Raw genomic sequence first — 121896 nt, forward strand, 5'->3', positions numbered from 1 at the left:
TAAACTACAAGGTCACTACTAAACACAAAATTTAAAAATCCATTTACTGTGTAACCTTGGTTATACCTCTGTTTACAAAGGAAACTTAGCTTCACTGTTGGCTTCCAGTAACTGATTACTGTTTGTATAAGTGTATAGAGTTTAAACACCTATTCATTTTGACTTCTCCGAGTGCGTGTTTACTCAACATCTAATCTCATTTGTAACCAATAATGCAATAACAGACCCCATGCCCTGGTGTCATCCTCTTCCATCATGTGTTTCTTTATGCTGGAAATATAACAACAGTCTGCGTTATCAGGGACCTAGCAGTGATTAAGAGGCAGTTTCTGGTTTACATTCTTCTTGTTTGGATAGTTTGTAATCCTTGTCCTGTTATTAAACAAACTAAATAGCCTTATGTTATTTATTTTATTCACATGATGGCATGTCTCTACATTGCAATGGTCGCACGTTTACAGTCCTCCATTGCTCTCTCCCACCAGCGAATAGAGAGTGCACGTCGGAAAACATGTTGCATCAACCACCTGAAAAGCAGACAAAAATATCTGCATTTTTTAAAATGCTCCCAGAGTGGTAAGGATGGCAAGACTCACCCTCCTGCCCAGGGTCCAAGTACAGAGGAGAGCCAAAGTGCTGCACGCGCAGGGCAGCCCTGACAAGCACCACAAGTCCAGTCACCACTGGATGACTGTCAGAGGGGAAAAACTCCCCCTGGCTATACAAGACCAGTCTTGGTAAGTGAATAAGTAACACTCCATAACGATACTTTCACCTTGGTGGCATTCACAATTACTATCGCCACTAGAGACTAACTACAAACATAAATATGGGTCTGTACAAACCATAGACTGTATAAATAATGGACATAGTCATTGTGACGTCACCAGTTGGTTTGTGGACTGCCCATTTGAGGCATCAAGTTCAGCGTTTCACTCGTCGACATCTTGTGTCGCCATTTTGTTTCCGAAAAGTGTGAGCAGACCATATTTGGACTGTTGCAGAGCGAAAGGGATTTGATGACACTGACTACATGTCTCTCTACACCAGCAACCTGGCGTAGAGCAGTCGATGCTAATCCATGTTAGCATTAACTGTAGAATTAACTGGGATGCTCATTTTGCTAGCAAAACACAAAAACAAAATGTACGTTACCTAAGAAATAATGAACAGCGACTCCTTTTTGACATGTTGCCGTGGATACTCTTCTCTTCTGATGACGGTTTGCCTTGTTAGTGACCTGTCAATCAAAAGGTAGCCACGCCCAAAATCATACAATTGTTTATCTTCAATTTTTTTTTCTAAATGGGCCTATTATTTACACTATTAACCTCAAATTGTCTTGAAGATTTTTACTAATGATTGAGACCATAGTGTTGTCCTAAAAAAAAATCTGAGGTAATAAAATCAAGTGAGAAGTTTTTTTCATTTTGCATTGAAATGCATGGACCGAAATGCTTTTGCAATATTTGTCAGCATCCCCTGTTGGAACTTTTGGTAGAATGCAGCTTAAGGCACTTAAGGCACTGGTTTGCCTCCCTGCTCAGACCCGGAGGATGCCGCCTGGTACAAACAATGGAAGGAAAGTCTCTTTATGTAACATTGAATTCAAAATGGTAGTGACTAATATCTTTTTATTGTCTACATAAATACATGAGAAACACATAAAGGAAGACCAAATGGTGATTCTGTGTAAATGACTGTCCCTTTAAAGGTATTATTTTGAATTTCATCAGAGCTCAATGATGACAAACATTTCACAATTTGTTCGCCCATAACATTTAAAACAGCGTATGAAAACGTGTGATTTCACACAGTATCTAACTTGTCACATCTCAGTGAATGGGAACGTGAACAGAAGCAACTTCTGCTACACAACACATTGCAATGAGCTACATTTTATAATTTATTCCTACACCAGTAACTACAGCTCTACACAAGAAAAGTTTCAACACAGAAGTGCTTTAGGACATATTTGTACTCTCTCCAGCCCTGAATAACACACACACACACACACACACACACACACACACACACACACACACACACAGAAACAGATTACAAACTATCCAAACAAGAAGAATGCAAAACAGAAACTGCCTCTTAATCCCAGCAACACATTGAGATGAAAAACAGTGATAACGGCAGGGACAAATAAAAGATTAATCTAATAAGTCTGACTCGCCACCACACACAGAAGACCACTGCTGAACAAACAGGCTGAGGTAATTGTGTCTGTTTGTGTGTGTGTGTGTGTCATGGCCTGACAGGCAGAGAGAGAGAGAGAGAGAGCCGTGCAGCACCAAAGCTGCCCTCACCATCTGGCCTTGGCAAAATGAACAGTGTTCCTCTCTCTCTCTCTCTCTCTCTCTCTCTCTCTGTCTGTCTGTCTCTCTTGCTCGATCATTCACTGAGGGATTTGATACTCATCCACCCAGAGAGATTAAGCTCTTCCATATTCCAGTCATATTCCCCGGGTTGTTTTGCTTTCTAAAAACGGTATTTGTATGCCAACATGTTCGCGGGATGGGTGGGTGGGTTAGTAGCCGGGCAGAAAGAGAGAGTGAGGATTGGAGGATAAAAAGAAAGAGAGAGAGAGAGAGGACGGGAAATGACATGAAAAAAACATTTTAAATCTGGGTGTAGCGCCAAAACCGCATGATCAAGGTGAAAAAGTAGGTAGACTGCAGGTCATGCTGGTATAATGAGTATAAAGGTGAATAAATATAGTAAGTGTACACATTCACGACTCCACGGGATACCTGCAGGGAGCCTAAGAGGTGTTCAAAGTGTGTGTTTTCATGTGTGTGTTTTATGCCTCAGGGTCTGAGGTTAGACTGAGAGTTCACAAGTTCAGGGACTGAAATAAATGAAACACACGTTTGTATTGCTACCTGTGAGGACTTTCCAATGACTTACAGTCATTTCTAAACCTGTAACCTTGACTTACAATAAGCTGAATCCTTAAAGGGATGGTTTGGATTTTTCAAAAGTGATGCTGTATGAGCAACCTGATCTCACAGAAATCCGTGGAATAGCCACGGAATTGCTCAAATTTCCGTGAAACTGACACGGATTTCGCTACAATGCAAGTTAATGACAGTCATATCCCGTGGCTATTGGTTTGTTCCAAGTCACGTGACTTTCAAGGTCCCGGCGGTCAGAACAAAAAACATGGCGGACAGTTCTCTCATTTTTAGTGAAAAATAAATATTTTGACTTAGTTTCTGCATAAAAATGGATCTTGATCACATTTCTAGCGAGAAATATATGTTTTACTCACTCAGTGAATGTACATAATCACTTTGTATGTTGGAATAGCTACGAATATGACTGTCATTAACTTGCATTGTAGCGAAATCCGTGTCAGTTTCACGGAAATTTGAGCGATTCCGTGGCTATTCCACGGATTTTGAGTTAAGCGAAATCCGTGGCTATTTCACGGATTTCTGTGAGACCATGTTGTGTATGAGATACTTACCCACAGTCAGTGTATTAGCAGCAGTCAATGTTTCTGCCTGTCACACACTGAGAGACAGCGAGTGACACACAGCTGTTGTTTGTTTTTGTTTTTTTGTTTGTTTTTTCTTCTTCTTTGCTTGGACAGTTAGATTGCATGAATGATAGATTGTTTGTAATTCAATGATTGTAAATATTGCTTTCTTTTATTGTTATTAGTTTTTCTTTTCTTTTAAAATGAATAATAGAATTATCATAATTTATTGTAAATATTGCTTTCCTAACTGTTATCTTTTTTTTTCTGACGCTTGCTTTGGCAATATGTACAGTGTAACGTCATGCCAATAAAGCCAATTGAATTTAAATTGAATTGAATTGTATTACCTACAATGAGTATGCATGAGTATTGACATGGGAGCTAAGCAATGTACTGCTGTGGTCGGGGAGCAGCAGCTAAATGTATTGTTGCCACCTAAAATAATAAATATCAGTTAAAATATACTTTTCACTGCTTTACATTGCCATCAGTCAGCTATGTTTATGCTTACTAAGCACCCTTCAAAGCCACCAGACTCCATTGACAAAAACAGTAGTTTTACTTCCCAGAATGTGGAACATGGGCCACTGTGATTGATTTTTTTTTTTTTTAATTTTCAAATCCAGTCATTCACATTTTGGTCTATGAACGTTTTGACATCAAAATGCTACTTCATCAAGCCCTTGCCTGTCTAGCATCGTCTCAATCAGTTAGTTAGTTTGTTTGTGTCATTGTGTAACTTTGATGTTTTAAATCAGGGGTGTCAAACTCAAATACACAATGGGCCAAAATTTAAAACTTGAATAAAATCGCGGGCCAACATTGAACAAATAAACCTTTATATATATACCAAACATGTTTTGCTTTAACATTAAATATGGAACCAGCAATGCTTATAAACATACAATATATAACTAAATAGTGCAGACATGCAAAATCAAATTTCAAATAAAAAACATCAATGTCATTAATTTATGAAATAAACAACAGCAGGGCATTGTGGGATTTGTAGTATTAGTGGTAAATGCGCCATATAATACCGGCGGGTCAGCGTTTATAGTACAATATTAATATAATAATTTGGTATTGCCTTGCGGGCCAAATAAAATTACACTGCGGGCCGAATTTGGCCCGCAGGCCAGAGTTTGACACCCCTGTTTTAAAGGGTTAGTTCAGTTCAGAAGTCACACAATAAATAAAAACATATTAAACAACCAAGGCAGCGGTAGACCAGCAACTTCCATGTTCTGGAGGGTAAAATTAGGTTTTGGTCCATGGAGTCTGGTGGCTTTGACAAGTGCTTAGAGGGGGTTCAGTTGCCCTGCGTAAATGTGAGCAGGGCTGTCTAATTGTAAGGTAAAACAACAAAAATATTCCAAATATAGTGTACACTTATACTGATAGATTTTTTTAGGTAAACGTTTCTTTCGATGGCTAAAATATATGTTGCTTCCAGGTCAGTACTCCTGCCTGATCCTCCAAACTGGGAGTGTGCTGACCGACATCTACTGTAGGTAATACACTGACCACGGATAAGTACTTCAACAAATTCTACTTTTAAAAAAATCTGAACTATCCCCCAAGTCATACCCCTTTACCCATTTTGGTGTAACAGTCAAAAGGATTTTCCTCATCTTTGTGAGAACGTTTCAGAGACAACAAAAACATATAAAACCCCAAATCACTTGACAGGAGTGTAAACCCACAGCGCTGTAAGAGGCTTTACCAGAAGAGATCACACGTCCATGTACTCCTCTGCCCCCACCCTTCTTTTTTTCTATTTGCTTGTTTGTTCCTTCTGTCAAATTCAGAGAAACTGACAACAGGATTAAAGAGTGCAAAGTGAGGCCAAACGAGCTTTTCAGCCATTCTCACTGGACTGAGTCTTTTTGATGATCTGTCTGTATATCCTCTTTCCGTAAACTGTGACTCAAAGAGGTGGTGCTGCTGAACCATATGCGTTTCGCCGCTATATGAACATAAAACAGAAGATGATACAGGTTAAAAAACAAAAAACAAAAAAACAGTGCACTCTGTTCTGCGGTCTCCCGTGATAGTCGGGGTTAGCGTTCACTCTCATATTCCCCCATGTGCTAAATAATTCAGGGAGGACAACAAGACTCACCCCATCTCAGGTCTTAACCCCCCTGCTGGGCCTCATCCCTCATACACACACATGCACACACACACACACACACACACACACACACAGACACAACTGTATTCACGCGTTGCCACAAAGGAGAACAAACCCATCCAAGGACACATAACACTACTAAATATTCCATTGTGTGGAATTGCATGTTTTCCTTTATTCAAAAGAAAGTGCTCATTACTGAAAAGCATAATGATGATGAAAAACAGATTGGGAGGCATAAGGGAAAAGACATAATTACATCAAAGGGCTCAAAAACAGAAATCCACATCTCACACACATACGCACACACAATGAACAACAGAAGCCTTCAGTCCTTCAGTGTTTGTTTTCGACACCCTTTTGAGCTGCATATTTGATAGGAACGCTCGCCAGCTAATTTTTTATTCAGTCGCAGAGTGATTTTTCGTGTTTCTGGACACCTTTTCAGGAAAGATGGGATTTATATGAAATGTCACCTGCTTTAGTTACCGTTCGCTAAAAACTATAATCAATAATGTGATTTCATGCAAGGATTTTTTCTTTAATTAGAAATATAACCTGATTAGTTTCAGTTTATTAAAGTCACACTGTTAATCCAATTCAGGGTCAGCAGGGGGTTGGAGGTGGTAAACCTGCAAGCAAACACATGCACATTTACATATCTAGCAGACATTAAAATTACAAAAAGGAAGGTGTTTTTTGTCCAATATTTACTCTCCTCTGTTTTTGGTTTCCACCAAATCCTGAATGAGGTAGCTGGCACTTTAGCTGCTAAATGCTCCACTATATTCTACTGTGAATTGCAATGGCACTGTTTTCAAAGAACTGCTGTCACTGAAGGAGACAAGCATATACAGCATTGGTCCAGCTCAAATGTCAAAGATCTCACACTAACTTTGGCAAAATATTTTCCAACATCTTTTCTCCAGCTGTATCGTTCAAGTCTTTGTTGTAAGAGGCTAACTGTTAAAGTAATGTCTATAATATCTACACGTTTTGTCATATACACTACCGGTCAAAAGTTTTAGAACACCCCAATTTTTCCAGTTTTTTATTGAAATTCAAGCAGTTCAAGTCAAATGAACAGCTTGAAAGGGTCCAAAGGTAAGTGGTGAACTGCCAGAGGTAAATAAAAAAAGGTAAGCTTAACCAAAACTGAAAAATAATGTACATTTCAGAATTATACAAGTAGGCCTTTTTTCAGGGAACAAGAAATGGGTTAACAACTTAACTCTATGGAGTCTTGGGCTATTTTGTCTTTGTAAGTCATTTTGTGTCTTTTGGTGTCTTTTTTTGGTCATTTTGTGTCTTTTTTTAGTCCTCTAGTCCAACATAAAATGTGATTTTGATTTTTTTTTTTACTTTCAAAACACTATCATGCTCAATAAAGAATTTTAAATGTTGCAAATGTGCATTCATTTCAGAGTACACTGAGACATTAAACTGCATCATTTTCAATTAAATTCTGGAAAAGTTGGTGTGTTCTAAAACTTTTGACCGGTAGTGTATATATATTTTTAAGACTCCAGGGTCAAAGTCCCATGTTTGTTTGACCCATTCATCCATGACCTCCTCCTCCCAACTTGGACTTTGAAAAGAAACCTATTTATGATTATGTCAAAAACAAAGGTAATCTGGGAGAAAATATGTTTCTCTCCAAATTTAATTGAGAATTTATTTTCATTGTAGGGGAGCATCATTTTTAGTTGAGGGGGTTGCAATAACCTTACAAAACCTAGGCAAAACAAACTATAATTAGTTTAGTATTGTTTCCCCCATGGTACTGATAATTGATGTACTTCAGAAGTAGGCTACAGTACCATAGGACTACCATGCAACTAATGTTCTTTATAATGTTAGATCAGCTATATTAGATAATGATTTGGCTAAAACTGAGGAAAAACTAAATAGAATACTGGCATTTGGGGGAAAATTAACGTTAGCTGGCAATTAGATCTAAGAAGCTCCGTGTAGACTGAAGCTAATTAACAACAGTGAGATCTAACAGACCTGAAGAGAAATCTCTGAGTGCAGGAAAGTCCTCCCAGCAGCTGTATAGAGGCATTATGAATCAGCAAAATGGGCTTTTATTTGAGAAAGTTCTTTATTTGATACTACTTCATTGAAGGACTTTTACACACTCTTGCATACCTGATTATGTGTCACTTACTTTAAGCCAGTAGTTCTCAACCTTTTTGAGTGGCGACCCCCAATTTATAACATGCATGTTGTCCGCGACCCCTGCTCACTGAACACAATCTCACACTCACAGTTCACGCTCACAAGACACAAAATGACCCAAAAAGAATCAAATTGACCACAAAATGACAAAAAATGACCACAAAAAGACACAAAATGACCAAAAAAAGGAAACAAAATGACCAAAAAAGACACAAATTGACCACAAAATTGTAAAAAAGGCACAAAATGACCAGAAAAGACACAAAATGACCAAAAAAAAAGACACAAAATGACCAAAAAAGACAAAATGACTTAAAAAACACACACAAAATGACCAAAAAAATTACATTAAATGATGAAAAAGACTAAAACACATGAACACTTTAACATAGTGGAGACAGAGCTGACTTCCAAAATGATTTGGCGACCCCCAGAAATCATCTCGCGACCCCAATTGGGGTCTGGACCCCAAGGTTGAGAATTACTGCTTTAAGCTACCATTAACCCTTTATCAGGCGAAGAACTATATTTGGTAACTTCAGTGGATATCAAAATGGGGTCGTGAAAAAAGTTGCAAATTTACTAGATTAAAGTGGCAAATCTACAAGAAAAAAAGTTGCAGATTTAAGAGATTTTAAGTGGCAAATCTGTGCGAAAAAAGTCGCAGATTTACGAGATTTAAAGTGGTGAATCTGCGAGAAAAGTTGTTTTTTTTCCCACTTCTTTCTCATAAATCTGTGACTTTTTTCCACGCAGATTTGCTACTCTAAATCTCCAACTTTTTTTTCTTGTAGATCTGCCACTTTAATCTAGTAAATTTGCAACTTTTTTCTCAAAATATTTTAATTTTTTATTTTGGATATCCGCTGAAGTTACATTTACATTACATTTAGTCATTTAGCAGACGCTTTTATCCAAAGTGACCTACAGGAAGAGTAAAAGCAAACATTTGCAGCTTAATTACTGTGAGAAATGCAGGATCTTATTCTCTTCGTTCACAAGATCAATTGTTGCTTTCTGTCCCTTATGCTCGTACGGAGTTGGGTAAAAGGGCATTTGTTTACTCTGCACCTTATGCTGGAATATGCGCCAGAAAGAATGGAAATTAACTGAATTTGTTTCTTTGAGCACTTTTAAATCCAAACTAAGAGTTATTGAGGCCAATTCCATAACATGCACTTGTTTCTCATGACGTGTTTAAGGTCTGTATGTTATGTAAATATGTAACTGTATTCTGTGTTTGCTGCCTCTTGGCCAGGGCTCCCTTGAAAAAGAGGTTCTTAATCTCAATGGGATATTCCCTGGTTAAATAAAGGTTAAATAAAAAAATAAAAAACAGTCAAGGAATAGTGCAATAAGAGCTATTAGTGCATCAATACCAAATACGGTTCTTCGCCTGATAAAGGGTTAAACTGCATTGTGTTCGCACTTGTGCCAGATTCCATTTAAAATTGACCATTTTTTATGGAAGTATCATCGAATGGGGCCGAAGCTTCCATTGCTTTCTGCACACAGGTGGCCGGTCCAACTAGTCTCACTTGTGTCTCTGCATGTCTCTCACTCACACAGGCTCACACACACATACCGACACAAACACAGTTTTACACCCGGGCTGCTGATTTCTGAGCCCACACCAGCTGACCAAGTGTTTGGCTGCCTCTTGTCGGCCAGCCTGTGGTTCAGAGATCACAACACAGCTTCCAGACATTAACATGACTCACCCTTCACTGCAGTCACGTGCATGTGCAAGGGCACAGAGCATACATCCGCACACACACACACGCTCATACACCTCATCACGTTTGTGGGGATGAAGTCAGTCTATGCTGGCTGGAGAGGAAAAGATAAAGGGAAAAATGGAAATAATTGAAATAAAAGAGAAAAATGGGGAATAGGTGATGAAAGGAGTAAAGGTTGACTCTGGGTCCTACTGACCTCAAAGAGTTTTTCCGGTTACCTCATCTCCTTTTCTCAACTTTCCATTCCTCTATAATGGTCAGTGCTGAAGGACCTTTCCACTGTGACAGAAGATTTTTGTTCATTTTTTCGCATTCTTTGACTTGAAATTGGCTTTCTGTGCTTATTATATTTGATACTTTTTGCTCTATAGCTGTTTCTCATAAAACAAACAAAAAAAAACAAATGTTGGAATCGACTGTTGTAAAAACAAAGTCAAATTAACAGTCATTTCATAAAATGTAGCTATAATTTCCATTTCCCCTCATGGATCACAGGCGCCAGAAGTGTTCTGCCTTTAGTTTGCCTGTTGGCGAGACAAGGTTTTGATTCACAGATGTAATCAAAGTGAATATGAGCTATTGGTTGAAAGATTTCCTTTGGCAAAAAGAAAGCATAAAGTGAACACGCGTTCAACCTGAAACTTCAGCAGAAACCAGATGCTCGTCTCATCTCGGCTCAGAAACGTTCAAAATGTCTGCATCAATATGAAACACTGTCAGAATGTAAAAGACTAACACTGTGTCAATGTTGTGATGCAGCTTTGCAGTGTAAATTCTGGTTTCTGATTCACACGTTGTGACTGACTTAACTGGAAGCCTGCTGAGCTGTTTTCCGTGCTGACTGAAAATGAAAATTCACAGGAGGTTTAATAAAACTGTATTGAAGGTGTAACATATGACCATATTTTCAGTTTAAAACATTCTAAAGAATGAGCTAGCATTAGCAACAGAATGCTGAGAAGTAACAGTTTTAACATTAAATCAAAGATGTGCACAGTTATCTACTGAAATTAGCATGCTAACCCGCTAGCCCCGGCACTGTTTTGTAATATCACTTGTATCTCCAAGGGCAAGTAAGCACCTAAAACAAAGTTAAGACCTACACCTGAACTAAGATTCTGCATTTAAGAGACTGTTGCAATGGACCGGTCCCCCGGAAAGTCTCACTCAAAGAGGCACAGAGAGCAACAGCCAGTAAGAGAGGAGGCACAGATTCCCCTTTACGACCAACGTGAACCTAGTTTTTTTGCTGGGCTGGTGCTGGTTCACAGTTGGTTTCAACTTGCGAACCATCTCGGAACCTGTTTCCTTTTCCACAGGCTAGTGAAGCCACGTCATTACGTCACTGTATACATCGCCGCTCTTTGCAAGGATAATAACAACAATGGCCGACTATATCCTCTCTTTACAAATGTTGCTCATGGCTTTGCAAGCCTACATTGGCATCCACACGACTGATACAACACATTTGTTCTGCTCAACTTGATTGCTATGGACATTGATTACATTCTTGTTAACACTGAACGTAAAATGTTGGTATTAGCCCTTGTTGTAAGCTAACGCTAGCCTGCTAACACTAGCCCACTAATGCTAGCCTGCTATTGCTAGCCCACTAACGCTAGCCTGTATCAATCACATTGCAGTTAAACAAATAAAACAAAATGGATGATACACATTTTAGTTGTTGTTGTTGGTCAGATAGTTCTGCCCCCAGCCCCTGGCGTAGGTGGTTCGTGGTTCCACCACTTTGGTCCAGACTGTAATATCTGATAATGTATTAGTAATGTATTAATATTAAATTTCCTTACAGACATTCATGTTCCCCAGAGGATGAAGCCATATAACTTCAGTGACTTCAGTGACAACTTTTGATCAGATGCAAAGTGCAGTTTGACCAGAAAGTGCTTCTATTCGAGAATCTACCTTTTGTTATAGTACATTATTGGCATTTTGAAACAGAGTAGTCCTCCACTATCATCACACAAATTACACTTGATTCGGGAAGCGCCTTGAGACAAATTGATTTGCTTTGGACATTCGTGAAATTATCCTTACTTTGCTTTTGATTCATTCAAATTATTCTGTCCCTGCTGTGTGCCTTCAGTTGCTAAAGTATCTTGAGACGCATACTCTGTCAAATCACACCAGTAGGAAGCCGTGCAAAAACAGTTTCACTAATAAAAACCTCAAACAGAGATGTTGTGCTGGTTTAATCAGAAGCAACACAAAACAAAAATTGAAAAGACTCAGTGGCAGACTGTGATTTTATAAGATGAAAAATTTAGCAGTGGATAAAGAAGCAGAGGAGACAGACGGAGGACTGGCAAAAAGACTAAAGGCATACACACACTCCGACACACAAGTCCTGATGACTAGCAGTGAAGTTAAATTGAGGCTGATTGTATTCTCGGCATAGACTCGTCTTTGTCCCTAAGCTCTGTCTAAATATTGAAGCAGATCGTGGTGAAAAGAGCCGGCTATCCAGAGGATTCAACCCAATCTGCATATTCATCACAATTAATTAGGATTCCTCTCTCTGCCATCATTTTTTATCTTTCCTGCTTTATTTCTCGAGAGGCAACTACAAGACAATGCTGGGGCGGTGATCGGAATCAGTTATTAGGAGGGGGGTAGACGTAAGCAGCCGCGCACACACACCTTCCATCCACATTTCAGACTTGAGGATGATTCTGTCTGCATCAGATATGATGAGTGCTACACAAGCAGCGTTCATCTCTCTGTTGATCCAAACTTCCAGTGCTGTCTCTCACTTTGTCTTTTCCCTCCTTTTGTCTGGGCCGACCGTGCATCGCGCCTCCGCCAAACAGACTGAGAGCGGCCATTGTCTGGCGAGGCATACAAACGAACTGCTGCTCAACAGCCTTCTCGCAAGGCTAACTCTTTTAATTGCTCAAACAAAAGGGAGCAGAGGCGAGAGATGGCGTGAGTCCTCGGGGTGAGAAAGTAGAGAAAGTTTCATGAAATCTGACTGCGTTGTGTGCTGAAGGCACAAAAAGAAGCAATGAGTTCATATGCAAGTGGAATAGAAACTGTGGCATGTAAACACCCTATCTTTATCCAAGTTATTTTCTGCCATGTGCTCTGTGCTCCCTTTACTTGAGCTACAATTGGAATAAGTTCCCAACAAGATGATAAGCAACTGAAGAGGAAGTGTTGAGGTAATGTCTGCATCGCTCCAAGATGATCTGAACTCTTACTCTTACTCCCCGGCTGAGGAAGTACAAAGAGCTCAGGACCCCTGCCATGATCTCTGATGTGTACTTGATCCACATGCACTGTGTTCATCCTTGGTTATCCAATGATTCCACACCAACAGGTCTACAGGCCCCGGGGTGGGTGGGGTTTGTTTTCCTTTTGTTTCAGACAGGGATGAGGGTAACCTCTGCTATGGGGTTGTATGTTATATATTTCTCCAACTGTGTTCATTGGCTGTATATCATCTACCTTTATACTCTGGAATAAAAACAAAAAAAATAATTCAAATAAATCAAGCTCAGAGACGAGGGCTAAACACCATCCTCTGTGATTGGATCCTGAGCCTTAGGACAAGAAGGCCCCAGGCAGCCTGGATAGGCTCCATCACATACTCCACCCTAACTCTCAACACAGACACCCCTTAGAGCTGCATCTATGCTCAGCCCTCTCCTGTACTGTTTGTTTGTGCATTACTTTGGGGCCATCCATGGCTCAAACATCATCAAGTTTGCTGACGACACCATCAATGGCCTGATGACCAACGAAGATGAGATGGCCTTCAAAAAGGAGCTCAGAGCCTTGACATCCTGGTACCAAGACGGGAAGTGACAGAGAGAAGGACACAATCCCATCTTGATCAACAGGACTAAGGTGGAGTGTGTCAGCAACTTTAAGTTCCTGAGGTTCAACATGGACTCAAGAATACTCTGAAACTTCTACAGGTGCACCATCAGGCGGCAACCTCCCGGTCTGAGCAGTAAAGTAAACCCAGAAGTGCCTTCTGCCTACATTCTTTCAAAACTCCAACTGGGGTCGCCAACAACAGTTGCTAAAGAACTCCTGTCCTATCTATCTCAATACAATATGAGACGACTTCTCACTTGGTCTATTTGCTCCGAAAAAATTATTCTCAATCGCTAGTTTAAAATCTTCTTCAAGACAATATGATGTTAATTGTGTAAATAATGGTCCCAGTTAGAAGAAAATAGATGATAAAGAAGATTATGATTTGGGGCATGGCTTCCTTTGATTGACAGGTCACTAACACAACAAGCCATTATCAAGAGAAGCAAAACAATGCGTATCCATGGCACTGTGTAGATCTAAACAGCCATGAACTTGTTTGTTGTGTTTTCGTCTCAGAACTTTGACCCTTTCAGCGTGCATTTTTTTTTAGCGTTAAGAGTTTATATTTAGAAACACCTGTCCTCGCTCCCCCCTCCCAGTCCAAATATGGTCTCTACTGGTTTCAAAAAACAATGATGGCAACGGATGTAAAGCAAGATGGCGACAGCCATGAGGCCGACCTTGTTGTTTCAAACTGGTAGTCCACAAACCAATGGGTGACGTCACCGTGACTACGTCTCTTATTTAAAAACAGTCTATGTGCACTATCAAGATTATAATGACTGACTGCATCACAAACCACAACTGTAAGGCTCTGCAGTGTGGTGAAAACTGCTCAGGACCTTCACATCCAGTGGTGTAGAAAGGCTTAAAGCTACCTATTTGGGTCCAGGCTATTTCTAATTCTATTTTCAGTTATTTCATAAAGTTACATTACTGATGCTTGAAATGTACTTAACATACTAATCATTAATAGGTCCTGTAGGTCTTAAGAGTTTATACTCAACACAGCACTTACTTGGGTCCTCAGCAATATACCTAGTGAGTGTGAAGATGATTGGATGAGTTGAGGAAATTGAAAGGCATACATACACAGACAGAGAATTCATTCAGTTTAGTTGGATAGAAGCAATGGAAATGGGAAAAGGCTTTTTTTAGCATAGTCATCCTCTTTAGAGAAATGGAAAAGACAACCCAATGTTGTGCGACACCCAAGAGTGTGACAAACAGCAACACTCTGAGCAACAGAGTTTTTTGGAAATGTTGTCTGGAGATTAAGAAACACTTGCACTAACAAAGCCATTGCTGGAAAGTAGAGGCAATCGCATCAGCCAGGGTTTACTCGTGTGCTTCTATAAATTCTACAAATTTGCTCATAATTGATGTTGAAAATGATTCAGGCATCTGGAAAAGGCGGGTGATGACTTTGCCATTCGGTACCCCAGGGTGATAAAAGTGTTGAAAGATCAGGCAAAAATAAGGGGAAAAAAAGTGAGGCAGTGTGAGACAGATGACAGAAGTTGTCCATTAAGCGAGCGGAGCTGTCTTGGTGTGAATATTGCATTTCCATGTTTACCGCAATTACAGGCCTGTTCACTGGTTCACCTCCTACTGAGGGTAAAAATGGAAGAGAGAGACACTCCTGTGGGAGGATGAGAATATCGCCCGAACAGTCAGGGATGTGAGATGAACACACACACACATACAAACACACACTGCCACTGCTGTCTCATCTCAAGTATCTCTGTGGTTAAAGTGATCCTAATCTGTGTCTGTGTACTGCAGGGAGCTAAAAGTCACTTTGTCTGGTGTCATCTTGAAATCTCTCTAAGACAAGTAAAAAATAAATAAATAAATAAATAAAACTACCATTGAGATACAATTGAGATTTTAGCATTTTCATCCTTAACCCATAAGAACCCAGAGCCAGTTATCCTTAAAGGAAGTGTTCTATAAGTGGACCACATAGAACACATTTCTGATGTTTTAAAAATAAAAATACTAGCCCTAAATCTCAAAAATCTGTGATGTGACATATGCGTTACAATGGGCATTTATGGTGTTTATGTTTATGATATTTTTTGTTTTAAAATAGAGAAAATCTAGACACATTTTCTGCTTACAGAGACACAGATTTTCCTTTTTATTTTGCATCTCCATAACATATATCAAAATTGTGACTTTAATTTGTTCGGGAAATATGGTCAGAACAAGTTAAATGCAACACAGGACATCCTATTAACGGATTAGAATTGTTAAATTGGTTTAAACTTAGCCTAGTAACAAAAAAATAAGCTTTTTAAAATTAGCTATTTTTACACATTTCTGTTTCCAGTCACACAGTATGTGTCGCTTAGGGACTTAATGAGCTAAGGTGAAGCACAAAGCTGAATATGGGAGATTCTAGAAGATTTAAAGTGTTTGTTACACGTGTGTCACCATGGGTTCTTATGGGTTAAATCAAGTGACATGTTAATGATAGCAGTGATGTAAGATAGAGGTGAAGCAAATGACATACATCAGGCCAGTAAGTTATTAGCCAGAAAATACAAGATGTATATTATTACATGTTGTATTATTAAGTAATAGTAAGTTCTTGCCATTAATACAAAGCCAAACAGCTTCATTCACTTAGCATAGCATTACCACGAACCTTCTCCATTTCTTTGTTAAACATAACAAGTACTATCCCAGCACATAGGTAAAGCTTTCCCTCTAATTTGACTTGCAGGAGCGTTTCTCCCTTCTAGTAGCAGGAGTACAACGTGTCCTCATACGTAAATGTAATGTTCGTAGTTCAAAACATGTGGTTAGCGTTGTCCAATGATTGCAGCTTAGTTTGGAAGTTTAAGCATGAAAACTATGTAGTTTTATTTCTTTAAGTTAAACTAGTAGTTAGGCTTGGGAAAAGGTAGTTTGACACAAAATAACTACTGCCAGAAGTGAGGTAGATACTATGCTTATGGTAGGTGAATAAAATGTGACATTGAACATGACATAGCTAGGCACGGAAGTTAAATTACATATGCATCTGCAAACACTAATGTTGGCCATTTGTGTCACAGGGGACAGGAACATCAGTGTTTGTATGTATTTAATTCAAATTCTTTGGAAAAATGCTCCATAAAAAGGAGACTCAAAAAAGACCCTCAAAAATGTAAAAATAGGGCGTTTGTTTGTACATGCAGCAAAATACAGCTCATATTCATGTTTTAGACTGTCCTCCACCGGCATCTTTGCGAACTATGATGCACGAGTGAAAATGGTGGATGTAGCACTCGTGGCTGGACCACACAGCGGACTTTCATCCAGGAGAACAGGGTTCATGTCCTGTGTGAAAATTACTTTTTACGCAACTTACATAACTTCTGTGGGTCACGGTTTATGAAATTTACGCGACTTAGGTTTTTTATGTAACTTCAATGGCTCACATCACTATCATAAATACTTCACTTCCGGCATTTATGTACATTTATTTACTGTCTTTTATAACGTCTTACCAGGAAGTTTTTTGCCCTAAACCTAGGTCAGTGGGTTTATAGCCAAAATTCACTGAAAAGGCAGCATTTTTTACAATAGCGAATGTTATGTATAATGGCGTGTGCACCATTTTTAGAACGATCCACGGTACCGCGAGCAAAACCCTCATATGAGTCGTTCTGGGTGGTATTGACAAACTGTCTATTCTGTCGTATAGGTTGGACATTTTGTTGATAAAAGCCAAAGTAGTTGGGCTATTTTTTTTGTAAATGTGTTTTACTGGGAAAAAATGCATTTAAAGACTGTTCTTTCTTTTTGTTCAGTTGACAATAGTTCAGCTTTAAAATATTCAATCATTTTTACCCTCAGGTGTGCATAAAATACAGGTTCTGTACTTCTATTTAAAATATAAAATGTTAAATTTTCGGTTATCTCATCACTTGGAAAAAATCCATATTGTGCATCCTTACCCATAAGCTATTTTTTGTTCTAGGAAAACAGAATTTCAGACTCCATCTGTGTCCGCCTGTCCACTGCACTTCATCAGATTTCTTCCCCTGCTGAAAAAGACAGTCTGGCGCGGCTGACTCCTACACAAAGATTGCGTGCAGCAGGGCGGCGGAGTGAACATAATCAACATATTTATTGTCCCTGAAAAAGGAAGAAAGTTGTGGACACTGACATGCAACATCCAACTAATGTAGCTGTGCCGCAGGAGACTGCCTGGGTCAAAGGTCAGTCAGATGACAACTTTGAACCACAGGCCAAAAAAAATAACCTCTCTGTTGCTGCTAATCCCGTCTAATGATGTCCCTGTAGGCTGACTGCCTTACGCTAACCTTATTGTCATTACAATGCTCTATTTTCCTTACTATTACTCTTTTCTGTGACAGAATGAATCTTTCATGCCATTATATCTCTATACCAGCATCTATTTCCCCCACATCTGCTCACAGTGATGTTTATTTCTCATTTCCAATGTTGACATAAAGTATGACTTCCCGTTCCATAGAAACACGAACGCCCCACAATATAATTCCACTTCTGTTTCATGTAGTTCTTATCTCCACTTACTGTGTGCATAAAGTCCAGATTAAAATCAAGGGTGTCTCCAACTTTAGATCGACCTATCTGAAGAGCGGAGGATGTTAAATGTGTACCGTCATTTCAGATTAGCTCTCCACCTCATTTCTATACAGTATCTTTCATGTAATTATCTTTTTAATTATCTTTGACCTTGCTTTCATGGCGGTTTCCTTACTTTTATCTTTCCTACCTTGCTGTCACAGACTTTTTACTGTGGGTTTTTCAAAGTAATTCCCTTGCTTGTTAAAAAAGATTGTGCTGCTGAATGTTCTATGTAATCACAGATTACTGTTGTTATTGTTGTGGTTGAGGCTGTGTGTTAGCAAGGTGTTGGGCCAACTTCCAAAACAGCTTAACTGCTCCTTGGCATGGATCCTCCAAGTCTCTGAATCTCTGCTGAAGGGTCCTTCTGTCCTCCAAGAAAAACAAGGGCATTAGTGGTTTTCACAAATTCCTAATAACGACATATGTTTACATTCAAGTGACAAAGACCTCAACAAAGCATCAGACCATGACTGAGCTCCATTTGGCCGTGTTGTCGTGTCCTTTATTTTAGCGGCAATGGCGAGGACAGCTGGTTTAAAGCTTTGGGTTGGTAGTAGGGATGGAACACCAACCCAGGTCCAAAATCTTTCACAAACTAAAGTTTAGTCCGTCTCAATCGAACTCTGGTGTGGTTAAATCTTTGTTACGGTTTGTTTTGCTGCTTGTGAACGCTCCAATCGTACTCTGGTGCACACCAAAACAACCAGTCCCAGGCCACCCGCAAAGAGGTTCTTTGACTGTTTCCAAATGGAACCTGGTGTGGTTCCATTGTACTGTGGACGTAATCCGCCCAGAATCCAGCCCAATTAAAGGAAATTAACCAAAACGCAGTGGATTGTGGACTACCTGCACACTACCTGATTTTATGGGCAATAAACAAGCTGCTGCGAGTCTCTCGGCGGCTCCGCTGTCCGCGGTAGCGGGGCTATTAGCGCCGCTAGCGGCTACCATAACGTCTGTGATCTCGCTACGAACCGGGGGACAGCGGAGCCGCCGAGACACCTTTCAACTTTCGCTCTAAACTATTTAAAACACCATCTACAGCTAAAGAGAGTTTCGCGTCTGCAGCAGCCATGTTGGATCCGTAAGAAAACTACAAGCTTCCAAGTGCCGAGTAGTACGCGTCATCATCTTGCCGTCCCTCCCCGCTCTGTGATTGGATCCCTAAAACAGGGCTAAGAAACGGCCCTGGTTGCCAGACTGGATGGAGGTTCAAAATTAAATTCGAGCGCGCAAGGCAGTATGGGTATACCCAGGCTAACAGGTAATAGCATAAAGATTAAATTTGTGTCCTTCTGTTTCACTCTGTAGGCTACCACTGAGCTAAATCTCATTTGCCATTGCAGAATTATCAACATATTGCTTAAAATAACTTAATATTTTCCTTTGTGGTAGAAGCAGATGGTGGTAGGAGCTTAAGGGCCCGTCTGTGATTATACAGGTGTCTGAACGCAGCATGTTGGATTTAATGGATCAGCACATTATTGACGACCCAGAGCGTCAACAGGAGCTTGTTCTGTAGATTTCTTTCCAAATTGGTTTGGTCGGAACACCAGAGCAGATTACGGCCGGTATAATCTAGTGTACTCGGTTTGCAATCACTTCCATGTTGCTTTGTTGCTTTGTTTCCGTGTTTACATTCGTCACTGCCAACTTTTTAACCAATAACAAATAATAGTGCAAGTAGATTTCCAGCCGCTGACATTTCTGCACTTGAAAGAAACCAGACTAAATACTAAACGAACCAAATATAACAAAATTATACCAATTGGACTTGGGTTGTGAAAGCGCCCTAGGCTTCTTCATTCTTTTATTCTGGGTCATACTTTAATTTACCAACTGTCCGTGCATTATATTGGATATAAAGTTATATTGACACAGTGTGACTACCTGGATAAACCCTCTTTGGATATCCAGTGAAGGATGTGACTTCACATGTCAGCGGTAAAGCTTTTGCATCTCATGTAATTACCCCTAAGGTTTAAAAGCAGAATATGAAGCAAAAAAGTCCTAATGGTTCAGTCAAAACAACATGGGGCGGATGTGGCCAACTCTGAGCAGTTCTTTCTGTAAGATGTTTTCAGTTTGACATGACCAAAGCTGAAACCACATTTTGCCACTGGGAGCAACAAACAGGGCTTGTGCTGCGGTGATGTAGCCGGAGCCCGACCCATGGGTGGAAGTAATAAATTTCAATTACTCTCCTCAACTTCAACCGACTAGCTTTTTTTTGCAAAGTTTGTAATCTTGCTCCTAGGTATGTTTTGACTGAAGTATTTTTCTTTGCTACATTTTAAATTGCTTGCAGGCTCTTAATGCATGTCATTAACTGGCCAGCTGCAATCACACTGAGTCAATTATGCTGATTCCAGTTTTGGTCTTTTATTTGGTTTATTTTTTGCTTTTTTATTGCAAATCAGCTACTTGAAACTCAGCCCTGTTGTCCTCATTGCACTGTGTGCTGAACATTGCCCATGTATTCCCAAAGTGAAATATTTTGAGAAACTAAACTGCCAAGTTCTGAGATTGTTAACAATACAGTTTTCAGTGCATTGTGATAGTTGTTAAGGTGTCCTCAACTGACAGAAAAGCATAATCTAATAAAGCATGTAATAATATGAAAGTAGAGTCAAAACATAAAAAATGATTAAATTACAGGTTTACAGGTGCCAAATGTGATATAAAACATTGTTTATTTCGTAAAGGGAGAATATTCTAATGGGAACTCCAATGATTTCACATACCAAAGTGTGTTTCCAGGTCTTAGGGAGTACTAATATGTGAAAAGAAGCCTTGAATGGCTCCAGAGGGACATGATAAACTGCCACATGTTGTCAGTTCAGTTAACTATAAGTTTGAAGAATGAGTATAAAAAAAACCGGGGGTGTGTATGAAGAGAAATAAGTCCCAATATTGGTGTTTGTTTCATCATGAAAGAGTGAGCCTCTGTAGTCTGCTAATCTCTGCTAGAGGCTGGAGCCTCAAGGCCCCGGTGGTGGCCTCAATCATCTGGGGGCCTGTTTCCAGAGGTAATGTGGGGCCCTCCACAGTTCAGTGGGCTATATTTAAATATTTAATATGCATGATGCAACTTCGTTAAAATGTCATGTTGTTAGATACATCATATCAGTTGGTATTTTGCATCTTTAATGTTGGTTTGTACTCTGCCAGCTAAAAAACTAACAGGAAGATTTCCACTGAACTACCAGTGAAGCTTAATGCAAATTTGTCAAATGTTATCAAACCAAACTGATCAAACTCTGATAGTGAAACAGGTCATTTTAACAGTGGATACAGAAAATGTATCTACCGTTTTACAGACGCAACAGTAGTGACGATAGTAAGTATGGTAGTAACAGAGTGTGCTATGAAAACACACACAGCATGGGTTCATAAATGACAGGCACACAGAGAGGCCTAATTATGAATGCCACTCCTTTTATGGGCAAGACCTACCCTTAACCAAACCTGATTATTTGGACAGGGGATTTGCTCAGGGATAGGACTTCAAATCAGGTACCTTTTGAGAGCACCTGGCCAATCCTTGCAGAATGCTGAATGCTATGCAGGGAAAGCCTTGCCAAGACAAGGTGGGGGGTTCATAATAATAGCACAGATACCCCTTTTTCTACATGGCACTTCCAGGACCAGTTCGGAGCCGGTGCCTAATCTTGAACCAGTTTCAACATCCAAATAACCGGCTCTCGGCCAGGAAAACTGGTTTCAGAGTGGCACCAACTCTTTGCTGGTCTTGAACCACAAACTACTTACATGAGGGGGTGGGGGCGGGATTATCATGACCAACAAGACCAACTAAAACATATATCATTCATTTTATTTAATTTGTTTAACTGCAATGTGATCAATACGGGCTACTATTAGGGGCCTAGCGTTAGCTTACCACAAAGTCTAACATTAGCATCTAACATTCAGTGTTAATAACAACGTAATCGCCATCCATAGCAATCAAGACAAGCAGAACAAATGTGTTGAACATATTATCTTTGGATACCATGTCAGCTCGCAAACAGGAGCAACATTTGTGAAAAGACGATGTAGTCTGCTATTTCTGTTATGCTTTCTGAGAGAGCGGAGAAGTATACACATGTATACAGTGATGTAATGACGTGGTGCAAACCAGCTCCAGTACCAGCCCAGCACTAGAACTATGATCGTGTTTGTTGAAAGGGGGTAAGAGGGGGCCAGTAAAGAGACACACAGGGCCAGACGGCCAGTGAAAAGCTAAAAAGGTATTCAGTTCTTGCAGGTCAGTCAGGGCCCTTGGGAGGGTTGGCCTGTTTTAATTGAAACAGGAAAAACAAAGCTAAGTCTAAGTCTGCTAGCATAATACCCAGATCTCTGACCTTTCACTGTCTGCTGACTAGTGGCATTGTGGGTAATGTAGGCGTCATATTTTAGGAGGTAAGAAGAATGTGTGAAAGACATATCTGTAACTCTTGGTGTGCAATGCTAAATCCATGGAGTATTCTTTTAAGTACATTTTCAATAACTAGACCTTATCATGGACTTTATTCATTCATTTTGAAGCAAATAACAGTTTGAATCCAGTAACATTTCACCAAAGCATCACTTCCACAGGAATGGGACATTTTGGAACTGTTGTTGATGCTCTTTCCACCCCTGCACACCAAATAACACTTGGACGGCTCCAGCTTCACAGTGTGCTTCCAGTAAAGGAACTGGTGGTACCAGCCTCTTTCCAGTTCTCACACACATACACACACACACACACACACACAGTGTCAAACCACAACACACTCACGATGCCAGGAAGGGGTCAAATTAATGGCTGACTTTGCAGCTCTCGGGCAGACGCTCAAACACACAAATACACACTAGCAGTCGCACACACAGAGAATCATTTCCATTTCACTTCTCTCCCCCCTTCTCCGCCCTTCCGCTCGCTGCCACCCTCTGCTTTTTTTCCCTCGTCCTCTCTCTAATTTGCATAATATACTCTCTCCCTCTGAAGCTCAAGATGCATGCACACACACACACACACACACACGGAGCTGACAGATGGCACCACTGGCTTCAGACACAGCGCAGAGCGGGAATGTGAGGGGAATGAAGGGAAGAGGAGAATGTTCTGGTAAAATAAACACATACACACACACGCAATAATACCATAATTATCCTGGGCACTGGCCTTGGCACTAACCTGGGGAAAACCCTGATGTGCCAACTCACTGCACCCGATGACCTACCAAAACCAGCAGGGGAGGAACACACACACACACACACACACACACACATTTACCCATGCACGGGCCTATTTATGCAAAGACATGCATGCATAGCCAAAGTCAGTGGAGGAGAAAGGAAATCTTGTGTACACAGACAAAATAAACTCATCCGCCTCATCCGTGCTTCTTAATCAATCTCCTTCCTTTTCTCTCGTCGCCCTCTCTATCTACCATTTTTTTGTGTGACGGGGTGGTGATGGTGGTTAGAGCGTGTCTATGCTGTCGGGCTGAGTTATCCTCGTAAAGCTCTGGGCCTGATTATCCTGCGATGACTCATCCAGGGAGAGAGCGAGAGGTGAACTCAGTGCACAAGAACCCAACAACCAGGCCACTGGTTACATAGCTATAAACAGAGAGACAGAGAACTAAGAGAACTGGGCCTTGAAAGTCATTAAACAGTGCAATCCCCGGGCCCGGGCATGCGAGAGCTCAAGTAGAACGAGGACAAATCGCACACAGCAGACACACAAAAACAGACAGATGACTATCAATTAACCTGCGTCTTTTCTGCTTGTTTATCATGGCCGTGCAAGATGAGCTCTCTGGCTATCGAGCGCCGGTGTACCCTGACGCGATTCTCACCAAGCGGTACATGTCAGGTCATATAATTAACTTGCTAATGTAGTCAGTAATCACAGAGAGAGAGAGAAAAATAACAAAAACAACAGGCTGCCGTGGACAGATCTGCAGCCGGCAGGCTTTGTTGACACCGCGAGAGCTGTGGTCGCCGGGATAAAGTTGCATAACATCTCCCTCGCTGTGCAGAAGGAGGGGGGTGACATTTAGGATCGGCCAGACGGGGGGTCCGCCGTGGCGACAAACGCATGTTGGCGTGCACACACACATGCCTTCACACACACACAAACACAAACAATTCCCCAATAAGCACTCAAAGCTTCAAGTAAACTTCCCCTGATTAACTTTATTTCGATAAACTTGGAGTATTTAAAATATTTCCACTTTTGCATACATTCAATTTCCCATTCAAGCTGTAAGGCCTCTGTACCCTCTTTAAGAGTTTAGAACGTGAGTGGGTTTTGTGTTCACTTCCTACTCACTCACATGACATATTCACAGCATATACGCTCGCAAACATATGCAAACACCCACGAGAATGTGAAACCATTTTCAACAGTCAAAGTTTGTCTTATTTAACTTTATAGGCTTGGAGCGTTTACAAAGTTCTGTGCTTTCCCTTGATGAGGTTCTTATGTTTTTACTCAAATATTATTTCCCATAGGAGCGCACGCACTTCTGGGCACTTCTGGTTAACTTATACTTCACCAAAGTAATGTTTGCTCTGTTGGAGCTGAATATTTCAGAAGGCCTCCCAACTTATGGACATGAGCAAACACACACACATGCACACACATATCTGCTGAGCCTGATTGAACGGGACTGGGCGGCGTTCTCACAGCACTAACTGTCACCACAGTGAGAGGTCAAACAGAAACAGTAACACAGCTTATATAAGTCACAATAACAGGAGCAGAGGGGGAGAGAGGACAAGAGGGCTGAGGGTGTATGTGTGTGTGTGTGTGTGTGTGTGTGTGTGTGTGTAGAAAGATTTTCGCAGATATATTTTTATGTAAGGTTCACAATAACTATGTCAATATTTGGTGAAAGCAGTTATTACAACTAGATACTCATATTGCTTCTTCCATAACCTTTGGTTACATCATATTTAATCTTCAACATCATAATATATCTCTGCCTTTTGTGCATAGAAATATAAAACAATACTGTTATTGTGCTTTTTTTTTTTTTTTTTTTAAATCAAGCATTATTTTTTAAATTTAGCACTCCAACTTCCACTTTCAACTTCAAAGTGGGAGGTAGCAAGCTGGGCTTGTGCATGATCAGGATTGTGTGTTATATTAAAATCAAATTACTTCTGATCATTCTCAAATGTTTACTCAAAGACTGAGAAGTGCTCACAATTTGTTTTGTGCACTCTCTAAAATCTTATGTTGTCAAATTACTTTGCTGAGAAGGGCTGCACAATTTTATCAAAAGCACAACATAGATTGGTGCAAGAATCAAAAATGAACATTCCCTTCAAAATCATATCACAATTGCAAAAATAAATATTTTTACAAATCTGCCGAGTCATTACCTTGCAAATAACTAAACTGTTAAACTCACACTGACATAACTCACCAGTTTAAATTATATTAAGGCTTAGGTTGCTTTCACAGATAAAGTCTGGTGATTTCAGTGTGATTCATTGGTGAAGTTGCAACATTGTTGCATTTTTCATTTGCTTTCACACTGTTTTATCAAGCAATGTACGCAAATGCACTTCAACACTTTTTCCAAGCAAGTCGCAGACTTCAATGTAATGTTGGCGGAGCTTTTCCACTTTTTTTCAGCATTGATCATATCTGCGATTGAATCCATTAGCCACCATTCTGTCACTAAATAATTTGAAGAGTTTGTTTTTGTGCATAGCCACAAGCAACTGTGTTCTGTGATCGTCTGACCATATTTGGATGCCTTACTGCATCATTGGACCATTGTCTGTCCATGAAACATTTTTCAAACTTGCTACTACCTTGCCTGGTGTTGATGCTCAAATTTAAACTCAGAATGCTCTGTGTTTTGGTTCCCTACCTTCCATTGGTTCAGACTGCGTTCTCTCCTGCAGCGAACTTAACTCTAGTGCACTTGGAAGCGAACAGAGACCCCCATTTTTGAAGTTTCTTTGCGCATTCACACCAGCAAAAACAAAACGGACAATCTGACAAACGCAGAGTTTGTTTCAAGAGGACCAAACAGCTCAGGTGTGATAGCGCCCTTAAAGTTTTGTGTAATTAAGGGCATGGCGGCTTTGAGTGACAGGTGCGTGGTGTCATAGGTGGCATATTTTAGTAACCAGACTTAATTTTGCCTGCCTCAGATCCACCTCTGCTTCACCTCTTTGTCCCATTTTTTGCATTAGCCAGGAGTTAGCTGTAGTCAGGCACTACCAAAATGGTAATGTCTGCAGCCACCACACTGAGCTTCCCAATGTTCTTCAAAAACCTACAGTACAGGCCAAAAGTTTGGACACACCTTCTCATTCAATGCGTTTCCTTTATTTTCATGACTATTTACATTGTAGATTCATCAAAACTATTAATGAACACATGTGGAATTATGTACTTAACAAAAAAGTGTGAAATAACTGAAAACATGTCTTATATTCTAGTAAGCAAAGGGTGGTTACTTTGAGGAATCTAAAATACAAGACATGTTTTCAGTTATTTCACACTTTTTTGTTAAGTACATAATTCCATATGTGTTCATTCATAGTTTTGATGCCTTCAGTGAGAATCTACAATGTAAATAGTCATGAAAATAAAGAAAAACGCATTGAATGAGAAGGTGTGTGTCCAAACTTTTGGCCTGTACTGTATTGTTCATGTTTTATACAGTCTGTGAGCTAACATCACTGACCAGCTGGTTAACTGGAAGGGAGCACTGTCACTGCAAAATAAATACATCTTTGACATTGTCCACCTTTAGAGCAATCACAAGTCCAAACGTCAAAATAAACACCATAGAATTCTTTACTGATTTCTTTATTTTAATTCCACTTGGCTTGTTGCCACACTATCACCCAGTAAAGCTGAAGCGTTGGAATATATCACCATCGACTCAGAGAAATTGTACTTCATCATCTTCGTTGGTGGACTAATTAGGGCAACCAATCAGCAAATTAAGTGTCTTGATGGATCAACTTCAAACCGTGTTTAAAAGGACTGTCAAGAAAGAAAAGCAATCTCAAAGTATGTTTTTGAGTTGATCACAACAAAAGTGATAACATTGCTGTTATGAAAGAAACTGAATTTTATAGACAGGCAGGACATTCAAAATCCCAGTATTTAACAAACCCAGATTTGGGTTGCAGGAAAGGTGTTATGAAAGGACGAAAAAAAACAGGATCTGGAAAGTCCAAGACTGATTTAGAAAGACAGTTTACATGGGAGGGGTGGAGGGTAAGACGTCACATCTCAAGAGGACACAAGGCCAACAGAGGGCAAGAGAGGAAGAGGTGTAGAGGAGAGAGAGAGACAGTGCGAGAGAGAGAGAGAGGGAGGGTGATTTCTATAAGCAGAAGCTAAAGAGGTCAGACTGCTAGTTTCTGGGTCAGAGCGCATTAAACAAGCAGAGCCGCCGTGCTCTTCCCCCGTGGCGACTCAGCAATGTGGACAGGCTTCTACCAACTGTGACCACACATTAGGCATTTACTGCAAGCCATACAGCCACTGCTCAGGGCGTCAACACATAAAGTTGCCCTTTATTCTAATCCACAGCATAAAGGGACACACAGAAATACATCTAAGAAGCCGGCAGCCAGCAGTGGGGTGTGTGTGTGTGCATTGACTGGCACGAACCTAAACCTCAACTCTCATCAGTAATGTTCCCAGGAACACAGCTGAAGGCGTAAACATTGTGAGGTAACACATACAGGACATGGTATGGAATATATATGACACGAGACTGTTTTGCGAGTAGACGTTGCAGACTACGGTTTATTTTCATGTCACATTCCTAAGGTTGGTTAGCCTGTGACTAGTCTGAGAAGCATGTTGGGACTTAAATTTAGCCCAATTACGGTGGATGACGATCACGAAGGAAAGAATGACACGTTGAAGGTTCTTGCCAAATAATCCAAATTTAACATGAATTAAGCTGATTCAATGTGGTATTCTACAGAGTATTGCAATCAGGCAGAAACCCCGGGGCTGACAAGTGGTCAGCAGTTGGCGACACCATTGCTTGCACAAAGAACTCCATTTGTATTCAAGCCCACAGAAATATGAGCCTACTTCTCACTTGATTTATTACCTCAGTAAACATCCTCATGAGTTTATGGCGCCACTTCCTAGTTCAACGTTTTCTTCAGTACAGCATGATGTTCATTTTGGAAAAGGATGGTCCCATTTAGAGTAAAAAGAGGATAAAGTAGGGCATGCTTTAGGGCGGGGCTACTGTAAGATTGACAGGTTACAACCACAGTGCACTGTGTTTTCGTCTTAGATATTTTAAACTTTTACTATGTGTTTTTAAAGAGTTAAACATTTGCTTGAATAAAAAATGTATTTTCCGGTGTTTAGTTGGACTTTTCTCATGCTAATCAAACTAGCTAGCTAGCACCAGTGTTTGCTGATGATGTAGCATCATCCCGATTCTGGATCCATTCTACACATGTACTGGTGGAAAAAAAAAAGTGGAACCGCAGACTTCAAATCAAGCAGTCCACAAACCAATGGGTGGTGTCAAAGGGACTACATCCACTATTATTAAACAGTCACTGCTAAGATAATAATATATAAGATAATGGATGGATGGATGGATGGATGGATGGCCCCTGTCAGATAAACAAATAAGTAAAAAAAAAAAAAGAAGAACAAAGAAGAGAGGTATTATTATAGGAGATATTGTAACGTTTAGTCCTCTGTGTAGTTTAGGCTCTAATGCTGGATTCTACCGTTCCCAATAATGATAGCATTGTTTCGTCAAATCTACACATTAGTATTGCAGGCTTTGTGTGAAAATATTGGTCACTTGAGTAATGCTCTTACACCAAAAATCCACCGAGCCTGTCCTTGGCGCGTTTAAAAAGCGCTACAGTAGGGGCGTCCCGGTGGCTCACGCTGGTAGAGCGCTTACCATTAAGGCTGAGTCCTTGCTGCGGCGGAGGCGGGTTCGAATCCGGCCTGTGCTCCCTTTGCCACATGTCCTCCCCTCTGTCACCCCCTTTCTATCTGTCACTTCCAATAAAGAATGAAAAATACCAAAAAAATAATCTTTAAAAAAAAAAAAGCGCCACAGTGTAGCTTTCATACGACGGTGTTTGACCTTTTGTCCGTAATGAATCTCTCGTCGCCCATCTCTCCTTGTAACCTGCCTCCAACTGACTTCTGTCCTGGTGCCACAGGTTGTGACTTAATGTTGATCTAGAGACGTGAAATACGACCCAGAGTCTGCTCATGGTGTTTGATATGAAAAACGACCAGATTTGCTCTGCAATTTCTGTCTGACTTCCTGTCAGAACGATCCGCTCTCTGTCCAGCTTGACGCATGCTACTCGCATCGAGCGTCAAAAATCAACCGGTGGAGGTCGATCCATGGACTACAGTGGCCACGTATTACTCGCGATGACGCAACGCACTGTGGACGGGCCCGGTGGATTTTGGGGGGTTAGAATTGACAAAGCTCATCCAGGCATGATCCAACTGACACAATAAGACATTGAAAGTGGTGTAATTCCCTTTTAAAAACTGCTTATGGATCTCCAAAGATACTAATAAACATGTCTGCTGGTCTACATAGAGAAGAATACCAACTGGCTTCTTCCGGACCTTTCAGCCAAATTACATGGTCTTCATTACTGGTTGAAGTTTTTTTTATTACAAGAAAGCTCAATGGCTGTTAGGGTTTCATTCATAGCAAATAATACTTTAACAAAAATTTCTGTACTTAATGTCCACTTACTGGACTTACTAGCTTTTTCTAGGGGGCACACCAGAGAACCCATACACAACTACCTGATTCAATTAATGCTAATTCATGCTCTAAACTGCGTAAATTAACCTGCCAACCTGGCCGGTCAAGGTTTTCAAATGTAAACATCAGAGTAAACACTGAGGAAAGGATGGCAAAAATGTGCACCAGCTACAAATCCAACCATATGGACAAACAAGACCATCTCTGCCTCCATCTCCATCTCTCCATCAGAGGGGCCACTGAGGCAAGCATGGAGTAATTAAACACCGGCTGTGATTCATGAAACTTCTCTGCAGGGCATCCCGCTGGCCAGGGTGCAGATGTTGGACGGTGAGCTGGCCAGCCTTGGAGCCCGAACCAGCTTCCAGTGGCATATCGGGAGCTGTGGTGACCTTTGTTGCACTGAGACTTGGCTGGATGCTACATTACTGGATGGCACCATTCAACCGGATGACTCTTTTTCTTTGTGCCAATCTTCTACTTCATGATGAATACACACATTGAAGGAGCTGACAAGGTGTCATTTCTTTGGAGTTGTGCCTCGTATGATTTCATGTGATTGATATTTACCAGCAATGGACTTAGTTACTACAGAAATGTGTAATACAAGAGTAAGGGATGAAAGTGATATAAAAAGCAAGTAAACTGACCTTGAGTTAGGATTTTATTTTTATTACTTTTATTTGCATGTTAACAAACTTTCAAGTTGTCAGTTCATTTTGAATGGCCTAAAGAGAAATTTGAAAAGAGGACAACATTCTTTGTGTGTTATGGTGCAGGCTATTCCAAGCACTATTTTCTGCTGATTTAATGCGATTTATCAAAAAAAACTAAATTTTAATGGCACACCAGCCCTTTGACTTCTTCTGAATAACTTTTATTCATGTGCCATCATTGTTTGGCTAAATGTGACGGATGTTTGCGTAACAGCTACAACAGAACTAAACATGCCACTTTCACCTCATCCATAAACTAAGCTCTGGGTAAAGAGCCAAAATATTACTTGGAGAAAAGAGAAATAATGTTCCAAGGACAAATAATAGACCCAACTGAACTGAAAGCAGCCATTAGACAAAAGAGACAAGAGAGAGCAAGAGAAAGAGGCAAATATCTTTCCAATTATCAGCTCTGGAGCATGTTCTTAAGAGCGAGCTGAAAGGACAGGTTATTAAGCTTTAATGCATCACAGCATAGGAACCATTCAAGGCCTTCTCCCCCATTAAACCTACCACCAGCCTCGCAGTGTGTGTGTGTGTGGGTGTGCGTGTGTGTGTACGTACGTACTTGTTCACGGCTAAGCACCTCACACTAAACACTTAAACACTGGTAATGAGAGTGTGAGTGCTGGCTAGTCCGCTTACAGAGGGAATAATTGCAGATTTAGCCAACAAGGGCATTTTCATTTCCCTCTATAGATGGGATTAGCGCACATACAGAAAGCAGGAGTCACATTTTCCTAATAAAACCACTCAACAGGAGAGAAAATGCTGCTGGAACCATGCCCAAAGAGTGTATGCAATATGTATGAAAGCATTTGAGGAGCAAAAGAGAAAGAGAGAAAAAAAGATTTAATCGCATTTTTACTACATGTTTCATCTTTTCATGCAACAGAGTTAGGAACTGGAGGTAATGCTTATAGAAAAAAAAAAAAAAACACATAGCAACAATTCCTTGTGGAATATGGGCCTGATTTCTGACTTCCATTCCTTTTTTTCGTCTCAAAGCAAACAAACAGCATGATGAAATTTCTGTGGATGATATATTGCCCTGGTTGAAGTTTGTGTATTGGTGTGCAGTGTGGGTTGATTCCACAAACAAAGCCAGAATTGATTCTCCTTATTGAAATCCACCACATAATATCTGAGGGGAATCCATCTGCCCGTGAAGCTTTCTTGCCCTCTATAAATAAAAGGATCAGGAAAAAAGCGGGATGGAAGTGGAGAAGAAAAGCTGGAGCCTCTCTGGAAAAAAATGAGGCACCGATGAACCTGGGAGGATGCAGAACTTAAACGATTTGGCCCGCGTGTGAAGTCACTCGGCGCGCAGGGACATTTACTCAGCCAGGCACCGCCATATGAACACATTAGCAGGACAAAACACCGTCTAACATCCAGTCCAAGTCCCTAGGATCAATGAAGAAGTATTGGCTGTGGTGCTTCTGCTCAGTCAGCCACTAACTCTCCTTCTGTCCATTCCTGCATCCAGTGATCATCACCATGTGTGCACACTGTGGCCCTCAGTCTGATGAGGATGATTTTCCGTAGATGGGATGATTAATGCGCCTGCTCTAAGATGCTGAGTGAGATTGATGCTGCCCGCTATCCCCTCTATGCCTAATCTTTCATCCTTACAGTAAATATGACACAATGTCCATATGCAGGCGAAAACAGCCTGATTACAAACAGCTTGCAAGCCCTAGTCCCTTTTAATGATTACATCCAAAGGCACTCTCTCAGTCAAACGGCTGTTTCCCTTAATGAAATTAGCCGATCGCACTATCTGCTTCCTCAGTGCATGAGGCAAGGAGTTTCCACGGGGGTCACTCGGCTAAGTAACCCTCGTTAAGCAACTCTAATGTAAATGAGATGCAAATCTGGCTAAAACGGAACACTGGTTAATTTGGCCTCCTGACATTGCAAACAGTCGCGGGGGATCCAATGCAAATTACATGCAAATGACAACTGACGGTCTTTGTCTCTATTGGCTAAAGGGTAGGAGCCTATGGGTTCGGGTTCACCTCTGGTTTTTGTCTATGCAAATATTTGATGTATCCAAGTGGAACTAAAGAAAGTAAATACCCACTGGAGAGAGGGGTGGAGTGACAGAGGAGGTTCACAACAGGTCAGGAGGCTGTCATCACAACAGCTGAAGCATTACACACCCACACTGCGCGGCCCGGTGCAAGAGAGGAAAAATACAAACCTCAAACCAGAGAACAAGAGGGGAGCAGACATTACATTCCGACCGCTCCACATTTACCAAAGCCAGGGCCCAGCTGTGTATGATCCAGCCAACTCCTACATCATCTGGAGCTATGCCTCATATATTCACTTCTGAGATCAAGCCCTATAAAGCCCACATATAAATATGGCAATCTGGTCAGAGTCGTATTAACACTTCACAGAGTGCGTATCTCAGGCCAAAGCCTCCTGTGAAGAGGTCAACCCTTTGCACAGACAAGCCCCTCAAGACCATGTGACAGAGGAAAATCACTTTCTCTAATGCTCACTGCAAACACCGAGCTAAGCTATGGATTGCTGCAGACAGGAGTAGTTAATTGATCCCTCTCCATCGTTTCAACGTCCACAGGGGTGGATGCCTTTGCTACTGCAGAGTAGCTACTGCTTTTTATTCTCTTCTGTGTGCATATAAATCCTGCATTTTCATCATACTTTGAGCTTTCTACCCACTCAAGTTTTACTGTTTGACATTTAATTCATGTGTTCCCCATTGCAGGTTCCACCTACAGCAAAGCACACTTTTCAATAGCCAATAAGTAATGAAAAAGTTGCAAAGTTTGTCCCAATCCAAAGGTAAATTTGAATACTGCAGTCTTTTGTATGAATTCAGAAAACACAAGGTTTTATGTAGGTATGTCACGGTTGGGATGGGTGTAAAGGAATCACCCAGAAACTAGTCAGCTAGCTATGGCAAAGTGGTCAAAACATTTGACTTGTAAACCCCAGCCAAGTGTTAGAACAATCAAAATGTGGGTGTGTCTGAAAAGAACCCCCAAATAATCTAAACAAAGGGAAAAACACTTAATTACACTTATATATAACACTTAGTTAAAACCACAATGTTAAAGAAAAGGCCGTCCGCACCTGGCATGTTTAATTTTAGCTATGTTGGCAAGGAGCTAACTTACTAGCTAAACCTAGCAATTTTTTCTGGGGAGAAATGACCATTAGTAAAATGCAAGCTGAGCAAAGTTGTAAACACATCAAAATGTTAAAAGGACTTGCTTTAAGGCTTTACTTTAATTGTTTTATTTGTGTTTAACTCGGCTGTGTTAGCTATGTAAGCTAATGTTAGCATTAGCTAATGTCAACACTGCAAGTCAAGGCACTGGTTCCATATCACAACTTTAGCTGCTAAGTTAGCTCACATATTTACATTTAATGTTTTGTTTGTGTTGTACTTTCCAGCTTTTGCTTGCTTACACTAATGTAAACAGATAAATCTGTAAAGACCCCCCAAAAATCCAAACAACATACAGCAACTGAGCTAATTGTACAAGCAATATGTTAAAAGAAAGACCTCATTTCATGCGTAAGTATTTGACATTAGCTTAATTACTAGCTAAATTATCCATAAGGAATAAATTAGCTTAGCTTGAAGTGTTGATAGTGACAATTGTAACAAAACATTGAAAGTAAACGTTAAAGCGCTTCACTCAGCTATCACGTCACTAATAACCTAATAAAGGCTGACATTTTTTTTAACCCTGTCACTACTAGACAAACTATGGATTTTGACTAGTTTATTAGCGTTTGCCAACTTAACTTAGCTAATATCAAACCACACCAGGTGCTGGTGGTCTCTCCTTCAACACTGTGAATATAACCATTAATCCAGTTGCTGGACCCTTTGTTTGGGTTATTTAGGGGTCTTTAGAGCCTACGTTTGGACAGTTTCAGCAGTTGGCTGGGGTTCAAAGGTCAAATGATTGGACCACGTTGCCAAAGCTTGCTGGCTGAGCAGTTTCCCAATATTCCTTTCCACTCAGCTCCCACCCTGAGAATTACTGAAGAGCAGAATGGCCACCATAATGAATCAGATTGATGAGGCAAAGATAGGAAAATTGAAGAAAAGCTATAGTGAATCCACTGTAAACTCCTCTAGTGAGTAGGTGCAGGCGCAGCCCACGAGCCTTCAATTCTCTGTAGTCTACCCTGTAAGTGGTACAACTAAAGAATGAGTCATGTGGAAGTTACCTTAGATAACTCCTATTGTACTTAACTTTATTGATGCGTGCACAAAAAATGAAAAAATCCCCATGCATTGGCCCCGTGTGACCTCAATTATCTCTACAGAGAACACCAGGGTGTGACAGTGATAATGATATGCTTTGAGACAAAGATACTCTAGAAAACATTCTTTTTATGGTTCTTTCTGAACCATGTGTTTTGTATGTGAACTATTTATACTTAAGACCCACTCACACTAGCATTTACACTTTTATTTAAGCCTCCTGCTGAAGTATATACTGCTCCACCAAAGAAGAATGGCTTGCAGAGAGTTATGAGACACAATTTCATGCCACAAATATGTCTTCTGAATGAACATATTGTCTTTATTCAATAAAATAATGTGCAATCCTGAGAACAAAATACCAGAGGGTGTAAACAACCCAGTGCAGAGAAAATGGAAAGGAGCTTGGTGGAGAGCTATTGTGAGCACAAACATGTTCCCAGCTTGGGGATGTGTTAGTAATTTGCTCACCAGTTACAGTAGTTTACTAAACTAGTCCTGCTAGTGGTCCCTTAACCACCAAGCCTTCAGCCCTACATTTGGTAAGGATGCTAATTTTGCTAGTCTTTTCAAGAGATTTTCAAGCAAAGAGGGTGACAAAAGAACAAGAGTCACCATAAGGTACGTGCTCTTCACAGTAAGGCCACATGGACAGCACACTTTTACCCCTTTTCCAGCAAATTAGCTCTTGTTCTTGAATTGGTTCCGTTCAGGATTCTTGGAACTTTTGTGCTATCCTTTATTTATCCTTTATTTACCTTATATTTATTTTTTCATATCTGTTTGTATGTTATGCTAATGTGTTTGTATGTAGTGTATGGACTCTTAATTTTTCTGTTGTTATGTTTGTCAGCGTCTATTATGTGTTGTGACTGTATTGATTGTTGTTGTTGTTGTTGTTTTGTTGATGATTTAATGTTTGGACTCCAGGAAGAATAGCTATGCTAATGTGCTGGAGATCCAAAAAATAAATATTAAAAAAATAAAATAAAAGCAGCCCACCAGTGGAGCAGAATCATTAAAATCAAAGATGCATCGTCAATGGGGAGGATTGCACAATGCTCAACAAAGGTAAAAAAAAAAACAGTAAAAAAGAGGCAGATTGCATTGATTACTTTTTTTTCAAACAGGCATTTTTTGGGAACCAGCTTTTTATTTTTGGTAAAAATGCTCAGAACAGTTCACAATTAGGTGCATGAACTGAAACAAAATGGTTCCACGTTGGTGGAAAATGGGTATCAAAAAGCAACTTACATAACGCAATTTTACATCCCCACTTATTTCATATTCAATAATGCATTTAAACCCAGAAACTCACACACCTACGGTTATCCCAACTGACACTCTCCCACAGCCCGCACATTCATGGTGCCGTATTGGTTGCAGAGCTTGAGAGAAAGTTCAATTATCTCCTTCACACAACAGCCAAACTCTGTGTGAAGTGGGTGTAATTGCCGGTGTCAGAAAGAAAGAAAAAATCTCTCTGATGCAGCCCCACAATTCTGAGGTCTTATATGTGATTTGTGATGAGCACTTCACTTTAAGCATTCTGAAACCTTTAGTTCAACAATGTGAAGTACTTACTCACAGCCCTCACTTTGCTTTGTACTTTGAGGGTGTGGAAGACAAGGCAATTCTACAGATGTCTTTTGTCTAGAGGGCAGCATTGCTTGATCTTTTTCGGGAAAAGGCCAAGAACTGATTACTATGGGCTGGAAGCATAATCAGCTGATTGTATAATAAAATGTAGGGCTTCTCCTGCTTAATCGATTAGTAAACCAATTAGTCATTTTGGTCTTAGTTGACTAAGACGGTTGCAGCGGTGGCCGAAAGGTTAGTTAGGCAGGCGTGTGACTAAAAGGTTACTGGTTGAGGGAAAGTGAAAGAGCAGCAATTCTTCCTCCCTCCCCCCTTGAGCAAGGTGCTTAACCCCTACGGCTCCAGTAGAACTGCTCAGTGTTCAGCAGAACTGTAAAACTGTAGTTATACCAGGCAGGTCCCCTGTGTCAATGTGTTCAGGGTGTCCTGCAAAAGAGAGCATTGCTCTTTTTGAAACTCTATAAAGGAAGTTTTTTTTAGTCGATTAGCGATTTTTTATGCCCCATAAGAAGATACTTATGAGCCCATCTCTGGTAAACACACTTTTATTAAATATTTGTGGAGATCAATCCATTAACCCTCTATGGTACGGTGTTGCCCTCAGGCAACATACCCATTTTTGGCCTGTCAAATTTCTACAATGCATCTTTTTGAGTGATGCGATACTTTAAAAAAAAGAGTGAAGAGTATAGGGAACCAATAGCAATGCTTCAATTTGTCACGTGACCTCCAGGAGGCCATATTGAAACCCTTTTTTGCAGACTTTTCCAAAGGAAACAGCTTTGCCATTTTGCGCCACAAAAAAACAACAACACTCAAAACATCATTTCCTGGCCCCTTTTCCATCTGGAAAAAATATATTCCCACTGATAGTTGAGTAAACCTTCATTTTTGATAGTTTCATACTCTGTTCAAGACATTCATTTCAATGGGTCATTGATTCAATGGTACAATGTTTCCTACAGGCAGACAGGAAACCGGTTCAAAAAGTTCCTTTTATAATGTTTTTAAATTTAAAATGTTATGTCTTGTTCCCTGTTGAAGCTACTGAATGTTTTACATGTTTATTAAATGAATTATGTTAAAATTAACTTAAAAACTATTTTTTTCCACTGCACCGTTATGGTACAATGTTGCCTATGGGCAACAAACTCCAAAAACTTCTGAATTTTTTTTGCAGATTATGTTTATTTAGTCTTTTTTAAGACAAAAAACACTCCAAATATTTTTTTTCCTAACTGGCATCATAATGTGTACCACAGAGGGTTAAATTAATAAGTCCAAGGATTTTTCAAAGTCTTGACACTGTGGGACTCCCCTCAGACAAAGCTTAGAAAAACGAATGTGAACTAATGTAATAACTAGTGTAATATGTTTTCACTTCCACTCACTGAGCCTCGCCTGAAATGTTCAGAGCCACTCTGGGGAGGCACACGTAAAAAACCTCTTAACTATTTGATAGGCAACAAAATTGTGTGAGCGTAACTCAACTCAGGACTTCTTTAGTCGAGGACAGCCCAAATAAAAGAGAGCACATGCTGTGAAAAATTCTAACTGAATATAACTGAAGAAGTTGCTCCTCTACATTTGAGAAGAGAAAGATCTGCACCGAAACATCTGTTTACACTGAAGTTACGTCTCCATCAGATAGTGCCGACCGGTAGAGGTGTGCCTGCAGGTGTCATCTGTTGATCTCACCCAGTTTATCCAGAGACCGTCTCAGTCAGGCCTTCAGCACAGCGAAACAAGCGCACCTATCTCTTTGGTATACTCCGCACACTATGAGCCACGGGTGATGAATCAAACTACTCCTGTCCTGCTCTCTCACTATTCATTTCATTCATAAACCCAAAATATTTTGGAGGCTGCCGATTGGCTGGGAGTGTGCTACGCAAAAAGACGGCGTGCTATCGGTAGCCAATAAGAGGCGAGTAGTACGCTCTCTCTCTCTCTCTCTCTTTGCTTTCATGCTCCCTCTTTAACCCTCTCTTATTTTGGTTCTGTCTCTCTTTCTCTCTCTCTCTCTCTCTCACTCCCTGCCTCAGTGCATTACAGCAGTCAAAACAACAGCCTGGCTGAAGAGAGCGCACAGTAGAAACAAGTGCTATATTTTAAGGAGAGGGGACAGCTGGACAAGACTATCAACCTACACTTTCAGAGTGGATTGCACTTGCTCCAAGTGACTCCTAAACCCCCTCAGGGGCCGAGTCTTAAGCGGTGACTTAGTCCCGTCTCGCCCTTTAAGCCCAGCCATCTGTGTATTTTGTTCAGCGTTTTAAAACCTTCTACTGTACGCCACTTGGTTGTAGGTGACAGGGAAAAGCACTCTAAAAATGAAACTTTATTGAGCGATTGATTGGCTGATTGACAGCTACATTGACTGATCTTTAACTGAGCCCCCCTGAGACAGGCTGGGGCTGACGTCAGGCCTAATTCAATATGACCCAATTCAATATTCACTTTGGGTGTTTTTTTTTTCATGTGCAAATCTTTGTGGCACAGAGAGGACAGAAAAACAACAGAAACACACATGAATCAATAATAGCAGTGATCCAGTGACTCTCCATGAACTCAGAGTGAGTGCCACTGTTTGTGGGGAACTGGGTTGACTGGGTTTAAGTGGAGTTTTGAGGTGCAACACTGCCATCTATGGATGGGTCTGGAGGCTGCAGGCTGCCGACAGATTACATCATCATGTTGAGGGCACTGATGTGTTTTTCTAAGATGCTGGAGCTCAGACAAAGAGAAGCAGAGATAGAGATAGTTGTATTCTACACAGGAAAAATATTGGAGAGAAATGTTAAGACGTGTATATGAATGTATACATGAAAATTTGACATTTTATAGTTTATTTTTCACACATCTGAATATTTCACATCTAACATGACGAAAAATTGATTTGATTAATTATCAACTAATACTGAATGCCAGGTGGGCTAATGCTAAAAAAAAACCCAACCAGTGTTCTGTTAAAAATTATAGTTGCAGATCTTTACTGTTCATGTTTACTATTGTGTCACATAGATTTCAACGTAACCAATGTGTACTTATTCATTTTCCGCCAGAAAAATATATTCACTATTAGTGGTGTAACTATTCTTCGAATGCACAGTTCACTTCAGACCTTGATTTTTGAGCCAGGGTTCAGTTCAGACCTCTGCTTTTGAACTAGAGTTCAGTGCAAACCTTGACCTTTGAGTTTTTTGAGTTTTGAGCCATGGTTCGGTTCAGATCTTCATTTTTGAGCTACAGTACAGGTCATACCAGATCAGATAATTTGTCAAAACTACTCTAGATATACGAAAATCCCTATGTACAATAAACCTGTACCCAAGAAAAGGGTTTAAAGGGTTTTTTTCCAGGCTTCTAACTGGGCACTTTTTTGCTGCTTAACAGCTGCTTTTTCCTTCAGTTAAAAGACCCGATCTCTTAAAACATGTAATTTATCAGCAGTAATATCTATAATGTTGGTAGTTAAATGAGGACAAACTGTCACATGACCAAGTCTGGACATATTTGTCCTGCTGTAGCCCTACAAGCTCAAGAGATTGTTTTGTTGCTGAAACAAAACAAAACCCTACACTTGGAAAGCCTTCTTCAAATTGTGAATTTGAACATTTAACATTTTGATTGCCATAATTTAATATGGCAGCAAAAAAGTAATCGTACATTCTCAGAAAGAGATGGGCAACACTTTGTCACATAGTTTCAAAACATCAAGTGTGAGATTGTGGCAGGGATTCTGTGGGATCACACTGCCTCCTAGTGTCTTCATATATATTGCAACAGTCAGATTTCACTGCAGGTCAGATGGGTGGTAAAATGTGTAGCACTTTGAAATGATATTGACAGTGTGGGATTTTAATGAGTCTATTCTAGCTGTGATGTTTGGGTAAGTCAAATGTTTTGAAATGGATAACTGAATTAAATCAGTTTACAATCAATGTTCTATTTAAACTTTTTTTTCCAGCTCCGAAGGTTATGCCATTGTTATGTCCCAACAACTGTCATTTCAATTTAAAAAATTTAAATTAATCTCATTCATGGTATCAAGTGCGATATTTTTCTGGAATTATACCACACTAAAGGTCATATGGTCATTTTTTAAAAATCTTTTCGAGCATGCTTTGGATAATTGAAACTGAAAGCTTGCTTCAATTGAGATTTGATTGAGAATTGGAAGTTCGCGACCTCTCGTATTTGCCCATTATTCTGATCCGCTCCAAAATGTAATGGGTGTTTCCTGGGCCTATGCTACATTCTTACACCAAGTTTCAGAAAAATCAGGTCAGAAGGTTACCCGTAATCCTGCTGACAGACAAACAAACCAAAACCAAAAATTACTTGGAGGTAGTGAGGGGGAGAAACAAAGTTCTCATTGATAATTCAAAGATAAAAGTGGTAAAAAGTGATAAAAGTGATAAAAGTTTATGATAATTTTTCCTAACGCGGCCCTTTGAGAGTCTCTTCAGTTTTCAGTTCAAGTTTGAAATTATTTTTTGAATGAATGAGTAAATAGACTCCAATTTAAAAATAAATTAGGAAGCTGCACATCTCCGGTTCAGACAGAGGCCCTTTAAATAAATAGCTTTAGAAGTAGATATATTCATTACTAGTGCATGTGCACAAATCTGGCAGGCAGTCAGGGAAATAACACGTGCAGGTTGCTTAATTTTCCCTTCTTCTCCAGCACCACTGCACACTTAAATCTCGCTGCAAGGACAGTTTTTAAAAAGGAAGAGCTAAAGGTTTCACAGTAGTCCTCTTTGTGTGTTGTCAGTAGATGTCTCTGTGCCTCTGATTGGCTACAGTACATTAACCCATTGACGCCTGAAACGCCTGTAAAACTTCTGGGCGATTTTAAAATAAGTCCCTAAAACCTGAAGTTTTTCTGGAAATTCAACAGAAGTGTCAACGCTTCTACTAAATAATAGATTTTTCAGCCTCTGTAGCAGATAGAAATGAAATTCAAAAAGTATTTGAGAGCTTATACAAATACTACAAAACGACGTATCCGCTTTCCAGGCTTCAATGGGTTAATTAGACAGGCTGCTAGCACAAATTACTGATCTCAATATAAACAGGCAACTTAAACAGGTATATGCAACTTCAGTCAACCAGTACTGTTACAATCAAGACAAACTATCCAGACAACAGAATTTATAAACGGTTAAATGTCAAACTCTAAGGAACTCAATAAAAGTTTTGTATGAATCAAGTCTGCATTTGTAGTAAAAGCCACTGGAGTCATGAAGCCACAACTGGAGCCAGAGCCCATCCTGACCTTAATAACTGGATCAGGTATTAGCTATGACATGACGACATTTATAGTGTCATTATAAAATTCAGTGTATGTTAATACATTCAGTCGTGCTGGGCTGCCAACTCACTTGTCATACAGCGATCTCTGGCCTCGTGTTACCTTACACAAAAATGATTTGAGGGAATTCCACACAGAGAAGTACTCAGGTTTTATATTTGGTTGGTTGACGTGGCGCTCAATTGTTGTGTTCCCAGTGACAAATATTACTAAAATTTGATAATATTTCATTAAAATTAATGTTTTAATATGCAGTTCATTCTTCTACATCTAATCCATCTGCAAACAATGAGTATCGTTCTTCAACTATGCAAATATTCTGTTTTGAACATGACATTTGTCCACCGGTGCAACTGTCCTAGGTAGCATTACTTATCTTAAAACAACTGTAATTTAATGAAAAATGTATCTAAATACATTAAAATACTTGAATGCATGTCATACGAGTGTTTACTTAATGAATCTAGAGGATATAAGTGTTAAGGTCCCTATGTAGAGTTATTATGACACATTACATTTTGTCCGCAAAACTGGTGTCCTCCTGGAGCAACGCCATTATGTCGATATAAAACAGGCATTAATGTGACCACCCCATTACTGAGAGGGGTCCTTCCAGAATCAGGAAGGACAGAAGACATCTCTGGAGCAGGTGGACCGCACATAAGATCACTTCTGTCTCAAATATTTTCATAATATTACTATTTCCGTGCAGTGTTGGAACTGGTCGTCTTAAGGTAGTCCTTTGGTACAACGCAGTTTAAGCATTGATTTGAATATTTTTATCAATTTACATTGATTGATCATTAAAAAATAATGTAAATTGATAAAAAATATTCATAACTAATATGCCTTGGGCTTATCTATCTTATCTGTCCAACATTCTCTAAATTAAATAATGACATTCTTTATTTTGTTGCACACATTTTAGGACTACCACACCAAAAAGTTAATAATATAATAAATATATGAATTAGAAATGGACACATTCAGTTTTGAATTATTGACATATAAGGGAATATAATTGTATGTCATTTGACATATATTTTTTGAATTATTCTGTTTTTCACTTTTCACGTCAACCACCCATTTGTAAGTAAAGACAGTACTGGAATAGGATCAGCAGCAGATACCCAGAGTTATAAGACAGCAGGTGAGAAGAAAGTTGGATCATGCATCCCTTGTAGCAGAGTCAAGAAAAGACGTGGGTTCTTTGCATTTTTACGCTTTTAATCAACACTTCTTGACACTAACTGGGTGTCTAAATAATAGCGCTTTGTTGTGAAGGCTCTTTTGTGATCATATTACAAAATGTCATATTTCCATCGACATGGTCAGTGGTCAAGAATAAGTCCGGTGTAGAGACAGCAATGCTCAGACCTTTGAGAAGGACACTTAAGGACACCCAACAATGCAACTGATTAAAGCTCTTAAACAAAGTGTTTTGCATATCAGCTTACATGTCAGTCCAAGTCCCAAAGACAATAAGGAAGCCATAAAAAGATCTCAGTCCTCCACATACCTGAGTGTCAGTAAATCCCAGTAGCATGGTCCAGGATAGGCAAATATAAAACTCCTATTCCAATCAGCACTTTTATTGAATCCCCTCGATATCCGGTTTGTGAACAGATGGTGCCCAAAATTATTGAATTTCCACAACAGCTGTTCAGAGAGGGGGCATATCCAGGGGTAATTGGTCCAGGTCGACAGAGGAGAAGAGGTCAGTGATGCCCTCGTCCTCGGCCAGGCTCACCAGGTACTCCTCCCCATCGAGAGAGAAAGCTAAAGGTGGTGTGAGGGTGACAAAGCTCTGGTGATCTTCGGAGGGGGGTTGGAGGGAGGTGTGCATGGGGGAGGCGGGGGTGACAGTTACTGGTGATGAGTGTTGTGTCTGCTCGGGCAGCGGGTCGGAGATACTAATGATCCCAGAAGTACCGTTAGCGTCGTCTAGAGAGATAATGGGAGTGTGGATAAGGGGGACATGGGGGGAGAGAAAAGATGAGTGGTGAAAGTTTGAAATCCAAAGCAAATGTGAGCCAACAATGTAAAAGTAGGTTTAGAAATAAATACCATGGCTGTCAAAGTTAATGGGCTAACGAATTAACGCAAATCCATATTTTGATGAATTAACACAGGTTGTGTTATGATAACTCTTCGCCGCACTAAAAGTAGTAGCCAAATAGATCCCACATGTGATAGATCCCACATGTGACAGGTGTAAGGCCTTTCCTGCCTCCCTGGCACACTCATTCTGGCTTTGTCCCAACCTGCACGCCTATTGGAGTTCAATCTTTACAACGCTATCAGAGGTTTTCAAAACTGTAGTTCAGCCAGATCCTCTGATAGCTATTTTTGGTATAGCGGGAGGGATGAACGAGAATCTTTCTGGAAATAAACTCCGAATAACCAAATTTGTCACCCTGTTAGCACGGAGATTGATCCTCCTCAATTGGAAGAATCCTCGGTCACCTAGCTGGACTCAGTGGCTGAGAGATGTGAGGCAACACCTTAAACTTGAGAAATTGAGATTTATGTTACGAGGCTCCCCAGGTAACTTTGAGAATACCTGGAAACCATTTATGGATTACATTGAAACCAAGCTTTAAACTTCCCACTTTTCTGTAGGTATCTCCAGACTAAGCCTGCAATATGTGACTACTGTTATTTATTTAAGCCATTATAGCCCATCATGATGGGGAAAAAAAAAAGCCCTGAACTGCCTGTCTGCCTGTCTGTCTGAGTCTGTATGTTTTGTTTTGTTTACCTTTCTGATTGAAGTGTCTGTTGTTTGTTGAATGGCTGTCTTGTTTTATTGTTTGAAAAGAAAAATCCAATAAAAATAATAAAAAAATAAAAAAAGTAGTAGACAAGGCCAAAGTCATTTACAGTTCCTGTCCAGGTAGCACCAGAGCACATCTAGCCTTAAATAGCATTTGCTAGCCATAAAGCCAATGCAAACAGCCCTGTTAGCCCAAAAAAATCTAGCTTGCAGTGACACCAGTTAACACTGTGGAATACCGCATGAAATTATTCCGGTCACATCCAACTTCTCCACTTATTAATTGCCCCTGAGAGCCACCGCTGTATCACAGATGCACAACTTGTAGCGAAGGAGTTGTGACAGAGTACAACGGCTGCACTCACCAGACACTTCACTCAGCAATCACAAGTCCCTCAGGGTCTGTGCATGAAGTATAACTCATCTGCCGTTGTACACGTTGTATAATGAAAAATGTCAGCACCTTGGGAAAAAGTGGTTACTGGACGTAACTACCGTTGTAGAAATACCTGCTCTGTCTACTGTATTAAATGCTTGATAAATCTCCCTTTAATGTTCATTTTCAAAATGTGGGATTAATTTGCAGTTAACTATGGACAACATGCGATTAAATATATGAATTGACTGGCAGGCCTACTAAATACCGCACCTTGGGTAGTCGCCTCCCTCTCTGTAGCAACAAAGTACCATTTTACAACAGTAAAACGTGTTTGAGATGGACCATGGGGTGTTTATTTGTTTGTGTTTGTTTTATTTGATATTCGATTTTGCATGTTTGCAATACTAAGTTATATCAAGCTTTGCTTGTTCCATTTCGTTTGAACTTGTTTAGGTCAATTTTTTCAATAAATATCAATGTTGGCCCGCGACATTGTCCAAGTTTTAAATTTTGGCCCACTGTGTATTTGAGTTTGACACCCCTGCCATAGAGTGTTTAGGTGTAAGACTCACCTTTGGAAGACACCTGGACGAAGGAGGAATAAGGCACGAGGGGGGCGGAGCTGTTTCCATTGGTGGGCGAGTTAAAGTGGCAGCCATTGGCACCGTTGGTCACAGAGCTGTCTGTGGCTTCCATAGGGACGGGGTCGTCGGAGCACAGGAACACTTCTATGGGGCCCTGTGTGCTGCTGAGGTGGACCTGAAGGCTCTGCAGACAGAGTGAAGTAGACAGAGTGCTTTCATTAAAAGGTTGCTGAACATGAGCTGACAGCAGACACTTATAGTGAACACTGTCTAGGGAGGATGTGGCATGGACTTAATTTAATTCAAAGCAATGCTGCATCTGTAAAACCAAAGCAATTAACCACGCTGTTCAAATCAATTTATTTCATTGCAAAAAAAAAAATTACCTCTTCTGGGTGTGGCACCTCCAGCGTTGTATCTACAGGAGCTTTGATCACGATCACAGTCTGTTCTTTTAGGCTGGGGATCCTTTGGACGTCTTCGTAAGTCAAATAGGCAAATGTGATCCTTAGGAGTTAAGGAACATGTTGAACCTTGATGTTTGTGTACAGCTGGGGATACCTAGCCTGGAGTCTACCACACTCGTTTTTTATTTGCTTGCTTTAAGGCAAGTCGGGTATCCCTCCCGTTTAAACAGATTTCCAGTCGACCTGGCCCTGGACATGTCAATCACAACCGCTAATAACATAGCACGGATCTTAGACCACTGAGCCCAACATCATGATTTTGAAGCAACCAAGGTTATTATAGTTAACGAAAACTAACGAAATAAGGAAAACTAGAATTGAAAAAACATTTTCGTTAACTGAAATAAAAATAAAAACTAGTTTTTGTTTTTTTTTAAAAACGATAACTAACTGAAACTGTATTGCGTGGTTACAAAACTAACTAAAATTATAGTGAAAATGTCCTTAGTTTTCGTTTTTGTCAACTTTTTTCATTCATAATTCAGTGTTTCTATTTGAACATGAAACACATGGTAAATATGTTTACTGAGACTGGGATGTCTACACTCCAACCAAAATTCATAACAGTTAATCACCTTATTGGGGCTGAGATGGATAAACCAAAGGAAATAAAGGCAAAATTTATTATGACCACTTTGAATTTCGCACCCATCACATAGCCCATTACAAAAAAACTAAAACTAACACTAAAACTAATAAAAACTAAACTAAAACTAAGCATTTTCAAAAAATAAAAACTAAACTAAAACTAGAAAACTCATTTTAAAAACGAACTAAAACTAACTGAATTTGAAAACAAAAATTCACAACGAAATTATAACTAAAACTAATGAAAAATCCAAAACTATTATAACCTTGGAAGCAACTTGTCTAAGACCTGCGACTATAATTCTTAAAGTTGGGCTGTCTGTGGTGCAGGACTGATGGTTGATTGACACAAATTTTTGAGGATGAGCTTTCTTAACAGGTGGTGTGGGTGCGAATTAAAAACATATGACTCACAAATAGGGAGGAAAAGTAGCCTCAGGAAAGACCAGGGGCCTCATGTATCAACGCTGCGTACGCACAAAAACATTGCGTACGCTATTTTTTCCGCACACGCCACATGTATGAAAAGTGAACTTGCCATGAGAATGTGCGGACCGCTCCGCAACCTTTTCCGAAAACTTTTGTTTGGCAGAAATTATTGTCTTTTATGCTCTATTTAAAACGTGTTTCATGTCTAAACTCTACTACACACAACTGACATTATTTTTATAGTTCATAGCTCTCGGAAAATGGAGGGAAAATGCTGATTTCCACCATCAATAACCCATTCTAAATATGAGGGGATAGATGATTTTTTTTCATCTATTTTCATATTTCAGACTTCACCTGCGTACTGCTGCTTACTTGTGCAATGATAGTATGTTGAAGTCTATATGTTTTGATGTTAACATTGTTTATTTCCTTAAGTCTAAATATTCTGCTATTTCCACTATTTTTATATATACCGAATTTCCCTCCGGGGATCAATAAAGGTCTTGTGATTCTGATTATGGAGCGCGCACATTTTTCACGAACAACCTGCCTTAATTACTGTGTCAAAGTGCCGATCGCCGACCGTTTCCCCTTTGGTTTAACATGGAGATGTTAACGCTGCAGGTGCACAGCGATCCATGACGCACAGATCCCTCTCCCCGGAGAAAAAACGTGTGCCGGAAATCCTTTCAGAATAAGTCAGGTGTGCATATTTGATCCCGTATGTGATGTTTAATTGGAACAACAAATGTGGCTTATAAACTGATGCGTAAAAATGATTTTGGGCCGCATTACGCACTGGCAGCTCTAACGGCTCTAACTAGATTCAATAACGGTGGCGTTTAGAAGGAGCGTGTGTGGAGGGACCTTCTGTAATGGTGCAGCTCTCTGATCCGGCTGGTTAACAGCCACAGTGGCACCTTGTTGCTGATCCCACACCTGAAGCAACAAAAAGCTAATTTTTCCTGCCTCCACCTGGAGATCACCACGTCCACCTGGCGCGCAGTGGCAGTAAGTTGATTTGCCATTGTTTTATCGATAGACAGCAGGCATGCCGGCGATTTATAGTAATTTGCATGTAATTTTCGTATTAATTTTGGGGAGGAGCCGGGGCGTGGCTGCTGGCTCGTGCATGTGCGCTCAGTTCCACGCTGGTTGGGATGTATGAAGGAAAGGTGCTGAACCTGGCGTAAGAACGGTTTGATACCTGTGGAGGTGAATTTGCGTAAGTACTTTTCTAGTTTTGGGAGTACGCCATCTTTCAGTATGAAAGCTACGCACTCTTTGATACATGAGGCCCCAGGTGAGTAGGTGAGTAGGTGACTAAAGGCAGTTAATAGGCTCAAAAGTGCAAAAATCAGGTGGACTGCACATAAGATCAGTTCTGTCTCAAATATTTTCATAATATTACTATTTCCGTGCAGTGTTGGAACTGGTCGTCTTAAGGTAGTCCTTTGGTACAACGCAGTTTATGCATTGATCTGAATATTTTTATCAATTTACATTGAAAATAATGTAAATTGATAAAAAATATGCATAACTAATATGCCTTGGGCTTATCTATCTTATCTGTCCAACATTCTCTAAATTAAATAATGACATTCTTTATAGTATAGGCAGTGAATGGGCTCAAAAGTGCAAAAAATGTTAGTAAAAGAAAAAGTATAAAACAAAGCATATGAACAACAAATATGTCATCATCACGGTTATGTTTCACTGTGGACATCATAATTCTGCCAATCCAGTAAACATAGCCCTACACTTATTGCAATAACTTTGGTTACACCAGGCTCGGAAATAACATAAATGACTAAACAGAGAGAGAGGAAAAAAGCAACACATTACTGTAGGGTAGAGTGGGAGGCATTCATCCATCCCATGGATGTGTCCGACAGCATTACGTAATGAGATTACGATCAAAGGATATCTCTGACTGTTCTGGTTCTCACACATCTGGTGAACCTGCCGCGTGCAGCTTTGGATCAGCTCGTCCAGCCTCGTCTCCTCCTCCACCAGAGCCTTCAGCTCTTGATCCAGCTCCACGTTCACTTGACCCCCCCTGTGCACACACATCCAAACAGCAACACAGAATTAAGATCACAACAAAAACCATGCTTACACTTGTCACTTCAATAGCACTTTTGGTAATCTGCTCTTGGCAGGAATCACTAACGGTCAAGTATGTACGCTCTGAGATCAGATCTCGCTCGCATTGGGATCCAATCAGCCAGATCACACGCTGATGTGGCCTGTCAGCAGTAACCTTGGATCTTAGTGAGATGTGGGCACAATCTGGACCCCAATCTCCATTTAAACAGGGCTACATGCTAAAGGGTGTGCCAAAACAGTAGATAAACCCCTAAAAGTCCCCTTATTGTTACAAAATAATAGGCTTTCATTTCCTATAAACTGTTCACGATATAGTCTAGACGGATTTCAGAAAAAAGGCCTTCTATAAGAAGTGAGGAGCATTTATGGTTACAAGTCAGGAACTGGCCTACTTTCCATATTTCAAGGGTGCTGAGTCCAAAAAAAATGGTTCTCAAGCGAAATTTTGAGTTTTTGACCTTCTAATTTGTATATCGAATGGCCACCAAATTGCCCATCATGCACAATCATTGGACCATTTCCCCTTAGTTTTTTTGTAAGTAGGCAATCAAGATGAGGAAATTAAGTTTCTGGATCTATAGTCTAGGGTCAGAGCAAGGATATAGTGGAGGCTCAGTGTCTTTTTTATGTGTATGTATATATATATATATATATATATATATATATATATATATATATGCAAAATACCAACTGGAACATTTAAAAGTGATTGATTGAATATTTATGTCGGTTACATATATACATATATATATATATATATATATATATATATATATATATATATATATATATATATATACACATAAAAAGACACTGAGCCTCCACTATATCCTTGCTCTGACTCTAGACTATAGATCCAGAAACTGAATTTCCTCATCTTGATTGCCTACTTACAAAAAAACTAAGGGGAAATGGTCCAATGACCAATGCAAGATGGGCAATTTGGTGGCCATTCGATATACAAATTAGAAGGTCAAAAACTCAAAATTTCGCTTGGGAAGTAAAGTAAGTAAAGTAGGCCGGTTCCTGACTTGTACCCATAAATGCTCCTCACTTTCACTTTTTGGACAATTCCGTCTAGACTAATAGAGGTCCTCCATTAGTTTCTTTTTTTTTTAGATTATTTTTTGGCATTTTACTGCTTCATTAGATAGTAACAGATAGAAAGGGGGAGAATAAGAGAAAGACTCCGCCTTAATGGTACACGCTCTCCCAGTATGAGCCACCAGGACGCCCCCTCCATTAGTTTCTTAGTTAAGCTTGTATTGTGAGACAGCAAAATCAGGAAAATTTGGGTTTTCATCAGCAGTAACTCCAATACAGCTGAGTAAACATTAAAAACAGTAAATAAAGCAGATTACTGAAAGTACAAACAACAATGTGGGAGAGAAACTAAACTTTAAACCACAGAGATCCTGTTACAAGAGCTGAAAACAACCTAAATTCCCTTCAACAATGCGATTTTTTACTACGACATTTGCAAAATGAATGAAATAGAAAGAAAAGGCGGCAAGTCCCATTGAAAGGTTCCGCTCCACATGTGACAGCCATGAAGTGCAGGTATGCCCTGCACAAATCAAAGACCTTCACTAATATGTTTCAAAAACAAACTTAAAATATTTTACTCCTCTCTATTAGTTTTAGCTGAAAAATATGGACCAATACAAAAACTTTGCAATGATTTATCAAAGTGTTTTGATGATGAAGTGTGAAGGTCTTAAATGATGTGATGATGTGTCTTTGGGTCCTTTTCATGGGGTCGGAGTGGGAGTGGTTGGTGAGAGGGGTTGTCTCAGCGATGAAGAGGATCTGTCTGTATTGTTGCCTGTATTTATTATTTATTTTATTTTCTAATGTCAAAGTTTATTTTTATACTTTTATATCTCTTTGGAGTTTGTGTCTGTGCCCACTTGACTTACTGAGATGATAGTTTTGTTGTTTATTTAACTCTTTGCCTTGCAGAATTTTGTTTTTGTTCTTTGTATTTTCTTGGGGAATGCATAGTGGAGATTCTTGATTGAACTTGTAATTATAGTATTGTGCTAGCCTGGGTATACTGCCTTGCGCACTCAAATTTAATTTCGAACTGCGGCAGGGTCTGGAAACCAGGAAGCATTCTTAGCCCTGTTTTAGGGATCCAATCACAGAGCGGGGAGGGACGGCAAGACGATGACGCGTACTACTCGGCACTTGGAAGCTTGTAGTTTTCTTACGGATCCAACATGGCTGCTGCAGATGCGAAACTCTCTTTAGCTGTAGATGGTGTCTTAAATAGTTTAGAGCGAAAGTTGAAAGGCGAAAGGTCTCTCGCTGGAGCGAGATCACCGGTAGCGCCGGTGATTAGCGCCGAGCCCGCCGGTCACCGCCGGTGATCTGGCTACGAGCCGGGGGACAGCGGAGCCCCCAGAGACCCGCAGCAGCTTGTTTATTGCCCATGAGGGGGAATAAAGCGTGAAAATAAATAATCTTGCAGAAAGCGAGAATTGGAGAAGCAAAGCAGCAAGCAACACTCTCTCACAGACACACACACAACAAACATCCATCTCTGTTGCTCTACTACGTCATCTGGTATAACTGATCTGATTGGCTAAGAGCTACCTACAGACGCTTTGATAGACATTCTAAGCGCCCAATAAACGGCTCTGGAGGATCGTAAACCACACCTCCTCTTCGGAGAAATGCATTGCTCGTTGCCAGACTAGACCTCATTTGAGAATAGTCTGGTGTTAGCCAGGCTAGTATTGTGCAATAAAGTTTGAAAAAAAAAAAAAAAGGGTATGCACTGCACAACAAGCACACAACCACTCATACTTACAACCACTCGATCACGTTTTTAGACTTCTTTTTGATGAGTTGGATTCCTTCCAGGACATTGGTGACGTCATAGACGCGTCTCTTCGGGGCGTTGAGCTGCTGGGCCACGTGGTTCAGGTCCAGAACTCCTTCAGCAGAGCGGCTCAACAAGTCTGCAAACCTCCGTGTCAAGAAACCCAGCGATGTGTCGAAGCGCGACTTCTCATACAGGGCCTTGTGTGTTACGGGATTGGAGGTGGGAGCTGGAAAAATAGTGAGGAGGAGATTGTTTTTATTTTGTGGTCATACCTTTTTCTTTATTCTCTTCTTTGACTATTCCTATCTCTGTTCTAATTATGGCTGCAACTTAGTTATTTTTATTAAGTATTTATCTGCCTATTATTTTCTCAATTAATCTGTTCTATATATTTCAATTTCATTTTGTCAATACTTGATCAGAAAATAGTGAAACATGTCCATCCTTCAAATGGTGTTTTACTGGACCAACAGTCCAAAAGTTAATCGATTTGATTTTATTTATGTCAAAGAAAATTATTCTTTGTCATAGAGAGTATATTTTGATTATATACCTTCGAACATTTGCCGTTCTTCTGTGGCGACTATAATTCCAAAGTTTTAATCCCATGAGAAAATGTTTCGAAAGTGGCATCAAGCAGCAAAGTTTATTAACCCTTTATCAGGCGAATAACCGTATTTGGTAACTTCAGCGGATATCCAAAATAAGAAATAAAAATATTCTGAGAAAAAAGTTGCAAATTTACTAGATTAAAGTGGCAGATCTACAAGAAAAAAAGTCGCAGATTTAAGAGATTTAAAGTAGCAAATCTGCGTGGAAAAAAGTCACAGATTTATGAGAAAGAAGTGGGAAAAAAGTAACTTTTCTCGCAGATTCACCACTTTAAATCTCGTAAATCTGCGACCTTTTTTGCACAGATTTGCCACTTTAAATCTCTTAAATCTCTGACTTTTTTTCTTGTAGATTTGCCACTTTAATCTAGTAAATTTGCAAGTTTTTTCTCGACCCCGTTTTGATCCCCACGGAAGTTACCAAATATAGTTCTTCGCCTGATAAAGGGTTAAAAATGAATACCAGAACCAAAATTCAGTAGTCCATCAAGGGAAGCAATGAGAGGGAGGAAACCGAAAAACAGAACCAACTAAAGCCACTTTGGGATCCTCACAGGTAAGGGTTAATGCCAGACGAGGTGTCCATTATCAGAAATGAATGGTTGACAGGGGGGCCATTCATTTCTAATTATAGACACCCTGACAGGCATTAATCCGTTTATACAATGGCTGCTAAATTAAAAAAAAAATGTAGCATTCATTTCTTTTACATGCATTTTGCTAGAAAAATCTTTAGTTTTCACAAGCACATGTAACAACTGAGGGTTTGCCTAATGCATGGAACACCCATTACCATCCCATAAGGTTCTTATGCAATGACAACACTGTTCACTACTCCAGTAAATAGGATGAACTTTAGATACGACCTGACAACAGGAGGTATTTCTAATCCGCTCAGCTCATAGAACCATTTAGCTCCACTATGATCCAGAAAGCTAATGTTGTGCTAGCAGGTCAATTGCACTATGTACAGTTGCCAGACCATAAATATTTTGCAGTGTGATAAACAGCAAGACTAGTTAGCTACCTAACCATGCCATTGTTGCTAAATGAGTATCAAGATTTTCACAAACAAACAAAAAAATAAGCCTGTGTACTGTTGCTGCAGCCTCAAGTAGTGAGTTGCATAGCAAATCAGATGTGAGATGATCACTTATGTAAAGTTCACTATTAAAAGCATTTTCACCAATAAGTCCAGAGGGGCAGTGCACTTCTTGCAGTTTGTGCGTTACACTTTAAAGCAGGGGTGTCAAACTCTGGCCCGCAGGCCAAATTTGGCGAGGCAATATCAAATTATTATATTATTATTATTGTACTATAAAAGCTGACCCGCCGGTATTATACGGCGCATTTACCGCTAATACTAGATTTATTATTGTTATTTTATTTTTAAATGTATTAAGCTGTTGAAAAACTTTATTTTGATATTTAAATCAGAAGGATGCAAATAGAAAAGAGGCATACGATTTTTATTTAATTTTTATTTAATAAATTAATGACATTGATGTGTTTTTTATTTGAAATTAGATTTTGCATGTCTGCACTATTTAGTTATATATTGTATATTTATAAGCGTTGCTGGTTCCATATTTAATGTTAAAGCAAAACATGTTTGGTATATATTAAAAGGTTTATTTGTTCAATGTTGGCCCACGATTTTATTCAAGTTTTAAATTTTGGCCCATTGTGTATTTGAGTTTGACACCCCTGTTTTAAAGGATAACACTCAGCGTTGGAAATAATAGTAAACAGAAGCTTTAGCTGCATCCCTGTTGTGATGGTTACTACTAGCGGTGAACAAACAGTTTAACCAGAACTACTAGGTAGTCTCTGTTGTCAGGAATTTGTGAACACCCCACAGCCAATCAGAATTGAGTATTCACCCAGACTGTGGTTTAATCAGCAGTAAACAACAATTCAACCAATACATCACAGCATTGCAATTTCCCACCACAAACCTGCTGTGCTTCCGTTGCTTAATAACTAAACGCAATGTGTGGACTGATTGCATTATGTTCGGACAGTTTAACACAAAAAAATGAGGAAAAACAGGCAGATATTTACCACTTCTTTTTCCCCAGCACTGGAATATGAAAACCCTTATTCGTCACTGCAATACTAAAGTCTTACCCTTTCCTTCTGTGTGGGACTGAGAGGCCATTGGCTTCTTGGCTTGGGCGGTCCAGCCACCATCCTGAGAGTCCTGGGGGGCACCGCCTTCCAGCTCCAGCCTTCTCTTTGCCTGAATGTGTGTGTGGGGGGAAAAACAGCACATATAGATAAAATGTTTTTTAATGCAATATCATGCAAGTAAGAATTTTAGTTTGTAATATTATCACTAATGCATGTGGCTCATAGGGCAGCCATTTTGGACATTTATACAGTATAAACATGTCATGAATCCACTGTATTCAGTTCTGACTCAAACTGCATGTTATAAGAAGCAATACATGTGCTTCTGCATTATGTGTTAAGTTTATCTTCACGTGCAGCTCGTTAATCAGAGTTTCTGAGGACTGTCCTTACCTGGGGGTTGGGACAGAAGCTAGCTTCCCTCAGCAGTGTGTTAAGCTAGTAGGAACAACATCTCCCCATCCCCCTCCCATGCTCTCCCAAGGCCTAACTGTACTTTGCTTCTGGCAATAATGGACACCGTGCAGGTTACAGTTACCTCCTTACCAATGTGTCGGCACAGGAACTCGGGTGTTAAAACGCGCTGTCAGCGACTGCGGCACTCGAAGACCAAAGTGTGCAAAAGTATGTTCCGACAAGGCGCGGTGTGATGCCTCAGCCCAAGGTAAAACAAGCGTAAAGTTACCGGAAATACATAAATGTAGCCGGAGGTTCACACATTCAACTTCAAAATAAAAGCTTGGCTTCCCCTTTTTAATAGAGCTGGTGATAAATCGATTTAATCAATAAATAAAAATTAGTAGTTTAGGAAAATCTAAAAGTCTAAAAATTAAAACCGGTTTGTATTTTGACAAGAAAAATACATTTTTGCATTTGACGATTTTTCAAGCAGCACGTGGTTCATTTGATTATTTAACAAGCAAATACTGTAGCATGTCTCTTTTTTTCTATAGAGATACACAACATTTTTTCAAAAATAATCTTTTATTTGAATATATTTTTTATAGTTTTTACTTATAATCTCCCCGTTTTTATTATACCTTCCACACAAGGTTTTATACCTCCATCAAGTGCTGCATTTCCCACATACATGTTTTATACCCTTTCTATGTCGTCACCCGGTTAAAATAATCGCCAAACTTATTTTTTCAAGTTTTGCAGGAAACACAAAAAACTTCACCAAAAGTGTAACATATGACATTTATCGATCATTTCACTCAAAAAGGATGTAACAAAGGATGGCTATTGGCATAATAATAACACTGTGTGTAAAATATGTAACTTAAGAGAAATAAATGACTTAAGCAATTTTTTGAACGTGCCTTTGTGACTTAAGCAAGATATGGTAACACTTTATTTTGAAGGTGTCTACGTAAGAGTCACACAAGCCTGTCAGAAACATGACATGACAAGTATCACGAGCATTAATTGTGTCATTAATGTTCATTACACACCCCATGACATGTTTATGACACGCTCATGTCACTCTTACGCAGACACCTTAGAGTAAAATGCTACCAATATTAGTGTCAACAATAAAAGACTGATAAACTAAACTGATAACTAAACAATCTCCCTCTAGCTCTTCTTTGCTGGTTTCTTATCTGATGCCTATGAATGTGGCAAATTGTCAAAGAAGTGATGATCTTAAAGGGGTAAAATCACATGATCTGATTAACTGAGGATGTAGGCGATTTTAGCATAGGTGGCTATGAGGAGATGGTTTGGGCAAAAAAAAAAAAAAAAACTATTTTGACGGAAAAATGACTTAGGCGATTATTTTAACACTGTGACGATGTGTAAAGACCACTAATAACAGCTGGCCAAAACTATAAGCAAATATACAGCATCACATTTTGATCGTAAAATCAAAACTGTTTATTCCGTTTGTTACTTTGAATGACAATTTGCCTTTATTTTGAAGACAGATTTAGCGCATCCGGGAACAAACGGGGTAACCTTTGCGTACTTTACGCAGCGGACTAAAGTTGCATTTCGAGTTCCCACTGGTGCTAATGCCACCTACAATATATTGTCCTCGCGTATATGACCTGGTTGCTATTTATGACAACGCACAAGTAGCTAGGTATAAGTTATCAAAGTAACAACATCATACAATTAAGCTGTCAAGAGTTACAAGTTCGGAAATGTTAAAACGATAAATACGTCCGAATGTGTTGTAAAATGGCTATAATATTCGGCCTTTGAACGTCACATTAGCAGACAGTGACCAAATGGAAAGAGAGGTGAAATGTGTAAATAAACCATAACGTTATTAATTTATCACACAGCAACTGCCTAGCATACAATCACTCAGTGTTCACTTTATATCCAAGTTCACCTGGGTTAGCTCTGCACACATTGCAGCTGGTTATAATTATTCTGTTTAACGTGATGTTACCTGAAGTGGTTCGAAAATGAATCTCTGCTCTGTCCCGGTTGTTGAGGGTCCGAGGGGTGTAACGTAAGCGTACGCAGGTCTGCCATCCGGTTGGGAGAGTTTCAGTTTTACGGTCTTGCCGAGTTGGGGTAAATGGCTCATGGTCCGTGTGGTCGCGCTGTTCTCGGAACATACCGCGACAGAGACCTCCGAGGCCCAGGGAGCCTCTCTTCTCATCCCGTAATGGCTGCTGCCACTCTTTGTCATTTCTACCGTATGTAGAATAAATATCGGGCCGTGTCCATCCCTGTTTAAATATGTTATCTTAATTAATCCTGCAGACAAACAGGTCACAGGGAGCCACAGTTGATACTGTACGAGAGGATATTGTACGCGCGAAACTCGGATTCCCCGGGACAGTTTTAAACCTGATTTGCATGTTACCTACCATTGGTCAGAACTGTGAACGCAGCAACGTGTACGTCTGACGTAACTGTCACCGACCAATAGCTGCAGAGCTACGAGTGGCTTGCTTTTCTTAAAGGGACAGTTCGCCCACAAATCAAAATGCACATTTCTGGTTGTGAGCAGTTTTGATGTATGAACAATATTATTTCCATCTCCCCAGATGTGTTACAAAATTGTAATGTTAGGTGTTTTAATGCCAATTACATTAAATATTATAACTGTGGCCTAGAGGTTAGGAATCGGGCTTGTAACTGGAGAGTCGCTGGTTCGAATCCCGGTACTGACAGGTCTAGGACTGAAGTGCCCTTGAGCAAGGCACCTAACCCCCCCTCCACAGCTCCCCGGGCGCAGTAATGTGCTGCCCACTGCTCGCTCCTTGCATGGTGTGTTCACTTGTGTGTAAAAAAGCATGGGTTAAATGCAGAGGTTGAATTTCCCCATTGTGGGATTAATAAAGTACTCTTCTCTTCTTCTTCTTATGTACAATTAAAAAGTAAAATAACCCAGCTAATTATGGACATTTAATATGGTATAGGATTCTGATCAGCAACCACATAGCATATCAGCATTTAATGTACTGTACTATCAAAAGTCACCCAGCTCCAGACATTTTGCATCTGGTTAATTCTTCTTGAACATAACCTGAAATGATCGGAACATAGAATTTACACAAATTTTTAATTTATGAAACTGCTCACTACAAGGTCTGTGTATTATTCTTAGTAATTTGATCACTATTTCAGAAGAGACATTGCTATGGAGTTGTTTTTTGCCTTATTCTACTTAAGAAAAGGCAGACATCTCTACAGCTGATATCTCAAACACCGAAACAATATAGATTAATAAATAGCACAACAGTTAAAGATATGTTGTTTTTTTTCATTTTGTGGTGAACTGTCATTTAATAGTCTATTTAGGAACACTTCTACTTAATGTGCTGGATTCGGATATGATTGAAAAAACATCTTGTACTGCATTGAATTTACATGTCTTGGAATAAGGATAAAACAGCAGAGCACATTATCACTGCAACTATCATGTAAACTTTATATTCTTTAAACACATGTTGGTGTGGAACAAGTAGCTGAAACACTGTAAAATTCACATGTACCACTTTACATCAATTTCAGAGATTGTGTACTGTACAATAACTGGGCTAATTACACATTTAAACATATGTAAAAAAAAAAAAAGAATAATTATAGTTAAAAGCAAACAATATTACACCTCTGTGTCTAACGGATCCAGCGTTCTTATACATTTCTTGTTTCTCAAAATGTTATTTTGAAATCTTATTTTATGAAAAACATAACCTATTTAGAAAGAAAATATTTTAACAACATTTCTCTATGTTTTATACAAAAATCTCTAGGTTTGCTGCCTTTTGCCAGGCATAAAGAGGAAAAAGCAAACACACGCATCACTGAACTATAGTGAGATCCCCACTGATACTGAGCATCCCACAGAATAAGTGACAATACTTCACTGGTGTGCCAGATAACCACAATTTAGCATTAACGACACTAAACAAACAGAAATAGTTTCAGTCATCATCAAACTTGATCTTCTTCCCCTGGAATGCCAGGATTTGTCCTTGCTGTTCCTTCCTTTTCTTGCTGGCCTCCCAGGATGGATGCAGTGACGGCTGTGGTGCCTGATGGGAGAAGACACCTCCACCCCTGCGATCGTTTTGCCTCGTAGCACCACCTCTGCCTCGGCCCCGGCCCCGGCCCACAGAAGCAAAGCCCTTTTCTGATGACTCAGGATGTCGGCCCTCTGGGAAGGGCCTGCTGTACTTGGGCCCTGAACTTCTCTCTGCTCCTTTCTCCTGCTTTTGGAACTTGGATTGTTTACCGAAATCTCGATTTATACCACCGCCACCTCTTGGTTTCCCTTGGCCCCTGAATGCACCCCCACCTCTCCCTCTGGCCCCGCCAGGCTTCGACGAAGACAGGAAAGAACAAAAAACAGTCTGAAGCCGGCCAGTTTTAGACTTCAGCCTGGACTCAAGCTCATCCAGTTCATCCTGGACTTGGTGTGAAGTTTCACGCTTCTTATTGAGTTTCTCCCCCTCTTCACTTTTCTGCTTCTTCTTCTTGAATTTGCTCACTTTTCCAAGAAAGAAGCCGTTATCGCTGTCACTCTCCTCGGACTGGGAGGACTGCTTGTGGAAACGTTCCTCTGTGCTGTCATCAAAGTACTCTTTCTCTTCCTCATCTGATGAATCTAAATCACTCTCTTCTTCTTCTTCCTCCTCCTTCTCCTCCTCCTCATCATCCTCCGTCTCCTCCTCAGATGCAGACTTTAGAGCAGGTTCCTTTTCTGCCTCTTTACTTTGTATATTTTTCACAACCTCTTTTACTGGACTACTTTTTATTACAGCTGGTCTTACATTCTTAGACTCTGGCATTTCTTTCTTTTGACTATCAGTAGTATCAGATAAAGGAGTTGCTTTCACTGTTTCCTTTTCAGGTTCAGCAACAGTTGCATCTTTAGCGTCTTCTTTCTCATCGTCTATGATTTCCTTTTGCTCCACTGTAATGTCCTTCTCTTCTTTCTCACTCTTTTTCTGTCCCTTTATGTCTGGTAACTGTGGAGGCACTTGTCCAGCTTTATTTTGCACCTTTTCCTTCCCTGCCTGCCTTCCACCCTTCATCCGCTCATCTTTGAAGGCTTTCACAGCCGCTTTGATGGCCTCAATCTTCTTGTGGAACTGAGGGTGGGTGCCGATGCGTGCTATGGCTCGGTCGGAAATAGTAGACTTGGGGTTTTTGCACGCCTGCTCAAAGTTGAGATTTTTCTGCAAGGCTGTCTTGGTCACCTGGGAACAGAAAAACAGTTAATCCAATTATACTCAAAAGGTTTCACCATTTTGAAAAAGGGTCACAATTATATTGAAGGGATAATTTAGTCAGTGAGCAGATCATTATATTAAAAAAAAACCCTGATAGGCTGATATTTGAAGTTTGACACAATGCAGATGGGTCTTCCTTCAATCACCCTGAGTGGTCCAAAGCTCCTGTGCTAGCGGTGTAAACAAGCAACCCTCAAGTCCCCAAACAGTCCTGGCAGCAAGACTAATGGTGGAGAATACGTTTGGGCCGATGGTTGACTGAATTGACATCAATAGTGGTTTGAATCTAGTGGCAATGCCTATCTGTAGTTGTCAACGCTTTGGCTATTTTCTTGCCAGAAAAACACTCCGATGGTGATTTTTTTAGGTGTATATTTACCCCATTTTTACTGAGGCTGTTCTCAAACCAGTTCCTCAAACCGTCTCTTGGCCAGGAAAAGCGGCACCAAGTCTTTGCTGGTCTCGAACTAGAAACTGCTTACGTCAGGGGACAGGGGCGGGATTATCTGACCAACAAGACCATGTATCATTCATTTTATTATATTTGTTTGAAAGTCTATCGTTAGCTTACAACAAAGTCTAACATTAACATCTTATGTTCAGTGTTAATAAGAACATAATCGACTTCCATAGCTATCAAGATGAGCAGAACAAATGTGTTTTATCAGTCATTTTTGAATGCCATTGTAGGCTGGCAAAGCCAGGAGTGCTAGTGTTTCTGGGAAAGCAGAGAGGTATACAGAGACAAATGGAGTTTTGCACACTATGACCTAATCCTCATCGAGAACCACCATGTCCCGCAGAAAAGCACAAGAACGTGACAGAATCAAAACAGTCTGAATGTATCCCATCAATGGGCAGTCCCTGGGTTTTGGCATGACTGCTTGCGGTCATTTAAAAGGTAAACAGTCATTAATATACGTTCCTGAAAACATTTGAGGCAAGTTATAGGCAATGCAGTCACAGAATCTTGATTCATAACTAACGTGCACTGCAGAGGTCTTCAGCTTGATCTAAGTTTTAAACCTGTGTGTTGCGCTGGGTGAACCTCATTTTCAAGAAGCTGAAGCCGAGTTGTTTTTATGCAAATTCATTAGGGGTGTGCCATATCGTATCGTTCACGATAATATCGGTATATTTTTTTTATGGTTAAAAAAAATGCATATCATGATATTGGCAACATTCCTACTTCTTGATGTAGTGGTAAAAGTTGTTTTAATCAAAGAAAGCTACTTACTCCCTGTAGCTTTCAAAATAAGAGCACAGTGTGTTGACAGAATCCACCACAGAACTTACAAGAAGACTGTCAAAATAAGATGCCTTCAATAAAACCTTTAAGAACCTTTATTCTCCTTTACAAAATGTCATTAAAATATGCCCCCGGAACCCCTAAATGGTTATTTTTATTATTTGCTCATACTCTAGAGTCAAGAGTATTGTAATTTTTTTTTATTTGGCAACTGTTGAGATTTGCACTTCACACTACATTTCAGATTTGTATATATTATATTCATATTTTCTATATCTTTTTAAGTATTTGGTAATATCGTCAAGAATATCGTTATCGCGAAAATAGCCTGAAATATCGTGATATTCTTTTGGGGCCATATCGCCCAGCCCTAAAATTCATACAGCAAGTTGTCGGTCAACTCACCACGTCATAACCATCATGCAAAAATATGTCTGAATGAACGTGGTTCTCCAGAGTCTATGAACAGTATTTCATCCATTGCAACGGTCTGCTATACATAGCAGTGGCGGTTCTACACAGGGGCCTAGAGGGGCCACAGCCCTTGGCCCCTGCTGTGGCCCCTGTGATTAAACACTGGCCCCCACAGTAAAACTGGTCTAGAACCGCCACTGATACATAGCAATGGTCTGCTCTTTAGAAATAACTGTAGAATGCCACGAATGACCAATCAGAAATGAGTATTCAATTACGCCATGTAAGAATTGGGAATAGTGCATTAGATAAATAATGGATGAATAGAAGGTATAGGAGAGAAAGCTACCAGGTCCGGTGAGAGGGTCTTCATGGCGTGGATCTCCTCCAGCAGTCTGGCAGCTCTCCTCTGATTCCTCTCAATCTCCATCTCTTTACCCTTCTTCTTCTTCAGGGCACCAATCTGTCGCGTCAGCTTCCTGATGGTCAAAGCCCTCACCCTCTTCACCTCCTTCCTCATCCTCACCACCTCGTTGTTTAGGTTCAGTTCTTCATCCTGCTTCTTCTCTTTGGGTTTAACAGGCACTGGAATGTTTTTCTCAACTTTATCTGAAGCCTGTGGCACAGCTTCTTCTTCTTTTTCATCTCCAACCTCATCTTCATCATCATCTCCAGCTTCCTCTTCTTCCTCATCTCCAGTGTCATCTTCCACTTCTTCTACCTCATTTTTCTGGATGTCTTCTTCCTCCTTCTCGTTTTCCTCGGCAGATGGCTCTATTTTCTGTACCTCGTCCATGGTAAATACTATCTGTTGAAACAAAAATCCATCTTAGATCAATAACCGACTGTAACTCACTTGTTCTCACAACCACAACATTATTTAACATGATCGTGAAAAAGCATTACATAAAATAAAAAACATGATATATAGATCTAAGGCACGCAGAAATGTGCTGCCCACTGCTCCTGAGAATGGTGCGTTTACTGTTGAGTAAAAAAAGGACGGGTTAAATACAGAGTTTTAATTTCCCATATTACTCAGGAGTCTTATCAGAGTCTTAACCAGACTAAGTTCATTTTAAAGTTTTAATATTTTTGATTTATCAGTTTTCATCACTTCAGACATGGGATGCTCACACCAAATATTGATTTGATTTAGATTTTTCTTCTGTTCACTCACTTTGCATTTCGTTAATTGATCAAAGTAAACTGTGGACATTTCTATTTTTTTAAGCATTCTTATTTTATAGCATTTTCAAGACCTACCTAAATCTTTTTTCACAGTACTGTATATATTAAAATGACTCGATATATAAATAAATATGCCCTTGAATTTTGCCGAAAATATTAAGTAAAGTAAAACGCCGACATACATGTGAGATAAATTGATATGTGTGTAATACCAGTATTTATTTGTTTTCGAATCAAATAGGAAAGTAAATACATTTAAGAATGAGTACAAAAGTAAATAAATAAAGATGCAATTAACAGAAATATCAACGTAGGTCACATTTTAACAACTACCTAATGCCTACATTCATTTTTATACTTATTTTTGGCATATTTAATGGCATATGGATTTTTATTTTTATTTTTTTTATTAATTTAGACAAAAACACAACACAAATCACCAATGAACAAACAGAGAAAAACAAGAACAAAACAAAAAACACAACAACAACAAAATCACAAAACCAACCCAAATAAATAAATAAAACCAATATGGATTTTTTTATCGAGTCATTTATTTATTAGTTTAGCAGCTCCCATAACGTTACCTACTGCGTCAAAACTCACAAAATCCATTCGTATTCGTACACCACGGAATTCCTTATCAATATCGTATACGATTTTATGCTGTAATGTAGAAGCTGAATAAACTTGAGACATATATTTCTCTTTTGAAGAAGCAAAAATGTGGTTAAATGGCTGAAACAGACTGCCAAACAAACGTGGTTGAGCCAGCATGGATAACTTTTACCACGCAACTTCGTGTGTATATAAGCTTATTTTACACAGCAGTGGCGCTAAAATGAGCCACTGCGACGTATTAACTAAAACACAATAACAGTAATCGGTTATTATCACACTTACCGTTCAGAAGTGAATATAAAACAGTTAAAACTGAGAGAAAAGTCTCGACTTGTCGGGAGCAGCCATGTTTCCTACGTCTCCGGTGACGACATGACGTCGGACGTCAGCAAAGGGGGGACGCAGCGTGTCGTGAAAAGGGGAGGGCCTTCAGCGGACTGTTTTTATTTATTTCTTTGTTTCATGTGCATAAAACAACAACAATGGTGGATAATTGAAGAAGTGTGAATATTAGGATGAGCGAATGACATTTCCAGTTACAGTTACCGGACCGATATCACAAGTGAATCAACAGGGGGAGGATGAAGCGGCGCAATGCGGACTGCAGCAAACTCCGACGGCCGATAAAACGGAACCGAATCACCGAGGGTATATATAGCAGGTACTAAAAAGGGGCTGGAGGGACGTTATTGTATAACAATGGCGCCTGTGTGCATATGTCAAGACAGGGCTGCGTGGCTATGCTACATTCATATTTTAGCACGCTGTGATCATAGCTATATAACCAGCTCAATGCACATGCACGCATATTGTCAAAATTATAGGCCTAACGTTACTTGTGTGGCATTTCGTACATGATTTTTTTTTTTTTTTATCTCAGGCTTGGTAGTTACGCTATATTTAAATTATTGCTAAATTCAAATGAAAGGTTTCCTTGATGGTCTGTGTGCTTTACGTGTGAATTGAAACACGCTCCGCTTAATGGAAATGGAAAAATGTTTGGCAAAAAAAGCGTGAACTTGTGAGAATAATCATGACAGCAGCAATGTCAGAGGCGCTCGTTTTGAAGTCTGGGGTGATGCCGACGGCGGGGCTCTCACCTGTGCTTTGTCTGGCAGAGGTCTTAATGGAAATAAAGCCAAGGAAGCAATAACCACCAAATGAATCATGTCCAACTGGAAGTGCATGTATTATTTAAATGGATTAATATGTAAATAGCATGCCTTTTCCTGTAGATTGATTGATTGAAGCAAGAAAGCAACCAGCTGTGTTTTAAACATGTCCAGACATGTTAATGTATGCACACTGGGGTCATTCTCGTGAAAAAACCTGGTTTCAAAAATTTCCAACATGAACATTTTAAATAGGCATAAATAAGGCAATTTTCTTTTTAAACACAAAAAACAAGGTTTTAGGTAATCGGGATTATTGATCTCAAAGCATTTATTGACACTATATCACATTTTTCTTCACATTTCCCCAAACAAGTCCTTGAAAAATCTCATTTCCACAACCATCCAAAACTCCAAAAACCTTAGAAAAACAAATATTTTTTTGTGTTTTTGCAAATGAATTATTAACTCTAAAAAATATATTTTTTACAAATATGTATTTATTTAATTTTACTGATTTCTCTCATTACCGCAACACCACCTACAATCTACAAACATTTTTTTGCCATATTTCATGATAACTCAACATATTTTAAACGTTTTCTGCAAAACTGAAATAAGAAAACTTACATTTGCTTCACATTAATTAAAACAACAATGTTAATGGTTAATTTATTGATTACCCTCTAAATTAGCACCTGTTTCGGTAATGATATACATGTTTCCATAATGACAGTTATTGATTGGCTCTCTATCTCCACCACTCTTATCTGTTACATTTTCTTTGATTATAGAAACAATTAGAAGACATGTTGGGGATATCTAGATTTGTATTCATGCTCACTGTTGCACTGTTGAATTATCTGCCTTCAGATCTGGTTTAAACTTGAGATAACACTTCATTCACACTGGAAGTGCCATTCTTATAAACACTAGACTGTTGTATATACCTGATGCTCATCACAGCACCATCTAAAACCACTGTTTCTGTCTTGTTTCTTAACATTTTTCTCAATCTTTATTCCTGTATCTTCTCCCACAGTACGTTTCTGTACCTGAAGTTCCTGGTCGTGTGGGTGTTAGTTCTGCTGGCCGACTTTGTGCTGGAGTTCAGGTTTGAGTACCTGTGGCCCTTCTGGCTGTTCATTCGAAGTGTCTACGACTCCTTCAGATATCAGGGACTGGTAAGAGCTTATTTCCATACCCCCCCTTTCCTCCTGACAGTAACGTGCATTAGGGGTGTGCCATATCGTATCGCCACATAATTTACAAGAAGACTGTCAAAATAAGATGCCTTAAATAAAACATACAAGAACCTTTATTCTCATTACAAAATTTCGGATAAGCAGAAGAAAATGGATGGATGGATGGACAAAATGTCATTAAAATATGCCCCCGGAACCCCGTAATGGTTATTTTTATTATAAATATAAAATTATATTATTATTAAGAGTCAAGAGTATTTTTTTTTATTTGGCAACTGTTGAGATTTGCACTTCAAACTACATTTTAGATTTTTATTTATTGATACAGACTTAAAAAAAATCATATTTTCTATATATTTTTAAGTATTTCCTAATATCGTCCAGAATATCGTTATTGCAAAAATAGCCTGCAATATCGTGATATTCTTTTAGAGGCATATCGCCCACCCCTAACTTGCATGTTATGTTACCTAAGCTTGAGATGATCTGGAGCGCATGAAAATTGATAAACAACATATTTGAAATGCATATTATGTAGGGCTGTGTAATGGCAAGAAACTGACGATACAATACATATGATTCAGGGGTTAGCAAACTGTCATGCGTTAAATTCAGAATTGAGAGTGTATATTTAGAAATACTAATGTTTATTAGTTTGAACATGAAATATACTGTCTTTGTACAGTTTCTATCTGAATATATTGCAGGCTATTGGGAAATTATTTATTTAGATTTCCGAAAATGTCCCAACTTTTTTGAATCTGTGTTGTACTATAAAGCAATAGTTCTCTATTTAACATGCATGTTGTCCGCGACCCCCGCTCACTGAACAGAATCTCACACGCACAAGTTCAGATCACCCAAAAAAGAAACAAAATGACCAAAAAAAGGAAACAAAATGACCAAAAAAGCCACAAATTGACCACAAAATGATCAAAAAAAGACACAAAATGACCAATTAACACACAAAATGACAAAAAACACACAAAATGACCAAAAAAAAGACATTAAGTAACTAAAAAGACTAACACACATGAACACTTTAACACAGTGGAGACAGAGCTGACTTCCAAAATGATTTGGCGACCCCCAGAAATCATCTCGCGACCCCAATTGGGGTCCCGACCCCAAGTTTGAGAATAGCTGCTATAAAGTACACACTTAGTGTTCCTTCCTACTTACACAGTACTTTCTATATGCACTGCAGTCAGAACAATGGTATCCAACAAACTTAATGGCACTACTTTTTATGCAGTCGGTCAAATCATTTAGAGAATCGATACATTATGACTTAACATAATATTGCAATACTAAGGTCTATTGATTTTCTTTCAGCCCTAATATAATGGAAATAACCTATGTACTGTTTGTAGACGGTAGTGGTGGAGGGGGAACAGGCAAGACAAGCTTTTTAACAAGTGTAATGGGGTCCTGCATGTGCTAACATGCCTCTTTACATGTTTTCCACACAGAAACTACAATACTTCCACACAGCTGTTGCTTCATCTTTCCTTTTTCTCCTAGGCGTTCTCTGTTTTCTTCGTATGTGTGGCGTTTACATCAGACATCATCTGCCTCCTCTTCATCCCCGTCCAATGGCTGTTTTTCGCTGCCAGCACCTACGTTTGGGTCCAGTATGTCTGGCACACAGGTTAGTCCACAAGTTTTCTGTGGACTCTTTATATCTCTGCCAGCCAAACAGCCACTTTCACCTTAAAGACTCACAAGAAATTCAGAGCTGCCAAGTATCTTCAGTGCTAGACTCAGGAGGTCTGAGTTTTCTTTTTTCTCTCCTTCTCGTCTCTTGATTTCACACAGAAAGAGGAGTCTGTCTACCCACTGTATCGCTGTGGATCCTGTTTGTGTACATCGAAGCTGCCATACGGTTCAAAGATCTGAAGAACTTTCACGTAGACCTGTGTCGACCCTTTGCTGCTCACTGGTAAACATCATAGGACAGTGTTTTGTTTAAATGCCCTCAAACTTACAGTACAGGCCAAAAGTTTGGACACACACCTTCTCATTCAATGTGTTTTTCTTTATTTTCATGACTATTTACATTGCAGATTCTCACTGAAGGCATCAAAACTATGAATGAACACATATGGAATTATGTACAAAAAAAGTGTGAAATAACTGAAAACATGTCTTATATTCTAGTAAGCAAAGGGTGGCTACTTTGAGGAATCTAAAATACAAGACATGTTTTCAGTTATTTCACACTTTTTTGTACATAATTCCATATGTGTTCATTAATAGTTTTGATGAATTTACAATGTAAATAGTCATGAAAATAAAGGAAACGCATTGAATGAGAAGGTGTGTCCAAACTTTTGGCCTGTACTGTATCTTGTCATGACTACGATAAAAAGAAAAGAGAATCCATGATAAAATAGCAGCTGCTGCAATATTTATTGTCTAAAAAATATAAAGATACCTTTATATAAAAGTCGACTTTCATGTCTCCACCTCCCAGTATCGGCTACCCGGTGGTGACTCTGGGCTTCGGCTTTAAGAGCTACGTCAGCTACAAGATGCGACTGAGGAAACAGAAGGAGGTGCAGAAGGAGAATGAGTTCTACATGCAGCTTCTCCTGCAGGCTTTACCGCCAGAGCAACAGATGCTGCAGAGGCAGGAGAGGGAGGCAGAGGAGGGTGAGACACACACACACGAAACACAAAAGTTCTTACAGTAAAGCCTGTGGAAATGCTCCATTCAAACTGTGCTGTCAGTAGAACACTGATGGACAGGGAACAAGAAAGACAGGTTCGCTATCTACTATCACAGCGGTTCCCAAACTTTTTTAGCCGCGCACCCCATTCTATGTCCCAACCGGGTTGACGCACCCCCAATCCCCCACACCTTCAAGAAAACCCAAAATGCAATAAGCTTTTTTATAGCCATATTGAAGGCGGCATGTTTAATCATGCTCAAATGACCAGAACACACATATAATAAAATAATCACCATAACAACAATGCACGCTCGCATTTGAATTAATCTGAAACACAGTTTCAATATAATGCAACAAAGTTATGCGCAAACTTCCACTTTTAATATCAAAGAGGATGATGACAGGCTCAGGATCAGAGGCAGGAAGCACATAAGTTGGGAAAATGTTATAATATTTTTAGCCGTGTTGAACAAAAATTGCAGCAAGTTTATCCTTCATCATAACACGGGTTGGAAAAATGGAAGAAGATAACTTCTATACTTCATTTTAAGATGAAGTGCATTATGAATAGTCTGCATTTATTAATTAATTAATATTACAGTTTTTGATTTTACATTTTACAAAGGAAATGTTTACTTATGCGTCTTTATTGTTTGGGGGGAAAAAAATGTAATTGTGTAATTATCAGACCGCCATTACATTTTTCATCTCGTGCACCCCCTAGCAGCAGCCCGTGCACCCCCAGGGGTCCACGCACCACACTTTGGGAATCCCTGTACTATCACATAATCCTGTGGTTGGTCTGCTTTGCTTTCAAACACACATGGAACGATCCCTAGATTAGCCTGTTCAGGAGGTCTCAGACTGGATGTTTTGTCCGCACTAACCAAAACAACCTCGATAAAATGTTAAGAGTTCATTTGATTCTACCAGATGGATTAGGTGGGAAAGCACCCCAACGGTTTTGAATGTGTGTTTGGTGGTTAATATGCAGAGGTGGGCAGAGTAGCCAAAAAATGTAGTCAAGTAAAAGTACTGTTACTTAAGATTATAATTACTCAAGTAAGAGTAAAAAAGTATGCAGTGAAAAGACTACTCAAGTACTCAAGAGTACAAGTACTGCGTTTTCTCCGGATTTATTTTTGAAAGCAACACAAACGGTATAAAATAGTAGCAAACAACATATAAAACAGCAATCTTCAAACTAAAGATACAATATATTGCCATAAGTTGCAACGGGTGGACCGACATCATATTAAACCCTATGGATTAAGAATGGGATGTCACTTTAGTTCATATGTGAGTCAAGGTAGGTGACGGGCCGTTAAAAAGTGCGAGTTCACTGTTGCTATGGCTACGACCAACATGACAACACTTGTCATCTGACCCAAGTAGCTGCATTTGATTGGCAAGATCATTTTCTAATGTTTTTTACTGGTTGAAAGCTGAAGACGTAGAAATAGATCTCGCATGTAATAAAAAAAAAAAGATGAAAAAAAAAAAAAAAGTAACTACCATCACATAGCCAAATAGAACGGCGTAAAAGTACCGTTCCTTCTTCAAATATATACTCAAGTAAAAGTAAAAGTATGGTCCAAAAAAACTACTCCTAAAATTACAATTTATCCAAAAAGTTACTCAAGTATTTGTAACGGAGTAAATGTAGCGCGTCACTACCCACCTCTGGTAATATGTAACTTTGCATTGAAATGTCTCAAAACAATTGGCATATGTTATGTATTTTGTTGAGTTGTGTGCTTACATCATCCCAGAGAAATCTAATTTTAATCAAACACACACTCAATGGTGTCATACACTCTTTTGTCATGCGTCAGCATTGTCTCCCAAAAGTTCTTCTTACTTGCTATCCAGTTTCAAGCCACGTTTTTAAGAGACACACTATAGAACTTGGTGGTTTTCAACTTAAGTCAACAGTGTAGCAGCAGCATTACACACAGAGACAATAACAACACAATTAAATAAAAAGAACAACCTAGGCATACTTCAAGCAATAAAATATAAAGATACAGTAAAATACAATAAAATGTAATGTATAAATACAAATAAAGTGTCTAAAGAAGGAGTATGTATTAAGGAGTAGAATTCCAGTGCAGAATAAATATGAATATGCAGTATAAAAATGTTGGTGCTATGAAACAAATAAGGTGCAATGAACAGTGTGCATAAAAAAAAAACACATAAAGTGCATAACGACGGTATGTAATGAACCAGACTATTTGTTATTGTACAGTGTGATGGCATGTGGCAGGAAAGATTTTTTGTAATCAAGGACACACTCTGTTTCAATGGTGTCATACACTCTTTTCTCATGCGTCAGCATTGTCTCCCAAAAGTTCTTCTTACTTGCTATCCAGTTTCAAGCCACGTTTGTAAGAGACACACTATAGAACATGGTGGTTTTCAACTTAAGTCATCAGACGTCTGGATCTTAAAATTCTTTTCCACTCAAAAATGTGTTTTTCTTAAGCTTTTGTGCCCCTAATGGTTCGGGTTAGTCTTTCTGACTTTGATTATACTGACTTGAATCTGTGCAAAATTTGTCACTAAAGAGATGTTTTTTAATTGTGTCCACTATGTTTAATGTGTCCTCCAACGCTGTCTACATTTGCTCTCCTGCAGCTGCTTTAGCTAAAGGGATCTCCGAGGTAGAACCCACAGTCATATCCCAAAACGGAGCACCTGCTGGAAAGAAAAGCACCTCAGTGCCACTACCAGAACTGGAGTACCGGGAAAAAGGGAAGGACAGTACTGCAAAAGAGCGCGAGGGCAAAAAACAGAACACAATTGGAATCAATAACAACAGTATTATACACGCACTGGACTCCAAACTACAGGAGACAGAGTACATAGAGAACTACGTCGGGGCAAAGAGACTGAATAACGACCTGGCAGGAGAGAACACACACGCCGATACCAACACACACTCTGCTTCTAAAGAGGAAATGGGGGGAACGGGGAAGAACTACAAAAACGCCAGCGGAGGTGGAGGTAACATTTCCAACTCGTCTCCACGGAATCACAGTTCTTCAAACGGCAGCGTGCCGGCAGGTTCCTCGACCAATAAGAATGAGAAGAAGCAGAAGGGGGCGGGGAAAGGCCAGAAGGATCCAGTGGAGAACTGCATCCCCAACAACCAGCTGGGCAAACCGGACGCTCTCGTACGGTAAGACACACACAGTTTCACTTTATAATAATAATAATAATAATAATCAGTGGCGGTTCTAGACCAATTTTACTGTGGGGGCCAATGAGGGGCCAGTGTTTAATCAGAGGGGCACATTAGCACATGAAAGAATGGCAAAGATGATATTTAAGCATTCAAAATCTTTGAATGTCTTGAAAAAGACACAAATGTCCAAAAAAGACACAAAAGGACTTACAAAGACATGTAAAGAAAATGGACCAAATAGCCCCATAAGACTCCATAGAGTTAAACTATTATACAATGTACACATTCTGGGTTTCTTTTGTGTACAATGATATAATAGAAACATTGTTTGAACAAAAAAAAGGTTAGAATTGTTTCATTGTTCATTGTTATAAATTGATCATTTTATTATTAATTTGACACAGGGGCCACAGCAGGGGCCAAAGGCTTCTTTACAGGGGCAGTGGCCCCTGTAGGCCCCTGTGTAGAACCGCCACTGATAATAATAATAATACATTTTATTTGTAAAGCACTTTTCATACAGAAATCTCAAAGTGCTACAGAACAGAAACAAGAAAGAGAAAAACTCATTAAAATCAGCAGTAGATAAAAAAAAAAGACACGGGTAATAAAGTACATTATGCAGAGACAAAATAAAAACATCTAGGGACAACCTAAAAATGCCTCCCTGAACAAAAAAGTTTTAAGCCCTTTTTTACACTTGATTGAAGGATGCGAGCCGATTTTGATGATCTCGTGGCCCCCTTTTCTTTTGTGAAAGGCTGGAGCAGGATGTGAAGCGACTGAAGGCAGATCTTCAGGCCAACAGGCAGTTGGAGTCAGAGCTGCGGAGTCAGCTTTCCTCTCTGAGCAGCCAGGACCGCAGCCTACGCTCTGAACTTGGCCAGCTCCGCCAGGACAACGAGCTGCTACAGAACAAGTGGGTACATGTGAAATATACTCACAGAGTATGCTGTAGTATCCTAAACTCTCAACACAATCTTACTTTAAGTTGTTATGCAATAACTATCAGTTGTTGACAGTATGTTGAGGTTTATTTGTTTATTTATTAAGGATCCCCATTAGCTGGTACCTTAGTAACCAGCTAGTCTTCCTGGGGTCCACAGGAACAGCACAGAATATACAGAAAAACATATTCTCAATATATCAAACATTTACAGGTAAGGTCAATCACTATAAACTTAAAAAGGGTAAGAAAAGGAAAGAAAAGGTAAGAACATTTAAAAATGTACAGCTTGTATAAAATAACATTTCAGTTTCTTTTTAAATACCTGTTTACTTTCAGTGCAACAGAGGTAGTGAGGCAGATTATTCCACAGAGTAATTGCTCTATAGATAAAAGCTGTGGTGGGTAGTTAAGGACGGTGAGGTGGACAAACAGTGAAAAAAGAAAAAAAAGGTTTGAGAAAGCAGCTTTCCGAGTACCTTTGCAGAGTCATATTGGTGCAAAATCAGCTCACAATTCACATAGAAAAGGTCCATTTTCATTCTAGATTCCAATCTCCTGCTATGTTTTGAAGGGCGACTATGCTCAATGTCCAGGCCTGATTCAATGGACATTTCTGAATTATCCACGTTCTACTATAACACAAGTTGCATTGTGTCAAATGCTTTAGCTTAACTTAACTTTAGGCTAAAACTGATTTTGAATATGACTTAGTGACAAAATGCACTGCACGGGTAAGTTAACATTAAATAAGTTAGAGTTTCAGTATCGCACATTTTTCTCCATCGTAACTGCTGATGTCTCAAGTCTGCATCCACTTTTGTCCTCTTACACGTTTCGTTTTTGTTTTGTTTTTTCAAACTTCTCTTTATTGGGTTTTTTTTCTTTCGTTCACATACAAAAATAAAGAATGCACATGTTCATTTATGCTTAAAATCAACACCAAGAACAGAATGATAGTAGAAAAATAAAAGCAATAAAAAAACAACAACAAAAAAAAACCAAGGTGGAGTCAAATAAAATATTTAAAAAAAATAAGGTTTACAAATAAAACAGATTTAAATATTAATAATACAACTAGGAGGACGTCAAGTTTTCCAAAATTTACATTTGTTAATTTTTCATGGGGTTATATTTAGTATAATAATCCATAAATGGCTGCCATATTGTGTAAAAGGTATCTATCTTACCTCTCAGGGTAAATTTTATTTTTTCTAACTGCAAATGTTTCATTATATCATTCATTAAAGTTTGATAGACTGGAGGATTTTTTTGTTTCCAGTTCAGCAGAATTGTTCTTCTCACTAACAGTGTCACATTCTTTTAGTTGTTTGACAAAGAGAGCTCCAGTTTCGTTTTTTTTGTTTCTTTTCAGATTTTAAAAACGTAGCTCTGGTTCTTTATCCCGTTGTTAATGCATTTCACCACAATGCAGCTTCAAGGCTTTTTCTGTGGTTTGCTAATAGACTGATGTGTCAAGGAGGCTCCTTCATTCAAAGTCAGTGGAGAGAGATGGATTGTTTTCCCCTCTGGTGCAAGGTTATAATAGTTAACGAAAACTAACGAAATAATGAAAACTAGAATTGAAAAAACATTGAAATACTGAAATAAACTGAAATAAAAATAAAAACGGGAGTTTTTTAAAAAACGATAACTAACTGAAACTGTATTTTGTGGTTACAAAACTAACTAAAACTAACTCAAATTATAGTGAAAATGTCCTTAGTTTTCGTCTTTGACAACTTTTTTCATACATAAACCTTTTTGGTTGATATGAAATCTATTTCATCTATCTGGTTTTATGACTTAATAAACTTCTTGGGACTGAGATGGATCAGACAAAGGAAATAAAGGAAACATTTATTGTGACCTTGTTGAATCTGGCACCCAAAAAATACCCCATTACAAAAAACTAAAACTAACACTAAAACTAATAAACACTAAACTAAAACTAAGCATTTTCCAAAAAATAAAACTAATCAAAACTAGCAAACTCACTCTAAAAACTAATTAAAACTAACTGAATTTGAAAACAAAAATTGACAACGAAATTAAAACTAAAACTAATGAAAAATCCAAAACTATTATAACCTTGCTCTGGTGGGGCCGGGGCTTGAGTGCGCTCTGTCTCTAAAAAAAAAGAAAGGGGGGGTTATTAAAACACTGAAGAAGTTCCTCTGGTATGAAAAAAGCCTTGTGTTTGTCTCCATACTTTAGGCTCCACAGTGCTGTCCAGGCCAAGCAGAAGGATAAGCAGACCATCTCACAGCTGGAGAAGAGGCTAAAGGCTGAGCAGGAGGCTCGCGCCCTCGCTGAGAAACAGCTGGCTGAGGAGAGGAAGAGGAAGAAGATGGAGGAGGCCACCGCTGCCAGAGCCGTAGCATTAGCTGCTGCCACCAGGTATTCATTCCATAAGTGGATCTAGCCCAGCTCTGTACGTCAGATTTAATTTAGAATTAAAATTTAGACTAAAGCATGGAAACAATCAAATACACCAAAATTAAGAGCATGGGTATTAACAGCAGAACAAAGTTTAGAGATGGAAAAACTAACTTTTAGAAATAGGGAACAAATACATATTTGGAACAAGTTATACTGTAAAGAAAGGCTGGTAAAAACAGTGGAAATATTTAATCAAATTAAGGAGATGAACTAAATGGTATTTTTTTATTATATTATTACCTTTTTTTTGTTTTTTTTGTTTTGTGTCATTAGTTTGTTGTTTATTTCTTTTCTTAGAGATCCTCATTTGGGGAATACCAGTTTGCCTTGTATATATGTTTGTCTGTTTACCCTATGTTTTTGTTATTTACTTTGTGAATATATACCTTGAAAAAAAGGGGGGAGAAAAAAAAAATGCAAGGTACAATATTGTAAAGAAAACGAAATGACTCATTATGTTTGTGAAAGTAAGAAGCCTTGCAATAAAGTATTTAAAAAAAAAAGATTTAATTTAGAATTTTAAACGAATACAGGAAGTGAAAGATCGGTCGACTCTTGTTCATGTTTGCCTTTTTCACAATTAAAAGTGCTGTTTTTCTCTTCTGGCCCACAGAGTGGAGTCGACAGACTCTCTGCGTGGTCGTATCAGAGAGCTGGAGACGGAGTGTAAGAAGCTCAGCATGGACATGAAACTTAAGGAGGAGCAGATTAGGGATCTGGAGGGCAAGTGCCAGGTGAGAAGGAACAGCACGACTCATTTTCTGATAAGATAATGCTTTGGGTTAATGACTGTGTGCTTCCTCGATCATTAAAGAGATTGTGAAATATATTCTGTGAATGTAATCAGGAATAAGCTCTCATTAACGAGCTACGGCTGTACTTGAAGTTCTAACAACAAATGTGATCATTTTACAAAAATTCTAAGCCATTTTAATTTAGATAATTGATGTAATTAAATAAATAGACCCCCGTGCCTTCTGATTGCATCATTCATTCAGCACAGCTTTGATTTGGAAATAAAACGGATTAGTTGCTTTTCATAATTTTTTAAATAGCGCAAAATATACACAAGAGAAAAAAAAATGTTTTTGCAGCATAAATTCTTCATATTTCTCTTTACTTTCTGGCCACGTTCAGGAGCTGCGGAAGTATAAAGAGAATGAGAAGGACACAGAGGTGTTGATGTCAGCGCTGTCAGCCATGCAGGAGAAGACCCAGCACCTGGAGAACAGCCTGAGTGCTGAGACCAGGATCAAGCTGGACCTCTTCTCTGCACTGGGGGATGCCAAGAGGCAGCTGGAGATAGCACAAGGTAAGGATGCAGTCATGTTACTATCTTGCATATCGTTGGGCCTCATTCTCCAATATCTTCCTTATTTAGTTATTTCCTATTATTTACCTTTAACAGTCCACCCCCATTTTCTATGGAGAATTGGGGGTAGGGGGCAGGGGATATTAAGGGGGGCATAGCAGCTCAGCAGGAGATGCAACATGCAACATGAGATGTACATCATCTGAAAATTTGGAGGATTAAGATTGAGATGCAGCTTAGCACTGGGTGTCAAGTTGTTCTTGTTAGAAATCTGTAGCGGGTTAGAACATTAGGGGCGGCTGTTGCTCAGTTGGTAGAGTGGGTTGCCCCCCAACCGAAGGGTTGGTGGTTCAATCCCTGACCGTGGCAGCCTATATGTCGAAGTATCCTTGAGCAAGATACCGAACCCCAAATTGCTCCCGATGCTGCGTTCTTCGGTGTGAGAATGAATTCCCAATGGTGGCAGATGGCACCATTTAGGGTAACCATTCACCATTTAGGGTCACCATTTAGGGTAGCCTCTGCCACCAGTATGAATGTGTGTGTGAAAGGGTGAATGAGTCAGTCTGTAGTGTAAAGCGCTTTGAGTGGTCGCAAAGTGACTAGAAAAGCGCTATATAAGTGCAGGTCCATTTACCATTTACATTATATTAATGAATGCATTATCTTTAACCGCTTATCCAAACTCGGGTCAGTGGGGATCTGGAGCCGATCCCAGCTGGTACGAGACGGGGTACACCCTGGACAGGTCTCCAGACTATCACAGACACATAGAGACACACTACCATTCACGCTCTCATTCACTCCTACAGGCCATTTAGTGTCAAACTATGATAATATCACGCTCTCTCTCTCTCTCTCTCCCTCTCTCTCTCTCTCTCTCTCTCTCTCTCTCTCTCTCTCTCTCAATTCAATTCAATTCAATTGGCTTTATTGGCATGACGTAACAATGTATATATTGCCAAAGCAAGCATCAGAAAAAAAGATAACAAGATAAGGAAAGCAATATTTACAATAAATTATTATAATTCTGTTATTCATTTTAAATTAAATGAAAAGAAAAACTAATAACAATAAAAGAAAGCAATATTTACAATCATTGAATTACAATCAACATATAATTTATACAATCTCTCTCTCTCTCTCTCTCTCTCTCTCTCTCTCTCTCTTTGGGCCTATAACTAGTGTGATCTATCACTGATTATTGAATTTGAAGTGTTTTCTTTAATTAATTTAAAAGGCGAAAAGGTGAAATAATGAAGTAAACCATTAAAAAAAAAAAAAAATCATAATAATAGTATTGTAATTTAAATCCTTTAATATTATACAACTGTATAATTGAACACAATGCAAAAACCTATTCTTTTGCACAAAATGATTTTAAATGTGCATGTGCGGGATTCATGTTCTTACTTCAGAACAAATGCAAAAAAAAAAAAGAATGTCAGAGTGAATGTCAGAAACTTCAGTGTAAGTGGGGTTTTAAAAAGATATTTCTTAAAACGGTGGGTAAATGACAATGTTTTGTAATTATTATCATTTTACATGCTCCAGTATCTGTCAAAGATCTTGAATGGAACACTTGTCAAAACTAACTTGTTTGCAAGGGATAAATTATCTTAAAGACAGAATGTGTCTTAGCGTATGAATGTTTGGAAACACAAAGCAGAGGAAGACTGGTCACTGATTGGCGTGACACGCTAATGATACGTGGCTGTCAACTGCTCAAATACACTCAAGTTGAAATCCTCCTTCTTTTTTTGATGATGACGAGGCAGCAGAAAGAGACAGTTTGCTGTTTACGTGGCAACATGTGGTTATTGTGTTATCAAAGATTGAAATCTGACCCCATCCATCTGTACCCTAATGTCCAAATAGAATTATTTCTGTGTTTGGAAATAGAATTAATAACCCATATATCACCATAACGCATACTAACCCATACAATAGAGCCATGGGATCAAGTGATTACTATCCAATGCTTCTACTCAACATATTTCAAAGTTTACAGCTGAGATCACATATGTCCACTGGTTTGTTTGCTTAGTTTTTTTAAAATCAGAACAGTGAAATATGAAATGACAATTATAGAAACATGATATGATTTCTCCAGGTACTTTAAAAATGAATGACCCTTTATCATGGTTTTAAATTGTATATTATTTTGTTACATTAAAACAATCCTTCTCCTGTGTCCAACAGATACATTTAAATCAGGAATTCAAATGCTTAATATGAATATTACAGTATGATTTAAAACTTTTATATTACTTTTTTAATAATGTGTCTTCTCATATCCGTCATTGATGCTCATAAATTTCTTACACAACCCACTGCACATTCAGAACACACATAAATAAAATCTCAACCGTGAAAGGCAGCTATGTTAATATATATTAAACCCTGTTGACAATGGAAAAATTAGCTCATTATACAGTATATTGCTTTTGTTGCCATATTATTAATAAATACTACTAGTATTGCTAATGGCGGCTGATAACATTGTGGCTTTAGATGTAAAAAAAAAAAAAAGTTTTTTTTGCATACAGTTATTTTTATTTCAGGTTTCTCCTGATAAAAAAAGTGCTGCTTCCAATCCACATTTAGCTAATTATTACCATTACCTGTGAATTTATACAAAAAACATTTTTTTTTGCCTGCTACATGCTATTTTTTTTTGCAGCAGGTGCCCGAACCATGCTCTCTTTGGCAATACAATCAATACCATAGGACGATATAATATAATATATACAGTAGTACCAGCTGGTATAGGCTAATATTTCTCTGTATTACCTTTGAATCAATATCAGTCACGGGTACAGGCCCAATTTTTTTGTTGTTGAGAAATCAGAAATATAAATGATTGTTCAGTACTTTATTCTAAATGTGCTAATAATATCAAGCCTCATCAGCTGCCAAGAGCATATTGCAAATTAGTAATCAGGACTACTTTATGGCAATCATGCATAATTACAAGTTTGTTGTATTGTAACTGATCTTAGATCTCTCAGGTATTCAGTTTGCAAGGCCACATTCAGAACAAATAAAACCCATTTTTATTCACTGGCTTTTAACTCAACATGAGCCTTTGTTCTGTTTTATTTGTTTTTATTTTGTTCTTTGTGGTTTTTTAAAATGAATATTAATTTTAAAATTAAGACTAATTTTAAAATTGAAATTAATTTCAAAACCCACTTTTATTTATTGGTTTTTATCCAGCATGAGACTCGCTTTGTTTTAGTTGTTTTTGCTTGTTTTGTACCCTGAAAAGTGCAATATATAAAATGTATTATTATTATTATTATTTATTATTATTATTATTATTATTATAAAAAAAAATGTTTATTACAGTAGGCTAATCAGAACTATGTCTTGTTCTTCCAGTGGTCATATCATGTTTGCATCTTGCTAATGGGCATGTATTAGTATTATGCATAGGATTTTTTTATTCAGTCAAATGTAACATTTGCTGAGTTTGTTGATTTTTAAAAAAAACTTTATTGAAGGTTTGGACAAATAAACTCAACTTCGTATGAAAGCCACGGGTATAAGCTCTCAAATACTTTTTGAATTTCATTTTTATCTGCTACAGAGGTCGAAAAATCTATTATTTAGTAGGTGTTGAATTTCCAGAAAAACTTCAGGTTTTAGGGGGTCATTTGAAAATCGCCCAGAGGTTTTCCAGGCGCTTTAGGCCTTAATGGGTTAACTCAACATGAGCCTTTGTTCTGTTTTATTTGTTTTTATTTTGTTCTTTGTGGTTTTAAAATTAATAATAAGATAATTAATAATTAAATTAATATTAATTTTAAAATTAAGACTAATTTTAAAATTGAAATTAATTTCAAAACCCACTTTTATTTATTGGTTTTTACCCAGCATGAGACTCTCTTTGTTTTAGTTGTTTTTGCTTGTTTCGTTTTTATTGTTGGTCTGTCCTGCCATGTACAGCACTTTGTATCAGCTGTCTTAACCCATTGAGGCCTGAAAAATCGCTGGGTGATTTCAAAATAAGCTTCTAATTTCTGGAAATTCTGGAAAAATTCTGGGGGAAAAAGTGTCAACTCTTCTACTAAATAATAGATTTTTCAGCCTCTGTAGCAGATAGAAATGAAATTCAAAAAGTATTTGAGAGCTTATACAAATACTACAAAACGACGTATCCGCTTTCCAGGCTTCAATGGGTTAAAGGGCTCTATAGTTGATTTGATTTGATTTGAAATGCCCCCTCACATTTCTCTCAACGCTGTGATTATAAAGGTCTTTGTCTCCTTGGTCCCATCCAGGCCAGATCCACCAGAGGGAGCAGGAGATCGCCGAGCTGAAGCAGAAGATAGCCGAGGTGATGGCAGTGATGCCCAGCCTGTCCTACTCATCAGACGGCAGCAACCTCAGCCCCGTCACCCCGCACTACTCCTCCAAGTTCATGGACAATAGTCCCTCCTCCCTGGACCCCAACGCCTCAGTCTACCAGCCCCTCAAGAAGTGACTCTGATATCCACACTTTTGTCAGACAGAACTTTGTCTCTTTCTTTATTTCGGTGCAGCTCTTAGTTCTGGTTTGGGTTTTTATTTTTTTTTAAGTTTACCAGCCCCCTGACAGTTTTTGCACTCTAATGTACCACATACACACACAATGCACACAACCCCTCCATACATATGTGTATTTGGCTCCTTTTTTTGGTTCTATTATGAGAACTATTATTTTGAGAGGGTTGTGTACAATATTTTTTGTTGAGTTTTTGGGATTTAGCCATTAGACAGCGTGATCTGTTTCGAAGGGGGAGAAAGGAAACACAATTTGTTGGCCAATTGTCTACCGAAGAGCCGTCATGCATCGCTTCATGTCAGTCTTCTTTTAGTGTCAGTATAATCTCCCCCCACAGCCACGCCTCCTTCTTTAGTGAACTGACACACAGATATTTCATTTAAAAAGAATTGGCTTTTCATGATGGTTTATAATAAAGGGACAGTTCAGATGTTTTAAGTGGTGTGTATGAGGTTCTTATTGATAGTCAATATGTTACCTACAGAAAGTGGCAGTCAGCACGTCCCCAGTTTGGAGAACCAGACAGACATGTACTGACATGGAAGCTCAGCAATGTCCTGCTGTGAACAGGGGCAGCAGTAAAATGCATTTTAGCCCAAAAAGGAATTCAAACCACGCTTCACTTTGCTTTCAGACGGCCCTGTTTACGTCTATCCAGGAGGAACCGAAGCTGTTCTGTGCTCTCTTCAAAGCCACCAGACTCCATTGACAAAAACTGTAATTTTACTATGCTGAACACGGGAGTTGCTGGTCTACGGGTCACCATTTGTTGTACTGTGTGAATTAGGTGTTTTAAAGGGTTAGTAACAATTCACCAAAGTCACACAAGAACACAAACGAACCGATTGCGGCAGCGGTAGACCAGCAAGTTGCATCTTCTGCTAGGTAAAATTACTGTTTTTGTCAATGGAGTCTTGTGGTGCATAGAACGGCTTCAGTTTGCCTTGTGTAAACTTAAACAGGGCTGTGTGATGGCAAAGTAAAGCAGTGAAAACATTCTAAATATAGTGAACAGCAAAGCAGATATTGTTTTTTTTAGGTGGATCTTTTTTAGGTGACTAAAATATGTTTAGCTGCCGCCCCCTCCACAGCAGTACATTGCTTATCTTCCATGCGTGCTTCTCCAAACTGAGGTCTTACTGACCACCCTCTCCTAAAGGTAATGCACCCACTTTGGATAAGAAACTCGTAAAACCCCACTTTAAACAAATCCCAACTATCCCTTCAAGGCAGAAGACATGTTTTCAGTTGACTTTGAATATGAAACTCCCCTGTAAAGTAAAGCCCAGTGAGAGATACATGAATGTAAAACTATTCATGTTTTGCTATCACCATTAACTTAAATCAGTGATTGTTTGTTTTGTAATGTTTACGTTCAGTTACGACAGTGTACATTTCTTCTAAAATAGTGATATTGAACAGATAAACGTTTGCTGTGTTCTTCAGATATTCCAATACAATTTATCCTCTTAATGCTGGAATAATGAAGTCTCCAGGATTATCAGTTAGTGGATGAAGCAGATCTAGTTCTGTGCTAAAAAAAAAAAAAATTGCTACTGCTAGATTGGACCCTGGCACTGCCAAAATGTTCACCTGTTTGCTGCAAACACCTTTCCTCTCCCTCTGGACCAAATTAGAACCTGATAGGCCATATTGTTCACTGGATTTAATGATGTCGAGGTAACCAGTCGTTACTGTTATTTGCAGATTTTACAGTGCCTTGCAGTTTCTCTTTTTAAGATGCAAAAACCACATACTTTGCAATCCTGGGATCTAAAAGCTGCGTTTCTCTCTCTCTCTTGCTCTGATTTGCCTGGTTTTCACTCAAGATTTCTCACATTCTGATCCTTTCAATTTAAAAGGCAAAAACAATTACGTGTCAGCTTGGACACATTCAATCTTTTTCCTGCGTTTTGATCACAATATTACAGACTTAAAGGGAAAAAACAACACTGGACATGTCATTTCATAGTGACACAGTCTTGGTACGCCAAACACCAACCAAACTGATTGTCTATTATCATGCCCTATAGTTGGCATTTAGTTGTTTACAACAATGTACATTAACTTACTGAGGAATGTTTGCTTTGTTTATTTCATTTACGTTCTTAAGTGCCAAGTGTTGATGTTCGGTTTCCATCCATACTTTGATCGATGTAGCTAGCATAATGTTTGCAGACGAGTGCTGTTATTTTTTTGTCATTAGAACATATTGGGATGGTGTTGTGTTTACAAGGTTCTGGGCTGATCATGGCCAAGCAGCAGGTGGTCACTTGGACTGATTGTGTTCTCAACACATTTATTTATTCGTTTCAGACTTTTATTGAGTGGCACCTCCTTGATATTTCCCATCATATTCAGTTGATTTCCTATATTTTCTACCAGGAAGGATTCTGTGAATGTGTTGTGTTGGGAAAAAGGTTTAAACCCCCCAGAACCATTTGACCATGTTGTGCTGTCATGTTGCCTACCTGGAAAAAGTATTATTTGTGGATCGCTCTGGTGTTGTGAATTCAGTTCTCGAGTTGCTTTTATAAGTTTGTGTAGAAGGAAGAGAAGGTTAAAAAAGTGCTTTGTTTTCTCTTTTCATTGTTCCACCATGTTTGTTTTCTTTTCTCAAAGTGATGGTGTCTGTGGCACACTTTTCACTTTGGCCATCACTATTAAAGAAAGTCTTGCTGGTGGCAATGCAAGCTGTTCAGTCTATGTACGTGTTATCTCTGTGTCTCCAGTTTTCCTTTTTATGGCATTCGAAAGAGGCCAAATGTTCTACTAGGGGTGTGCCATATCGTATCGTTCACGATAATATCGTTTGTTTTTTTTATGGTTAAAAAAAAATTCATATCATGATATTGGCAACGTTCCTACTTCTTGATGTAGTGGCATAAGGTTGAGTGTCTGTCACCAGTCAGTCAAGTTTTCAAAATAAGAGCACAGTGCGTTAAGAGAATCCACCACATAATTTACAAGAAGACTGTCAAAATAAGATGCTTTAAATAAAACATACAAGAACCTTTATTCTCATTTACAAAATTTCATTAAAATATGCCCCCGGAACCCCTAAATGGTTCTTTTTATTATAAATATAAAATTATATTATTATTAAGAGTCAAGAGTATTTTTTTAAACTTGGCAACTGTTGAGATTTGCACTTCAAACTACATTTTAGATTTTTATTTATTTATACAGACAAAAAAAAATCATATTTTCTATATCTTTTTAAGTATTTCCTAATATCGTCTAGAATATCGTTATCGCAAAAATAGCCTGCAATATCGTGATATTCTTTTCGAGGCATATCGCCCAGCCCTATGTTCTACACAAAACCAACCAGGAGATGATGACAGTGTAGTCCATACTATTGGGGATGTCAAAACAAAGAAACTTAACACCAAAGGACAAACTAAAATGACCTTGAGAGAGTATAAATTGACATTTTTCTTAATTGCCAGATTTTTTCAGTTGAAAAGTTCAGGCTTCATACAAAGTTTTGAATGTTTGGAAAATAACATATTTGAACCATTGTACAAATGGTTGTGTTGTATGGAGGACAGAAGCTGACAAAACAACAACTACTTGACTAGATAAATTATTATTAATATGAATTAAAATATTATTTAAAAATTAAATGTAGGCATTAATCAATTGACAAAATGTGACATAAATTGAATATATTAATTCTCCTATTTATTTACTTCCCTATTTGATTATTTATAAGATTGAAACAGTATTATTTATTTTTAATCTATTTTAACATTTATTTATTTATACCTATTTATTATTTTCCTTTGAGATTTTTGGTTAAGGTATCTTGAAAGTACTTGAAATAATTTTGCTCTTTCGTTTGTGTTGTTATCACCTCCATTTTTTTTTTTTTAAACCAGCTAAATCAATATTATTCACATCCTCTAAAAAAAACAAACCTTGCTGCTCTACCCAGTGTTTAAAATCAGAAAAATATGTGGTTATCCTGTAGTTTGGTGATGCCTTCAGGTGCTCCTCGTAAATATCTAAGTCTTAGTTGGAAATACAGGGATAAGTTGCATTCACATACTTTTACCAAATGAGCCTTTTTAAATAGAAATCCTGAAGCCACAGAGTTGTTTTGGCATACAAGGGTTATGTATGTGTGTGTGTCTATGTTGCAATGGGCTGACATAAATGTTAGGTCAATATTTTTCAGCTGCTCAGCTCCAAGAAGATGACACATTACAATCCTCATTCACAAAATAGTAGACTATGGCCCCTGAAACTTGAAGAGAGACTATATATTTATATTTAAAAGAAATTCTCATATTGTCTGTTTTAAATACATACAGTGCACATTTATCTTTGTTTTTCATACAGATATGTTAGTTATTTAAGTTCTCTAGACTTATTATTTATTATTATTCAACAGCCAGGAATAATTTACTTTAATACAGTGATACACATTAGGGCTGTTTCCATTACCGCCCAATACCTGGAATGAGGCGGGTCACACCCGCCGAAACGCCCCTAATCTGAATACGGAGTTTTGTTGGGACTTTTTTCGTCCCTGTAGAAGAGCAGGGCATTTTTTCACCTCTAAAAAAAGCCCGGTTACTGATTGGATAGTGACGTAGTACTCTACACGACACACAGCCAGCTGAGCAGTGTTGCCAACTTAGTGACTTTGTTGCTATATTTAGGGACTTTTCAGACCCCCTTAGCGACTATTTCTCAAGAAAGTGACGACAAAGTGGAGACAAATATAGCGACTCCTTCTTACTCCGACTTGTTAAGAAGAGCCACCATTAGCGGCAGTTAGCTACAGTTAGCTCTGTAGCAGTACAGTGTACTGCTACAGTACTTAGCGATCTCTGTTTGTTTATAACAAGCACCGGACACTCTGTACACAGTTAGTGATGCTGGTTCATGATCATGATGTTTATGATCAGCGGAGATGATGTGCATAATTAGCCATGCTGCTTTCTTTATGATCAGCTGCTGAGGTGAACAGTTAGCAATGGCGAAAACCATAAGTCACCTCCGGAGTCTCATAAATAAACTTGTAGTGGAGACATGCAGAGTGAGCAGACTTTTGAGAGTCCCCATAGTGGAAATACGGCTAATAATAAATAAATAAATAATCCCCCTGAATAGGACCATAATAAAAGGAATTCATCATGGCATTTATTTGTATAGACTATAGTTTTAACCTCAGTAATCTTGGGTCTCAGGCCCCCTCCAACCGTGCTTATAACATTGGCTATGAATGATGTTTACATAGGCTATGTAAACAGGAAATTAGTACCCGTACCACCTAAAATCCAGCGGTCTCTAATGTCCCATTTAACACAAACGCAGCATAACTTCTCTGGTGGGCTCCCTCACGTGCGCTGACCTCGTAAATAGCGGTATTTCTGACAGCCCTGGAAGGCACCACGGGTCCATCCTCCCCATCAGCAGGCTGCTCAACAACATTTCTCCTGAAGACTCAGCAGCAAACTTCACCGACTCTTCGCAGTTTTAAACACCGACATGGATGCCCTAAAGTCGGCTGGCAGAGCTATTATCCGGAGCCCGAGTATGGCGAAACAGTCCTGGACTGCCGGCAGACACAGAAGTAAGAAATAAATGTTAACTTGAGAGAAAAACGTAGAAACAAGTGGTTTTTTTTAGCTTCATTGTCCACTTTACCGTGACGAAGTTGACTTTTGCTTCCCGCTGGACTCATTCTACTTTAATTCAGGATAATTACCGGTACAGTTTGAGCTAAATGTAACAAAGTTTGGCGTTTTCTTTCAAAAGCGAAACGTTACAAAATATTACAATGTTGCTGCCAATGTTGGATTGTCGAAGCAAAGTTACTAAGATGAAGTTTGACACATTTTAACTTGAGTTTGACAAAGAAAATGAAGTACACCCCAAGTGCTGTTTTAAAAAGCGATTTTCCTGGTATTTGGTTCTGTGTTGTGGAAAATGTGTTACTGTTTGAACCCTAGGAGATTGACTAAATCTGTTGTTTGCAGTGCGGTTTATCCTGTTTGAGGAATTTTCCGGAAATAACTGTTATTTTGAAACAAGGCAGAATAAAGCAGACCGCAGCACCAAACTCTAAATATGATGATTTTCTAACTGGATGTAGCCTATTCAACGTCTCACTCTCAATGGTATACTTTAATTACATGTTTTTGAAAAGTGCCTTCTCCTGCTTTGTTATTTTCCTGACTACAGCAGTGTTTTGGATCTGTGGATAATCCCAGTCTCCCAGAACACCCCCCTGTTTCCATCCAGCTTTCCAGAGGAAGTGCAGAGGTCAGGGTCATTACTAGAACTTACAGTGATTTTGTGTCTTGCTCGAGGGCCCTTCAGCAGGCCAGGAGCTTGCACACACTGCAACATTAACATGAAACTCTTTTAAGGCACTCGGGTGCCCATTGTAGCACTCAAGGGCCACTTTGTAAGCTAAATCTCACTTGATCCTGGCTGTAAAGTTCTGGGGGGAATGACTGTGTGGCTTAGACTGCCTCAAAGCTCCCCTGCCTGTAACCAAGAGGACAAGTCAGGAATGCTGCGAGTCAGTCAGTGCAAGGCTCCTGTTGGCTGGAGTTCAAGCCGCTCTATTTTAAATTCCATCCGAGAGCCCATTATAAAGCATATATGATCATTAGAAAATACAGGGTGGATTGGGCTACATAAATGCCCTCCATTACTATATGTAACCTTAGCTCACCTGGAAAAGTAGCAATGCCTCAGGAATGTGAGATATGTACACTCTGCATGCAGACTCATTTCTTGCCCACACATTTATCACACAGCAATCAGTGCCTGTGGTCACATGGGCCAATCTTATTATTTCTAAGTCTAATCAAACTAACTGACAATATGTTTCTAGTACATTCTGATAACATGTCACAATGTGTCCTGATAAAATGCCCCACAGTTAATAATCAAAAAGTACATTCTGACAAAGCTGTGTTGGCAAGAATCTGGTGATACAGTATAGATAGATAGATAGATAGATATACTTTATTTATCCCAAGCTCGGAAATTACAGTGTAGCAGCAGCATTACACACAGAGACAATAACAACACAATTAAATAATTAAATAAAAAGAACAACCTAGGCATACTTCAAGCAATAAAATATAAAAAATACAATAAAATACAATAAAATGTAATGTAAAAATACAAATAAGGTGTCTAAAGAAGGAGTATGTATTAAGGAGTAGAATTCCAGTGCAGAATAAATATGAATATGCCGTGTAAAAATGTTGGTGCTATGAAACAAATAAGGTGCAATAAGGTGTATATATCAACTTACATGGCTTAGGATTCAGTACATTACCATATATTGCAATTATGGGTGTCCTAATTAGACTTTCAATAAACAGGTCCCAATTAAATTTTCAGTTTAAACTAATTATTTTTTTTAAAGCTACATATGCTATCAAATGCATTGTAGCTGCTATATTTTAGTAGAGTGTACCACACTAAGGCCATATGATCAAATCTGTGATTTCACTGATCTTGCTTTCGATTTTCATAATTGAAAGCTCATTTCCATAAATTTTTAACTTGGAATTGAAATAGGGACACTCTTTATTCCAATACTGTAAGCAAAGCAATATATTGTGATTTTCTTTCATCACAGTATTAAGAGTACACCACCATATATATACAATCTGATCAAAATATTTTTTTAATTAAATCAGAAGAGTGAGAACTAGGGGTGGAGGGGGAAATCGATACAGCATAGTATTGCGAAATTTGCCATGGCAAAATTGTATAGTTACATGGACGGCATGTATTGATATTTTTTGATGTAAATTATTAATATTGCAAATACAATTTAAAAAAAACAAAAAAAAACCATTTTGTCAGTATTGGTCAGTCTGTCTGTAGAAGTGAAATGAACAGACTGAAAACTTTCTATCTTTGACAAAGTTTTCCTTTAAGGCCACAGCAGGCTGTCAAAAAAGGTAATGCATCATAATATATAAAAATGTATGTTATTGCAATACTCTGCATGGTGTTTAATATCACCATAATGTCGTTTCATAACTTAAGTATCATGATATTGTAACGTAAGGTCTGTTGTGAGGCCCACTCCCAGCAGATCTACATTTGCTTTTATCACAGTCTCTGTAACATCCAACATCATTGCAAATTAACCTTTTTTGCAAATATGCCTGCTACAAATCTTGCAAACTGATTATTATAAATCATTACAGTGTTTCCGAGACTTGATGAAGTGTCACAAATTATAAAATTACGATACTCAAGTGTGTCAATATTTTCTTACACCCCCATTTCTGACATGCATAACCTGTATGCAGGGCTTTGCACCATCATGATTATGAAGCAACACTTAAGCATTAAATGATAAAAGCCACCCTTTTACTCTAAATGGAAAAAGTTAAAAATGAACTCTTTTTTTTCTGACTTTGGTGTTTTTACTTCAATTGGGCTTTCACTCTAATTGGTGAAATAAAAAGTGACCCACTTGTTATAGAAGTAGTGTATTGTAGTATGGATTACCAGGTCTTCTCTAGGCTGCAGGGCACACATTCCTCACCAGCACTGACCCATATCGCCCATGCCAGACTTCCAAGTCTGGCCTATGGGACCAAGTAGGGATCAGCCTACATTTTTAACTTTTCAGGGAACACATGAATCAGGTGAATGCAGCTAACTTCCTGGACAGAAAACCAACATTGCTGCAGCATTTCTCACAGGCATTTACATTAATCGGGCCCTATATTTCTTAGCTAATCCACTTCACATGTCTGCATACTGTGTGTGAGTTTGCATTGAGGGGAAGTCTATTCAGTCGTATGGGACTGCTCCGTTTTTAAATGGCAAAGGCCTCCCCGCTCCTTATGCACCTCTCTGCTCTTATTGCCCTGGTTTGGTCGTCCTAGACGACCCGCAGCGGCACGCTGCCAGTGTCGAGGACCAGTCAGAGGCTGTTTGTCTGCAGCAAAGAGCCTTTCTCTAGGGACCTTCTCAAATAGAAGCATGTGATTATGCCAACAACGTAGGCTGTATAAAAGAAGTGGACGTAGCCTCTGGGTCCTGAGTAACCAAAATGTCTAAAAAAACAAACAAAAAACAGCTAAAATCCTATTTGATTGACACTCTTTCTGATTTTTGCATGTGATGGCGAAGCTGGAGAAAACATGAATTAACCAAAAAAAGTAGCATGTGGTTATTTCATATATTTATGATGTATGTCATTATCAAGACATGAAACAACCTTTATTGGGATATAAGAATTTAACTTAAATGAATAAAACTGAAGCTATCACAGCTTTTTACAGATTCCTCTATTTTAAAGGACACACTAGCTGCTCATATGTCAAGTGAGTGTGTTTTGCATTGTTACACTTCTGGAAGTTCATCCTCTATGAATTGTGCTCTGTTTATTTGGCCAATCAATGTTGCAGCCTGCTAAGTGAACTTGAGGCTAAATGCCTCTGAAATGTTTGTTTAAGTTTGCAGCTGCAGAGACTTCCAGACCAACACGTCATCACTTTGTGTTTTCTGCATCAGTGGAATCACACAACATCAACTCAGACGAGTTTGAATTTCTTTGAAACCTGATTTCGGAGCTGGTGGATGTGGAGTTGAAAGAAACGTTAAATGGTGACAGAGGTTGTTGGGTTTTTTTTTTAAGGTTATTTGGCTCAGATTGAGTGCTGGAGGGGTCCTAAGTTGTAGAACCACAGTTGGTGGTTTCCACAGTGATTCAGTGTTTGGGGTAGACACACAAATCAGCCAGGACATGAATTGCCTGTCAGTTGGACCCTTTTGGATCAGCACGTTTGTGGGCACACTGCTCAACAAAGACTTTTTTTGCACTTTGATACATGAAATGGATACTCATCCATTAGCGTTGGGTTTGATAGATGACTGAGGAGCTGAGGAGCGGAGTGTTTGTTTTTCTTCTCCCTTTCTCTCTGTATTTCTCCTCTTCTAACATCCAAGATATTTCCACTTACCCTGCCAGAAAACTCTCTTTTTCTTCACACCCAGCAAATATAATCTCCTACCACCAACAGATGGTGAGGTTGGCTTGTATTTACAGCAGGGTCAGATGGTTTTACTTGGTCTCAGGTCACACATGCACACAGCTGTTTCCTTTCAGGTGTCGCTGTTGCTGACCTTTGATCACAAAGCGCTTCACATTCTCTGAATGAGCGGTGCCTGGTACTGTACCTGCACTGTGTCTGCTTTCTAAGGCATACTCACCATTCAGTGCTGTCCTTCTCTGTTATGATGACCAGCTAGGGGTGTGCCATATCGTATCGTTCACGATAATATAGGTATTTTTTTTTTACGGTTAAAAAAAATGCATATCATGATATTGGCAACGTTCCTACTTCTTGATGTAGTGGTGTAAGGCTAACAATTAAAGTTGTTTTAATCACAAAAAGCTACTGACTCCCTATCGCTAAACACATGCATCTTTCAAAATAAGAGCATGGTGTGTTATCAGAATCCACCACAGAACTTACAAGAAGACTGTCAAAATAAAATGCCTTAAATAAAACACACAAGAACCTTTATTCTCCTTTACAAAATTCATTAAAATATGCCCCCAGAACCCCTAAATGGTTATTTTTATTATTTGCTCATACTCAAGAGTCAAGAGTAATTTTTTTTATTTGGCAACTGTAGAGATTTATACTTCACACTACATGTTAGATTTTTAATTATTCATAGAGACTAAAAAAATAATCATATTTTCTATATCTTTTTAAGTATTTCCTAATATCTTCAAGAATATCGTCATCGCAAAAATAGCCTGAAATATCGTGATATTCTTTCAGGGCCATATCGCCCAGCCCTATGACCAGCGTTAGTCTAGGATGATGAGAGAGCATGTAACAGCATCAAAACCTGCTTCAGTCAGCCTTAAAGAGCTGTGTTGGGTTTAAATGGAAGGTGTGGTTGGTCTGCTCTTTCACAGGCATTGACATTGAATACTTTTTTTGTTTTGGATGGTGGTTATCTGCCGTTAGCAGCTTAAGGGTCAAAAAAATGTCGGTGACCTTTTAAAAAGAACAACTTGTTTGTGTCTATTTGTGGTGTTGCCAGGAAATGTCATCTCTGGGTACAAATAATCTTTTTCAAAGTAACAAGTGCAATGCTAAGTCTCCACTTGGAGCCATAATAAAAAGCACAAGGCAGCCTTTACAGTCAGAGCCAAAGCATTACGACAGATTGCTAGAAACAACCCCTGGCTCCATCACTCCACATATAATTGTGTAAATTTACATATTCCCATGTGGCGTGAGGGCTGTCACTTTAAAACATTGCATTTTGGGGATGTTTAGCAGTAAAAACCTTTTTCTAAGACACATGGTTCTAAGTTTGACAATTCTTTGAATATTTTTTACAAGGTTCTATCCCTCAAGGCTTTCACAGAAATAAGTGCAGAAGAACATGTTGGTGTTAAGCTTGAATTAATTCATCATGAAGAATATATAAACGTTTTGCATTCCATTATTTATAAACCAGATTTGAACACTTGAGTCTGGATGAAGTATCAAAACAGCTATTAGATGGATTGACATGGAAATTAGTACAAAGATACATTGTCCCTGACTCTTACTGTACAACCATCTGTAGGTTCACATTTCTGGTTTTAAACACGTTTATCTTGCAGTTTTCAATAGATTTAACAATCCTATGTAGCCACCACTGAAATCTCATTCTACAAACAATACTAATAATACTGTTATTATCTGCAACTCTGCAGAAATACCAGGTTTAAACAGAATGAATAGATGTTATATCTAGTTCTGATGTATCTGCCCTTTGAGCCTTCACAATGGAGTGCAGAAGGACATATTTTATTATGTGTTAAGATGGAATTTATTCATCATCATGACCATGAATCATTGTTTTGCTGTGAATACTTTTAAACTTATATTTAATAGAGTGTTTTCACATTGGTGAAAGTTTTAATTTTAGTGGAAATAATTCTGGCCATTAAAAGACTCCTTTCTTTCAGCTGCAGTCCTCCTTTATTTATAGTGTGTGTGTGTGTGTGTGGGTGTCTGTGTATGTGTGTCTGTGTGAACATGTGTCTGCACGAGTATGTGGTATGCACCACGTCCCAGCGGAGGTAAATGCTGGGAGGAGGATGGATTTCGAGGTAATGGGGATGTTTTTCAGCTCTGGCCTTCCCTAACCCCTCTTCCCCTCCTTTTTTTTTTTCTCTGAGGAAATCTCTGTAAACACAGCCAGAGGGTCAGGGCCAGCTGGCACCACGCAGAAACTGATAAGAAACCACATGGAGATAGCAGCTGTTCCTTCACCAGTTACACTTCTACACTCCTCATTCTTTTTCATATCACTGTGCTAACTTTTCACTTCTTGGAACACAAAAATTTGAGACGATAAGGGACTTTTTAGTGACATCTATGACCTAGTTTAAGTCCAAAAGGAAAACCACACTTCCCTCTTATCACAGTATGTCAGAGTCCATGTAGACTTCTGTAGACTAAACTCATTGCCTTATTGTCAAGCCCTTTAAGTTGTTTTTGGAGTTGAAATATTTACTTTACATCGACAGTACCTCTGACCCAGATACCCTGTTTTTCCTCTCCACATCAGGGAGCGAGCAGATGAAATGTCTCTACTTTAAGTTCAAAATGAGCTGTTTACATTTCCTCTGATTTGTGTTTTTCTTAAGCTCTTTGAATGTTCTCACGATTACCGCTATTTATTTTGGAACATGAAGTGGAAGGGCAGGGCAGGCGACTCACAGCTTCTGTGAAACTGTAACCAAGAAATATTTGATGTTTTTAATTTGATGCATGGGTGCAACGCGAACGTTTCCTATTTATCAATTTATTGACCCACTTTTCTCTCGAAATGTGTTTTTATCTGTAGAGCTTCCAGAGAACTGGACCGACACGCGGGAGACCATCGTAGAAGGCATGACCTTTAACCTTCGTCACCTCGGCATGACGCTAGTGGACCAGCCCAAGGGAGAGGAGCTGTCAGCTGCTGCGGTTAAGAGGATCGTGACCACGGTGAGAGCTGGAGTGATGATGTCATACAGTCACCAGGAAGGCTGCTTCCTTTGTTATTTTTTACAGCTAAAAGTAGGATTTCTGCTTTGATGTGTCCTAAAAGGACAAAATGTTCTTACCCGAGCTAAAACGGCTCCAAAAATCACAAATCATCAAAAAACACAGTGAAAGCACTCATAGTGATCAACTGCTTATATGGATCAACTAGCTGCGGACAGAAACATTTATTTGCTTTAAGTGATTTATATTAAACCGCATTGGTAATTGGTGTTCATCTTTAGTCTTTTGAAACACAACAACAAATGTAAAAACATTTAAAACTACTGTCATTCTATTTTTTTAAATATTACAATACAAAATGGTCATGTGATGAAGAAAATTCAAAACTTGTCTGTTTCCTATTTTATATTCATGTAACTAGTGCAGTGCCCATAGGAAGTATGCATTGACATTACATGCAGACCACTACAACGTCTGCAACTCCATAAAACACTTACTTTTTAAAACTCCTGCTGTGTCTGTTGTTAACAGCTGGACTCTATAAATGAAGTCATGTCTGTCTTGACTGACAAACGCTGCTCATGCTGCAACAACAAAATATTGCACACGCCTCACTATGGAGTTCAAAATTATCACATACTAGTGCAGTGCCCGTAGGAAGTATGTATTCATATAGTGGGAGATGCAACATAAGAAGTGAATAAAGCTAAACCTCCACTTAACATGCTAATCGCTAATAACAGAATTTGCACATTACATGCAGACCACTACAACGTCTGAAACTCATTAAAACGGTTACTTTTCATGAGGTACGCACACCATCCAGCACATACACATTGAATATTGATGTTCACTTGAAACTATTTGAATAATATTGGAAAATCAAACCTTGTAGCCACGTTAAAACTCCTAAAGATAGGTAGGCTAAATAGACTTATAGATGAGATGAGTCAGGGTGGAAATCCAGAGTGAATTGTGTTACTGACCAGGTGTAGGCCTATCACACAATGGGGCGGAGCTCCCCTAAAAGGCGTCCGATCGGAAACCGTGCAATGCCGCAACACGTCCTACGTTAATAATGATGATATTTTGAAAAATGACATACGAAATCTGAGGTCAGTGAGATATGCCCTAGACACACACACACACACACACGGACGCTTCTTGCTTTATAGATAGATAAATGTACTAATGTCAATTAGATGGTAATCTGCATCAGAAATAAGGTAAAACAAAATGTTTCTTTTAATAATCACTTGCTAATAGTGATCAATTTAACTCGGACGGATGTGATGTATTAATTTCTGTTTTCACAGACTTACATTTTAAAATAAGAGTATTCATTAATTTTCAGAATTTTAAGCCCCTAAATGTGATTTTGTTCTCATAATAATACTGTTGTTGTTTTTTTATGAAAGAAAAAACACAGAAAAAAGGTCTGGATTGAAAGCCTGATATAATAGAATGCATGATTTCATGCTGTAATAGCGGAGGGATCAAAGATGGTTTAATGGATTTTAATGGGACATTTTTTCCTTAATGGTCCGAGCATCTGTATTTTGGCTGAATGGATTATTAGACACTTATTATAGGAGGTGAAGTTGAACTGTGAAAATTTGAGAAAATAACTCCCATCCTTGCCATATGCATTAACAGAGCTAATGAGTGAAAAATGAAAAAGCCAAAGGTGTCCCTAATGATGGGTGAGGGTTTGACGTTAATCCAGTGGGTTTCAGGTGTTTAACAAGCTTTTTAGGCTTGTAGACTCAAAAAGCATTACATCATTTTTTCATCTTCTTTAGTTAAACCTCCAAATTTGGATTATATAGTTTTGCCCTGACATTGTCTCACATTAGTCATGATTCCATCCAAATTTAGTGCAAGTTTCAATTATTTATATAATAATAATTTCCAGGCAAAAGTAAGGTATTGGAGTCTCATCAGCTGTTCACAGATGTTTTTGTTGCAATAACTTGTCTATCCAACAGAGCAACATGCTTTGTGTTTGCACTTTGCTACGTTTTGCTTTGATCAATACATAACTTCTCAGCCAAGAGAAAAACGTGTTTTCAAAATGTTGTTACTGTTTTTTATTTATTTATTAAAGTTATACAATGGATGGATGTTTTGGTCATTGACCGTTTGTGATATACATTTTTAAAGAACTCAGTTCCCCTGGAATGTTGAATACATTTATTAAAGTTCCACTCCACTTTAAGTATATTAAGTTATTTTTTTTGCAGCCACTGTATGTGCTGAACACACTAACATGTTAATTAAAAAAATCCTCCTTTCTAATTGTTTTTGTTACAGGCTAAAGCCAGTGGAAAGAAGGCTCAGAAAGTTGCTCTTAAGGTTTCCCCTCAGGGAATCGTCCTGTACGACAGCATGACCAATAAACTCATGGAAAATGTCTCCATATACAGGTATGTTTAGAGCAGCACAGGGTTTTGTCAGATAAATGTCCAATTGATGGCTGTGCTGCACTTTTGTAGCTGCTAAATGCAAGTTCATAACCTTATAAGACTATTGTGATGCAGTTGATCTGACACGTTGCTTACTCTGTGAACTCTCCTTGACGTCTTGGTATGTCTATCCTGTCACCTCTGGCCTACAGAATATCCTACTGCACAGTGGACAAACTGCATGATAAAGTGTTTGCTTATATCGCTCAAAACACCCTCAATGGGACCTTGGAGTGTCACGCCTACCTCTGCTCCAAGAGGAAAGTGGTGAGTTTGACTACAGAATAAGTGTTTTATGTTTAATGTATGATGAGGATGAATTGAAATCCAATGCAGTGGTTTTTAAGTGAATTTTTTTCTGTAGTTTGAGGGGTATTAACCTAGTTGAGAGGGCAATCTAATCTAGCTTTAATTTCACTTATCTTAGTCTATTAATAAACATACGATGCCCAGAATTTCTTAAGTGTTTTTTTTTTTTATTCTTGTAGTTTCTTTTTGATCTAAGCTGAGTGGGCTGAAGCACTTTTTGTAGTAGACATCATTTATTCTGCAACTGTACTTTTCTTCAGTGCCACTCTGACACCATAGCTCTCCTTTCTTATCATCCGTTCTTAAGAGGAAACCCTAGAAGTCTGCTTCATAAACCGTCTGTCATCTTCCTGTGCTCCTGTGTGTTGAAAACAGAAGGGCACTTTTCCTCTCATCTTACTTGCTTCCACACTCATCCCTTTCTCTCCCAGAATAACATGATAATACCCCACTTCCTTAGTACTCGCCTCTCTCTTGTCATGGTTATGGAGACAGTGGAGATGACCCTTTTTGTCCTCTGCTAGAATAGTTCAGTTCCTGACATAGACAGTATAAAATAAGTTGATGTAGCCTCTGAATGTGGAAGTGCTTTCAACCTGCATTCTTTGTAATGGCCAGCAGGCGGCGACTTCACTGGTTGCAAGAAGTCTGCGTTTATGAGGAAATTACCCTACTTCTCACTAAATTAATTAGCTCAGTTAACATTTTTCAAATTAGTTTATGGTCTAAAAAGCTAGTTTCAAGTCTTTTTAAATGTAGCATGATGATTTTTAAACTGTCTTTTAGAGTATAATAGATGACAAAGCAGAACTAATAAGACTATGCTTTAGGACGTGGCTTAGCGATGGGCTAATGGATTATCTGTCGTAGTGGGAGGTGAATGTATGTTGTAAGCCCCTTTCATAGTGCCGTTTCATGGGGACATTTACGGCTCTGTAACGTCTCCCCTGATTAAAGGATTAAATGATCCCACCAGTTTTCTGCCTCCAGAGGTAGTCACAGAGGCATAAAATTGGTGGGACTGTTGGAAGCGGGACCACTATGAACGGGACATCCCGGGAAGCCAGGATATTTGACGTTGCGCGTGACGTCTAACACGCGTCTCCCCTGGTCCGACAGTCATCCAATCACTGTTCACTGTGCACAGTTAGCGATGCTGGTTTGTTTACAATAAGTGGCGGACGCTGTGCACAGTGTGTCTGGTGCTTGTTGTAAACAAACGGAGGTCGCTAAGTGAACACATGCTGCTGCAGCACATACATACTATACTGCTACAGAGCGAACTGTTAGCCTGTTAGCACTGTGCTACTGCGCAGCACTGCTGCTGCTCTGACTATCGTCTCCTCCAACTATACGCCCACCTCGTTCTGCGATGCCAGACTGCACTATAAAAGGGCATGAATATAATGCCTTTGCGGGATCACTGTGAACTAAGGCAAAAAGCCGGCACAGATCTTTCCGGCAATATAGCGGGACATTTGCAGGACCGCACTATGAAAGGGGCTACTGATGTCTCTTTAACAATGTAATTCTATGGGAAACCGTCTTTTGGAGAAAAAGCCCCAATGGCATCACATGATGGACCCCGGAGTCGTGATTCAACACTTTGTCAAATTTGCTTCAAAGACCAGCGTTGTTTTTTGGCTCTCAGTCAGATTCACCCCTTGCTCCTCCCCAGCTCCACCCTCTCCTCCAAATATGGTCACTTCTGGATTAAAAAAAAAACCAAGATGGTGATGGCCATAATGCCAAACTGTAGGCTTCAAAACAGTAGTCTTTAAACCCACAGGTGTGGGTCTGTGGTCTCACAGTTAACAACATCATCTCTCTCCTTTGAATGATTGTCTCCAAAATGTGTCTTGATACCAGGACCAGTGACCGTTTGAATATCATGCCTATCATTATTGTTTTTCAGTCAACATTTAGGTGTGGCTGTGGTTGGTAAACACCGATGCACTCTTTCAGCCATTGTCTGTAACAAAGTCTATTTTCCTCCTGTTCTTTAGGCTCAGGCTGTGGCTCTGACAGTAGCTCAGGCCTTCACTGTAGCTTTTGAACTCTGGCAAGTGGCCAAAGAAGGTAGGCATCAAAATCACCACCTTTCAACTTCACCATCTCCACTTCACCCCACACACACACAAGCAAGCACTGTCTACGGAGGAGTTGTTTTGTCAGCGTCTGAGACTGCTTGTGTTTGTACTGATTCAGCCTTGAGGCTCCAAGGACATTGATATCTTCTGTAGGTTCAAAGTATTGGTCTCCTTGTGTGATAATCTCTGTACATCCTTATTTATTGTAGAAAAAGGGAAAAGAGTGAAGTCTGGTTCAGCTGGAGAGGCCAGCAGTAGTTCCCATTCAGAGAGATCCAACAGCTTGGGGAGCCTGAAAGGGACAGGTAAGAACACTGTATACCTTTAGTCTCTTTAACCCATTTAGGCCTAAAACGGCTGGAAAAAATGCCTGGAAAACCTCTGGGTGATTTTGAAAGAACCCCCTAAAACCTGAAGTTTTTCTGGAAATTCAACAGAAGATTTTTCAGCCGATAGAAATGAAATTCAAAAAGTATTTGAGAGCTTATACCTGTGGCTCTCATGAGAAGTTAAGTTTATTTGTCCAAACCTTCAATAAAGTGTTTTAAAAAATCACCAAGAGACTACAAATACTACTAAACGACGTATCCACTTTAATGGTAGTATAACGCAACAGCGCTCCCGGTTTTAATGGTAGAAATGCGGTAATGCTTTCCCGGCTTAAATGGGTTAACATATAAACTGAGGTTACCTGTGTGTAATACTGCTACAGCAACTAATGGCTTGTCCTTCTCTCGCCTCTCAAGTAGATGTTGCCACAGACAACCTATTGGACTTTGAGGACAGTGTGAATGTGGTGGTGGAGACCAATGGGAACGTAGAGGAGGATCAGCTGGATAACCACAGACCCTCTGAGACCAACAATAACCCTGCCTGGGTAAGATCCTCCTCTTCTCTTCTGGCTCTATGTTGCTGGGTGGACATAGTGAAGTGTTTAAAAAGACTCCTAAATCTTTCTTTCTCTCCGGTTATTTAAACTGGTTTTTGTCTTATCTCTATGTGATGTTTGGATCCCACTTATTTCAAGTACTCAAAATGATTTATCTCTGCAGATTCTAAAATCACAAGATTTAAATACAGTTGAAAGGGTTCCTATGAGTTCCTTAAACACTTGATTTTTAATGTGGTGTTCAAGATTTGAAAAGTGCTTTGATCATGAGTAAGGTGCTTGGAACTGTTTGAAATGTAGGTTATATAGGATGACACTTTAAAACCTTGTTTTCCTTTAATATGTTTAATTCTGTAGAGTACTGCTAAAACACAATTTGGTTGTTTATAACACAATAGCATTTACTTTAATGTGATGAAGTGGAACAATCAATGTACTGTATATAGTGTACACTATGTGCTATATATAAATATGTTGTTTTTGACTCAGGACTTAAGGTGCATTTTAAGGTTTTTCAGCACCTTACAGCTGTGGTAAATTATGAGATTTTTTAGGTTGCGTTGTAAAAAGGTCTTCCATATAGGTATATGAAACACCATTATTACATGTCTATTTAAAATCTACTGGGTGAATAAATGAATCACAATTTTTCTTCTTCTTTCCAGGAAATAGAGGATGGTTTGGATGAAGCCTTCTCCAGGTGAGATATTTGTCGAAATAGTTCAATTATCAAGTCAAATTAACCACAGATGATTCTCTGCTGCCTGTTAAAATAAAAAACCCAAACTCTACCTTCAAATCCTTCAGCATACTATAGGTCACTCTGTACTGCTTGGCTCTACAGCTCCACTTAGTGGTGATTTTTGTGTACTGCAGAAAACAAATCCTCCAGTCTCTGATTGTTTAATAAATGAGGAAATGAAGGCATAATCTCAAAAGGATACAATCAATGAAAAATAATCTGAGAGCTAAACGTTGAACTGTCCTCAATCTATTGTGTGTTTGTGTCTCCAGCTGTGCTCTGGATAGCTATGGTTCATGTCCAGGTAAAGTCCAGTACCACTGTCAGCTGTTACAAGCCTTACGTAGTGTAGTAGTCCTAATTACTAACCTAACTGTAACTCATTCCATTCAATCACTGCCAACCCAATACCACTGATATTTTTATATATATTGTTTTTATTTATTTATTTATTTATTTTATTTTTTTGGACGCTGTGAGGAGAGGACGCTGGCGTTGTCTGTTCGCCGCTTCTCCAGACCGTATCTGTATTTTCTTCGCTGTATTCTAAATGCCAATTAATATAAATGATTTGTTCAAACAAACAATCTCGTCGCCCAACTATCCGTGTTTTTTTTATTTTTATTATTATTATTTTTTTATCCTTTTTATAATTAGAATGTTATGCTTTTAACCTGTAGCACTTTGAGATTTCATGTAATGTAAAGTGCATTACAAATAAAATGTATTATTATTATTATTATTATTATTCACTGATCACAGCTCAGTAATGTGAAGAGGCTTCCTGTGTGCTTTATTCACTCCCAGATGGAGTGTTTGTCGAGTGGGTTCAGAAAAGAAAGCTGATTCAAAGTATTGAGTTTCAGTCAAAGTGAAAAATGTCATCATCCCTTCCCATCTCATCACCAAAAATAGCTTCTTTTTTTCTGATAACCTTCTTATAGTCTGTTTGTCTTTCAATAAACGGATAAGTGGGAGTAATGTGACTCCACTACACACAGACGGCTTTGCTGTGCAATTACTCTGTTTGTGGTCGCTGGTGTGAAAGTGGAGCAGTGTGTCACGTGAGCCTATAGACACATGAAACAAGTTATCCCATGGTTCAAGTAAACTGAAGTAATCCTTTTGACCTCCACCAGGACTGTGCATATATTATTATCCCAGTAAGATAAGGCAGTTTGCAGCCAAAACAAGGGGTCTTATTTAGGAGAGATAAGAGACTAAATGTGTCTGGTAGGCTGAGCTGCTGTGGAGGCAGCATTAAAATCACTACTTGACCTGAAATTGACAAGACAGACTTCCTGACAGTGACGTCAAGGGAAGATAATATGAACAGAATATTTTAATCACACCTTTTCTAGAGGAGATTTTGAGAGGAGGGATGATTAGCCTATTACTCAGTGTAACACATCTTCATATCACATCATTTAGGCTAGAACTAAGTCTTGATTATGTCATAACTTTATTTTGCTGTCTTAAAGGATAATGCTATGTACTTCCTGTGTATCCAAAGCCTAATCTTTTTCCTCTGTGCCATAGATGCCCACTGTTGCCCAAAAACGTAATATTACTATTCCTGTTCCTATTACCAGGGAACATTGCGTTTGAGTTAATCTCACATACATCGTCCTGGTGAGGTATACCTCCATCATCAGTATATTACCTATAGAAGAATATTTTGGCTAATATTTTCACTTTGATATATTTTTTTTATTGCTTTACCTTGTAATTGAAGCTGTTACTGTGCTCTCTTCAAAGCCACCAGACTCCTTTGACAAAAAAAAGTAATTTAACCTCTCAAATCGCAGAGTGTTCCTGGTCTTCCACTGCCTCCATCGGTTAGTTTGAGTTTTTGTGACTTTGGGGTTTTAAAGGGTTAATTCAGATTCACCAAAGTCACACAATAACAGCATCATAACAGGAGCCATCAGTAACTGGTCTGGAAACTGCTCTGCTCATGACTGTAGAGTGTACCAAGTCCAAAGACTTTGGACCATTTGTGGAGTTGCGGTGTAGGAAACGGATTTCCGGATAACACATATAGACCAAAACTTCCTGCTCTGATGAGCAACTTTATCTATACTTTTTGAAGATATTTTAGGGCAAGATGATATTGCAGCTAATCTCTTTAAATGTATCTGCATATGAATGCAGCTAATAAATAAATGAAAAGGTAATATAAAAAACTAAATCCTAGCTAATGCGTTCTGAGATTTTATTTCAGCCAATTTGTTCCGTATCTTTTCTTTCTCTACATTGACTGAAATGTGATTGGTCAGTACGATTTAAACAACAAATGAGAGGGAACAAGAGATTTGTTTGTGTCTATTTGGATTTGGATACAAATAAGGGCAAGTAGAATAACATCAGTCTTTTTAAAAGATGTAATATAAACTGGAACAGAAGATCTTTTGGTAACGCTTTATATTAAGGTCCTTGTAATAACCAATAATTAACAAGTAATAAGGCCCTTGTAAGTCCTTACAAGACGCTTATTAACATTAGTGTGTGTTTATAAGCTTATATAAGTGTTAATAATGGCATTACAAACACCTATGACCCACCCATTATGTCTTTACCATGCCTTTATTAATCTTATTTTGTTTGCTTATTGATATTAAAATATACTTTATTGCTCACCTATTCTAAGTTAACTATAAGTTAACTATGCTTTTGGCAACTACCGGATCTAAAGCAAGAACAATGCCTTATTACTTGTTAATTAATGGTTATTAAGGACCTTATTATAAAGCGTTACCGATCTTTTTCCTACCCATCCATTCATCTTTCCCCCCTCTGTGTCCTCAGACTGGCAGTGTCGCGTACTAACCCCCAGGTCTTGGACATTGGGGTGACGCCCCAGGACTGGCTCACTGAACCCGACTGGGACAGCACCAATGGAAACACTCCCAACGGTCTCAGCCCATTCGGGGACGATATCTTCGGCTTCTGACCAACACAACACAGCAGAGAGAGAGACGATAACTGAGGGGAGGAGGGATGTCTGAACAAGGCATCACTGCGTATTTAGGACGAGGCTCCTTTAAGGGAATAAGTGTAGAGTTGTGAGATCACGTTTGGTTGGCCTCCTCACCTTGTTGTTGCACTCTTCACATGGACAATTCTTCCCTTGTTTGTGGAAACGGCACGGGCTGCTGCCCCTGCACACCAAAGCAATAATATCATCCTTTTAAAGGTTACGGCATCTGTCCTGTTATTACACTACAAACATCCTCACAAACTTACAACTCATCTTATGTCACCATTTGTTGCCCTTTGTTTTTCTATTCCAGTAGTTTCTGCATCATAATCAGTGTTTTGTATATGTGTTTAGTTATAATTTATAGATTTATAATTATTTTTTTATGGATGAAGAGTAGAATTTAATTCAGACTGATGTACAGACTGTATCAACTGGCCTTAATAACAGCAGGACAATCAGCCACACTATATCTTTCAGTTTCATGTCATGTGAGAATCGGCCTTCCTCCACCTTATATAAACTGAAGATTGTTTTATGTCTAAAATGTGCAAATCAATCTAATAGGTATTGTATTTATATGCACAGTGGCTCATTCAAGTCTTGTAACAGGCAGTACTTTTTATCTGCAGCGCTCTCTTGATTGAAGCCCAGATGTGTTCAAGGTTATCAAATTCCATTTTGGCCGATTCATGTACATTATAATCTATCAGCATTATACAGAATTAAAATATATTCATGAAGAAAAAAATTGACTCCTGGTATATAAATGTAATTTATTAAAAACACAGTAACTCCATTTACATAACAGTTGTATGTAAAATGGAGAGCATGTTGTTGAAATTGAGGTTCAAAGTTCCGTGACAGATTGACCACAAGCTGCACTGGAGCTTTTGTTTATTGCCTAGGTAAATAATGAACATTTAATCACAGCTTTTAAACTCATGTGAAAAACAGCTCTTATAGTGGGGGAAAAAAGTTAATTTGCCTCAGAAATTCCGTGACAACCGGTAAACTATCTGCAAATTAAGATAATGACTTGTATAGTGTCTTTCATACATAAATATGAGGCACCTCAAAGTCCTTTGAATAACTCAATAACAATAGTACATTGAATTTATAAGCGCCTTTCTAACACTCAAGGACACTGTACAATAGTTTAAACAAGACAAAACAGAATGAAAACAAGACACAAAAAATAAAACAAAACAAGGAGACCGGTGCGGTTTCAGAAAATAATAAAACAAAGGGAAAAAAAAGAAGTGCAGTGCAATCAAACTAAGTAAGCTAATTGGAGCAACTTGACATTAAAACGAAAATAGAACAGACGAAAATGTCTCACACAAAACAATTTCAAACAAAATAAAACAGAAATAGATCCTTTTATTGAATACTAGCAAGGCAAAAAAAAAAAACAATGTTCAATATCCAACTTAAGGAGTAAAGTTGTGGTGTGGTGCTAGGAGAGAAGGTCCTCTCTGAAGAGCTGCTGCAAAACTGGACAAACAACTCATCTACATCCTGATAAACTCTGTATGTTTAAAACTATGTTGAGCAATTGACATACCTTTATTGTTTATTTTAAGCATAGACTAAAAAATACAAGATACAGAATAATCCACAATGGGTTTTTTTCTGGCATACATTTCTGGCACGTTATTCACAGTACATACTTTGCATAAGTGTAGAAAGAATGCTAGGTGAACATCAATCAACAGTAAAACTTACAATAATAACATCAATATTGTAAATTCAGAGCAGTTGAAATAAAATTAAAATAGAGAAAAAATAAAATACATATAAAACAGTCTAAATGTTGTTTTCAGTAAGGGGGATTTGAATTAGTGGGGAAAAAATTCAGAATATATAATTTTTGTGCCTTTGTTATTGTTAGAATTTTTAGAGATTTTAAGTACAATTTGATTTCATTCATGAAGACAATACATTGAATGATCCACAATGTAAACAAGCACCTACGTTAGCGCATATATATGACGTCTGTCAGCATGCGACGGTAGGAGTTGAAGGGCCTGCAGTGTATGGGTGCGCTTCTTTTTACACAGCCGACGCACGATCCCCTAACCCTAACGGAACGAATACATCTCTGAAATTGGGGAAAAACATTTACCTGCGGGAGGAGGCGTCAGATTAAAAAAATAATACTTGTAATTATTAATTAAATATATTTGTGGTTGAGGTGGACGTTTGAACTGAATGGGGCATTCAGCGTGTGTTTAAACGGGGAGCAGACTCCGCCTGCTCTACGTTCCGCAGGCGTACGCCGGTGTAGTAATGGTTCGGACCCGCCATCCACCACATGCGAAACCCACAGTTAGTTAATATTAGTTAACGTTAGAGACGTAAGTTACCGTTAGTAAGGGTTAGTTTAGGTTAGAGACATTCACGTGTCCGTCGCTGAAGACTGCGTGTTATTTGTGGATAGTGACGTTATCTGTACCTTCAACAGGTAAGTTACTAAGTTCTGGTCTGAAAACTAATGAACCCATGTGACTAAAGGTGAATTTAATGTTTTTATTGATCCAGTCTCACGTATTAAATGCACGTTCTCCCTTAACTTTTGTGCTATTATTCTTTAATTCCGTACAGTCAGTCACATGTTAGTGTCCGACTTGTACTTTGAAGGTTAGATCTAAAATCTTTAGCGCTTTAACCCTATAAAGCCAAGTGTATCACATTTGATACACAAGTTGTTGAGACCTCTACATCATCAGTGTGATATATTTTTTTCCTGAAAAACCTGATGTATACATGTGTTGGAGATTTAAAAAAAACAACTGAGAAACAAATTGCACAAAAATACCAGATGTAGCAAAAATGATAGACAGGTTCATTGCTGGGTGAAAACTTCATATCAGCAGATAAATTATGTTTTTTTTTGCATATTTGAGGAAAATGTTAAAAGGAAAGTCTTAATAGGATAAAAATGTTAAGTTTTATGTTTTTGTTAGTTAAAGAAAAACAAACTGCGAGCAACAAATTGCACAGGAAGACCTGATTTGTATAAAATATGATACAAATTAGAATTCATATATGCAAATTGATATTTTTTTTGTCAGCAGGTTCAATAAATACTCAAGTTTTAAAAAAAATATAATTTTCTGGCAATTATTTCATGGTTCAGGCTTTATAGGGTTAAATGGTTAACAATCCCGGAATATAACCAGTAGTGTAGTCACATATCCACACTGTTTTATCAGATACACCGACAGATCTTTCAAAACAAGAATTAACTATGGACAACAACCCATTTATTTAAAAGTCTATTTAAATGGCAAATATGACAATTATGCCAATGTACACACAGCCAGTGTATGCTGAGTTTAACAGAGATTGTGTCTACTCGCCTATCCTCTATAAAGTACAGTGTGATGCTCCTCTCCACACAGAGATGTCGTGTTTTGGTGGTGATCCCAACTTCTGCCCAGAATGTGGGAATGTTCTTCCTCTTCCAGGACTTCAGGACTCAGTCCGCTGCCCCCGCTGCTCCTTCTTCATCCCTGTAGCAGGTACAAACTGTCTGTTATGACAGACACACCCTCTAAACCCCCAGTCACAGTCCATGTGTCAATGAGAATAACACACACTGACATTAAAGGAAATATGTACACAGAAACATGCACAGAAACCTCCATGGTCCAGCCAGACAGAACATGTTCCTCTTCATCCTGATGGCACCAAAACATCAACATGGCCGAGCTGCCTCCTGGGGGCTTCTGTAAAATAGATACATTCTAAACATATTTTCTTACTTTTCTCCAGTGATATCTATTGTGCACATAGTTTTGATTTGCCCACATTTTGAGATTTCTACCTCCACCCAAATACAGTAGACATGAATGTAGTTTAGTTTAGCTATGAGCTTATAAAATATAGGTTATCTTTGAAAAGATTCAGTAGCAAAATATCTTTCCAGAACGATGACCTTGTTTCAATAGATAACAGACACAGAGTACTTTATTAACCGCGGAGGGTAAATTGTGTTATCATAGCAGCAGGTGATTTAAGAAAGTTATAAAGTACAAAATAGCAAAGAAACAAAAAGATAACACAAGACATGAAATAGACAGGATATGTACAGTGGCTAGTTCATGTTTAAATCGACAGAGCAACAAAGAGACAAGAGTGCAAAAGTGTTATGGCATATGTGCAAGATATTCAGTCCGATTGAATGGCTGCTTGTTTGGCATGTGCTGAGGTGTTAAAGTGTGATTGAGGTGTGCAGGACGAGGAGGACACTGAGCTGAAGGACCAGTGGTGAGAGCAGACTGACTGCTGTGTCTGTTGTTAACAGCTGGACTCTATAAATGAGGTTACCGTTTCGTCTGGACTGGCAAACACTGCTCTCGCTGCAACAAAAAATATTGCACACGCCTCACTATGGAGTTCAAAATTATCACATACTAGAGCAGTGCCCATAGGAAGTATGTGTTCTTATAGTGGGAGATGCAACATAAGAAGTGAATAAAGCTAAATCTCTGCTGAGCATGCTAATTGCAAATAACAGAATTTGCACATTACATGCAGACCACTACAACGTCTGCAACTCCATAAAACACTTACTTTTCATAAGGTACGCACACCATCCAGCACATACACATTGAACATTGATATTCACTGGAAACTATTAGAATATTATTGGAAAATCAAACCTTGTAGCACACTCCAAAAGATAGGTAGGCTAAATAGACTTACAGATGAGATGAGTCAGGGTGGAAATCCAGAGTGAACTGTGTTACTGACCAGGTGTAGGCCTATCACACAATGGGGCGGAGCTCCACTAAAAGGGGGCGGAGCTCCCCTAAAAGCCGTCCGATCGGAAACAGTGCAATGCTGCAACACGTCCTACGTGAATAATGATGTTATTTTGAAAAATGAATTAAAAAATCTTCAAAATCGAGGATGCACACCTTCATGCCATGTGCAAGCCATATATAAAATCTTAGGTCAGTCTGACTAACGTTCAGCGAAATATGCCCTAGACACACACACACACACACACACACACACACACACAGGCACTTGCTTTTATAAATAGATGTATACTCTCAATGTTATACATTCATTTTTAATAAGAGCACACATTTCCATTGATTTTCCATTTCATACATGTGTTCATCATCCAGAGTTCTCAGGCCAGAAGATCTGCTCTACAGTCGTATTCAACCCCGTGGAGCAGTCGTCAGTGGCTCTGGAGGACGAGGGGGACGAAGTGAAGGGAGCTGTGGTAAGAAGAGAGTGTCTGCTGCTGATTGGCTGCTGGCTGTGATGGGAACAGCTGAACACTAACGAGCTTCTCTGCTCCTCTAGATTGACAGACGCTGCTCTCGTTGCAATAAAGAGGGGATGATTTACCATACCAGGCAGATGAGATCTGCAGATGAAGGACAGACTGTTTTCTTCACCTGTATACACTGCAGGTAATTAATATGAACACTGTTAGAAAAATTGCATGAGGAAACCTTGAAAATTGACCTCACCATTTTTCTGCGCAGTTCGTTGATGGGGAAATGAAGAGCTGGAGACGTCCAAGTTCTCAGTTTAACAAAAGTTTTATTACAATACGTCAAAAAATGTGCACTTTACAGAGATTCTCCGGTTTCAAAAACTCATGTCCCTGAATACAAACAGACGTGTTTCAGTTTGTGAAGTCTGAACCACGACTCTCTCCCTGGAACCCATTAAAATAACCTTACAATTGTTTACAAAACATGCTGGTCGATTTCCTCCAGGAAGTCCCGCCCTCTTGATCGCTGATTCGCCAGTTTTAATTAATACAACGGCACGTCAATGCCAGCTGGGCATACGATCTTGCTGCCCCGGACAAGGCCATCCTGGCCTCTTCTCCGGAACATTCAACAAAAAACATTCTGTCTTGTTATTGTGTCTCACAAAGATAGTATGTCTACAGAGTCAAAGGTTTTTCACTGTGTCACATAGATTCTAAAAGTCTAAAAAGTATGAAACAGACAATGAAATATATGTAGTTAAAGTTTCTAAACCAAAATGAACACACAAACATAATCATTGTATCAAAATCATATTGTCTGACTTAATATAAATGCATAGAGATATTTATTACACTCAAGGTTTGACCTTTGATAGTGACCTGCGTCACTCACAGAGACAGAGAACAGAGAAGCAGAAATAAAGCATAAAATCATTTACCAATATAGAAAATAATCAATTATTTTAACAACACACTGTATTGTGGAAATGAAACATATTGTGTTGCTGTGTGATCTTTTCCAGATAATTTTAATTTTGGTTTTTACAGGTATCAAGAGAAGGAAGACTCATGAGAAGTCCGGCCCACCTTCCCCGAGCCTCTCCATGCTCTGCTCTCCTGTCTGCCAGCGTCACCTTGAGGTGCTTGGCTGCTTCCTCAACACATGGATTGTAAATATAACGCTGGATCCTTCAAGTTTGGCTTATTCAGTGAGGCTGTGCACTGCAGAGCATCTCAATACTGTTTTTGAATAATCAGCATTCACATTTTGAATAAAGTTTGACAAAAGGATCTTGACTCAGGGTCCGATTGCTATTTTTTTTGCCAGAACTCTCAGTTGCATCTTGTGTTCTTTGTCAGTGGAGGAAGTTTACTTCATCTTACTGGAAATATTTCAGCTCACTTGTCATTGATCATCTTTTACTGATAAATGCTGTGAGATACAATGAAAACAGCAGAAAAAGCTGCTAAGAGGACCTCATGTTACCATTTTTCTTGTATACTACAGTTTCCAAGGTCACAAATGATCTGAAGTTGATGTGGCTGAACACAAATTTCACACATTTGATAAGATTCTCAGCCTGAAGGTACCCAAATGCAAATTTTGAACAGCACCCATATTGCCCCATACTGGCATTAGGAATTACACGTTTTGTACTTTTGCATACTCCTGTTAGCAGAATAAACAGATCTGCCTCAAATGTAGCAAGAGCAATCTTGCACACAATGAAACTGTTGATATTGTTTTTTATCCTCGTGAGTGTCAAGAGGGCTCTAGAGTGCCCCTACAACATGTCAACCAAATTTAAATTCCCATGCAATTTATGGTCTAATTGTGCCGTTTCATTTTTTTGTTGTCTTTTTTCAGTTTGATACTACTTATTTATTTATTGATTCATAACATTTATCACAATGAGTTCTCAAACTCTCCCATAATAAAGTATATGTGGAAATCGCTTTAGATTTTGGCCTCAATGATTTCTTTGATTGTATATCAGTGATAACTTTATGGTTTGTAGGAAGTATACCGTATTTCATAAGTAAACAAACTGATTAAAACTATAGTCAACTATTAATGTGTCCTACCTGATAGGTTTTTCTTTATATTTAATATTAAATACTCAGATCAAGTGCTGCCTACACATAACCATATGTGTATCTACTTTTATGGTTAAAAGTAGACCTAGCAGCTTGTGCGTGTACGAAAAACATTGCAACATACGTTGAGCTGTGGGCTGTCACAATTCTGGTTTACAGAAAGGTTAAAACCGCCCTGACACAGAGAGAAAAACTTTATTGGAGACGGGACACCTCTTTTTTCAGCAGCACTTAAGATTGGACAAGTGTTCTCCCGTTGTACCTAGGCAGTGTATTCTGATGTCTGGTAATAAAGAAAACGAAAAGGAACATCGACGTGCTCTTTGATTCATTTTGTCACTCAAGAGAGGTAGCAATTTCACTACAAATTCACAATATTTAGTGCTGACCACTTGTGACCCAATCACCCAAGACACATTTTTAACCAACAGGCTCTGAGTAGAACATGTCTGAAGGTTGCAATCTCTTAATATCTTTTTTATTATGGGGAGCCTTACCCAAAATGTATTTAGTTTTCTGTAGTTTTCATAGATATGATTTAGTGAGTCTGAAATAATTAATGGTCTGACAGAAGGAGTTATATTTTTCACTGTTCTTTATTTAGAATTGATAAATAGCAAACATGTGTATTTTCTTGCACCAAATGCAGAACTGCAATGCATTGTGGGCAATCTACACCACTGGAGCGACCATGGTTGTTCACTCGCTCCCTCAGCCCACCAAGGGTTATCAGCAAATTCACTTCAGTTTTTCAGATGATTGGAATGAAACTCAAGATGGCAGTAGAGACTCTCCCAGGTGAACCGCTATTTAAAAGCACAGAAGCTCACTTTTAAGGCCTTTAATTTGGAAAGAATAAACTTTCAGTAGTTTTAAGACCCCACAGGTACACTTCATTACTCATTGAATTGTTGTTGCAGCATATTAAAACAAAAATAGGTATCAAGATAAATCATTTTTTTTACTTAGGTTTATCATGTTTTAAATGTTTTCCCTCTTTATGTGTCAGGAATTGAGTCATCCTCAACGTTTGTTTCAGAATGACGAAGACTGTTGGATAACAATCAAATACAAAATAGGATGTAGGCTCTACAAGAGGACTTATTTCCTTTGCAAGGACTGTGTTTTTTTCCTTCAAAATGACAGAACAGATTTTAAGGCATTCTTTAAAAATAAAAATAAAAATCTCAAATGGCTTAAAAATAGTGCATATATGTGATGTAAATATGACAGAAAATAGTGAGTCTGAAATAATTAATGGTCTGACAGAAGGAGTTATATTTTTCACTGTTCTTTATTTAGAATTGATAAATAGCAAACAGCGTCCAGCAGGGGGCAGCACTGAGCCTCTCCAGCTGTTCCTGCATCCCCATTAGAGCAGCCGAAGAAGAACACGACCAATAACACGCGCCTGTTAGGCTCACGTGACTCAGCCCAGAAACATGGCCGCACGCTGACAACAATGCCGTCAGTTTGGACATAAAGACACTTTACCGTCAACAACTCTTCCAGTTTGACCTCCGCCATCACGGTAAATAATGAATTCATCATAAGCTTATTATCAGACCTTGGTCCGGGAGCTGCTTTGCTGTCAGTTACTGTGACGTCAGTGATATATTTTGGAATAAACTGTTATCACACCCAAACAGTTAATAAACATGTACTGAATGAAATAAAAGGAGGCCCCTGTGTGTGTCCGGTAGATAATGAAGCTCCGTGTTCAGCTGCAGTGTAAGAATCTGCATGAATACCTGAGAGAGCTGAGTCCTGAGGTCTTAGACAGACTGTACAACCACCCAGCGACATGTCTGGCTGTTTACAGGTATGGAGCCGTGATAATAAATAATAGACTATTATCATACACACTCATGGACTAATGACTCCCTTAACTTTCTACTTTCTATTGTGATCTTCACCAGGGAACTGCCCTCTCTGGCCAAGAACTATGTGATGCGGATGCTGTTCGTGGACCAGCCTCTGCCCCAGGCGGCCCTGGCTCTGTGGGTCAAGATAGACAGTCAAAAGTCAGTCACTCACCTCGGCATGTCTTCACTACAAACCTTCAGCCTGTATCTTTCATTTCCCTATCATATTTCTATGATCATGCCCTCATTGGGCCAACCACCACTTACAAGCCATAAATATGTATTCTATTATTCAATAAGTTCTGTTATTTCTTGTTTCTGTCACAGATCTGGTTGTCCATACACATTTCATGTAGACTTATTATTGTTTACACTTGCTCACTTCAGTTCAGTTGTTCTATTGCTGCATGCCTGTGGCTCACTAAACAATTAGTAATAAACTTGCTGTGTGTGTGTGTGTGTGTGTGTGTGTAAGATAAGATAAGATATACTTTATTCATCCCAGCAGAGAAATTTAGGTGTTCCAGCAGCCAACATACACACAACACAACACATTATTACATACATATTCCACCTATACAAAACATGAGCCCACAATACATAGCCTAGGATAGAAAAAGTGGAATGGATGGTCCATGTGCATTAGTAGCTGTTACTCGTAGATAACAGTTACAGCAAGTGTGCAAATATACAGGTGTGTGTGTGTGTGTGTGTGTGTGTGTGTGTGTGTGTGTGTGTGTGTGTGTGTGTGTGTGTGTGTGTGTGTGAAGTGACATTTCGGCCGGTCCTCACTTCTTTAAAGGCCTGTTTGAGAGTTCAGACTTTGTTTTAGGGTCAAGGGTACAATAAGGTTTACATTCAGGTCCATAAATATTTGGACATTGACACAATTTTCAGCATTTTGGCTCTGTACACCAACAAAATGGATTTGACATGAAAAAAAATGTAAGTGCAGACTTCCAGCTTTAATTTGAGGGTATTTACATCTAAATCATTTTATATGTGCCCTCCACCTTTTTAAGTGATCAAAAGTAATTGCTGAAAATTGTGTCAATGTCCAAATATTTATGGACCTGACTGTATGTTAGGGTTAGGGTTGGGCATTTAGATATGATAGTGAAGGTTATGTTAAGGGTTAGGGTAAGGGGCTAGGGAACTTACTATTCCAATGAAAGCATTTAATATGACATCATTATATAGACTTTCTCTCAGCACCGTAATTGACCATCACATTCCCTGCCCTTAAAGGGCTTCATCATGATCCAGCTAACTGTGACTGATATATACATACTTTTACCAGAATTATACTGTGAAGGAGAAAATCAGTGTGTAATGAAGTCCTCCAGTGTTAGTAGCTCTGTTCTGATCTACTGAGCAGGAAAGTAACGGTGCATCACACATGTCAGATAGCATCCACTTCACTTCATTTAATTTTCTTTTGTTTTTGGGAACTACCTACAGGGATCATGAGGAATGTGTGGCAGTGTTGGCAGGACTCCGCCTTTGGCACATTCAGCAGCTGCAGGGAGGTCTGCAGGGGTACATTTTAAATGCAGTGTTCAAAGACAACCTGAGGATCGCTCTGCTCGGCGGGTAAGTCTGCTCCATGTAGCCATAGTGCTGCAGGATCCCTCTCCTCTCTTTTCATTCTACAGTTTAAAAAAATAGCTATTGCACACACAACTCTGTGTTTATGGCCATAAACACTAACTATGTTTCTACATAGTTAAATAGTGTTTGTTCAACACCAAACACATCTGTTAGGGTTCCAGACAAAGATAAAAAAAATGTTAATAAAATGTCACTTCAACAGTGTAAATCAAATCTTATGAACTCCATATTAGATTTTGATATTTTTAAGCCAACTAGACACATTTGAGACAGAACTGCAGCTACAGTCATCACCTGTTGTTGTTTTATATAAAAGACTGTGTGTGTTGACCCAGGGGCCGAGCATGGGCAGATGAAGGCAGCACGCTGGGTCCTGACCGCCATGCACGGGACATCGAGAGCCTTGACCGCTATGCTATGGAGCGCTGGGAGGTCATCCTGCATTTCATGGTGGGTTCCCCCTGTGCTGCTGTCTCACAGGACCTGGCTCAGCTGCTGGCTCAAGCAGGCCTCATGAAAAGGTACATAATACGTAATAAGTCCCCCTCAGACTGCTGTTTCAAGAACGTTCCACAGGTGTAATGATCCCGGCTCTGTGCCGCCTTCAGAGGTAGTGACAGAGGCGCTACATGGGCCAGACTGTTGGAGGCGGGATCAGTGTGAACCGACGGAGCCGGAGGCAATATGGAACATACGTGATGTATATTAATTATGACAATAACAAGGGAAGTGGGCCGTATCATCAGGAACACGCTTTTCACTTGACTCCGACAGTAATCGTATCATCCATCCATCTTTTTGTTTTCACACGGGACGCTCTGCTGGGTGGAAGTCCATCTTGGGTTTGGTGTGGGTTCTCAGCGTGGGTTCTCAGTGTGGGTTCTCGGTGTGAGTACTCCAGCGTGGGTTCTCAGTGTGAGTACTCCAGCGTGGGTTCTCGGTGTGGGTTCTCCAGCGTGGGTTCTCAGTGTGAGTTCTCCAGCGTGGGTTCTCGGTGTGGGTTCTCCAGCGTGGGTTCTCAGTGTGGGTTCTCCAGCGTGGGTTCTCAGTGTGAGTACTCCAGCGTGGGTTCTCCAGCGTGGGTTCTCAGTGTGGGTTCTCCAGCGTGGGTTCTCCAGCGTGGGTTCTCAGTGCGTTCTCCAGCGTGGGTTCTCAGTGTGGGTTCTCCAGCGTGGGTTCTCAGCATGGGTTCTCTCCAGGTCCTTCCAGGTTTCCTTGCACAGCCCAAGTTAGTTTTCTGCTTTACTGTGAGTGTTTATTAAATGCCCTGTGAGGACAAATCAACAAATTCTTGTCAAACTTCCCCAAATATAATAAAATGTGGGACAGCTTCTCTGATCTGTATCTCTGTGTGTAAAGCACCTAGGACTGATGTTTGAGTCCTGAATGGGGCTTTTTCTAACATAACCAGTAACCCTTACAGAACTTGAGCTACATGTTAAAGTATTGTTGTTTTAGTGACACAGAATGTTTATGTAGAGAGTTTTGTGCGGTACCCCGTGCTGTTCTGACATCTGATTTTTTTTTAGTGAGGCAGGAGAGGCGCCCTACATCACATCAGCAGGTTTCCAGTTCCTCCTACTGGACACAGCCTCCCAGCTGTGGTACTTCACACTGCAGTACCTCAAAACTGCTCAGGTACTCTCTGCTCTGTGACATCTGCTGCCTGGACCTGATCTGCTATGAATAAGTTAGAGGCGTGGTTCTCATCATTTAGTTTTCAGGCTCTAGAGTGTACAGCCTGTCATTGCTCTGAGTAGCACATGTTTAAGCAGAGACTGGCTGGAACTAAAGCAGACTCTGGTTAATGGCCTGTATGCCCTGTGTCTATCACAGGAGTGGAATGGATAGAAAAAATGACATAAAATAATAGCAATAGTCATGAAACTACAAACTGTTTATAAAGCAGCAGTTAAATGGAGATCAGTCCTTTTTTCTTTCCTTCTTTCCTGTCCTTTTAATTATCAGTATTTGAAAAAATATGTAATAATGAAAACAGTATTTGTGTTAAAATAATAATTAGTTTGGTGGGCACTGTATGCCATGTCTGATGTTGAAATGATGCAGTTAATGCTGAGGGAATGTTCATTATAATGAATACAGCAGTGTGGCTAATGCCAATCTCTGTCATTTCTTTTGTTAACATTTCTGTCATTTGAATACCTGCTTTTCTTTGAGAATATCTGTTTTTAATAATGTGTCTCTTGCAGTCCAGAGGGATGGACCTGGTGGAGATCTTGTCATTCTTATTCCAGCTCAGTTTCTCTACTCTGGGCAGAGTGAGTTCTTAAATTGCCAGAATGCAACATAACCATGTTAATGTCACATTTGAAAACATTCCTGCTTAGTTTGAGTAGTAATTGATGATGTGTTGACTGTGTTCCTCAGGACTACTCAGTGGAGGGCATGAGCGACTCATTACTCACCTTCCTGCAGCACCTGCGGGAGTTTGGACTTGTCTTCCAGAGGAAGGTGAGTTAACCCTTTATCAGGCGAAGAACTATATTTGGTAACTTCAGGTAATATTTCGAGAAAAAAGTTGCAAATTTACTAGATCAAAGTGGCAAATCTACAAGAAAAAAAGTCACAGATTTAAGAGATTTAAAGTGGCAAATTTGCGCGAAAAAAGTCGCAGATTTACAAGAAAAAATTGGGAAATAGCAACTTTTTTCTCCCAGATTCACCACTTTAAATCTCATAAATCTACAAATTTTTTTCTCATAGATTTGCCACTTTAATCTCGTAAACTTTTTTTCTCAAAATATTATTTTCGTATTTGTTTTTTTTACACATTCTGGCTGTATGTAATATCCTCCAATATTTTCTAGGGTTGAAATTTGGAATTTGCAAGTATTTCAATGAGTGCCCTGTTAAAGTGGTGAATCTGGGAGAAAAAAGTAGCTTTTTTCCCACTTTCTTCTCGTAAATCTGCGCCTTTTTGGTGCAGATTTGCCACTTTAAATGTCTTAAATCTGTGACTTTTTTTCTTGTAGATTTGCCACTTTAATCAAGTTAATTTGCAACTTTTTTCTCGAAATATTACCTGAAGTTAAAAAATATAGTTCTTTGCCTAAAAATGGTTAAGGAACCCCTGGTAAACGCTGAAAAACTGTCTGATATATGTCTTCTTAGACATAAAACTGCATTTTTACATAAAGCAATAATTTCTTTTTTTGCAGCAATCATCATTGGACTGATGAAGGAAATGTGTTGGGTGTAATTATGCCCCCTTACCAAAGCAGAGACAAATGAAATACTCAGTCAGAATATGTGTATGTGAACTGAATAAACAATGAGAAATGACTACAACTTGTTTAGATATACTGCATATAGCCATGACCGCTACATGTAGTTACAATATGTTAGCTTTCTGTAATTCTTCTGTCTGTTGTCATCAGAGGAAGTCGAGGCGGTACTACCCCACCAGACTAGCCATCACTCTGGCTGCAGGAGTCACTACCAGCTCCTCCTCCTCCTCCTCTGACTCCTCCTCCAATGTGTCTTCCTGCCCTGGTACAGGAGACGCAGGTTTCATTGTGGTAGAAACCAATTATCGTATCTACGCCTATACAAGTAAGTCTGATCACTGGAAGCATTTTGTGCTGCGTGTTAACAAACTTTCACACAACGTTCCTATTTATAAGACCATTTTAGAAGGCTGTGAGATTGTTACACATTGCCTGGCCAAAAGAAAAGTCATACACACCGCCGAGAGCTTTGATTACGGCACGCAACCATGGCAGCGATGACGCATTGCATTGCATTGTTGTGCAGCTCAACAATCAGCCACGTTCAAAGATGGAAAGCCTTTTGTCTTTGACATCAGGAGATCATGACAGCATGAATGTTTGGTAGAAAATGATGTGAAAGCCAGATTTTTACATAGTTTTTGACTTTCTAAGGCTTTGGTCTTAAACTTTTGATCAGCTGCTGAACAGCCTGTTTGAGTCTGAATGCAGTTTTCAATAAATTGCCTGCTCTATTCTTTTCTTTTCTTTTCTTTTCTTTTCTTCTTTCTTTGTCTCTTGCTCCTGTTTATTCTTTTGCATTTCAGAGCTCTACTTACAACCTGGTTATCTTCCACCAACGCAAAATGCAAATACAACATTTTTCCCCCGGTCTTAAGATTTTGTTCAGGAGTGTAGTTAGTTACAAGACTTGGAGGAAGAGTTCAGTATGTTTGGAGAAAGTCCTTCTGACTATGTGTGAGATCTCCAGATGGAGATCAGTATGGTAGGAGAACAGGTGGCCTGGTCAGTGTTAAAAAATCCCCCTAGCAACACATCTGAAACCTACCACAATGTATTTAATGGGATTAGCTTATAGAACCTGTACTGATACTTGTTTGTGTTTGTGTCCCTTCCAGGCTCAGAACTTCAGATCGCATTGGTGGCTCTTTTCAGTGAAATGCTGTATCGCTTTCCCAATGTGGTGGTGGCTCAGGTAACAAGGGAGTCAGTGCAACAGGCCATCGCCAACGGTATCACAGCACAGCAGGTATTCAACCACTACACACAGTTTACTGAAACAGGTAGGGTTGGGCAACCAGTTCCAAATTGGTATAAAAAGCTGGTATAAAAGAAATCAGGTTCCAAAGAAATGGTACAGCTACAACTTCAGTGTTAATTTACTAAGGGGACATGAAGATGTGATGCATACTTTCTTTGAACATGAAGGCCAGACTAGTACTAACAGACTATACACAGCTGCAGATATATACTGTGTGTCTTCTGTAGTAAATGTCTATATTATCAATGTGCTGCATTGTTATAAACTATAATAACCTGGTCATGGATTATGTCTCTGGCCCGCGCCTCACCACATGACAGACGTGATGCTGTTGATTCACCGATCAGACTAGCTAGCAGCTCTGCAGTCCTGCTCAGTGCTGATGTCATCTATTTATTCATTATAAAGGCTGTTTAACCCATTGAAGCCTGGAAAGCGGATACGTTGTTTTATAGTATTTGTATAAGCTCTCAAATACTTTTTGAATTTCATTTCTATCTGCTACAGAGGCTGAAAAATCTATTATTTAGTAGAAGCGTTGACACTTCTGTTGGATTTCCAGAAAAACTTCAGGTTTTAGGGGGTTATTTTAAAATCACCCAGAGGTTTTACAGCCGTTTTAGGCCTCAATGGGTTAACAGCCCTGCAAGATACATGAGACGCTATTGTTTCAATGTCTTCAGTCTTGACATTTTCTTTATTGTTTTGCTCTTTTTTTGCCATGCTTCTCTCTTACAACATCTTCCGTATGATATGTATATTACGCTAGTACAGATTTCCCTTGAAAACATCCACCAATATATGGAAACTCTTGTCTATCCTCCAGATTATCCACTTTCTAAGGACCAGGGCTCACCCCGTCATGCTCAAACAGGTAAATTAAACCATCTGTTCTCACTCTTAATTCAGATATTAAGTGGTTGTCCTTTAGCCTATATGCACAGTGTTTTCATCCTCCATGTGTGTGCTTTAGACCCCAGTGCTGCCTCCGACCATCACAGATCAGATCAGACTGTGGGAGCTGGAGAGAGATCGCCTGCAGTTCACAGAGGGTCAGTTTATTTTCCAGTGTGTGCAAGACTGTGCAATAAATGTTTGTTTATGGAAGAAAGGCCATTTTGAAAAATAAATCCTGTTTTACCAGTATATTTTGACATATCTTAGTAACAAGTTTGTGTTTTCTGATCTTCTCACGTTTTAATTGGCTTTAAATGAACTCAACAATTCCTCCATGTTTGCTTGTTTTCCTGAAACATCTAGTATAATGTACATTTCTTTAGAATTTATTGGGATGCACCTGTATGTCCCCTTCACTGTCGGACCATGACTATACTGCTGTGTAACTGTGCCAAGTGTGTCATGAGAGAGTTGTTTTCACAATTGTTCAGTGAAGAGGGACTAAGATTGACATATGTCCCAACTTGAACAGCCAATGGTGTGTAGATCAGACAGTCAGTAGTGGTGGAGCTGTGCCTCAGCTCTCAATGAGCCATCTTCACTAGTCCTGCCTGAATGTTATGACTGACAGACTCTCTCAGTCTCTCATGTCATCTGAGCTGTTGTAGAGAGTATGAGAGTATTGATGTTGACCTTTAACCTGTCTGATGATGTTTGTGTCTCTGTTAGGAGTGCTCTATAACCAGTTCCTCTCCCAGGCTGACTTCGAAGTGCTGCGAGACAGAGCTCAGGTTGGATTCAGCTTCATATCTCTGTGACTGAAAAATATAATATCTTATAAACAATATTATATGGATTTTAATAATTTAAATGTATACAATTAGGTTAGAAGCAGCAATGAGCATGTTTTTACTGACATCACACGTTCACTATAGGGCCAAAGCACAGTCTACTGTCTAAAGCAACAAATAACTATCAACTCCATGCCATATTATTACCATTTTAAGCATCGTGCGATATGGTGAGTATTGCAATACAATATATTGAGATTTAACTCTTTAACTGCATTTTGTGTCCACATAATTAAATTAAATCAAGAGTTGCTTTGTCAAATAAGAGAAAATTCCCAGTCTATTCATCTCACTTCAGTCTTTTTATTTCTCCACAATGAGAGTCAAACCCACAGACTGACCAACAAAGTAATCAGTCAAACTGAACTGAGATCAAACATGCAAACACACACACACACACACACACACACACACACACACACACACACACACAGCTTTACAATTGACCATGTTTTTGCAAATTTACAGTACTGAAATCACACTATATTCACTATTTTCTTGCCAAAGGAAATAACTTGATTTCAATATGAATATGAGTGTTAGGACAGGTAAACCAGTAGCTCCACAACATCAACTGATCAACAGCATCCATCCACAGTGCTGAAACCGTTACTGCAGTAATCTGCTGCTGTTTAACCAAGTTGTTGTGCTGCAGGGTCTGGGCTGTCTGGTGTGGCAGGACGTGGCCCACAGGGTGATGGTGGTGTCGCCACAGGGACACAGTGAGGTCAAGAGGTTCTGGAAACGACAGAAGTCCAACACGTAACTGGAGGAAGAGAAGCAGAGCGGAGTGATGTCACACTTGAGGGATTATTCCTATGATCTTGTTGCCATAGTTGTTTGTTTATGTCAGTGCTGCAAGAAAAGGGCAGACAATATAATCTATAATTTTGTATGTTTCATAAAATGCTGACTTCCTTATTAAATGATGATAGTAGAGAAAATGTACATATCAGCTCATTCTTCTTTTCAAATCGAAGTTAAGATATGTATTTTGCAGATTGTGATGATAACTGTGATAATTTCCAGTGAAGCTAAGGTGTTCCAATGGGTCAAAAAAGCAAAAAGTACAAGATTCCTCAACTTCTTCACACATTGAGTGCATTCAATGGTTTTTAACCCATTTGTAGTTCAAACGAGGGTTTCATTGA

At 39.0% G+C, this 121896-nt stretch overlaps 6 protein-coding genes across 7 annotated transcripts; 4 read left to right on the forward strand and 2 right to left on the reverse strand.

The window, feature by feature from the left end:
- Positions 1–42868: 42868 nt before the first annotated feature.
- Positions 42869–57330, reverse strand: e2f3 (E2F transcription factor 3). The gene is made up of 7 exons (XM_059350063.1): positions 56973–57330; positions 54569–54680; positions 51813–52053; positions 48816–48947; positions 45788–45902; positions 45390–45585; positions 42869–43606 (listed from the first exon to the last, which is right to left on the reverse strand). The coding sequence occupies exons 1-7, from the start codon at positions 57216–57218 to the stop codon at positions 43326–43328; spliced, it is 1323 nt and encodes a 440-aa protein (XP_059206046.1). The 5' UTR covers positions 57219–57330; the 3' UTR covers positions 42869–43325.
- An 817-nt stretch (positions 57331–58147) lies between these two features.
- Positions 58148–64179, reverse strand: srfbp1 (serum response factor binding protein 1). The gene is made up of 3 exons (XM_059349703.1): positions 64031–64179; positions 62286–62744; positions 58148–60240 (listed from the first exon to the last, which is right to left on the reverse strand). Exons 2-3 carry the CDS (start codon positions 62730–62732, stop codon positions 58963–58965), a joined length of 1725 nt encoding a protein of 574 aa, XP_059205686.1. The 5' UTR covers positions 62733–62744; positions 64031–64179; the 3' UTR covers positions 58148–58962.
- Positions 64180–64196: 17 nt separating this feature from the next.
- maco1a (macoilin 1a) lies at positions 64197–83885 on the forward strand. The gene is made up of 11 exons (XM_059349702.1): positions 64197–64409; positions 65903–66044; positions 67590–67716; positions 67884–68007; positions 68542–68720; positions 71381–71924; positions 72691–72849; positions 75094–75276; positions 75932–76052; positions 76456–76630; positions 80917–83885. The coding sequence occupies exons 1-11, from the start codon at positions 64330–64332 to the stop codon at positions 81117–81119; spliced, it is 2037 nt and encodes a 678-aa protein (XP_059205685.1). The 5' UTR covers positions 64197–64329; the 3' UTR covers positions 81120–83885.
- Positions 83886–86583: 2698 nt separating this feature from the next.
- Positions 86584–104428, forward strand: ldlrap1a (low density lipoprotein receptor adaptor protein 1a). Of its 2 annotated transcripts, none has more exons than XM_059350770.1 (9): positions 86584–86766; positions 94050–94192; positions 96506–96618; positions 96810–96924; positions 98973–99045; positions 99266–99361; positions 99803–99933; positions 100611–100645; positions 103496–104428. In XM_059350770.1, exons 1-9 carry the CDS (start codon positions 86682–86684, stop codon positions 103638–103640), a joined length of 936 nt encoding a protein of 311 aa, XP_059206753.1. In that variant the 5' UTR covers positions 86584–86681; the 3' UTR covers positions 103641–104428. The 2 variants fall into 2 exon arrangements, with proteins under 2 accessions (XP_059206753.1, XP_059206754.1); XM_059350771.1 differs by having other exon boundaries at positions 86585–86766; positions 99806–99933.
- A 1548-nt stretch (positions 104429–105976) lies between these two features.
- On the forward strand, positions 105977–110871 carry polr1h (RNA polymerase I subunit H). Its single transcript, XM_059349959.1, has 5 exons — positions 105977–106134; positions 107075–107194; positions 108812–108912; positions 108996–109105; positions 109963–110871. The coding sequence occupies exons 2-5, from the start codon at positions 107077–107079 to the stop codon at positions 109985–109987; spliced, it is 354 nt and encodes a 117-aa protein (XP_059205942.1). The 5' UTR covers positions 105977–106134; positions 107075–107076; the 3' UTR covers positions 109988–110871.
- A 1553-nt stretch (positions 110872–112424) lies between these two features.
- gtf2h4 (general transcription factor IIH, polypeptide 4) lies at positions 112425–121693 on the forward strand. Its single transcript, XM_059350139.1, has 14 exons — positions 112425–112543; positions 112716–112834; positions 112932–113036; positions 114339–114470; positions 114824–115009; positions 116018–116126; positions 116699–116767; positions 116877–116960; positions 117887–118061; positions 118855–118985; positions 119824–119871; positions 119971–120049; positions 120624–120685; positions 121401–121693. Exons 2-14 carry the CDS (start codon positions 112719–112721, stop codon positions 121509–121511), a joined length of 1407 nt encoding a protein of 468 aa, XP_059206122.1. The 5' UTR covers positions 112425–112543; positions 112716–112718; the 3' UTR covers positions 121512–121693.
- The last annotated feature ends 203 nt before the right edge of the window (positions 121694–121896 follow it).

Source organism: Centropristis striata, chromosome 14 (assembly GCF_030273125.1).
Source record: "Centropristis striata isolate RG_2023a ecotype Rhode Island chromosome 14, C.striata_1.0, whole genome shotgun sequence".
NCBI classification, from domain to species: Eukaryota; Metazoa; Chordata; class Actinopteri; order Perciformes; family Serranidae; genus Centropristis; species Centropristis striata.

Bases quoted from the DNA above. Each gene is read 5' to 3' on its own strand.
- e2f3 (XM_059350063.1), bottom strand. From the start codon at position 57,218: ATGACAAAGAGTGGCAGCAGCCATTACGGGATGAGAAGAGAGGCTCCC. The intron at 52,054-54,568 runs GTAAGACTTTAG...CTATTTTTCCAG, and splicing joins GTCCCACACAGAAGGAAAGG to CTCCCACCTCCAATCCCGTA. The intron at 45,903-48,815 runs ATATCCTTTGAT...CCTAAGGATCAC, and splicing joins GAGAACCAGAACAGTCAGAG to ATTTGCCTATTTGACTTACG.
- srfbp1 (XM_059349703.1), bottom strand. From the start codon at position 62,732: ATGGACGAGGTACAGAAAATAGAGCCATCTGCCGAGGAAAACGAGAAG. The intron at 60,241-62,285 runs GTAGCTTTCTCT...TTCTGTTCCCAG, and splicing joins AGACCCTCTCACCGGACCTG to GTGACCAAGACAGCCTTGCA.
- maco1a (XM_059349702.1), top strand. From the start codon at position 64,330: ATGAAGCGGCGCAATGCGGACTGCAGCAAACTCCGACGGCCGATAAAA. The intron at 75,277-75,931 runs GTATTCATTCCA...TCTGGCCCACAG, and splicing joins GCATTAGCTGCTGCCACCAG to AGTGGAGTCGACAGACTCTC. The intron at 76,631-80,916 runs GTAAGGATGCAG...GGTCCCATCCAG, and splicing joins GCAGCTGGAGATAGCACAAG to GCCAGATCCACCAGAGGGAG.
- ldlrap1a (XM_059350770.1), top strand. From the start codon at position 86,682: ATGGATGCCCTAAAGTCGGCTGGCAGAGCTATTATCCGGAGCCCGAGT. The intron at 99,046-99,265 runs GTAGGCATCAAA...TATTTATTGTAG, and splicing joins CTGGCAAGTGGCCAAAGAAG to AAAAAGGGAAAAGAGTGAAG. The intron at 100,646-103,495 runs GTGAGATATTTG...CTGTGTCCTCAG, and splicing joins TTGGATGAAGCCTTCTCCAG to ACTGGCAGTGTCGCGTACTA.
- polr1h (XM_059349959.1), top strand. From the start codon at position 107,077: ATGTCGTGTTTTGGTGGTGATCCCAACTTCTGCCCAGAATGTGGGAAT. The intron at 107,195-108,811 runs GTACAAACTGTC...TTCATCATCCAG, and splicing joins CTTCTTCATCCCTGTAGCAG to AGTTCTCAGGCCAGAAGATC. The intron at 108,913-108,995 runs GTAAGAAGAGAG...CTGCTCCTCTAG, and splicing joins ACGAAGTGAAGGGAGCTGTG to ATTGACAGACGCTGCTCTCG.
- gtf2h4 (XM_059350139.1), top strand. From the start codon at position 112,719: ATGAAGCTCCGTGTTCAGCTGCAGTGTAAGAATCTGCATGAATACCTG. The intron at 115,010-116,017 runs GTACATAATACG...ATTTTTTTTTAG, and splicing joins CAAGCAGGCCTCATGAAAAG to TGAGGCAGGAGAGGCGCCCT. The intron at 118,986-119,823 runs GTATTCAACCAC...TCTATCCTCCAG, and splicing joins ACGGTATCACAGCACAGCAG to ATTATCCACTTTCTAAGGAC.